Here is a 144,179-nt window from a genome sequence, read left to right on the forward strand (position 1 = left end):
TTTAGCATGGTGCTAAGGCGCTCTGGGAAAACTATGAATGGAAATGTCTCGGTGCTACATGGAGATTTGGGGTGAAATCCTGGCACTACTGTAGTCAATTGAGGTTTCACCTTTGACTTCAATTGGTCCAGGATTTCACCTTCGGCTTGTTTTTTGTTTGTTTGTTTGTTTTCTTTTTGGTGTGAATCTGGACTTCTTAAGAAAGAAAATCAAAAAACATTAATTTTAGAGTGTGAAAGAACAACAGAAACCCTGTTCCTGAAGCTCAGGACAAGATGAAATATTTTAAATTAGATGTTTTATGTCCACTATACATTTTGGAATTGTGGCGGAGATTTTTGCTAAATGCTTCCTCACCAGGGCAGGCTGTAGGCACCAGCAAAACAAGCAGGTGCTTGGGGCGGCACATGGTACTCTGGTACTATAAGTAAGGATTTGTAAGACTGGGCCCTGTACTTCCTAAATCAGGCTCTGACCACCATTTGCAATTATATAAATCCACACTAGCTCCATTGACTTCAATGGGGATTACTCCAAATGTATGGGGTTGGTGGGATTGTAATCTGATCTCAGAAGTATTACAAGCTGTCAGTATCATTCTCAGAACATCACTAACAGGAACACTTCCAAATCCATGCAGTGTTAATAGGAGCAGAACAGCAAGATTCTGAAAAGTCCTAGCTAGGGTTAACAGCTTGTGTTTTTTAGACTCCCTTTTGAAAGAAGATCAAATTGCCCTTTGAGGAATGAAATATTGATATATGGCCTCTGGAGCTTCAGTGCTATATTTGGAATTACTTTACTGATGTCTGATTTATTCATTATAATTCAGCATTAACATGAATTATCCTTTAGCTACTTTTAGCTCATATTCATTTGGGAGTTTTTGTCTTTGCTAAACATCTCTTTAGCTGTCTCCTTGTCTGTTACGCCCTCACTGGTGTCAGTATCAGGAGATGAGTAGGCTGAACCCTCCCCCCCGCAAAAAAGTAATTTCTCTATGGATTCCTGATATTCCTCCATTTGGAATTTTTTTTTTAAGTATAGAGACATTAAATAAAGATGCAGCTAGCCAGCCCCAAACATTTAAAAATAAGGAGTCAGGCCCTAGCATCATGAGATTGGCCTAAAGCTCACGAAATGTTAAAAAGAACCCTGAATTTAATATTTTTAACTTTTGCCTTCTCGTTTTTAAGCCTTTTCAGTTCATTTCCAAAATTGGCTCTGAATCCCAGAGGACTAAAACTCTTTTTTCATGAAAGAAAAACTCTTTTTATATGAGATTCTCATGTAATCACAGGATTCAAGAAGCTGAGACTCTAAGGAAAACACCAAATGCCATGAGAGTTATCAACACTGAAGATGCTTTTGGTTTTATAGACGCCACATCTAACAGAGCTTTACACGGGTATTTGTGAGAGGTGCCTCTCCCAACGTATTCAAAGAAAATGCACATGCTGTGCAGTGCAGAGTCAAAGCTAAAGTTTGGCTTTGTCAAAGGAATTGACAGTGAGATAACAAGAAGGTTCAGATCAAACCTTCCCTTCAGAATTGGCTGCTCCTAGGGTTCCTACTTCAGCGCACTGTGTAGACCCCCATCTCTAGAGAGCCACCTCCTTTATATATGGAGGGAATAAAGAGCTACCTGCCTCATGGCTGGCAGAACCCAGATAACTCCCTTCCAACAAGATCAACACTTACTAAGAGGCTGGTATGATTCAGTCCAATGCTTGCAGCCTGTTATAGCACCATAACATGTTTTTGTTTTGTAAAACATTGAAAATCAAAAAGGCTTTTCTATTCCTGGGTAAAGGCAAGTTTGCTAATGTGTGTGACATTCACTGAGAAAAACTGAGATCTTCCAGAAACCAGAACGCTATAGCTTGTGGGAAATGTATAGGGATTAAAACAAGAGAAGAGATGGACAGACACAGACAAGTTGAAGGTGGTTATTAAAGATTTTTTACATTGGGAAGGTCTTGCTTAACAATTCTAATGAACTTCGCTGAAGAGGCAACGAGAGGTGACAAGTTGAGCAGCAGGGCCGCCCAGGGGGCCTGGGGCAAAGCAGGGGAGCGGACATAAAAAAAGGTGCCACCCGCTGCAGCGCTTGTACTCACCGGGCGGCGCTCTGAGTCTGCGGCAGCAGTGGGTCCTTCACTCGCTCCGCGTCTTCGGCAGCACTGAAGGACCCGCTGCCGAAATGCTGCCAAAGACCCGGAGCGACTGAAGGGCCCGCGGCCGAAGTGCCACCAAAGACCCAGACCACCGCCGGGTGAGTAGCCAGGGAAAGGATTCTCGGTCAGGGCTCGCGGGGCCCCACTTGCCCCCCCCCCCAGGCGGCCCTGTTCAGCAGTAGGGACTGAATGCTCAAAAGAGGTTAGGCTCCTAACTTCTATTTAGAATCCTAACTTCCACTGAAACTAACGGAAGTTAAGACACTGTATAGAAGTTAAGAGCCTAACACCTTCTGTGTACTCAGGCTTAGGGTATTGTCTGGGTACTGCAAGGAGTCTTTTAGTACTTTGAGGTCAGATTATAGACTCTAAGGCCAGAAGGGACCATCATGATCATCTAATCTGACTTCTTCCACATTGCAGGCCACAGAACTTCACCTACCCACTCCTGTAACAGACCCAGAACCTCTGGCTGAGTTACTGAAGTCCTGACATTATGATTTAAAGACTTCAGAGATGCAGTGATATAGTTTTGGAGGCTATAGTTTAGGGGAATAGCTGCTGCAGTAAGTGTTCAGAGCAAGGAATGTAGTGAGCTTCAGAGATCAGTGTAAGGCTGTCATCATTAGACAGGAAGAGTGGCCTAATGATTAGAGCAGGGACTGGTAGTCTGGTTATCTGAGTTCTGCTCATGACTCTGCCAGTGAGTCACTGTAACCTTGGGCAACTCATTTAACACAGTTACCATATGTAACTGTAGTGGGGTGGTTACCCCGCTCCTGCCCGGAGGGGTTAAAAACAGCCTGATTGGGGAAGCAGCCTCAGCCGGGGCCACATCCCAATCAGGGCCCAGTCCTTATAAGAGGGCAGTGGGCCAGGAGCAGAGAATTTCTCTCTGCCTCTAGAGAGGGAAGGGCCTGGCTGCTTAGGCGCTCACAGGGTACCTAGAGTGGAGCAGGGCTGGGGGAAGGCCAGAGGAGCTGGGGAGCTCCGACCTGGAAACCCCCCAGGCTGCAGGCCTTGTTAAAGGCCCAGAAGGGTACTGGGGCTACAGAGGGGCAGCCCAGGGATAGGCCAAGGCAGCAGGTCCAAACCCCACTTGCCAATGATGAGTGGCCTTTACAGACTGCAGTCTGCCCCAGTGAATGGAGAAGGTTTGGAATAAACTACTGAGCCTGAATAAGGACTGGTCCTTAGGGATGTTTAAGGTAAATACAATTACGATATCAAGTATACTCAATGTATGGATCAGACAACCACAGTGACAGTTGTGAAAACTGTGTTTTAAAAAAAAGATAGGTGCTGAGAGCGGGAAAAAAGACATCAGAAACACTTATGATGTAGAGGGAAGGATTTATATGAACCCCATGGCACTGTTCCATCTCAGAATATCACTAATCAGACACTAGATATCAGCTGACAAGATCTTGATGGGAGAGCAATGAATGTGGCAGGAATGTCTTTGTTGCTCATTTTTGGTGTACTGAAAACATTTTCCCAAGTCAGATACTCAATTTCACAGTATCCAAAACAGAGAATCAAATTTGTAATACAAGATGACTCTTTTTAACTCAGGAGGGCAAGTAGTCACTGATATTCAGAATAGGATAAATGTTCAGAATAGGTATTACACATCCAAAACTAACCCTCCCCCCAACATCATTATCACAGACAAGCCACGCCCTTCCTGAAAGGAAAAATAAACACTGATACGATCTTCAAAAATGTACAATTGACATGACTTTTGTCCTGCTTCCCTTTTTCTGTCTTGTCTATTTAGGCTGTAAGCTTCAGGGTGGGGCCTGTCTCTTATGATTGTACAGAGACCAGCACAATGGGGCTTTGCACCACAGAGCTGTTGGTTTTTATTTATAATTCAAATGAAGCAGGATGCTTTTCCTGTAAAGCTCTTTTCTTAATATCTGAGCCCCAAAGCCTGAGCACAAGGAGAGGACTAACTTAATTTTTCTCCAAGAACACAGAGAATCCTGATGCAAGAGCCCTATGGGCATGCAGATATGCTGATATATACCTAACCTGCATGCTCTGTATGGTATGGAAGACAGAAATGGCTATTCTTCTATAAGATGTTTAGGGACGTGGTCCTGTAGTCCTTATGCAGGCAATGCCTTCATTGAAGACAATGGGAACTGTGTGAAGAGTACTGGAATATGCCCCATGGACAAATCCTGCCTCCAGTGCACAGCCTGACAGGCAGAGGTGTTCCCTGTGGGAGCCAGGGGGAAGGACTACACCCTGGCAGTGGAGTTGTTCTCCAACTAATTATCCTGCTTTCTCTGCTCGTGGTGGGCAATGGCCAATAAGTAGGCACAGATGTGGCTGCACAAGCTCTGACTTTGCTCCTCCCTAGATCAGCCCAATCTTCCCTTTGCCTTCCATGATAATGCCAAGAGAGCTCCCGTGGCTGCATGGGGAAGGCTGACATCCCCTGAGCAAGCCCCTACATCTTGCCCCCTCTTCCAGTGCAGCAGAGGAAAAATAGAGAGTTCCCCTCACTAAAAACACACAGGGTCAGATCCTCAGCTGATGTAATTTGATATAGTGCCATTGAACTCAATACTTATGCTGATTTACCCCAGATGTGGTAGTGTCAGCTGAAGATCTCACTCATTTCGTCCAAGTTGGCCCCTTAAATTTTTGTGACTAGTTCCATGTCCTTTGCATTATTTGTGCATGGTGCTTTGCCATTGTTTGAGCAAATAAGAAGGTGAGGGGATGTATTGTGAGCCCCACAGAGAATACTTGTTTCCAGGAGCTTTATATTTTAACTGTAAAAATCTGCCTTTCCCTCTGCAAAGCTAACTTTGTTTGAATAATAACCCTTAGCAGAAAAAGGACATCTGTTCAGGCCTTCCACAAAATGACAGTAATGTCAACTTAATGGAGAGAACTTCTGGTAGGAGACTAGTATGCTTTCCTGAATAAATTAATGCTATGCAGTTTTAATGGAGGCCTGAAATAGATGTGCGAATTAAAGGGAATATTAAAACCAAGTTACTCTGTAGAGCTTTACTTATTGCTATAAAATTCCCTCTCTCAGCTGTCTGTGTAAAGGTAAACTGCTTTTTTTATGTCTATAATGATCCCTATAGAGTGCAATGTAAGACAGAGTTGTTTAACTGTGACTTCCTGTTGCCTGTTGATGAATAAAGATATTGCAATTACCTGATCTGGGTGCCTGTTCTGTCAGTCCTGGCCCATTGTAAATTACAGCAGCCCTAGGTTGAATCTATGCCGTCTGGCTATGTTCCCCAAGGGGCCATCTGCCAGGTGGGGATTGTGGTATATAGGATTGTGCCTTTGAGGGCTAAATTTGCCAGACAGAGCCAGGGCAAAGTGTAGTGAAGTTCTTGTTTTGCACAGCCCAGTTAGAACCAGAATGAAGCAGATCTGTTGCAAGCACTGAGGGCTTGTCTATGCAGTATGTCAATGCATACTCCAGGAGTGTGATTTCTAAAGCTCACTAACATGTTGTGCATTAGTTGGTCTGTGTAGACCCTGGCGTGTACTAAAGGTTCCCTACTATGCTTTAATGTACTTAAAGTGCCCTAGGGAACCTTTAGTGCAGGAGTTCTCAACCTTTTTCTTTCTGAGCCCCCCCCCCCCCAACATGCTATAAAAACTTCATAGCCCACCTGTGCCACAATAACATATAAAAGCCAGGGCCTGCATTAGGGGGTAGCAAGCAGGGCAGTTGCCTGGGGGCCCCACACCACAGGGGGTCCCACAAAGCTAAATTGCTCAGGCTTCGGCTTCAGCCCTGGAGGGCAAGGCTTGGGGCGGCGGGGCTTCGACTTTCTGCCCTGGGCCTCAGTAAGTCTAATGCCAGCCCTACTTGGTAAACCCCCTGAGACCTGCTCGCGGCCCCCCAGAGGGCCTCGGGCCCCTGGTTGAGAACTGCTGCTTTAGTGAATGCCAGCAAGGTCAATGTGGAATGATTAATATGCAACACATTAGTGTGCTTTAGAAATACCCCCACCCCCCACCACCACCCATACTGTGAATTATGTCACTACGCAGATAAGACCTTAGTGACCACTGGACAACACAAGGATTGCTGTAGCATGCCTACTTCCCGTGTCCCCTGGCCCCCAAATCCCCACTACAATGGAGGCTGTGGTGGGAGATGATGTAGGGGCTGGCTACATTGGCTCTACATCCACTGGGGCAGGGGGTGAGGCATGCTGGCTTCTAGCCCAATATTTATAACTAATTTAGCCCCCTTTTAGTTAGCAAATTATTTCTGAACTGCTCCAGTTCCTGCTAATGTATTGGTGACTATTTATTTGCCAGATACTTTGGACAAATAACTGTTTGAACTTACATGCACCTTTGTGGCTGCCCTGCACCCAAGTTGCAATGGACTTAGGCCATGTCTACACTGCCACTTATGTCGGCAAAACTTATGTCGCTCAGGGGTGTGAAAAACCACCCCCCTGAGCAACATAAGTGTCTCTGGCATACGTGGTAGTGTGCAAAGCGCTGTGTCGGTGAGAGAACTTCTCCTGCTGACATAGCTACTGCCACTCGGCAGAGGTGGTTTAATTATGTCAAGGGAGAGCTCTTTCCCATCGGCATAGAGCGGTTACATGAGAGATCTTACAGCTGCATCTGTTTCTAGTGTAGACACAGCCTTGGAAGAAATGCTCCATAGCATTTGGCTCTCTGTCTCTTTCATGAGCGTGGCTCATGGACTATAACTAGAGAAGGTAGGCAGTTATTTTTGCTATATAATGTTATCTCTTGAGAAACATGATACATTTCCTATAATAAAACAGGACCTGGTTCTCCGCTCAGCCACTATAGAGGAGAGACACAACAGTTTATCCAGCCCCTGGGGAATATCCCCAGTGCCGGAGTGGTGTTTGTGGAGTTAGTGCTGTACCTAATCATCTCCATGGACTTTTTATTTAAGAACTGCACACTTACGTGACTTTCAGTAGTTGCCATAGAAATCCACACAGCATGAACCTGCTTGAGTAAGACCTCATGGCAGATAATTTCAAACAGGATAATTTCTATTCTTTTCCCAAACACAAGGTCAGACACCCAAGTGGGGGCAGGTAAGAAATGAGATATGTAGGTGGAAGAGCTACTTGCCCCTTTCCCAACACCTTTTTCTAAGGACTTTGACGTAGGATAAATGAAAGTCAGATCCTAGGGACTGTTTATTTGAAGACAACTCCATAAGTGAATTAAGGAAGCTAGTTTTAACTCCTAATTCCCTGAAATATTATTTTCTTGAGTTGTACTTTTACATTTCTGTTGGACTTCTATAAAAATGAATATGGGTCACATTATTGGTATCAAATTCCTTCCTTTTATATTGCCTCTTCTCTAACAAATCTGATCCAACTCCTACTGAAGTCAGTGGCAAAACTCTTATTGACTTCAGTGGTGCAAAATAAACCTTAAAGGTGGAAAGACCTCAAATTATCCTAAGTTCCTATTTCAGACACAGAGGAATTAAAGAGAGTTAACCAAAGTAATTCCTTTGGGCTTAATCATTCAAGTTTTAATTACAAAGCACTCAAACAGATTCCGAAAGGACAAGAATTAGTTTCTTAATTGTATTTTCATTGCTATGCTAACTTGTGCTCTAGAGGGTGGAGCTAGGGTGTTCTCAGTGGTGGCAGATGACAGAACAAGGAACAGTGTGGGAGGTCTAGGTTGGATATTAGGAAAAACTATTTCACTAGGAGGGTGGTGAAGCACTGGAATGGGTTACCTAGGGAGGTGGTGGAATCTCCATCCTTAGAGGTTTTTAAGGCCCAGCTTGACAAAGCCCTGGCTGGGATGATTTAGTTGGGGTTGGTCCTGCTTTGAGCAGGGAGTTGGACTAGATGACCTCCTGAGGTCTCTTCCAACCCTAATCTTCTATGATTCTGTGTCCAGCCATTCAGTCTCCTTAAGGTCTTACCATCCTGGAAGCTGTCACTTTTCCATTGAGCAAGGTTAATAGCTTCTAGTAGTGCTGCAAAGACAAATGTAGCTGTAACCAGAGATTTCATACTAGAGTAATACTTAGGCTGCGTTAGTTTTGTCTTGTATTGGACTTGCAATTAGAGTAAAGCTACAACTCACAGGACATTAGAAACAGCACATTTAATGTGATGTACCCTGTGTTTGTTTAATCTAATTTGTCTCCATGTGCTGAGCTTTTTCAACCATTATGTTGTTGTTTAGCTCTGTGTGTGTGTGTGTGGGGGGGGGGGGGGGGTGTAAGAGGAAAGGGTTCGAGCCAAATTCTGCTCTGTTACTGTAACAGAATTTGGTCCAATATAGATACAAAAGAAAATGTTTCATATGGAAAATAAATAGTTTAATGAAACACTACAATGATGTGCAAATACTTGTAGAAAATAAACCAAGAAGCCCAGTTTCTCAGAATATTTTATTCCATGTGTGTGTGTGTGTGTGTGTGTGTGTGTGTGTGGTTTTTTGTTTGTTTGTTGGTGTTTTAAACTGAGTGAATCTTGATGCCTGTGAAAAATACCAGTTCTAGTGAGCAAGGAGAGCTGAAGATGGCTGTTCCCTGACCCATGTGAAATATAATTTGTTTATATCAGTCCAGTTCCCAGGAGACAGTTGTCCACATAATAGAAACCTGGCACACTTGTTGACAGCCTCAGCTGAGCGATCCATGATCAAATAAGCATGGGGACAGTACTAATGGTGGGTCCCTCATGGTCAGATGGAGGCCCATTGGTAGGTGTGGGGAAGCTTTCACTGCCACTTAGGGTATGTCTACACAGGGATAAAAAACGTACGGCTGGCTCGGGTCAGTTGACTCGGGCTTGTGGGGCTCAGGCTAAAAATTGCTGTGCTGTTCAGGCTTGCGCTGGAGCCCAAGCTCTGCCCTGGGACCCTCCTCCCTCTTGCATCTGAAGAAGTGAGGTTCTTACCCACGAAAGCTTATGCTCCCGATACTTCTGTTAGTCTTAAAGGTGCCACAGGACCCTCTGTTGCTTTTTACAGATTCAGACTAACACGGCTACCCCTCTGATACTCCTCCCTTGCAGTGTCCCAGATCTCGGGCTCCAGTCTGACCCTGAGCAGCACAGCAATTTTTAGCCCCACAGCCCAAGCCCCTCGAGCCCAAATCAGTTGACCTGGGCCAGCCGCAGGTTTTTTATCCTGTGTAGATGCATCCTTAGAAGTCCACACTGCCTGTTCTGTGGATAAAAAAAGGACTTCCCTCTCCAAGGCTGTCAGTCTGGCATCTTTCACCAGCTCTGTATTCACTTTTAAACCTGTGGGTGCATAGGCTCCCATGCCAGGCTTTCTGAGCCTGCATCTTGCTTCCCTCTGAAGGAGTGGAAGCTTGCAGGGAGAATTAATGCTGCTGTGGAATAAATTTTTTTGTTTGCCTTGTTGTAGCTTTGTTGCTCCCAGGATGTGGGAGAGACAAGGTAAGTAAGTTAATCTTTCACTGTAAATTTCTTATAGGTTAAACCACCTCCTGCCCCTACATGGCATATTTCTGAGGTTCAGAGGTCCTTTAGGTGGAGCACCCTGCAGTCACCTTGCCAGGCTGCTCAGCAATGTTCTCTGCTTTTGCTCTTGTCTGGCAATGTGGATGGAATGCATCCAGCCCCCAGAGAACACATAGGTAACTGCTCCATCAAAGCACTTCAAAATACACCCCATGTCTGCCATAAATAAATACGGCCTTTGCTATCAATTCTTTCTATCTCTTATTATTAAATTATAATGCACCAAATGTGATTTGAGGAAAAAGCTAAAACACGTGCTTCGGTATAAAATTGGTACTTAGAGAAACTAATTATTAGCTGAAAATTCTCAGAATGCCATATATACTCTATAACACAAAGTATGGCACACACTGTGGCACCCAAACAGGAAAGAGAGGTAAAGGATTGTCACAGATCCAGAGGATCAGAGCTATGGCCCTATCTTTGGAGCAGTCTCTAGGAGGAACCTTCTCAGTGTACCAGACCCTCAAGGGGTCTCACACTTCCTCCAGGGTAAGTCACATGGCTTCACCGCCTCGTTAGACTGGATCTGTGGGTCTGCAGAGCCCCTGCTTCATACCATGAGGTCTGTTCAGTGAGTCCATTTGAGACAGACCCCTGATGGAGACTTGTACACTCTTCAGGGATGAATGCACCTCGCTAAGCATTTGCAGTGACATTTAGTGTTAAAACAGTAGGGTTTATTATTAGTAGGGTTTATTACTATGGTTTATAAATCATCTGCCACCAGCAGCCAACACTTATCCCCCCATCTCACACCTCCCCAGTCCTTTGATCTCAAATTGATGGAATAAAGTAATGTGAAGTCCAGATCTGTAATTTTATAGTCTTGATTTAACAGTAAAGCTGGTCCAGTAGTACTCAGCAAACAATATATTGAATTTTGGTCAATTTTTGGTTGTCTCCTTTGAAAATCAATACAAATTTTACCAAATGTATTTAGTATTTGAAAATGTTTGCTGCAGAGTAAATAATGAACAATAGGAATCTTCCTGGGTTTTCTGCAAAATGTCTGGGCTTGTTTTTATTTTGTCATTTCAAATTTTTCACCAAATCATGTGTGTTTTTCTGGTCACTGAATAGATGACCTATGCCCTCTAAACTGGAAGCATACCTGAAAGAGACTCAGTCTCATAAGCAAACTAGGGAAATGTGGTCTAGATGAAATTACTATAAGGTGGGTGCATAAACGGTCGAAAGAACATTCTCAGAGGGTGATCAATGTTCACTGACAAACTGGGAGGATATATCTAGTGGGTGCCAATGTTCTGTCCTGGGTCTGGTGCTGTTCAATGTTTTCAGGAATGACTTGGATAGTGGGGTGGAGAGTATGCTTATGAAACCTGTGGATCACACCAAGTTGGGAGATTTGCTAGCATGTTGGAGGACAGGACTAGAATTCAAAACTACCTTGACAAACTGGAGAACTGGTCTGAAATCAACAAGAGGAATTTCATTAAAGACAAGTGTAAAGTACTGCACTTACGAATCAAAAACCAAATGCACTAATACAAAATGGGAATAACTGGATAGGTGGCAGTACCGCTGAAAAAGATCTGGGGGAATATTGTGGATCATAAATTGAATGAGTCAGCAATGTAATGCAGTTATCTAAAGGGCTAATATAATTCTGGGGTTTATCAATAACGGTATTCTATGTAAAGCGTGGGAGGTAATTGTCCCACTCTACTCTGCATTAGTGAGGTGTCATAACTATAAAGGGAAGGGTGACAGCTCTCCTGTGTACAGTGCTATGGAATCCCTCCTAGCCAGAGACTCCAAATCCTTTTACCTGTAAAGGGTTAAGAAGCTCGGGTAACCTGGCTGACACCTGACCCCAAGGACCAATAAGGGGACAAGATACTTTCAAATCTTGGGGGGGGGGGAAAGGCTTTTGTGTGTGTCCTTTGTTTAAGGGGTTGTTCGCTCTTGGGACTGAGAGGGACCAGACATCAATCCAGGTTCTCCCTATCTTTCTAAACAAGTCTCTCTTATTTCAAAATTGTAAGTAAAAGCCAGGCAAGGCGTCTTAGATTTACTTTGTTTTCTCAACTTGTAAATGTACCTTTTACCAGAGTGTTTATTTTTGTTTGCTGTACTTTGAACCTAAGACAGAAGAGGGGGCTCCTCTGAGCTCTTTAAGTTTGATTACCCTGTAAAGTTATTTTCCATACTGATTTTACAGAGATGATTTTTACCTTTTTCTTTAATTAAAAGCCTTCTTTTTAAGAACCTGATTGATTTCTCCTTGTTTTAAGATCCAAAGGGGGTTTGGATCTGTATTCACCAGGAGTTGGTGAAAGGAAAGAGGGGGGCAGGGTCAATTTCTCCTTGTTTTAAGATCTAAAAGGGGTTTGGATCTGTATTCACCAGGAGTTGGTGAAAGGAAGGAGGGGGGAAGGGTCAATTTCTCCTTATTTAAGATCCAAGGAGTTTGGATCTGTATTCACCAGGGAATTGGTGAAGGTCTCTCAAGGCTACCCAGGAAAGGGAATTAGCTTTGGGATGGTGGCAGCGGACCAGAACTAAGCTGGTAGTTAAGCTTAGAAGTCTTCATGCAGGCCCCTACATTTGTACCCTAAAGTTCAAAGTAGGGATACAGCCTTGACATGGTGGCACAGCGGTGGGATCGTTTTAAACCCAAAAGCCAGTAAGATTTTTTTTTTCTTCTAGCTGCTTGGAAAGCAGAGCTGAAGGTAAATAGATGCATATCTTATCTCTCCTTGCCTGAAGGCAGAGGTGTTAAGTTTTTTTAACAAGGTCCTTTGTTAAGAGAAGTGTTCAAATAAGTAAGCAAACTTTGATCTGGTAAAGGTAATTTACAAGCTGTTTTTTTTTTCTTTTTACATCCTCGGAAGTAGCTAGTTAAAAAGTCTCTGTTAACTCAGCAGCACTCAGCAGGAGCCTGAGCTAAATACATCCCAGTTTCAGTCAACTGCAGAAGGTGTGACCCAGCACAAAAAAACAGGAAAATGACTACCAAAGAAGCAGCTAACAAAATAGAACTGGCCAAACTAGAAGCAGAAGAAAATAAAAGAAAACATCAAAGACTGCTTCAAATTAAAAAACTTAAAGAGGAGGCCCACAAAAGAGAAATGGAGCTGGAAAAAGCCAAAGAAAAAGCCAAAGAGGAGGCCCACAAAAGAGAGATGGAGCTGGAAAAAGCCAAAAAGGAGGCCCATAAAAAAGAAAAGAAAGCCAAACAGAAGGCCCATAAAAGAGAAGAAAAGCCAAACAGGAGGCCCATAAAAGAGAGATGGAGCTGAAAAAAAAAGAGATGGAACTGGAAGCAGCAAGGACTAGGCAGGGTGCATCAGACCATCCTAACAACTCCTCTCCAGGTACCACTTCCCATCCCAGGAAATTCCCCACCTACAAGGCAGGCGATGATACTGAGGCCTTCTTAGAAAATTTTGAAAGGGCCTGCCTTGGATACAACATCCCTCCAACCCAGTACATGGTAGAGCTGAGGCCGCAGCTCAGTGGACCCTTAGCAGAAGTGGCGGCTGAAATGCCTAAGGAACACATGAACAGTTATGAACTTTTTAAAAACAAGGCCAGACTCAGAATGGGGCTAACACCCGAGCATGCCCGTCGGCGGTTCAGAGCCCTAAGGTGGAAACCAGATGTGTCATTTACCCGGCATGCCTACCACATTGACAAAAATTGTGATGCCTGGGTATCAGGAGCAAATGTTAAATCTCTGAAAGATCTGCTTTCCCTAGTAAAAATGGAGCAGTTTTTAGAGGGTGTTCCTGAGGAAATAAAAAGGTACATCCTAGATGGGAAGCCCAAAACTGTAACCGAGGCGGGGGAGATTGGAGCCAAATGGGTGAAGGTGACAGAAAAGAAAAAAGCTAGTAGCAGTTGGAGCGAATATCAGAAGGGGCAAGCCGAAACAAAACCTTATCACCGGGGACAACCCAAGGCCCCACCCACATCCCAAGGGAAACCCCAGACGCCTTCTCACCCCACCACACCAGTCTCCAGCAGCCAACATCGCCCCGGTGATACCTTAGCAGGGCGATGTTTTAAATGTAATGAACTGGGGCATATAAAGGCTCACTGCCCCAAGAACCCCAACCGATTACAGTTCATTACACCCCAATCACACCAAAGAACCCCAGACCCAGATGCCTCTCTCATACCCTCGGAGCGAAGGGAAACCTTGAGAGTGGGCGGAAAGAAGGTTATCGCTTGGAGGGACACTGGGGCACAAGTGTCAACTATTCACCAATCCCTAGTGGACCCCAAACTCATCAACCCGGAGGCTACAGTGACAATTCAACCCTTCGTGTCACAGTCTGTAACCTTGCCTATAGCCCAGTTGCATGTCCAGTACAAGGGCTGGTCAGGAATGTGGACTTTTGCAGTCTATGACAATTATCCCATCCCCATGCTGCTGGGGGAAGACTTGGCCAACCATGTGAAGCTAGCCAAGAGGGTGGGAATAGTCACCCGCAGCCAGGCTAAGCAAGCTTTCACCCCCATCCCTGTTCCTGAGCCGTCCACCAGGGACCCGTCTGTGTTACCAGAGACCCAAACAAAGGTGGTGGAACCGGATCCCCTGCCAACGACTGCAACAGCCGTAGTGGATCCAATCCCAGAGACCCAGCCAAAGCCAGTCCCAGAACCGGAACTGGCAATGCAACCAGCACCAGAACCATTGTCAGCACTGAGTCCAGCGCTTGCAAGCCCGTCTACAACTCCAATGCCAGAGGACACCAGCGAGCCTAAACTGGCGGAAGCAGCAGATAACCTTACCCAAGAGGCTCAGCCAGAGCCTGAGATACCACATAGTGCACCAGCGAACAGCGGTTCACAGTCAATGAAAACAGCCCCAGCACCTGCATCGCTTCCAGAGGGACCAAGCCCCAGTCCACAGTCCAAGGAGGAATTGATGTCTCCAGCATCAAGGGAACAGTTCCAGGCCGAGCAGGAAGCAGATGACAGCCTTCAGAAAGCTTGGGCGGCGGCACGGAGCACCCCACCGCCCCTCAGCTCTTCTAACCGATCCCGGTTTGTTGTAGAACAAGGACTTTTATACAAGGAGACTCTTTCTGGTGGGCACCAGGAGGACTGGCATCCTCAAAGACAGTTGGTAGTTCCCACTAAGTATCGGGTAAAGCTCTTAAGCTTAGCCCATGATCATCCCAGTGGCCATTCTGGGGTGAACAGAACCAAAGACCGGTTGGGGAAGTCCTTCCACTGGGAGGGAATGGGCAAGGACGTTGCTAATTATGTCCGGTCTTGTGAGGTGTGCCAACGAGTGGGAAAGCCCCAAGACCAGGTTAAAGCCCCTCTCCAGCCACTACCCATAATTGAGGTCCCATTTCAGCGAGTAGCTGTGGATATTCTGGGTCCTTTCCCAAAGAAGACACCCAGAGGAAAGCAAGAATTAAACATTTGCCAGTTTACAGCCCAGGAAACAGATGACGCGGAGTGGCCTGCAGGTGTCTACTACGAAGGAAAAAGGAATGGTGGTGTGGAAGAGGTGAACCTCTCCACGACCCTGGGACGTCTGCAGCGACAGCAGATCAAGGAGCTGTGCACAAGCTTTGCACCGATTTTCTCAGCCACTCCAGGACGGACCAAACGGGCATACCACTCCATTGACACAGGTAATGCTCACCCAATTAGAACCCCACCCTACCGGGAGTCACCTCATGCCCAAGCTGCTATACAAAGGGAGATCCAGGACATGCTACAGATGGGTATAATCCGCCCCTCTACCAGTGCATGGGCATCTCCAGTGGTTCTAGTTCCCAAACCAGATGGGGAAATACGCTTTTGCGTGGACTACCGTAAGCTAAATGCTGTAACTCGTCCTGACAACTATCCAATGCCACGCACAGATGAGCTATTGGAAAAATTGGGACATGCCCAATTCATCTCTACTTTAGACTTAACCAAAGGGTACTGGCAAGTACCACTAAATGAACCCGCTAAGGAAAGGTCAGCCTTCGTCACCCAGGCAGGGGTGTATGAATTCAATGTACTCCCTTTCGGGTTGCGAAATGCACCCGCCACCTTCCAAAGACTCGTAGATGGTCTCCTAGCGGGATTGGAAAAATCTGCAGTTGCCTACCTCGATGATGTGGCCATTTTTTCTAATTCATAAACAGAACACCTGAAGCACCTGAAAAAAGTCTTCGAGCGCATCCGGCAGGCAGGACTAACTGTTAAGGCTAAAAAGTGTCAAATAGGCCAAAACAGAGTGACGTACCTGGGGCACCAGGTGGGTCAAGGAACTATAAATCCCCTACAGGCCAAAGTGGATGCTATCCAAAAGTGGCCGGTTCCAAAGTCAAAAAAACAGGTCCAATCCTTCTTAGGCTTGGCCGGATATTATAGGCGATTTGTACCACACTACAGTCAAATCGCCGCCCCGCTAACAGACCTAACCAGAAAGAAACAGCCAAATGCAGTTCAGTGGACTGATAAGTGTCAAAAGGCCTTTAACCAGCTTAAGGCAACACTCATGTCTGACCCTGTGCTAAGGGCCCCAGACTTTAACAAACTGTTCCTAGTAACCACAGATGCGTCCGAGCGAGGCGTGGGAGCAGTTTTAATGCAGGAAGAACCGGATCAAGAATTCCATCCTGTCGTGTTTCTCAGCAAGAAACTGTCTGAGAGGAAAAGCCACTGGTCAATCAGCGAAAAGGAATGCTACGCCATTGTTTACGCGCTGGAAAAGCTACGCCCATATGTTTGGGGACGGCGGTTCCAACTACAAACAGACCATGCTGCGCTACAGTGGCTTCATACCGCCAAGGGAAATAACAAAAAACTTCTTCGGTGAAGTTTAGCTCTCCAAGATTTTGATTTTGAAATACAACACATTTCGGGAGCTTCTAACAAAGTGGCTGATGCACTCTCCCGGGAAAGTTTCCCAAAGTTAACTGGTTAACAATTGTTCTTGAAATAAAACATATTGTTAGTTTTTATATAATCAGTAGTATGTCTAAAGGTACATGTGTTTTATTAACTCTGTTTTCTCCTAAAGCTCCAGAAAGAAATCACAGCCAGTGTGGAACCGGACGTCCAACACTATCTGTGATTTGGGGGGCGTGTCATAACTATAAAGGGAAGGGTGACAGCTCTCCTGTGTACAGTGCTATGGAATCCCTCCTAGCCAGAGACTCCAAATCCTTTTACCTGTAAAGGGTTAAGAAGCTCGGGTAACCTGGCTGACACCTGACCCCAAGGACCAATAAGGGGACAAGATACTTTCAAATCTTGGGTGGGGGGGAAAGGCTTTTGTGTGTGTCCTTTGTTTAAGGGGTTGTTCGCTCTTGGGACTGAGAGGGACCAGACATCAATTCAGGTTCTCCCCATCTTTCTAAACAAGTCTCTCTTATTTCAAAATTGTAAGTAAAAGCCAGGCAAGGCGTCTTAGATTTACTTTGTTTTCTCAACTTGTAAATGTACCTTTTACCAAAGTGTTTATTTTTGTTTGCTGTACTTTGAACCTAAGACAGAAGAGGGGGGTCCTCTAAGCTCTTTAAGTTTAATTACCCTGTAAAGTTATTTTCCATACTGATTTTACAGAGATGATTTTTACCTTTTTCTTTAATTAAAAGCCTTCTTTTTAAGAACCTAATTGATTTCTCCTTGTTTTAAGATCCAAAGGGGGTTTGGATCTGTATTCACCAGGAGTTGGTGAAAGGAAGGAGGGGGGAAGGGTCAATTTCTCCTTATTTAAGATCCAAGGAGTTTGGATCTGTATTCACCAGGGAATTGGTGAAGGTCTCTCAAGGCTACCCAGGAAAGGGAATTAGCTTTGGGATGGTGGCAGCGGACCAGAACTAAGCTGGTAGTTAAGCTTAGAAGTCTTCATGCAGGCCCCTACATTTGTACCCTAAAGTTCAAAGTAGGGATACAGCCTTGACATGAGGCCTCAGTACTCTGTCCGGTTCTGGGTGCCACAGTTGAAGAAGGATGTGGAAAAATTGGAGAGAGTCCAGAGGAGAGCAACAAAAACAACAAAAGGTTTAGAAAACCTGACCTGTGAGGAAAGGGTTAAAAAAACTGGGCATGTTTAACCTTGAGAAAAGACACTAGGGGAGAAGGGGGGGGGGGGACTAGATAACACTATTCAAATACATCAAGGGCTGTTATAAAAAAGAGTGATCAATTGTTCTCCATAGCCACTGAAGGAAGGATAAGAAGTAATCAGCTTAATTTGCAGCAAGGAAGATTTAAGATAGGTATTAACAAATGCTTTCTAACTATAAAGATAGTTAAGCTATGGAATAGGCTTCCAAGGGAAGTTGTGGGATCTTTATCATTGTCTAATCCATTCTTTAAAATCGCCAATCACCTGTCAGGGATGGTCGAGGTTTATTTGGTTCTGCCTCTGCGCAGGGCTGTGGAGAAGATGAACTCTTGCGGTTTTTTCCAGCCCTATATTTCTATCTTTCTATGACTGTGGCTTTGATTCTCTGCAAAAGAGGGGAAAGGATCAGTTCTCTTGTTTCCTCTTATTGGCCTGATGCAAAACAATGATGTCAATGGCAGTGGATTTTGGATCAGGCCCTTTGGGAATAGCACGGTGTTTTAATTTATCATCACCTCTAGCATAACTTGTATCTCCCTATGTCACACCTTCAGTTTGCTGTTGTAGGTCCATGCTGGTTCATGGCTGCAAGTGATAACTGAAATCTCTGCTCATTTTCTCTTTCCTACGGTTCCCTGCCCAACTGCTAGCAAGCTCTCCTCCTTTCCAGCAGGGCCGGCTCCAGGCACCAGCCCACCAAGCTTGTGCTTGGGGCGGCACCTGGAGGGGGGCGGCGCGGCGCTCCGGTCGCCGGGGAGAGCGGGGCCACGGCCGGGCTCGCCGCCCTCCCCCTGGCGCTCTGGCCGCCCTCCCCCCCCGGCGCCCTCCCCCCGGCCGCCGGGGGGAGAGCGGAGCCCCCGCCGGGGCTCGCCGCCCTCCCCCCCGCAGGGGGGGGGAGGGCGGCCGGAGGCTTTTTTGCCTGGGGTGGCAAAAAAGCCAGAGCCGGCCCTGCTTTCCAGCCCACAGATGCATTGTTGAAAGACAAGGTCAGTACAGCCAGCACCACTGAAATGAGCACACGGATTGTTTAATCAAACAGGTGTATTCACACTTTGAAGCAATTTGTTTTGAATGATGTAGTTCACCTTCATAGCTTTGGGAATAAGCCAACACCTAAGGGTTTGAATTGAATCCAAGCCCTGTTTATGAAGCTTTTATTTTAGATACATTCAATTTCATTTAACACTCACCAACTCCTTCCCAGACTGAATTGTAAGAATGACCTGGGGGAGGGCGATTGAACTCTGAAAACTCAGTTCAGACACTCACGCTGATGTTAAAATAGTGTTCATCACACAATAATTGCCCGCTGGGTTTTTCCTGTTTGGATTTTCTTCTTCAGTATAGGAAAGGTCCCCAACAAGTGTAGTCATCCTGTGGGAAACTTACTGCCAGACCAAGAGGTAGACAATCAGTGGTCCTACAGTCTCATAATAAACTTACCAAAGCAGGACTGTGTTTTGATGATCTCCACTGTATATTGTGTGTCTTGGCACACATACAGATGGCACAATTATAATTGATGGAACCTCTGCATCTGATGAAATGTATCCATTCTATTGTTCCTTTTGTGTTTTTAACTTTTTATTATGGCAAAGTTACATCTTGCATTACTTGTTCAGAATCAATTTGATAGTCAAAGAACATGGCTAAAAATTCCGGTTTGCTGGCTAATGAGCTATCCTCCTCTAAGTACTCTAGAAAGGGTGACCAAATTTCTGAATACCTGTGCTCTTTTTGGCATTTCTCTTGTGTACGTACTTGGCATGGAAGCTGTTCCCTTACAAGAACAGTTCGTATTTTATTCTATCACAGTTCCATAGGAGGAGGGGGTCCAATCTTTCCACCAATGTGCAATACATATCTTAGCTGCTAACACTAAGAAAGGAATTAATTTTGTCATTCTGTTTAAAATGCCGATCCTTGACTGGAGCATTAAGTAAGCATGTTGGGCATCTCTAGGAAGCTGACATTTTTTAATCAAATGAATCTCTATAATATTTTCTGCCCCAAACCATCTAATTCCTGGACCCAACTACCACGTGTGCAAGTATGTTCCCCTTTCCCCTCAGCACCTCCAATAGAGCACCTCCCTAGTAGCAAAAATATGATGGCCCTTAACTGGAGTCAAATGCCATCTGTAAAGGAATTTGGAACTTTTATTGAGTCTGCATTTCCTGATCAAAACTTATTTGCTATATCACCAGTTCCATTTTTCAATGTACTGCCGTCTTTGGAATCCTTAGTATAAATAGTGCCAAGTCTATTAACTGCAAATGGTTTCAGTTGTTTTTTGTGTGTGTTGTTTCCCCCCCCCCCCTTTTAACCTCTTGAAATTATAAATTGAATCTTCAAGCTTTATATTAACATCTGCCAATTTTTAAATTAAGTCTGGCATTACTGGATACTTCAGATCTGTCCCCAAACTATAAAACCTAAAGTACAAGTATTGTACAAGAGCTCTCATCTACTGGAAGTGAAAGGCACAGGCTTTCTGTTACAAGCTTTATATTTTACATGGTAGGCTTTCTGTCTTTTAAATAAACTATTTTTCAATCCAGCAATCAAACAAAGACCTCTTCTGAATGAATGCATTATTGCTTTTGATGAGAAGTATACAATTACAATCATTCGGTTTTACTCTGATATACTGAGAATATCCTCAAATTTTTCATTGCAACTCCAAACCAGTACTAGCTGTTTCTGAGTAATGGTGGTAATACTTTACATTAATATAGCATCTTTCTGTAAGCAGGGACAGGAACATGGGGGAATGGTGCTCCCACACTTTTGACCTCACATGCACTGTACATTTGGGGTCACACTGCATGGTGGACAGAATTTTATTCAGAAATGCACCGGGGGCCACTCCAGTATGGGTGGAGTACCTGCACTTACAAAATGAAGGCTACACCCCTCGGTTGGTCACAAAATGGGAACAGAACCAAGATCTCCTGAGTCCTGACTCTCAGCCTTTTGCTGTAACCAAAGTACAACACTGCTTCCCCAACCAGTAAAACCATACCAAAAATCCACCCCTGCTACTTTTTGCCCCACCCACGAGTCGCCTCAATGGTCAGGTACGTGCACTTTTTACTAATTGTTAGAAAACAAAGAGAACATCAAACCGTTCAAGTTCACATTTTTGAAATCAGTTTGTGTGATATGCTATTTGATGTAGCTTATTATTGAATATAGATTACATGGCTTCTGGTTTTTTTCTTCATGGTATAGGTAGCGTTTTGGGGTGTGTGTGTATATTTATTTATTTATTTATTTATTTATTTATTTTTACCCAAATTACTAAGTTTAAATGCAGAAACTAAGACTATTAAAGGTCATGGGATTGTAGTTAATGTTGACCAATACCAAGTCAAAAAACAAACTCTCACAGGACCTCCTTCTAGAGGTCATAAACCCAGAACTAGGGAGCTCTGAGGAAGGATATGAGATCAACAGTGTATTGACTTACTTTGTAGTTTCAGTGCTTGATCCTGCAAAGGTGCTGAACATTCCTGTGAAGTGCTACATGTCCTCAACTCACATGGATGACAATGGAAGTTGAGGGTGCTTAGCACCTAGCAGGCTCAAGCACAATATATTGAATCCTTTTCTAACTTGTTTCCTTTTTCTAACTTTGCTGAGTCAGGCCTCCATCAAAAACTCAGGCTAGGTCTACACTGTGGGGGGGGGGAATCAATTTAAGGGCTTGTCTTCACTACCCGCCGATCCGGCGGGTAGCAATCGGTCTATCGGGGATCGACTTACCGCGTCTAGTGAAGACGCGATAAAATCGATCCCTGATGGCTCTACCGTCGACTCCGGAAATCCACCGCGGCAAGAGGCGGTAGCGGAGTCGACGGCGGCGCGGCAGCGGTCGACTTGCCGCCGTCCTCACAGCCAGGTAAGTCGACCTAAAATACGCCACTTCAGCTACGCTATTCACATAGCTGAAGTTGCGTATCTTAGGTCGACCCCCCGCTGTAGTGTAGACCTAGCCTAAGATACGCAAATTCAGCTATGCGAATAGCGTAGCTGAATTCGACGTATCCGATCTGACTTACCCCGCTGTGAGGACGGCAGCAAATCGACTGCCGCGGCTCCCCTGTCGATGGTACTTACTCCTACCTGGGCTGGTGGAGTACGCGCGTCGATTCGGGGATCGATTGTTGCGTCCCGACGAGACGCGATAATTCGATCCCCGAGAGATCGATTTCTACCCGCCGATCCAGGCGGGTAGTGAAGATAAGCCCTCAGTGAAATCAGTGGGAGCCCTGCTATTGACATCTGTGGATTTTGGAGTGTGCCTTTAGACTTGCTGAATGTCTTTGATTGGCTAGCTCAGTTTGCACTTCTACTAGCTAGCTTGTTTGCACCCTGTCTTTGCAGCCCTGTCTTTTTTTTTCTGAGATATAGTGTGAAATGTAACTTGCCCTTTAGTTACTCCTTTTAAGTCAATTCAGCTTATGCATCAACTCTGTTTTACTTGGAGTCTGACCAGCTCTTATTTTGAAGGTTGTGCTGTTAAGGAATAGTTCCACCACTATTTGTGTCTTCAGTTAGAAATAAACTATGATTGACAATCTTAACAACTGGAACTAATTTGAATTTGTTCCTTCAAATGCAGTTTAGGTTGGTAGCCACAAAAACCCCTGAAAAAAATCCATGTAGGAAGTATAAGCTCTTATGAACATTGTGATGGTTTGTAGGAACCTCTTAAAATGCATAGATAAATCAATTTCTCTCTTTATGCGAATGTGAAAGTTGTTTTCTTTGCATCTGTTCCATAAAGTGAGTGTGGGTGGGGAGCTGAAAGCACTGTTCAATGAGCATTTTTAACTCTGTAAAATAGGAGGCTACTTTTTCCACTATACAACATTTAGGCCATGTCTTCTGTACCACTTATGTCGGTATAACTTATGTCGCTCAGAAGTGTGGAAAAAAACCTCTCACACCCCCAAGCGACATAATTTACACTGACATAAGCACCAGTGTGGACAGTGCTATGTCGGTGGGAGAGCTTCTTCTGCCCACATATCTGCTGCCACTTGTTGGGGGTGGTTTAATTATGTCGACGGGAGAGCTCTCTCCTGGTGGCATAGAGCGGCTACACGAGAGATCTTACAGCAGTGCAGCTGCATCGGTACAGCTGTGCTGCTATAAGCTCTCTAGTGTAGACATAGCCTAAGAGTAAGACCTATTTACCATGTGTGAGTAAACCTACCACTCTTCGTGTGTAGGACGACAAAGGTTCTGCTACAGTGCAGATTTTCTGAACACTGAGCCGACTGGTCTGATATTCTACTTATGGTAGGGCCTTCAATCTGACACTTCAGAACCCAGGGATAGTAAATTATTTTTTTGTCAAGGTCCAAATTTCTTGGTCAAGGTATAGTCAAGGTCCAGACTCCAGAGGAGGAGAAGAAAATTAAAAAATGACAAAACAAATAAAAGGAAGTTTTTCTTCACACAGCGCACAGTCAAAATGTGGAACTCCATGTTCCTCCTTGAGGAGGTTGTGAAGGCTAGGACTATAACAGCGTTTAAAAGAGAACTGGATAAATTCATGGAGGTTAAGTCCATTAATGGATATTAGCCAGGATGGGTAAGGAAGGGTGTCCCTAGCCTCTATTTGTCAGAGGGTGGACATGGATGGCAGGAGAGAGATCACTTGATCATTGCCTGTTGGGTTCACTCCCTCTGGGGCACCTGGCATTGGCCAATGTCGGTAGACAGGATATTGGGCTAGATGGACCTTTGGTCTGATCCAGTACGGCCATTCTTATGTCCTTATGATGATGATAAGTAGTAAATAAAAAGGGTTTGGGGCCCATTCAAAGGCATCTGGCAGTCCAAATTTGGCCCACGGTCCACCTATTGACTACCCCTGCTTCAGAGGAAGCAGTAAAATTCACCAATGCTTGTATTGTTGTTCAAGGAGGAGGACTTCTTTCCTGATCCTTTACAAGTGATCAGTTTATGCACTGAAACATGAGGTTTGGTTACTCTTAACTCAGTGTGACAGACCCAGACCAGTGGGGTACAGGAGTCTGGTCGAAGGCAAATATATTGGTCACTGGATGAGTAGTTTTCTGTTCCCTGAGTGACCAGAGCAGGGGCTGCACTAGAGTAATCAGGAACCTGCTAGAACCAGTTAAGGCAGGCAGGCTAATTAGGACACCTGGAGCCAATTAAGAAGAAGCTGCTAGACTCAGTTAAGGCAGGCTAATCAGGGCACCTGGGTTTTAAAAGGCACTCACTTCAGTTTGTGGTGCGAGTGTAAGGAGCTGGGAGTGAGAGGGTGTGCTGCTGGAGGACTGAGGAGCATAAGCGTTATCAGACACCAGGAGGAAGGTCCTGTGGTGAGAATAAGGAAGGTGTTTGGAGGAGGCGATGGGGAAGTAGCCCAGGGAGTTGTAGCTGTCATGCAGCTGTTACAGGAGTCACTATAGACAGCTGCAGTCCCCAGGGCCCTGGGCTGGAACCCGGAGTAGAGGGCGGGCCCGGGTTCCCCCCAAACCTCCCAATTGACCTGGACTGTGGGTTCTTCCAGAGGGGAAGGTCTCTGGGCTGTTCCCCAACCCACATGGTGAATCTCTGAGGCAAGAAAATCTGCCAATAAGCATAGGACCCACCAAGATAGAGGAGGAACTTTGTCACACCAGTCATAGCTCAAGTAAAAATGTTCTTAATGATAAAATTATCCAGTGCTTTTTAAAATCAGGCTCCACTATTAATCAGTGAATTCTACATGTTGCATAGAGAATGATTTCTTTTTATTGGTTCAAACTGTTCTGCACTTTATTTTCACTGGGCCAAACGTATGCTTCTCCCACTGAAGATTTTCTCGCTGTGTCTGTTCCAATAGACTGGAAAACATTGGTGAGTACTTGTGACTTCCTTATTGTGCCTGGGATTACTCCTTTTTATCACAGTGGTTGCTTAGTGGGACCAAGCTGTTTGTTATGATCAGATGCTGATGTACAGTAGAATCTTGCCAATCAGCACTTTTTCTAATTGTCCCCACATTTTAACATGTTTACTTATATAATTAAGACTTAATTGGACAACTGGTATAAAAGGCATAACTCCACAGACTTCAATAAAGTTATACTAATTTGCATCAGTGGAGGATCTGGCTCCATTGTTGATATAAGAAGACAGAAATAACTTCCTTATATACTTTTAAACACTATAATGAAAATAATTTAAAACATTACAATATCTAAAAAGGTACATACAGGGCTTGATCTTTCTCCCAGGCTTGAGCAGGCTCAAGCATATTGTATTGATTATCTTGCTTTACTTGTTTGATCACTCAAGTCCTGATCCTGCCAGGGGCTGAGCACCCTCTGCTCCTGCTGACTACAGTGCTCAACACCTTGCAGGTAAACCCTAATCCTAATCCTGTTTGAAGACGTGCCAAAACTCCCATTGACCTCAGTGGGAGCAGGAGTTGTCCCTTACTCACTGAGGAGATGGTTAAGCGTCCGCAGGACTATGTGAATAACTTTAGTCACATGAGTAATTCCCATGAATTTAATGGGACTATTCATGTGGTTAAAGTTACTCACATGTGCAAGCACAGCAGGACTGGACCCTAATTAGCCAAATTCAATTATTCACAATGGGTCTCCCAGTTGTGAGTGGGAATTAGTTAGGTTCTGCTGTACTCTAACGGAAAAGCTTCTAGAGTGAGCCTTTCATAGAAGTTAAGGATTAAAGTCATTCCGTCTGACATCTTCTCCCCAAAGGAATGAATAATAGCATAAAAGAGAGATGACAGCTCAGTTTAATAAGCCCTGTAGGTGGTAGGCAGAAATACTGAAAATCTATAGGCAGGAACAGTCTGTTTTTAATTTACATTATTAGTATAATTGCAAAAATTCAAGCTACAGTAATTTTAGACTTTCACAAACATACAAATGTTAAGATTTGGTAACACCACCTTTCTAACTAACTTGTTTTTCAATGTTTCAATAGTAAAAGGATCCAATATGCAGGCCCATGTAAAATCTTTGAGACCCCAGAGGAAACCAGTGAAAACCACTTGTCATGCCCAATATTTCCAAAGTTAAAATCAAGTGGGGAGTAGCGGGGGGGTATCCCTTTCAGGTTTTCAAAGGAATAGCTGGTCACCTTAAAATGAGATTTTGGCATTTGGAGAACTACAACCAGGCCTATCTGTGTGCTTTAGAGTCATATTGCCACAATATCAGTTGATATACATACAATACTGTATGTTGTATGAAGTATTACTTGATATGCATGGTATGTTCCCTACCAGATTTGCATAGGCTCAGGTCAAGCTGTACTGTTATCTTTATGATCTCTTTTAATTTACTTGAAAACATGAACATCAAGGGTCAGCTACAACTGCAGTCTCTGAAGGGGTGTTAAGGGAGCACAAGGACCAGCCCCTTCTTATGCCACAAAATGGCAAGTGGGGACTGGGTGACGGCCCCATTTCCACCCCACTGCAGTTGTCTGTACAGGACTGTGTATGTGACAGCTGCATATCTCTGACGTGCACCAGTGAGTTCACAAAATGATTGTAACTTAAAGGTATGGTCTAGCTCTAAATCCTTTAATGTAGTCACATTGTGCCACACCTATGGCTCACGGTGGGGAACCGTTACTAACATGAAGTCCTTGAGCTACTAGAAGAGACTTGTATTTGGAAAAGTCTTTAATTTGCTGTAATTGGGATTCACAGATTCATAGGTTCCAGGGCCAGAAGGGACCACTGTGATCATCTAGTCTGAGCTCCTGTATAACACAGGCCATAGAACTTCCCCCAAATTCCTAGCACCAATCTGTTAGAAAAACATCCACTCTTGATTTAAAAATTGCCAGTGATGGAGAATCCATCACAACCCTGGATACATGTTCCAATGGTTCATTACTCTCACTGTTAAAAATGTACACCTTATTTCCAGGATGAATTTGTCTAGCTTCAGCTTTCAAGATCGAGTATATAAATCTGTATATTTGGCTGCATTACTTAAATCAGTTTCACATTTCTTTTGGAATAATGAGTGTTCTGAGTTTTAACCAAATAACGCATAGTTGTCAGTTTATCATGCAGCATGTAGTATGCATGCTTTACGTTTAATTGGATCTATTGCTTGAAACCAAAATTTCATTGTAACCTTTTTATTAGACAAGTAATTCAGTTTCTGAGCAGCCCTGTCAGCAACATCTTTAAAATTATCTATGTGGGATAAAGTTTTTGATCATCCATGTTTAGTTTACGTTCCCAGAAATTAGGCATAGGGTCTTTTGCGTATTGGGTCTTGAGTAATGTAAAGAGCAATGCATCCTTCCGCTCTCTTCCAGTGGTACCTTCAAAAATACAGAGAGAGATCATATAATGTAAATTAATGTATTTGTAATGCAGGGGAAAATAATGGGGCCTAGTTCTGATCACACTTATACTGGTCTCATGCTGGTGTAATTCCATCGACTTCAGTGGAGTTACTCTTCACAGACACTGATATAAGAGAGGTCCAAAGTCAGTTTAGGAAGCAAGACACAAATTAAACCAGATGAAATAATCAAGTAGGTAAAGGACTACATTCTGCTCTGTTACATGGGGGTAGCAGCAGAGTAACTCCACTGAGCACTGAATTTAGTTCAAAAAGTCCAGATCTGAACCAGGATTTCAAACACCTAAAAGTTCAGGAATGTTTGCATCTGGGATTGTGGTTTAGGGCCATCTCTCTTACTTACTTATTTAATGTCTATTACAGTATTGACCAGAGCCACAGTCAAGATCATGGCCCAGTGTGCTAAATGCAGTCCATCTGTATAGTCAGAGAATCTCTGCCCCAAAGAGATTACAATTAAAGGTCCCAATCCAATATGATCTGCCTGGGTGGACCTTTTCGACCAGGCTTAATCCCACTGACTTCAATTGGATTCTAAATGGACCCACTCTCATTGATCAGATTGCAGGATTAGGGGCTAATTTAAAACAAGTGGGTTCAAAAACCATAGGAGGGTACAGTAGAGGGAGGGGTGAGTGAGTGTAAGAATCACATGTTTATAGAGAATAGTTTGGAGAAGCACTGTATAGTCAGGACAAAATTAAAAACGGTCACTTTAGATTTTGCTCTGCTTTAGTAGACAAATAAAATGAGGCCAACAACAGTCATGGGAAAACAGCATGTTATAGGGTCAAAGCAAAATGATTTCAAAACTAGAACAATCCTGAGTTTGTAAAGAGATGAAATAGAGGCTCTAATAACATTTTTATACCTCACATTTCTATAAAACTAAGAAATTATAGTTACTATTTAAAAAAAAAAACTGCATGGCACTAAAATATTTTGTAGGTTACAATATAAAGACAATAGAACAAGATCATACACTACTGGGAAAATATTTAATCAAATAGATGGCATATGCCAAAGGGTAGCAATATGCTGTGTAGCACTTGTTATAAACAAGGTAAAGGGGGTATGGGGCCCTCTGGCAGAGTATTTAGTGAAATTCTTAGATGTAACTTCTTATAGTGTTTTGGGTGGAAGTGGCCGGCATGTTAATAGAATTATAGATTTTTGGCTTAATTAAACGACATTGAATGTGGTGTGTGTGTGTATACTCTGCTGTTATCTATTACAATGACTCTGTATTAAATCCTATTTAAAACATATTGAAAGATCACTAAGCTCACTAGATAAGTGGCCTGACTTTATAGTTCTGTGCACAATGAGATGGTTTCAAGGCTTCAGACAAGGTTTTTAGTGTTATAGGATGTTAATATAGTAGATCCAAAATCAGAAATATTTTTCTTGGGCTGGTGTTCCGCCATAGGAAAGAAAAAAAGTCAGCACTATCATCTTCCTGTACCCAGCTGTACTTACCAATGTGCCTGCATTATCCTTTATTTTTTGAGGAGGGGTGCTTTCTCTGCTGGGTGCCTGTGTCACTTTTAACAAGAGTTGGTTGGAAAATGACATTCTTCCAACTAAAATATGTTCCATTTTCCACTGGAAAACTTTTCACCAACTCTCCTTTGCAAATGTCCTGTCAGCAGCCTACTTAAGGATGGCCGTGCCATGATCCCCTTTCCTCACCAGGATAATGCACATGGGAGAAAGCTGTGTTCCTGAACTGGAATCTAGATAGGAGGTGCTCATATACACCAGTTAGATCTGGTATCATGCTCAGGAAGTCCCCTTCTGAGGGATATGGGCTCTGGCTCCCCACCACCTTACCTGTACACACAGTCTTTTCTGTATCCTGGTTTTTCCAATGCTTTTAGTGAGCTATTTTCTCTCCCTGACTCCTCAAGAGGGGATCTAGACTGATCTGTCAGTGCCACCACATTTCCTCCTCAACATCCCTTTGTTTGAGTAATATTGCCTATGCTGATACTGTATTCATTGGGGCTATATTTTGATGTGCCAGTTGACACACACCCTAGTAGGTAGTCAATGAGTCTATTTGCTAGAAGTTTTGTGCAGCTGCCTTGCTCAAATAGGCATGCTCACAGGTCTCCTGTGTATCCCAGTATGGAATTGGGGCTTCTGTTGCCAAAACCATGCATAGAACCATTGTTCTGCACTCACCTAGACAGGGCAGGGATGAGCAGGCTGTCATCAGCAGCTAGACTCAGTGTTTTACCATCCATAATAACAACAGATGTGCCTTCCTGAAAGACATGAACAAGTAGTTGGCTTTTAATTCATGTGCTGTCCCCGGCAGAAAGAAAAAGGAAGCACTCAGTAAGAGAGCCTACCAGGAAACTCTAACATTTCCACAGAAATAAAGCTTGAAAACTGCTCCGTCCTACGTGGCCTTTGTTTAAACTTTAGTAGATCTTCCCTGCCTGACAGTTAGCAACAATAAAAACAAGGCTTCACACTTCATAGTCCCTCGGGTTCCCCATAGCTGATTCATTGCAGCTAACCTCACAGCCTGCTGATCGATATGTCTCCCTGAAAATCACAGGGCTAGACTCCTGGAGTATTTTTCAAGCTTCTTTTTTGAGATTTGAAAAGCAGTTCACAAGTCAATGGAGAGCTGACAGAAATTACGGATAGGAGCTCATTTATACTGAAATGGACTCATTACTATCCTGTCAGACAGCGATACTTTGAGACGCCAGATTCTTGCCAGCATTAACAGGGTCTTGCCTGCTGTATCTTCTACCAGCAGTACACACAAGTTCCTTTTGAGGTTTTTTTTGGTTTAAAATTAGCATTTGATGGTCAATCCCTGCAAATTTTAACAGAATAGGAACTACTGGGACTATCTGGCAGCCTGCCTGACTTATGTAAATGGAAACTTTTTCTTCTGTTCTCTTTTCTGCTGGGCTGCAAATCTTCTCTGCTTTGTTTCTGGGATCCTTTAGGTTAGTTCCTGTCCAAGGATCCCTGCTCTAAATTAAGGACTGCTGAGTAGGGTGACCAGATGACAAAGGTGAAATATCGGGACGCGGGGGGGAGGGAGGGGGGAGAAAAGCTGCCAGAGGTGCTCCCCTGCCCCGCACCAGCTCGCCTCGGGACCCCTTGGAAACCTGAGGCATAGTCTGTGGGCCCCCAGGGACCCCAGGTTGAAAACCACTGCCGAGTTCAGCCAGCCCCTCCAACCGTACCGCAGGTGTCAGGGGAGCCCAGCAAGGGACAGGCATGACGAGGACCACAGTCGAGCAGTGCAAAGAGGAGCAGAAACGGCGTCCCAGCCGTGGAGCTGCGCCCACGGAATTCTCCAGTGGTGGCTGCAGCAGGTGGGAGCCGGGCCGGGGGGAGCCGAGCCAGGCCGGGGGAGCAGTGGCAGCTCCCCGCAGCCCGGCTAGACCCCCTGCAGCACTAGATGGGGGGCTGGCGCGCCTGCAGGGAAGAGTCTTCTTGTGACGGCCGCCGCCAGGCGGCACAGCCCCGTCTCCACCCGACTCTATGGTGGCCGCAACAGCTGAGCGCGCCCCGGCCCAGAGCTGCCAAGCCCACATGCTGCGCTAGATCCCCGGGGCAGCCTGGCTCACTTCCCGGCCGCCGTCCCCGCCCGGGCCAGGCCGGGCCGCTCTGTGAGCCATGGGCGCGGCGCAGGAGGCCCAGGCCTGTCTCACCTTGTACCGGGGGCTCGGGCGGAGGGAGTCGCTGTGGGATCTCTGCCGGGCCGTGCTGGCCTTCCTGGAGAAGCTGGAGCAGTTCACAGGGTGAGTGCTGGGCGCCACCCCCTCCCTCCAGCGCTTGCGCCGCCATACAGCTGATCAGCGCAAGCCTGGGAGGGAGGAGGAATGCGGCGTGCTTGGGGAAGAGGCGGGGCCAGCGTGGGGATTTGGGGAGGCAGTGATGGGGCGGGGCTGGGGGCAGGGCCAGGGCGGGGATTTGGGGAGGGAAGGAGGGGGTGGAGTCGGGGCGGGGGGGGCGCGAGCCCCTCCAGGCTCCGCCTGTGCGCCGGAGCAGAGGGCAAAATTGCTTGTTTGTCCAGTGTCCTGACCGAACATCGGTCGGGACGCGGGACAAACAAGCAAATATCGGGACAGTCCCGATAAAATTGGGACGTCTGGTCACCTGACTGCTGAGCCATACTGCTGCTACTATTTCACTTTCAAGTGGACAAGTTGTTACACAACCATGCAAATCTACTTCAGAGCCCTACCTGATTTCTCCATGGGAAGGACAGCAGTCCATGTGTATAACTAGGTCAAGTGCTCTGTAGGGCCAGGGGAGGGACAGCAGAGGAGAGATTCCTGCAGCCCATGGTACAGCCTCCGTGGATCTGGGGGAGGGACGCTGGAAGGAATCTAACCCCTATCCAGGATGTGGTGAGGGATGCTAGTGACCCCCGACCATTCCACCATGGGAGAGGAGGAAGAAGGGTTACTTTTCAAGCACTGATAATTGACTCACAGGTGGTTCCTGGGCTAGGGAGTCTTCTTAGAGAAGGAATCAAAAATATTCTTTTTCTTGCCCATGGCTAGAAAGCTTTCTCGCAGAGTGAGCTGTTCCAGATCTAAATACAAACCCACACTTAGTCCGTAAGCATGTCACTTACCAGCTGCCATATCCAGATATCGGTATTCTTTTTGCTTCCTTCACTTACTCCTTGTCCATAAACTACAGCCTAAAACATAAAATGGGGGAAAGGTCATGGATTTTATCCCAGGGACTGAAGTATATGTGAATCTTCCTACAGTATGTAAAACATTTTATTTTTAGGGGAAGTGTTTGTAAAATGTGAGATTATTTTATGTACACTGTTGGAATTCACATTACATTTGCTAATCTCTTAAAGATACCTACTGATAAAAGGAGAACTGATCACACCTGCCACTCCTTATGCTCCTCCATATCCTCACTTATCTGTTTCTTTTGCCTCCTCCCTCTCTCAGCTTTGCATCTTTCTTTTTGCCACCTCCTACTCTTGGAACAAACACCCTCGCTTCCTGCCACATGGGGCCTGATCCAAAGCCTGTTGAAGTCAATAGGATTTTTCCCATTGACTTCAAAGGGCTGCAGATCAGGCCCTGTGTGTCCTCCTTTTCCTCCTTCAAAGCCTTATTATTCCTTCTGTCTGCATTGCTCTCTCTGACAGCACTTCCATGCCTTCTGTCACTGGAACTGTCTCATATCTCTGAGTGTGATTCTAAGTAATCCAGGGAAGACCTGTTACTTTCTACATGCTTTGTAGAGGACTGTGTATGTTGAACAGACACCAGATGCTAACGACTTTACTCTCAAGTGGGACTGCATTTGAACTGGTGATCGAAACATGAAAGGCTCTTCCACTGCTGATCCCCTGAATCAACCAGTCCCTTATCCTCTCCTATTTTATGATTAAAGAGAGAAATCACATGATTAACAAATCAAAATTGGCCTTGGTGCCAAGAATGTTATCTGAAATGAAGGGGGTATAACGAACAATTTTTATAGCATTTTGCTACTTATTAATTTTACGTAAGAAAAAAGTGGGGGCGATTATCAAAACAGACATGGAAATGGTTGCCTAATTCCCGGTGATGTCCAATGGGAGTTGGGTACCTGACTGCCATTTGTGGCTTTGAACACTTTCCCATGTCTCTTGAAAAAAATAAAAGCTTCTACCTCTGTCTCAAAATTGTCTCCAAACATGGTCAAGGATTTCTTCTGATTTATTTCTCCACGATGATCATTTAGCCAGATTTGGAAGGAAAATGGATCCATGACTCCAGTGGCATTTAGTGGGAAAGGGGTGTCTTTCAGGAGATCATCTGCAACCAAAGCAAAAGGTTAATAGTAGTGAAGCTCTCTTCCACTTGGTCCTTGCTGATCATTCTCGATGCCTAAGCCAGTTGTAAACACAGATGTCGGCTAATGAGGATGCCAATGACAAGTAATGTGTGCTGTTATAGAATCTTAATTTTGTATTTGATGTTATGGATAATATGCATGTTTCTGTGCACTGACGGAATGGCACTTTCCATAATATGGCTGGCGAATTAAGTTTCCCATATGCTTAGACTAATAACAAGACCAGGCACATAGGTTTTATCCAAATCAGGGCTCGTAGCCTTCTTTCAATCTCTTTTCAAAAGTGGTTTGCATGAACACATGACACAGTTAGGGTATTACAATTATATTCAGAAATTATGCTATAGATATACAAGGGTTCACAGCTTGTTGCATATTTTCTGGTAGCAGGTTATTCATTCCCTTTCCACACTGGTCCCTAAAACGGGTAAAATCATGCTGATAGGTTGATTCTCATCTCTATGACTTCAGTATGACCTCTGTGTAAATAAGGCCTGTTTTTCACATATTCAGCAATGGAATTCTCTTCATTTCCTCTCCACCATGTGTTCTGAGGCATTATGAAGGTTGAGTTGACAAGAGTGAAACAAATCAATTATCACAGTCTTAAATTTAATAAAGAATCTTTCTCATGATGTTCATGCAGTTGTAGTTGGAATTAATTTCCAGTAATTCTCCTTCATAACTGGTCTATTTTAAAACAGCTAGAGGGCTGAATGCAGCTTCAGTTTTGCTAATGAGGTTCAAGGTTTGTCTTAATTTCCAATAACAGCAACACAACTTCAATCATCCAAAATTATTGGAGGGCTGGAAAAAAAAACCTGCTGTACAGCGAGACTTTAAAAGCTCAAACTGTTTATGTTATCAAAAAAAGATTGGACTTGATCATGATGTAGAAGTACCTTCATGGAGACACAGTAGCAAGTGGTAAAAGGCTTTTTAATCTAGCAGAGAAAGGCATAACAAGAACCTGTGATTGGAAGTTAAAGATGGACACATTCAAATTAGACATTAGGCACAAATTTTTAACAGAGAAGGTGAAGAACCATTGGTACAAACTACCAAAGGAGTTGGTGGATTCTCCATCTCTTGATGTCTTCAGATCAAGATTGGCTGCCTTTCTAGAAGACGTGCTTTAGCCAAACACAAGTTACTGGGCTACATACAGAGATAAGTGGGTGAAATTTAATGGCCTATGTATTGCAGGATGTCAGACTAGATGATCTAATTGTTTCTTCTGCCCTTAAACTCTATGAATCCATCAACCCCCAGTAAAGTGCAGAGTTAATGCAGTTATCTCCGGCTATGCCTATACTGGCAATTGAACGACAACGGCGCTCTCCTGCCAACAAAGCTAACCCTGCTCATTGGGGGTGAAAGTTTTTTGTTGGCAGTAGACAAACAGCGGCTACACTACACTGTCTACACTACACCGCTTTTAGCAACATGGCTGTGTCACTACAGCCATCCCTCTAAGGCTATGTCTACACTCTGGCAATTGAACAACACTTTTGTCTTTCAGAGGTGTTAACTTCGCCCCCCCCCCACACACACACACCTGAAAGACAAAAGTTTTGCCGGGACAAGTGCCAGTGTGAACAGCACTTTGTCGGCAGGAGCTGCTAGGTAGAATGTTCTGAGAAGGAGTGGAAAATGTTTCTGGGGTGCTTTTTCAAGTAATAATCCCACGCAAGTAGACGCAGGGAAAAAAGTCTCTGACTCCCAAAGGCATCAAGGTAATCAACACGCAACTGAATCTTAGGCTTTGTCTACACTACCAAGTTTTGTCACCTAAAACTGCCTTTTGGCGACAAAACAGTGAGTTTGTGATGATGCGATCCCACCATTCAGTGCTTGTTTCCCTAGCCCAAAAGTGACGGTCTACCGTATGCAGCTGCTCTGTGAATGCCAAAAGCAATGTAAAGTTGCTGCTACCCATTTCGTACAGAATGACGGGGGGAGGGATAGCTCAGTGGTTTGAGCATTGGCCTGCTAAACCCAGGGTTGTGAGTTCAATCCTTGAGGGGGCCATTTAGGGATCAGAGGGAACTGTCAGGGACAGTACTTGGTCCTGCTAGGGAAGGCAGGGGACTGGACTCTATGACCTTCAAGATCCTTTCCAGCTCTATGAGATTATATATATATTTATATGGAGATATACCTGTTGGGTGCCTGCAAATCCTCTGTCAGTAATTTCATGATTAACTGCACTGCCATGCACAATGTCCTCATGACACCTAACAGAGCATAGTAGAGCAGTGCAGGATCCATCCCTTCTCACAAAGATGCCGGGGTGCACAGCAGAGAATGGCCATGGCTATTGCAAAAATGCCATGAAAGGAAGCTGGAAGCCCATGGAGTGCTGGGACACAAAGCAATGCATCACGGGACATTTAGTTAGGTCCCAAGATGCGTCACGACGACCCACTCCACCTTCCCACAACATCTAGTGACAGAAGGTCTCACCCTGCACTGTGGGATACATACCCACAATGCATTGCTCACACTGTCAATGATGGTGCCCCCAATGTGGATGTCATCTTTGCTAGAGGGGGGCTAGTGTGAACAAGCTTTTCTGATTTTTATTAAGTCGATTTTTGGGTGTCAATATAAGTGTAGTCGACAAAACTTGGTAGTGTAGACAAAGCCTGAGTCCCAGCACAGATAATGTTGTGATTTTTAGAAATGCAGTTTCATTCTGTTGATTATATGATGTTCTCCTTCCTTTTTTCTAGAAATTACAAACCTCACTGAATGTGTTATCACAGCATGGTATCTTGAATGTAAATTGCCACAATTTTTTCCCAAAAGGCCATCTTGTATATGATCCTTGTACAACAGTTTTTATGAAAAAGGTCAGTGCATGAAATGCAATGCACCGTGTTAAACAAGCAATCACAGTTTAATGGATTATGATATGCACCAAGTATTTGCAGCCATATTCATCCTCGAGAAAATGTGGACAAGGTAAAACCCCTTTCAGCAGTTTTTGATCTAGAAACATCTTCTTCTGTCATATAAATTAAAATCTCTATTATATCAATGCATGTTAAAGTAAACAGGTTAACAAAGCTCCGTTTATAAGCAAACCATTTATTTTTGTAATGCTTCTCTCCATTATATAAAGTGTTAACACCAAAAGAAGGAATCTTTTGGTTAAGCCTCTTGTTACTTAACATTTATTTTAGCAAAAGGCATCTTATTCTATCTTATCCAGCTCAATTGCTGAACAATTTTGTTTTTGTAAAACAAAACAAAGCAGGAAAACCCCTAGAAATGGAGTGACACCATGAGGAAAAAATATGGCAGTAAATCAGTTTACTTTAAGGTGGGACCGCAAACACTAATAAGAATAAATTCTGTTTGTATGATTATTGCATGGTGTCACTACAGGGCAGAGTAAAGATTGTCTGGGTGCCTTAACTGTCCATTTTCATACCTGAATATGTTTGGATTTCTTTTAGGTTTAACTTTAACTCTGAATTTCCTAGGTTCATAATGCTCGTTTTTGGGATAATTACCACATGCGTATAATGTTCTTTATCCTTAAATTATAGATATGGATTCTCAACTTCAGCTACATCTTAACATAGTTTTTTTGGCTGGGAATGTATGTAAAATATTTGTATAAGTCATATTTACACATAACAGCAGAGAGAAATTGAAGACATTCCACCATGGTACTTAGTGCACTTTAGTGTTCTAATTGATTTTTAAATGCTTTGTTTGGTTAACAGTAATAGTCTGCTTTATTGAGCGCTATTTAGATAGCTGAGTTATTTCCAATGTCACAGAACATATGGCACTGTTTAACTGGAAAAAACTTTCTGGAGCCCAACAAGTGGCTTAGTCTTAGTGCTCCCTATCATGTGGGAGACCTGAATATGGTGGCAGTGTTTCTCAATCCAGGCTGATATGGGAGGAGAACAGTGAGGTGTATCAGCAAGTTCAGCTCCTCTTGGGACATTACTTGGCAGTGAGACACTTGGTTTCCAGTTGTTAAGGTTCCCAGTGAGAGGCTTAAAAGGGAGAACAGTGGTCTTGGCCTGGCGGAATAGTAGCAATAGTTTGGGAGTTTGAGGGTGAGCATAGAGATAGTTTAAGCAAGGGAAACTGGGGGTCTTTGTGGGTTCAAATGAGATGTGAAGAACCCTGCAAGGAGAAACCCCCTACCTTGTTTGTTTTTCTAAGCAAGAAGTGGAAACTGATCAAAAATGGAAAGAGTCAGTCAAAGTATGGGCCCAGGAACCGATTATAACCCAGGATCTACTGCTCACTCATTGTGGGGCCTGTTTTGCCAGCCTTACTCATGCTAGCGTCTCACTGATGGACTCCAATGTGGCGGCCAACAAGGTGTCGTAACTTATGGTTGGTATAGGCCTGCAGCAAAATCACTACCCCACCCTCTGCCAAGGCAAGTGCGATGCAGGGAAAGGATTGTGGTTCTGAGGGGTTGTCTTAGGCCCAAAGAGGCTCAGTCTGGGCTGTTGCACCTTACATGCCCCTCCTGTCCCCCTTGCTTGCAGCTGTGCCGAAAGGCACACTGTAGCCCTTAACCAATGGTTTCAGTTAAATCCCATATGAGATGGAGGATAACGTTACTTTCGGGCAGGGAAGCTTAGATTCACAAAGTACTTAGGTGCCTAAGTCTGGGTCTAGGCTCCACTGTGATTCACAAAACTCCTGCTGAACTCTGTAGGTACTTAAACTTATTTGGCACCTGTGTTTTTGCAGTAAATAGTTCCTTAGCCACCTGGGCTTCTGTCTCTGGGCATCGCTCTAGGCATTGGTCGCCTGTCCCCGCCTAAGCCCACAGTGATTCACAAACCAGGGGAAGATGGGCGTTCAGCCACCGAACTCACGGGATTGGATAGGCCTGCTCCGAGGCCGCCTACTGGATCTGGCCCCTCAGGTGAGTTCAGACAAAACAGTGGAGGAAAGGGAGGGAAGTAGAGGAGGATGATGACCTCTTTTGTAACTTTTAGCCAATGTCTAGGGTACTCACCTGGGATATGGAGACACCTGTTAAAGTTCCCCCTATAGCTGATGAGGAGAAGAGAGTTGAACAGTGATCTACCTTTCCGGGGCATTCTGATGAGATATTCTGATGGGGGGAGGGGGGCTCCCTCAGTCTCTGTTGAAGCTGTTGAATTGTGGATAAATACTATGGGGCATTTGGGCCAGAGAGAGAGTGCACAAACATGAGAATGACTCTATAGCATGGTGGCTAGAGCACTCATCCAGGATGTGGGAGACCCAGCGTCCAGTTCCCCTGCTCCAATGACTTTTAATTATTTATCCACAGTGGAACAGCTTCAACAGGAGAGATTGAGAGAGCCCCACATTGCAGGCAAGGTAAACAGGCATTTCATTACAACCTAACAACCAACTGAGTGTCTCTTATCACCCAATGGCTTTTGTTTTGATAGGACTGATTATGGATGGTTTGTTCTCTTGCTTTAACTCCTCTCTAAGCAAATGGGTCTCTTGATACTTCCTTAACATTTGATGTGCTAATGGGACTATGAGACAAGTAGCAAACACAAATTAATTTATTGGGGGCAGTGGAACACACAGGCAAAATGTAAAAAGACAGTACTTTCAAACTAGACAGCCAAAAGCATTAGTATATTTATCCCCCAAATGCCATATCATTAAGTGGAACATCAACTCTAATATTATTCATACATGTCCTAATATTGAAGAGCTTCGTTTAAAGAGTTTAATAGTTAGGTCCATTTTTATAGTTCATTACTATTAAATATTCATACTGTGAAAATTCAGTGTGAAACCATTAGTGTTAAACTTGCTGTGCTTTTTACAGCTTTGGCTGATAGTGTAATGATATGCTAAATTGACAAAAACATCAGGTTTACTGAATGAATTTATAAAAGAAAATGACACTTTTTGGAGCAGGTCAGTTTCAGTTAAACAATGAAGACTGAGACTAGGTCTGTGTGACTCTGCAAAAGGGATTTAGTGGGAGGGAGGGGATTGGTTTCAAGAAATTTCCATAACTTCAAACCCTTGCATACAGGTAGTTCCAGTATGTCCTTCCTTCCAGCTTGCACTTCAAAGGAGACAGGGTAGGGCAGCCTCTCTTTCTCTATTGAATGGTGCAAAGTGTGTGCATGCTTCAAATTGTAAAAGGCTTCAGCAAGGATGACTGGCCTACAGTGTCCCAACACTCCGGCAGGCATTGCATCTGTGGCCTGGTCTACACTACGCAGTTAGGTCGACATAAGGCAGCTTATGTCAATCTCATCATGTTAGTGTCTACACTTGTCCCGCTGATGCAAGTGCCCTACTACACTGACATAATAATTCCACTTCCACAAAAGGCACAGGGCTTATGTCGGTGTAGTTAGGGTGATGCAGTGTCTGTGTAGATACTGTTACTTACATACGCAGTTAGCACTCTTATCAACAAGAAAGCTGGGCAGCTAGAGCCCAGCTGTCCTCCGCTACCCTGGAGAGCTGGGCAGCTGGACCCTGCTCCTGGCTGGGAACTGGGGCAAGAATGAACCCACTCCTGGCTGGGAGCTGTGAAACTGACAAGGCTGCCCAGCTCCCAGTGAGGAGCTGATAGAGTGGGGGGGCGGGGGGAGAAGCTGGGGCAGTTGGACCCCACTTCCCGGGGGGCCAGAAGCCCCAGGAGGATTTCTCCCCTGGCATGGAACGGGGAGGTTAGAAGCCTTGGGCGGCTTCCCCCCACTCCTGGGGGGGGAACAGGGAGCTGAGTGGGGGGCAGCCCACTGGGAGCCCATGAGCCCGTGGAGCAGCAGGGCTCCCGGCAGGAAGCTGCCAAAGGAGCTGAGAGCCTGGGCTCTCGGCTCCCTATACGGCCCCTCTTACTGCTCCTGATGAGGACATGTACCACCAGCCCAAGGAGGGTAGTGTGGACATGCACCACTGCAGTAATTACTGCGGTGACTGTAAGTTGACTTAATATAGGTCGACTTACATTTTTAGTGTAGCCGTACCCTGAGTGAGACACGTTGACTCTGGGAGCTTTCACTGCTGCCCTCTGCATGCTCACCGCTTTACTTTCACCGGGTTTACATGCCTCAACTTTGTCATTATTTGCATTAATAAGTTGCTATTTTTCTGGTTTTATTGAGCTTCTTTAGCTATTTGTACAGCAACAATAGTGTGTTTAAAAATAAATATCACAGCACTTCAGTAATACCATTGTTAATGCAGGCCATTTATATTACTTTAAAATCAACATCACTCTGACTGGATGGGAGGGATTAGTCTACAGATAGAAGAGCATCGATCAAACTACATCCAAATTTCTAACACCTCAAATTTCAAGGGAGGATGGTCTGGGTTTTCGTTCGGTCCATTATAAAAATATACATCATTTGCAAAGATCAGTGATTTTTGGCTGCCCATCTTCAGACACCTGAAAGGAGCCTGATTTTCAGAAGACAGATGCTCAGTGGGTCACTTTAAGGTATGTCAAGTTAGGCATCCAAAAACTGCAACACTTAAAAAAAAAAAAAAAAAAAAAAAAAGGCAGGCCCAAAATGTGGATTCGGATGGGTTTGGCTCTGGGTCACATCCAGAGTTTGAAATTTAGATCTGGGATTTTACTTCAAGCCTTTCTCTAGTTCATCTGAACCTTGTTTTGGTTTCTGAGAGTTCAGATCCCCTTGACCTCAACCCAAAACTTTAAATAAAAATATTGATGAAAACAGAACATTTTGCCCTATTTTGGGATTTAAATTATGCCAAACCACCAAGTCTCACATGGCTTTCATCCACCACTAGCCTGGGAGTACTTACAACTCAGGCTAGGCTTGGGCCTTTTGGATTCTGTAACCTGGCAAAAACTCGCCTCGTTATGGGTTTCATTACAAAAAGCTCTGCATGCAGCTGACTCAGAGTCCAATTCAGCCCTGGCACAATGGGTGCATGTTCTAGAGTCTTCAGTGGGAACTGCATTTGTGTACACCAGAGCTGAATTTGGTTCATACTCTCCACTGGCCCTAGAAGCAAGACTTGCAAATTCACTCTTGCACCCAAGTGTTCTGTATGGCCAAGTAAATCTGAAACTACATCTCAAAACTAGCTCATGCTTTAAGAGACACTGGAAAAAACTCTGCTTATAATTCAAATGGCAGGAGTAATATTGCTTTCACACTCCTTGTATAATACTTCTACATTGGCCACAAATGACTATATCGCTTCTGTTTCATTCTGTTACAGGCAATAAAACAAGTACATTTTCAGCAACCCTTTCTGAGATGTTACTAAGGAAAGGAACAGTCAAGTATATAAAATTTGATAAAATATGTTATGGAAAACTTCATAAACTGTGAAACCAGCTACATGCACAAACTCCCATGTCATCTTGCTAAAAGGGCTTATGAGAGATAATACTGTTTAGGAGAGATTCTGTGCTGTTGCTTTAGGAGGCGCAGCCTAGCAGGCATAGCTTTAAGCCATCTTTTCACACTCCTGTCTAATAGGGTTGCCAATTTTCTATGCACACAAAACCGAACACCCTTGCCCTGCCCCACCCCACCCCTTCTCCAAGGCCCTGCCCCCCACTCACTCCATCCACCCTCCCTCTGTCACTTGCTCTCCCCACCCTCACTCACTCACTCATTTGGGAGGGGTGGAGGGCTTTGGCTGGGGATGAGGGCTCTGGTGTGGGGCCACGGATGAGGGATTTGGGGTACAGGAGGGGGCTCCGGGCTGGGGCAGGGGGTTGGGGTGGGAGGGGGTGTGAAGGCTCTGGCTGGGGGTGCAGACTCTGGGGTGGGGCTGGGAATGAGAGGCTTGGAGTGTAGGAGGGTGCTCCGGGCTGGGACCGAGGGATTCAGAGGGGGGAGGGGATCAGGACTGGAGCAGGGGGTTGGATTGTGGGAGGGGGTCGGGTGCAGGCTCTGGGCGGCGCTTACCTCAGGCAGCTCTCAGAAGCAGCAGCATGTCCCCCCTCCAGCTCCTATGCGGAGGTGCGGCCAGGCGGCTCTGCATGCTGCCCAGTCTGCAGACACCGCCCCTGCAGCTGCAGAGCCAGCACTTGGGGTGGGGCAGCGTGCGGAGCCCCCTGGCTGCCCCTACATATAGGAGTCAGAGAGAGGACATGCTGCCTCTTCCGGGAGCCGCATGGAGCCACACAGGGCCGCCCGGGAGGGGGAGGGGGCAAGTGAGGCAATTTGCCCCGGGCCCCGCAGGGGCCCCCACGAGAGTTTTCAGTGGGTCTTCGGTGGCAGGACCTTCAGTGCCGCCGAACACACCCAGAGCGAAGACCCGGAGCTTCTTCCGCTCCAGGTCTTCGGCGGCAATTCGGCAGCGAGGGTTCCTTCCACTCCGGGTCTTCGGCGGCAGATCGGTGGCGGGTCCTTCACTCGCTCCGGGACCCGCCGCCGAAGTGCCCTGAATACCCGGAGTGAAAGGACCCCCGCCGCCGAAGACCCCAGGCCCCCTGAATCCTCTGGGCGGCCCTGGAGCCACAGCAGGCAGGGAGCCTTAGCCCCACTGCGCTGCTGACCAGACTTTTAACGGACTGGTTAGCGGTGCTGACCGGAGCTGTCAGGGTCCCTTTTCGACTGGGCGTTCCGGTCGAAAACCGGACACCTGGCAACCTTACTGTCTAAGTGAGAGCAGGCTTTGGGCCATAATGCTCTCCAGAAACTCCACATATCTGTGTGCTGTGCCCCCCACAAACCATACCCCCTGTCCCAGGGCTTGAGGGGGGAGGTTAGGAGACACGAGTGAGTGTATTTTAGCGAATCTGTTTAGGTGACAGTTATAATTCCATAACTTGGCATATGTTAAGATTTAATTGTTCCTGCTAACAATGAATTATATCCTAAGATTCTCTACCCAGATATGTAAACCAAACTCCCCATGCACAAGCATATCTCCCATAAACACTAATCTTTAAATAATGTATATAACTCCAGACAGCTGCATTGTAATTGATGCAATCAAACGCTATTCTAGACAGATTATTTTACTGACAATGTCAATTAAATATCTAGGCTAATGTTTTCAAAGTGGGGTGACAACTAAAATAACTGTTCTGATGATCCAAGGTGCTTGAGTGTTCAGTTCTCAAAACCTCAATTAAAAAAACACCCCTCTCTTTTCAGGACAGCACTTGAGCACATGTTTAACTTTAAATCAGTGCAATGGGTTTTAAGCACATGTCTAACTGCTTTCCTGAATTGGGATGGACTTAAACATGTGTTTAGTGATTTCCTAAATCAGAGCCTCAGTGAAGTCAGTGGGAGTTGTAGGTGTACAATACCTCTGGAAATCAAACCACTTCATCAAGTGCCTGTATATGGACTCAGGTGTCTAACTTTAGCCACCCAAGCTTGGAGTATATTAGCCTTATTTCATCTTGTCTTTCTTATTTCATATAAATCTCTCTCACACACACACTTACATACGCCCATCACAGTACAGTATCTAGGCACAGGCCTAAGTGTTCTAAAGTGATTAGTAATTTAGAGTACCCAGCCTGAATCACTTAAAAGGGACCTGATTTTCAGCAGCTGGATGTTCAGCACTTTCTGAAAATCAGGCCAAGTATCTCACGTTGAGCACCCAAAAACCGAGGCACCTAAAATCACTAGTCGATTAGAAAACTTAGGCCAGGGTATTTATGCCCATCTCACTGATGTCAAGTACAGCTGCTGAACCATCTATCTGAAAATACAGCACTTGGGCATATGTTTCCCTGTGTAATTATACATGTTTTTGTGGCATGCCTCAAGGATTATCATGGGTAATAATTTATTAGTGTTCGTATAATGTCTTTGCACATTTTTTTTCATGTCACTACATCTATGCTGCAAAACCTAAACAGTCGTTTTTTCTCTTGTGTTTTTCTGATTCAGACAAAGAGGTTGATGAAGAAAACTTATAAAAATAAATTTAAAATACATTTTATTTAAAATTAAAAAAAATATATTTAAAATAAAAATAAAATAGGTCCATGTTTTCTCCTCTCCATAAGGGGGGTGTAGCCAGCTAGACGAGGGATAAGTGAGAACGGGAACTGTATGTGCTTTCTTCCTTTGCTCAGGTAACAAGGAATTAGGCCAGGTTTTGCTATGGCCCATTGTAAACTCTTCAGGGCATGGTGGGTCTGTATCACTGTGGTCAGGAATGCCAGGTAATACATATAGAAACTGTGGTCTAGTGTTCTAGGTGCAGGCCTAGAAATTGAAACTCATGGGTTCTATTTCTGAGTCTGCTATTGACTTGCTGTATGACCTTGCGCAATTACCTCACCCGCCTTGTCTCTCTAATATCCTAGGACCAACGTGGTGACAACAACATTGCATATGACCTTGGGCAAGTCCTTTTGTATCTTTGTGACTTGGTTTCGACCTTCTGTAAAACGTGGATAATAATACCTACCTCACAAGGGTGATGGGAGGCTTAAATAATTTCTCTAAAGCCCTTTAGATCTCTGTAAGGAAGGGGCTTGCGAGGTGCAAATTATTATTATTACTATTAAATAGCCCTGGGTGTGGGTAAGGCAAAAGACAGCAGATTGATTCTCTTGGTTTCATAGTCTGTTCTAGATGTTGCTGTCTGGGGAGCATTTGAAAAGAGAAGAAGGAAATGAACCAGTAAGTTCATGTCCTCTAATAAGGTGACTGATCTAAGCTTTGGTTCTGGTGACCAAAGATTGAACAAAAAAAGGAAGAGCATTTAGACACAGCATTTTTGTGATTTCTCTGATGGTGTCATTAAATACATATGTGCAAAAAGGCAGCAATGGCTCAGTTCCCACGGTGAAGCATTAGGAGAGCTCTTTAAGATTATGGCTTGTGCTCTGCCTCACTTGGTGGAGTCTGAGCTGAGAGTATTACAGAACAGAAGAGATCTTTGTGTCTTGGGATTTTTTTTTGGCGTGGGTTTGGTTGTAGTTCGAGTGCACTGTGTTCAAAGAACTCCTCTGGGAACCCATGGTTCAGAATCCTGAGATCTGTAGGAAATTTAGAGATTTGGGATTAAAGGTTTTGTGAAAGTTTTTATATGGCAAATTATGTAAATCAATGTGTAACTCAGTGTTTTCCCCAGGAATTGAAATTAGGGTGTGTGTGTGTTTGAATTTACGGGGGTGGGGGCGGGGGGTCAGGACTGATGAGTGGTGAGACCGTGAGGGTGAAGGTGGGCTGTAGGGCACCATAGTAAAAACTGAAATGTTTCATGATCATTTTATTAGATTTAACTCATGTTTTAAAATCATCACACAAATTAAAGTTGGCTACTCAAGCCTTCTATGAAGCACTACATCTACATCCTTCTTGGTTTCTTGTTATAATTTTGCACAACTCTGTTAATAAACTTCTTGAATGCAATGCATTCATCTTTGGTGGCTTCTCGTGTGTCCAGTACTTCCATTCCTTCAATCGATATTCTCATTAGTTCATTCACATGATCAGGCAGAAGGTGACTTCTTTCAGAACACAAAATTCTATTCAATGATGAAAAAGAACGCTCAACTTAGCTGTTGTGACTGGGAGTAGCAAGAGATGAATTCCTACTTCTTTCATCCCAGGAAACAGCATAAATATCAGGTCGAGCCACTAGTGATGAGAAAAAAGAAGTTGAAGTCAAATCTTCATTCATTTGTCGTATGATATTCCACTCTGTGTTCAAATTCTCTATTCTGTCCTGAGCACATGGCAGCCCATTGCTGGTAGTGCCTCACTCCACTCAACTGTCAGTGTTTTATAGGACAGGCATCTGTAAAAGCTACGTAGAGGTTGAGTAGAATCCAGGAGCGCCACCAGCTTTTTTGCCGCCCTAGGCAGCGGAAGGTCCCTCCCCCGAAATACCGCCCCCGACAGAGGCGGCGGAAGGTCCCGCCCCCGAAATACCACCCCTGACAGAGGCGGCGGAAGGTCCGGCCGCCGCGGTCGCCGCCCCCCAAATGTTAGCGCCCTAGGCAACCGCCTAGGCTGCCTGATGGGTTGCGCCGGCCCTGGTAGAATCTAGAAGTCACTGTTGTAGATTTTTAAGAATCAAGTCTGTGTACTTTTTCAGTTGTCTTAACAAACACTTCTTGTCCTCTACACTTAAGGATTCAATATAAATGCCTTCATTAGTCAATTTCTGGACTGAAGTCTTTGCTTCTTCCAGTACCTTCTCAATAGATAGCTCTCTGATTGATCCAAATGTAGCTTCTATTGCTGGACAAAGATCTACTACTCTTGTAGCAGATGCCTGAATGGCATTGTTTAATGACCCAAGTGGTTTCAACAGTAGACTTACAAGACAGAGAATGAATGTAGTAGCAAAAGTAATCCACCAGCCTCACTACTTAGATCCATCCCATCTTGGTAGATACTTTCCAAAGCCAGTAATAACGGCTAGAGTAATTTTAAGACAACAGCCAAGGATCGCTCATGAGAAAGCCAGAGGGTTTTCCCAGGTTGGACTAATTTGAACTTCAGTCCCAGGGTATCTTCTATATTTTCCAAGATATTCAGTCTTTTTGGACTCTTGCTGAAAAACGAATATAATGAAGACATTAACTTTATAGCTTTTTAAATGTCTTTTGAAGAGTCTGCATCATGTACTAGTGCTAGTTGGAGTAGATGGCCACTGCAGTGTGTATAGAAGAGATTAGGGTTACACTTTTCTCTGAGCAAAGCTTGTACTCCACCATGTCTTCCAGAGAAGTTTGCAGCTCCATCAAATGCACAAGCAGCCATCTGTTTGCGGTCCAATTGACAAACGTTTAACTCTTCTAAGATGTGGGTTGTCACAGATGCAGCTGATGTGTCTTCTATAACTTGAGCATCTAGAAATGCATCTACTGGCCTACCACTGACATCAAGATAATGTACACAGTGACTTAATATTTGATGCCCATTTGCATCGGTGCATTTATCAGCCATGTATGCAAATTTTTTGAATGTGGTCTGAGAATTCTTCACTTTTTCAACTGTTGAGTCTTTCACTGTTGCACCACATGCTTCTAGCCAGTCAGTTGAGTTTCTTGCAGAAAGATAGTGAGCATTTGCTGGTCTTGTTCGGAACCAGTGTTCAACTTCAGGATGAACAAGTGACAATGCACTTAACATTGGCCTCCAGTTTGTAGTGTGTGGTATCTCTTGCTTATATAGAAAGTATGATGCCACTGCCATGTTTGTTCGCATGAACTGTGTTGTGTCTCCAACATTCTTAATAGCCTCATTAACACTCACCGGTGTTGTCCTTGATCAGTGGAGACTCAGAGTTCAGAGGTGCTTTCACATGAGTTCACCTGCCAGGTGGGGGGCAAGAAGGCACCTTGCTTGTTCCTCCAGCTGCTCACTGTTCGCTTTGGCCACTGTTGTTCGTTGTGCCACTGTTCACTCCATCGCTCTGTTGCCATGACATTTGTGAGTTGGTCTCTTGAGGTTTCACCCAGTTCTCAGTGATTTCAGCTGAGCTCTCAGTGAGGGAACCTCGCTACTAGTGCAGACTGGGCCGTTTCTTCCACAGAAACAGTCCTACAGCAGGTCTAAGCACTTAGACCGGATTATCAGGATTTCAGCTGTAGTGATCACTTAACAAAACAAAAGGCTATCTATGGAGCCTAATCAGCTCTGTCTTTAAACAGTGGAGAGGGGCAAGTCAAATAGTAGACCATCAAGCAAAACACTTTCCCCCACCCTCTCTCTTGATGCCCTCAATCCACACAGGGTAAGTACAGTTCTACTGCCCTTTACTCATACAATAAGAACAACATTTCATTACCCCCCCTGCAGTCAAGTGATTTGTAACCCATCAAAATCTATCACTTGGGCAACACAGCTCGGTTTACTGGATACCTAGGTAGATTAGGTGTGAATGTAAATACAATCTGGTCCTGAAGCCTTCCCCCACCCCCAGCTCATCAATAGTTGTCAGGGAGAGCTCATTTAGACTTTGCTTACAAATCATCATTTGAAATTATTAGGTTGGCCAACATCACCGAAATGAATGCACTGACACGATCATAAACTAGCTTCCTTATACAGCAGTTCTTTTTATGTTCATACTTTTCAAATCTATTATACTTTTTCAGATACATGTATTTTATCATACACTTTATATGCTTTTAAAGTGTGTATTAATGTTTCAATTTCAATTCAAATTTCCAAACAATCACTACATTGACAACACTGCATGTAACTAGTTCACAAAACTGGGAGGGGGGCTGTTGGGGAAATTCGGGGCGGGAGGGGTGTAGGGAAATCCCTGGTGTAACTCGATTTAAAAAAAATATTCTCCTATGTCCTTAATTTAAGACAATCATGGCCCATCCTTTGGGTCTATGCAGGAGAATATGACCATTTATTCCCATATGTTGGCTGCACATATTGTGGGTAGCTTCATGGTGGGGAGAGCAGGCTCCATAGAGCTTCTACATCCCCGCCCCCATATGGGGTGTGGGGTGAAGCGGTGGAGCCTTGGTCCCTCCCCCCTCCCCTATGCACTGGTCAGCTCTGCTACACTGACATGCTCCGGGACTATACAGTGCCAGGTATAGGCCTAGAACATGGCTGGAGGCTTCCTAGGACAGTGCAACAACATGCTGTTCCTTGTCTGGGGACCATGACAAAGCCACCATTTAGCTCTTAATTAAAAATTGCACTCTACTGAACTTCTTGATGTGTAAATAAGTTTTTTTTTTTTTTAAATCAACAAACTACACATAGGCTTGTTTTGATAGAAATATTTTGCATTTTGATAGCACCTGCCAAGTGCTCTACATACAGCAATAAATTTCACCCTCCCAGATGCCTGGGGGTTAGGTAAGCATGATCCTTACTTTACAGATGGGAAACCTATACATCAGCCCTGACCCAAAGCCAGTTAAGTCAGTGGACAGTCTCCCACTTGTCTCAAAGGCTCAGAAAGATTAAGGCCAACTTTTACATTATTAATTATGGGTGCCACAATTTTGGGTACCCAGTTTGTCACCTAGATTTTTAAAATTGGGTATCCAAAATTGGTGGCCCACTATTGAATGATTAAATGGCTTGCCCCCGCCATACATACAGTCAGTTGATGAGCCACCAGGTCACATGACTCCCAGTTTTATGACTTACCTAAAAAGAAGGGGTGACTGGGGTTAATTTACATTCTGTCTTTTAAACTGTGCTTCTGTTAGCTCTTGCAGCCAGAATGCTACAGGTAGACTGACATCTGGCACTCCATTCAAACACCTTGTCTTCTCATGCTCATATCTTTGCGAAAAGAATTTCCTCTAGGACTCAGACTCTGTTCAGTCTCAGCTCTTTTTAGAACTGAACTTTAGACTTATTTTTTTTTAATGTGAAGTGAATCCTTTTAGCCATTTTTGAACAATGGGAAAGTGGAAGCAAAATACATTCTTGAAGTTTAAAAATTAGATTTTTTTTTTTTTTTTTTTGCTTACCAATAACTGAACAAACCTGCAAACGTGGCATGAGGCCAAGCCTCCATGAAGAAGTGTCTGTTTGCTTAGCAGCAGATTGTGCTTTGAACTCGTCTCTTCTAGAGCTGCTCAGTTTGCATGCTGCGCTATTACTGAGAATGGTGCAGCCAGATGGAGGGGTAGGATAAGGGGTTTGGTATGGTCACATCTTTCATGCCCCCTGTAGGGCATTAGGAGGGACAGTGCACTAGCACTGGATCTGCTATTATGTCTGCCCGCCTTATTGGAAAAGTCCTATAGAATTTAGTAGAAAAATCTATCGTATCCATAGACACTTTGACTCTTCCTATAGGATTTCTTATTTAGACATTTATTATTTTTCGAAGTGCCCAGAAGTGTGCTAGTTACAACACAGTCCCTGCCCAGAAAAGCATAGTCTTGGTTGCACACGCCACTACTAGTAAGGGACGGACACACACCAGGGCAGGAGAAAGGGGAGGGGAAGGAAAGGACAAGGGGGACAGCAAGATCACATGATTACTTGGTAAAGCATGTACATATTTAGAGGGTCCAGTTCATTCCTTCTACTTATTGTTGACTGTGCAGCATTCATGAGTTTTAGGAGGGACTGAATGTGGCTAGGGGAGCTGGCATGGCAAACAAGTTTGGGGGAGAGTTCCAAGAAGAAGGGGCAGTGTAGATGAAGGGGTGTGGGGAGGGGGGCTATGGATAAAAGAGGTGGAAGGGGTACTGAGGCTAGTATCTTTGCCAGAGCGGAGAGAGTGGGGGAAGATGCGAAAAGAGACCAGGTCTGAATTATAGGCAGGGGTTGAATAGATAATGTCTCACAGAATTCTGAAGTTTTCATGGCCCCAGATAGTTTTAATCCACCCCTGAAAAGTGATTACTGGTGTGAGTTTAACTAGCCCAACTTGAGTGACGCTTGGCTGGGACTTGCACAATATGCAGAGACGTGGGTGTTCCCAGCAGCAAGGCCACTTTTTAAACATCTGCACACTTCAGTCACTGTTTTGAGCTCATATATTAGACAATGAGAGAGGATTAACTGGTCACAGAAGAGAACTGAGTAATCCAGCCCAATGTGTTGGTGGCCTTTTAACTCCCCTCTCCTTCCTCCATTAGTGTAATAGCCAAGCAATCATTATCTTAAACTGCTTCAGAGCCAAAAGATTGTCAGGATTAATGTTTTCAACATCTGGATCATTTTAAATTTTTTTAAGTGTTTGTATGGGACTGAAGTGGGGTTATTTTAGGGTGCGGAAAAGGAAAATGTAGGATATTGGTACAAGCTGTTTTTAATAATAACTGCAATTTAAAATATTACTTTATAGTTTTTTTGCATATACAGTATGAGCATAACACTGGAAAATACAATTTCCATAGGAAAACTTGTTTTTGTATATTTCAGTTGGCTCAACTATGATCTTTAACATATTCACCTGAGTTACACAAGTGCAAATCTGATGAACTTGAACAGAGTTACTCTAGATTTATTTGATGTAACACAGCAGAATTCTTCCCTTTGGAGTTTGATTTTTTTTTTAAAGTTGTACAGTTTTCATTTAATTGAACCAATAAACTGTCCACTGGCCAGTTATCTTTCTTACTTAGCTCTCTTTATTTATTTTTTATTTTCAATTAACTGATAATTGCACTTAAATTTATGTGTGCTAAGTCTTAATGTCTCTAAGGATGATGTCCTGGAAATAGTCCTTGCTGTAAATCAGGCGGCCTGTTGCATAACATACAACTGGGCTGTGCCTGCTGAGAACAGGATTGCACTCCTCTTGACTTGTTTGATTTCATGCTCTATTGGCGCAAGATTCACTCCAAGGTATTAGTGCTTGTCTAAGCACAAAAATTGCACCAGATTAACAAAAGGTATGATGTTAAACCAATGCAGCTTTGTAATGTGGACACTCATGTTGGTTTAAATCTGGCTTACATTGGTTTAGCTCACATCTATAATTTATATAATACTTTTAGTTAAAACAGTGCAAATTTGTGTGTAGACCAGGCCTTAGACTACATTATATCTTTTTCCCCTCTAACTTGATGAGTAAAGCACACAACATTTCATACTTGTTAATATATTTTTTTGTTTTGTTTTCGCTATGCTGAGTGATTACCAAGAGCAAAGATTTGGTTATGTACTAACCAGGCTTTGAAGCCAATACTGCAGTTGTTCCATGCACTGGAACAATGGAAGTTGTGTATGTGATGTGACAGCAGAACCAGGCTCTTTGTACTATATTCTTCTATAGCAGGGGTAGGCAACCTCTGGCATGCGTGCCAAAGGCGGCACGCGAGCTGATTTTCAGTGGCACTCACACTGCCTGGGTCCTGGCCACCGGTCCGGGGGGCTCTGCATTTTAATTTAATTTTAAATGAAGCTTCTTAAACATTTTAAAAACCTTATTTACTTTACATACAATAGTTTAGTTATATATTATAGACTTACAGAAAGAGACCTTCTAAAAACATTCAAATCTATTCCTGGCACACGAAACCTTAAATTAGAGTGAATAAATGAAGACTCGGCACACCACATCTGAAAGGTTGCCGACCCCTGTTCTATAGCCATGATGATGTCCTCATAAAGCCCTTTAGTGAAGTTCATTAAACTTTAGGGGGTTTCTCCCCTTTCTGGAAATGGAAGCACCTAAATTCTCTGAGGACATTCTGACAAAATTTCCATCCCACCTGGAAACAGGTACCAGATGTCTTAGAAGAGAGTCGGTTGGCATAAATTTTTGAGCCCAGATTTTAAGTGTGGATCATTTCAGGGAACACTGGATAAGCTTCTGAACCTTTGTTTGCTTTTGTAAACCAAATCTCTGAAGCTTTTCAGGCACAACCATTGCTGGCCACTACTAGTGATTAGCAAACACCAAGTGCCTGTCTACACAGTACATTGGTCTACACCAGAGGAGTGTAAATTCTAGTGTACATTAACATGTCACACACTAAGTAGCCCATGTGGAATCTGCTGGTGCACACTAAAAGTTCCCAAGGGCATGTTAATATGATATTGTTTGAAACGGGACTACATTACCGTGCACTAGGGAATTTTAGTGCAGGCCAGCAGGGTTTACATGGGCCAGTTAGTGTGCGACATGCTAGTGCGCACTAGAATTTACACCCCTCTGGTGCGGACAAATGCACCATGTAGACATACCCTTCATTTGGGTTTGGTTCAAATAATCATCCGAGACCTTGGATACCTATCTGAAGCTTATTGAACAGATCTGAACTTTCTGAGTTTGCAAAACTGGGATAGCACTGTCACATGATCAGGTTTTCTGATGAGATTTCTGGCACTTTGGCTTCCAGCTGGAAATCCCAAGTGAACAAACTCCCATGGTTATTTTGGCACTAACAGTTCCACATATCATGACTGTGATAATAAAACAAATGTATTTGAAACCTTTCCTTGACCCCAAATCATGGGTTTTTTAAAAACATGTTTAATTCTAGATGTAACCCCTTTGGGGTTTAGAGAACAAACATGGCCCCTTTAAATCTTTTTCCTACGGGGCAGGAGGAGCAGTGAGAGAAAGGAGGGAAACTCCAGGGTGGCTCTGGAGCTCCAGAGAGAGAAGGGCCGCAGCCCACAGGCCCTCACAAAGTGAAGCAGCAGAGAACCTGCCTGAAGCCTAGGAAGGACAGGGCGGCCGATCAGGGACACCCCAGGACAGGAGCCAGGAGCACTGTGCCAGGGAGGAATCGCCCGAGAAGGACAGGCCGGAGCTGGACCCAGTATCACGGCTGCCCAGAGCTGCATGGGGCTGTGAGTACTGGGGCGTGACTCTGCATTGGGAACAAGGAGGGAGACTGCTAGCTAGTTAAGTGGGGAAGTGGTTGCTCTGTGTGGCTTTGCAGAGAGCGGCAGAAGAGGGCACCGGAGGGGTTTGTTGGGGAAAGTTTACTGGTGCCGAGGGTGACCAGGAGCACCCAAGACTCACCACTGGACTGGAACTTTGCTCAGGCCTCCTGAACTCTGTGTGCAGACACATTGCTCGGTGTCTGCTCCTTTCTCACTGTGCTACCACGGGGCCTTGGTTTGGATGCAACCCTCTTTTACTGCTCCCCCTATATTTCCCCTTGTTGATTTTCTCCTCTCATCCCTCTGTAAATAAATATTTCCCTTTCTTATAGCCATTGTACTTTTCAGGTGGGTGTGGGTGTTCACTCTGGGGGGTTTGAAACAGGTGCCCCAGGGGTGGAAGGGATTTTTCCTGCTGCATTCCTGCGCGCGCCTTCTCTTGGCCAGAGCTGCCTGCAGAGCAGACTCCATCTTGGCCATGAGGGCGCTAAAGTTATGTAACGCTAACAGACCCCGGTCGTCGGCGGACGGGATTGAACCGGGGATCTCTGGAGCTTAGTGCATGAGCCTCTACTGCCTGAGCTAAAAGCCAACTGCCTATTAGCTACGGCAGACTCATTTAACTCTCTCTAAGTGGTCTCAGTGCCACGAGAGGGGACAGAACACCACACCCAGGAGGAGTGTGGGTTACAGTTACATGGAAATAAGAGGAGGGGTTCTTGTTTACATAAGGGGTGGGCAACCCAGCTTTTATCACCATGTGGAAAAACTTTAGGTTAGTGTAAAGCAATGTAACAAGTAGTTTCACGGAAGGAGGCCTGAGGTCTGCACGCAAAAATGTGTGCATGATTGCAGTTCATGTGATTGACCTTGAAAATGGCTATTTAGACAGGCACCTGCCCAGTTTCTTGCATGCATAATTTTGCTCACTTACTGCACACACAGATGTAGGCATTCTTTTAAAATTTATCCCAAAGGGTTATTTTTACCCTTGCATGTACCTTTGTAAATCCTGATTTCAGTAGGATTGCCTTAGTGTAACTGAGGCCCAAAATTGGCCCAAAATACATAAATAACCTAGAGAAAACTTAGCTCAAGACAAAAATAGTTATGGAGTGATTGATTCCATTCATAGCTTTCCTGTATGAGAGAGCTGCTATCAGGACTTTCTCTGAAGATTTTTCTCTTTCTCTGTCTCTCTGCAGAGGTTGTGGAACAGCTGGGACTCATGTGGAGATGAGGCTGAGAGAGCTTTTGCTGAAGCCTTATTGCTGCTGACTTAGAAACAGACTGCTCGCCTTGCTTGAAATACACCCCTTTGCCCAGGACCAGCGCAAGATTTGTGGACCACTTAAGTACCTGGGGCTTAAATTGGATTTGCATACTGCACGCATCTTATGCTGATCCTTGAATTGCACCGCGGAGAGAAAATTATAGATCCCAGAGGAAATCACAGCTCTGGGAGGGTACATTCTCCATCAGCGGACTTTTTGTTACTAGCTTACCCAACCCTCAGTATGGCTTTGTGCAGGGTCTGATACACAACTTCCACTGAGTTTAATGGGAGTTTAATGGTATGCGTGGCGTTTTTTGCACAACAGAAGCTGTTTCTGGAAGCTTCTGTTTATTACTGTCTCTGAGAATTGCAGATCAGGAGCACTGAGCTGTTTACCAGGCTGAAATTCTGCACAGACTTCTTCTGATTGCCTTTTACTTGGGGCAAGAGCAAAGCCAAAAACCAGTGAAAATATTTGTATTCTGGATTCAGTTGCTAAATCCAAGTGGGAAACCATTCAGGGGAAAAAAGATGTAATGAGCTCAGAACAAATGTAATACGCTTAAGTGCTTAATTTTTTTTTCTTGAAAATATCTCCTTTGGCTCTAATTAAACTCTCCCTAGACTCCTGGGCTTTGGAGGACTTTTGAACAGCAACAGAAGAAAGATCTTCCTTGCTAGATTTAAGTAACAATTTCTTGCAGTTCTACGTGCAAACCTTCAAGAAATATTATGGCATGTGACAGTCTAGCCTGTGGTTCTTACTTTCTGTGAAAATACTACCAATGTTAATATTTAGTATTCTACATTTTCCCCCCCTGCTCAATATAATTCACTTGTTCCTGAGCTACAACCTCCCAGTTCTGATGGGGGAAGGGATTTGCTCAAATATATCTTACTTGTGTTTATTGGGAATCATTTCAATTACCAAGGATGGACGGTGTGTGAGATTGGGGATATTATTTTCATTACAATATCACCTAGAGGTCCCAATTGAAATTAGGCCCCCGTTGTGATAGGCACTATACAAGTATAAATTGAGAGAGAGTCTCTGCCTTAAAGAGACTACCGTCTAAATAGACAAACAGGCAAAGAATGGGAGAAAAACAATCCTCGTTTTACTGATTGGGAAGTGAGGCACAGAGAGATTAAGTGATTTGCCCAAAATCACACAGGAATCCTGTGACAGATCTGGAATTGCGCACACATCTTCTAAATCCTAATCCAGTGCTTTAACCACAGGGCCAGACTGCCCTAGATCCCAGGTCTATAGTCTGTACCTGTTGGGGACTGGGAGACACCTGTGTTAGAATAAACTGGGTTGTTTATATTATGAGGTAAGTAGCTCATGAGCTTTTGGGAAGACAAAATTTGCTTCCCATGAAAGCACGGAGCCCTCCTCTGTCAGAAACCCACTTGCCAGGAGTACATGAGAACACAATACTGATGCTGGGTCTGTCATGTAGCTCTTGTACATGGTAAGTTTCAGGTCAGGCCCTTGTATCACATATGGACTGACTACAGAGCTTCCTTCTCGGGGAAACACCAGAGATATGTTCATTATAAGATCCTTCAATGCTGTGCTTATTCTAGCTATTACTAGCTCAGATAAGGTATGTTAAACGTGACACCACCTAATGGCTGAATGGTAGAATACAGTTTAGCATGCCATTACAGGGTCAGATACAATACTCTTTATGCAAAGTTTTCATACTCTCTAAGCCTATGTCTATAGTTAAAATGCTACAGCGGCACAGTGGTAGCACTACAGCTGTAGCAGTTTTCCTGTCACTGTATTTAATCCACCTCCCTGAGAGGCAGTAGCTTGGCAATGGAAGAATTCGTCCCTCAACCTAGCACTGAATACATTGGGAGTTAGGTCTGCATAGCTACCTCTCTCTGGGCTGCTGGGGGGCCTCAAAGAGAAGTGATTTGCACTCCAACCCGAGGGCTGACTTGAACAGATTAGTGACTTAAGTACCCACTCTAGGGCAACACAACTGCAATCAGCACTGGGGCTTGATCCAAGGCCTAGTGAAGCCAGTGCAATTCAATGGGATTTGGATCAGGCCCTGAGTGACCAGACAGTAAGTGCCCTTTCTCTCAGAGAGGGTTGCTGGGTGTCTGTTTTTCAACTGGAACGCCCGGTCAAAAAGGGACCCTCGTGGCTCCAGTCAGCTCTGCTGACCAGCCCGTTAAAAGTACGGTCAGCAGGGCTAAGGCAGGCTCGAATCCCAACCCACTGCCTCAGCCTGGAGCCCCCTCTTGCACCCTGAACTCCTCATTTCTGGCTCCACCCCAGAGCCCGCACCCCCTTCCACACCCCAATCCCAGGAGCCAGTCCGGTGAAAATGAGCGAGTGCGTGAGGGTCGGGAGAGCGAGCGACAGAGGGAGGAGGGATGGAGTGAGAAGGGGGGGGGCAGGGCAAGGGTGTTCGGTTTTGTGCAAGTAGAAAGTTGGCAACCCTACTCTCAGAGTGTGGATAAAATACACAATCCTGTGTAAAGGAGGAGAAATAACAGTGCAGTGTGGTGATTTGATTGACTAAAACTCACTCTGGCTTGCATGGTGCTCGAACTGTGTGGAAGCAGAACAGAGTTTCTTAGATCTTGCACTATATAATTCTCTAAATCGTTCATTCTGATGTCCTCGCATGAGCAGACTAGGTACTTATGCCGCTCATACATATGCATTTTTCTTGTCTCTGGTGCAGGGAAAGAGAATTGCTATTTTTCCTTCCAAAGTAACTTTCATTTACAGAAGCAGCGAGAAAGGAAAAACAGAACTTCCTTTTAGTAAAATAACTTTAATTCAGTTAAAATCATTGCTGCTTAATTAATCAGATGTAAATTAATTTTGTAATTGGGACAGTCATTTCATTACCTGGATTTGGTTTTCCAGTGTGATATTGTGTTGAGCTGAAAAACCTGCAATAATAAACATTAAACATTACTAAAACCTAATGTTCACATTTTGAAGGCTGAGATTATGTAGCAACATAGCCTATAAAGTTGTGTACTACCATAAGCAATCTGCAAAATAGATAGGGTCAGATCCTCAGTTGGTGTAACTAAACATAGCTTCATTGACTTCAATTGTGCTATGCCAATTTCACCAGTAGAGGGTTTGGCCCTAAGGCACTTTACAACCCAAAGTCATTCACACAATAGTCACTAAACATTTTGCTGACTTCATGTTCTGCAGCTCTAGGCGACTGCCTTGCCATCCTGTAATACAAAGCTTGCCCTGCTAGTTGTTCACCCTTTACGAGAAGACAGCAACTCACTTACATCAATGGACAAGTTTACATGTTGCCTGGAGACATTTGCTTTTCACATGCTCGAGCAAGTTTAGCAAAACACTGATTATCCATTAATAATATCCCAGTGGAACTGAGCAGGCCTTTTTAGTCTTACCTGCAATTCCAAAGAATTAGTTTCAGGAAGGAACTGTGGTGGGGTATTTTTGTTTTTGTATTTTTAAGGTTTCTCTCTGTATTTTAAAAGTTCAGTCAAACAAGCAGAGCTAGAAAGTCAAAGTAGCCAAGCCCCCAGGCTAGTTCTACATCCCCAAAAGGTTATTAGGCACAGCGCTAACATCAATTCAGTGTTACAGTGAAACTTAATTCCTGTTACATTAAACATCTCCCCATGCTCTATCTTGGTCCAGTGCTCTGCACAGGGTATAATTCTGTAAGGTGTGGTACACACACGACTCCCATCCACTTCAGTGGCAATTGTGCATGCTCACTACCGTGCCAGAGGTTCTCTTTGTAGGATGGTGACTAATTTTACAGTTAACACTATTCAAAATGCAGCATAAACAGAAAAGTAAATACAGACTTACTCTTGGATTATCGGTATAAGTTGTGTGCCAAGATCCTCACAATGAAACCATCTTTCAAACAGGACGTTGGTTGATTCTCCAACATAATATCTGACAAAGTAACAACGTTAGTAAATCATTCCATTGCATAATAGTTATTTTCTAAAAAAAAAAAAAAATAGCATCTTTAGAGTTAATGCAATGAACTATATTTTATTAATAAGTACAGTGCATTAGAGGGACAGTGTTTTCTAGTGGCTAGCATGGAGAGTCAGGACTCTTCGGTCCTATTTTCGGCTCTAACAGTCTTGCGGAGCAACCTTGGATAAGTCACGGAGAGTGGGCGCCACAAAGGGACTGAGGCATTGCAGCACTGAGTGTCATGGTGGCTAACTTCTAGGCACCTAAAAAAAATCACAGGAACAACACTGGGATCCACAAAGCAGTTAGGTGTCTGGCTTCCCTATACAGTGAACGGTGAGAGATAGGCACCTAAGAAAGCAATTCACAAAAAGCCAACATGCTAGGTGGGCAGCTGTCTAAGCTAGCCATGGGAGATGCTGAGGAGATGGGTGTGTGTTAAGCCCTGCCCCTCTCACAGAGATAGGCTCCTCCCGGTAGCCTGGATTTAAGTGCCTATCTCTGCTTAGTGATCCATGAATGGGAAACTGCCCTGGAGTCAGGCTGTTTAGGTTCCTCGGGTGTTTCTTGTGGGAATGAGTTAGGGCATGGCTACACTTGCAGATGTAGAGCACTTTGAGTTAAACCAGCCTTCATAGAGCGCAGTAGGGAAAGCGGTGCAATCTGTCCACACTGCCAGCTGCCAGCGCACTGGTGTGGCCACATTAGCAGCTCTTGCAATGGCCACAGAGAGCAGTGCATTGTGGTAGCTATCCCAGCATGCAAGTGGCTGCAACATGCTTTTCAAATGGGGGTGGGGTGGAGTGGAGTGTGACAGGGAGTGTGTTGTGTGTATGTGGGGGGAGCGAGAGAGTGGGTTTTGGGGGGGCGGGGCTGAGAGCATGTCAGCATGCTGACTTGTAAGTTCAGACAGCAGCAGACCTCCCCTTCCCCCCCGACCTCTCTCTCTCTCTCACACAGCATTCCACAGTAATGGTTGCTCTGTCTCGGAGCAGATAAGCATGCCGGCTGTCAAATGGAGCTTTCAAAGGCCATATCCAAAACAATGACAAGAGTGGCCACTTGACTTAAGGGGATTATGGGACGTTTCTGGAGGCTGATCAGAGCGCAGTAATGCAACACCTCGTTCACACTGACGCTGGGGTGCTCCAGCGGGGGCGCATCAAACATTATTCCACTCGCCAAGGTGGAGTACCAGGAGTGCTCTAGCCATGGAGTCAGAGTGCTCTATGTGCCTTGTCAGCGTGGACGGGTAGTGAGTTAGTGCGCACGGGGCTCCTTTAATGCGCTGTAACTCGCAAGTGTAGCCAAGCTCTCTGGCTCCCATATTTGAAGGCCCCTGTTTGAAGAGAATTAAGTTAACGCAAACTAGGAACCTTTCAGTTCACATCCACAGCAGCCGCATGGGGGTGTTACAGAGCACCACTTTGGTGCACGCTGCTATTCACACCCCTATAGTCTGAGCTGTGGGGCAGGGTAGACAAGCCCTTCATTGATAGTGCTGTGCCTAATAATCTTAACAGGGATTTAGAAATAGCCTGGGGGGTTGGCTACTTTGAATTTCTAGCTTTGCTTGATTGTTTCTTTGCCTGAACACTTTTAATTTATATAAAAACCTTGTGAAAAATTCAGTGTTACGATTAAACTTAATTGCAGTGCAGCCTCAAAAGTGGGATCTGGTGCCTGGGAATATCAGAATAGTGAAAGTGAGATCCATGTTAAACACATCAAATACTGGACTGTAAGTTCCTACTCTTGATTTCTGTCATTGGTTGGCAGTGACAATGACCACTTTCTTATAATTAAGGTTTTGCTGATTACCCATACAGGCTCTAAACATGCAATCTGCATTATTTGTTAGAGTAGCTATTTACTGAAAAGTGTACTTGAATACAATTTAGTTTGCCAATTGCAAACAAGATGTTGTTTTTTTATTCCTTTCATTTCTCCACAGGATATGAAAGCAAGAATATATCAGAATCAACAACTCTACATGAGCTTCTTAGAAACCATATGCCCCCTCTCTAACATTCCCAGATTACATCTGGGAAGCAGAAGTTTTAACCAGGAAAGGTGATTCTATTTAATGTTGGTGACGAACTTCAGTTTTAAAGTACAAATATACAAGGTTTCCTCAAGTATTAGTCTATTGTGTTTCCAGTTCAATATATCTTTGGTTTCTGGAAATAAACCAAGTGACTTTTTTAATAAATGCATATGACTCTGAGCTGTTTTGAAAGGAAGATACAGTGCTGTAGCTGAACAGTATTTCAAGTGTACTGGGTGTGCCCGTAACTCAGAATCCATTCAGGTGACTTTCTGAAACATGCCTAGAACCCCAACCAGGGGTATTCTATTTGCTACCCAAGATCCATAAACCTGGAAATCCTGGACGCCCCATCATCTCAAGCATTGGCACCTTAACAGCAGGATTGTCTGACTATGTGGACTCTCTCCTCAGGCCCTACGCTACCAGCACTCCCAGCTGTCTTCAAGACACCACTGACTTCCTGAGGAAACTACAATCCATCGGTGATCTTCCAGAAAACACCATCCTGGCCACTATGGATGTAGAATCCCTCTACAGCAACATTCCACACAAAGATGGACTACAAGCCATCAGGAATAGTATCCCCGATACCATCACGGCAAACCTGGTGACTGAACTTTGTCCTCACCCACAACTATTTCACATTTGGGGACAATATATACCTTCAAGTCAGCGGCACTGCTATGGGTACCCGCATGGCCCCACAGTATGCCAACATCTTTATGGCTGACTTAGAACAACGCTTCCTTAGCTCTCGTCCCCTAACGCCCCTACTCTACTTGCGCTACATTGATGATATCTTCATCATCTGGACCCATGGAAAAGAAGCCCTCGATGAATTCCACCATGATTTTAACAATTTCCATCCCACCATCAACCTCAGCCTAGACCAATCCACAGAAGCGGTCCATTTCCTAGACACTACTGTGCTAATAAGCGATGGTCACATAAACACCACCCTATAGCGGAAACCCACTGACCGCTATACTTACCTACATGCCTCCAGCTTCCATCCAGGACACACCACACGATCCATTGTCTACAGCCAAGCTCTAAGATACAACCGCATTTGCTCCAATCCCTCAGACAGAGACAAACACCTACAAGATCTCTATCAAGCATTCTTAAAACTACAATTCCCACCTGCTGAAGTGAAAAAACAGATTGACAGAGCCAGAAGAGTACCCAGAAGCCACCTACTACAGGACAGGCCCAACAAAGAAAATAACAGAACGCCACTAGCCGCCACCTTCAGCCCCCAACTGAAACCTCTCCAGCGCATCATCAAAGATCTACAACCTATCCTGAAAGATGATCCCTCACTCTCACAGATCTTGGGAGACAGACCAGTCCTCGCTTACAGACAGCCTCCCAACCTTAAGCAAATACTCACCAGCAACCGCACACCATACAACAAAAACACTAACCCAGGAACCTATCCTTGCAACAAAGCCCGATGTCAGCTCTGTCCACATATCTATTCAAGTGACACCATCATAGGACCTAACCACATCAGCCACACCATCAGGGGCTCGTTCACCTGCACATCTACCAACGTGATATATGCCATCATGTGCCAGCAATGCCCCTCTGCCATGTACATTGGCCAAACTGGACAGTCTCTACGCAAAAGAATAAATGGACACAAATCTGACATCAGGAATCATAACATTCAAAAACCAGTGGGAGAACACTTCAACCTCTCTAATCACTCAGTGACAAACTTGAAGGTGTCAGTTTTGCAACAAAAAAACTTCAAAAACAGACTCAAAAGAGAGACTGCTGAACTCGAATTAATATGCAAATTAGACACAATTAACTTAGGCCTAAACAGAGACTGGGAATGGTTGGGTCATTACACTAATTGAATTTTTTTCCCCCCATGTTAAGTTCTCACACCTTCTATGGGTCATCTCGATTATCACTTCAACGTTTTTTCTTCTGCTGCTACTGATAGCTCATCTCAATTGATTGGCCTCTTACAATTGGTATGCGTACTTCCACCTTTTCATGTTCTCTGTATGTATAAATATCTTCTGTCTGTGTGTTCCACTCTATGCATCTGAAGAAGTGAGCTGCAGCCCACGAAAGCTTATGCTGAAATAAATTTGTTAGTCTCTAAGGTGCCACAAGTACTCCTGTTCTTTTTGCGGATACAGACTAACACGGCTGCTACTCTGAAACATTTCTGAAAGCTGCTATTCTCAGTTCTTTTTTCTTTCTCTAGACTTCCCATTTGAACAAATTTATTCCTCTGGCTCAGCATATCTCTATAGGGAGTTCTTTTGGCTACTGTGACATGCCCCAATAGAAAGATCACAGCTCTTCAATGTCATGTTTTCCTGAATGTAGCTAATGAAAAAAACGGATAACTCTGTTACTGCTATTGTTTAAGCCTTCTGTAAATCACATGAATAGCTGAAAACTCAGCTTGGTCAATCTTCAGGGGCGGCAGGTTTGTATAATTTTTGGTGGTGCCCAGAACGGGTCCAAGACTCCAATCCCCCCCCTCCCCCCCCGCACACACACCTGCCTAAAGTTCTGGGAGGGAGTTTAGGTGCAGGGGGGTTTGGGCTCTGGGAGGGAGTTTGGGTGTGGGAGGGGGTGAGGGGCTGGGGCAGAAGGTTAGGGTGCGGGAGGGGGTGAGGGATGCAGTGCTTACCTTGGGCGGCTCCCGAAAGCGACCCTAACACCCCTCTGGCAGTGGCTCCTAGCTGGGGGGCCTGGGGGTCTCCGCGCACTGCTGCTCGCAGGCACCACCCCCACAGCTCCCATTCGCAGCAGTTCCAATGGCAGAGTCGGCGCTCGGGGCAGGGGCAGCGCACAGAGACACCCGCCCCCAGGGGCCGTAGGGACGTACTGGCCACTTCCTGGAGTGGCACGCCGTGCGGAGTGAGTGTGGGCAGGAAGCCGCTTTAGCCCCGCTGCGCTGCTGGTGGTGGTGGCGGGGGCCCCCGGGCCCTTTTAAATTGCCCAGGGGTGGTAGATGGGGCCGGGAGATGCTCTGGGGGAGGCATTGAAGGGCGGCAAGCTGGGCTGGGGCAGAGACCCGGCCCCGAACTTTGGTGGAGCCGGGCGACCGTGCTCTGAATATTCCTGGTGCACGGGCACCACGGGCCCATACAACTCACCGCCCCTGTCAGTCTTATGCAGACAGTAACAGCAATCCCCTTCTAAATTGGCCCAAGTCACTGCTATGACTTGCATTGTTAAACACTTAACAAATTCAGCAGGGCTAAAAACCAAAGCTTGATCCTGTTCCCAGTGACGTCAACAGTAACACTTCTACTGATTTCAATGGGAAATCAATGAGCAACACTGAAAAACACAGAGCCAGTCTGAGCTACCGTTGATTTAGAGATTTTTGTCTAGTAGTTAGAGGTGTAGACATACGTTTTGTTCCTGACTCCGCCACTCCTCTACCTCTCTATCTTTTGGTTTTTAAATGAAATTAACGATACAGTGTGCCAGTAATCTTGTAAACCTTGCTTGTTTCATGGTTTTAAAGTATTCTGAGATCCTTAGATGAAAGTTAGTATGTAAGTGCAAACATATAACATATTTATATAAGACATTTCAGTGAAGAACACATTAGCTAAACCATTTACTAAATTGTGTGTGTGTAATAAATACATGCAATTTCCATTGGTAATTTACCAGGAAAGTAGTAGAATACAATACTGTAGTGAAACAATAACTGATTCTCATATTTTGAAGTTTAACAGATTAACTATATGTCCAAAGTAGAAAACCATATTTCACCTAAGTCCATCTGTTTCTGTGTTTAGCCTTTTCCTCTCAATCACGAGTCCCACAGTATTTGCATATCTCTGAGGAGAATGTGGTATCCTGGCAGGTAGGAGAAACATCTGCCCAGACAAAGATATTGGAAACAATAAATATAACAGTGTCATGTAGGTTTATTTTCTTTTTTGCAGGCCTTTGGTTCACCCTCTCGCTTATTCTCTATTCCTGTTGATATGATGTTTCTTGGCAACTGAGCGCACGTTGATACCAGCAGCAAAACAGATGCTGTTGCTAGCTTTCTCAGGCTGGTGTCCTGTTAATGACAAGCTTTCATTCAGCAGCAGGCATTGCCTTCTCGGATACTGAGCTGCTCTCTTGCCAGCTATATCATTCGTGGCTGTTAGACAATCAAAATGAGGAACCAACCGGTCACCCTACCTGAGATCTAGAAAGTTACTATAATTTCTGAGCTGTGGTAAGTGAAATTAAAGGAAAGCTTGTTGTTAGCACAACAGGATTCCTAAATTAGTCCTCCATTACTATTTCTCCAACATGGCAAGTGCTTATCATTGACTGATAGGGCATGTGGTTCTCTCCAGACCCAACTGACTAATAGGAGGTACTCGATCGGAGAGAAAAAAGACAAACTGTGTGTGGGTCTGCGACTGCAGTTTGGAAATAAACTTGTTTTCCAGCAGCTACCTGCCTAAATAGGCTAGTGCTGTGGTTAAACCCTGAGACTTTGTAAATAAGTGAACAAGGATTTGCCCCAATGTCCTTGGACAAAATGTTCGCTCCTCCTCCACACTATTTCCAGTGTTGTGTCTGGCTGCCATTTTATATCCCAGTTGTTGCTGCTTTTCACTGAAATTTTACGTGCAATATATCGTTTGTGTAGTGGTTTGGTACCTTTTAGAATGGCATTTATTATATTGAATTCAAAATATTATTAATCATTAATTGATCATTATTTTATCTTGCACTGCAGTGGAAGGTTGATTTGAAATACTTGTTATGAGAGTCATTTAACACGTGCATTAATGACAAAAACAAACCCCAGTTTACCTCCCCTTCTCTGATGTGGATATCTCTGCGGTTTCCATTTTCAATTATCTTCAAGCACATGTCTCCTTCCACCTGGTAAAATAACTGTGTAGAAAAAATGACATTAAAGCATGTGAGTTTACTAAGGAGGCTCTAGCCTGCAATCCTTTGATCCCTAAGCCCTAAGGATCTCTTGACAAGGAGGCAGGGCTAACTCAGGGAGGACAGAGGTTTAAAAAGCCAGCCCCTAAGCAACCAGAGGTAGCAAAGCAATCAGGGGAATTTTGTGAGAGAGTGTAGAGAGGGAGCATGAGAGCCAGAAACACTTAACAAATAGACTCCATAGTTAGACCAATAGCCCTCTCCCCCCCCCCCCAAAACAAAGAACAAACAAATAATCCCCACCTTTAAAGAGTACAAATATTGCAGGCAGAATTCCATCAGCAGGGTGGGGAGCTATCCGGTTTATTGCACTGAATGCAGCATGTGTGATTACCTGCCTTGTGGAGGGGAGGGATATGTGTGCATTTGATACAAGCAACTCATGCTCCTCCAGGACTGAGTACGGTCTCCAGAGGACAGAGTGGCTGAACTAGAGGAGCTAAGGGAGGCACAGAGGTATATAGCTGAGACTATCAGGAACACAGTAAAGCGGTCCCATTCTGAGTTTTGACCACCTATGTGCCATTGAGGAGGATGAAAGTCTTGGAGAAGGAGAAATCAAGCTGGAGAGGAAGGATGGCTGAGCCATTACAAACATTGAATCTATCTCCCCTTGTAAGTATTTTCACACTTGCTTCTTATCAAACTGTCTGTACTGAGCTATCTTGATTATCACTTCAAAAGTTTTTTTCTCTTACTTAATTGGCCTCTCAGAGTTGGTAAGACAACTCCCACCTGTTCATGCTCTCTGTATGTGTGTATATATATCTCCTCAATATATGTTTCACTCTATATGCATCCGAAGAAGTGGGTTGTAGCCCACGAAAGCTTATGCTCTAATAAATTTGTTAGTCTCTAAGGTGCCACAAGTACTCCTGTTCTTTTTATCCCATAGTTGGGACCCTTCTTCCAGATGATGTCATGGTATCCTCTTGCACAGACCCCAGTTATTAGGAAGAGACAGGTAATAGTAATGAGGAATTCAATTATTAGAAATATAGATGGTTGGGTTTGTGGTGACTAGGAAAACCGCGTGGTGAACTGCCTGCTGGGTTCGTAGGTTATGCATCTAGATAGACCAGTGGTCACCAACCCGTAAATCCTGGAGACTCTCCCAGTCAATCACGATCTCTGTCCGCAGCGGTGCTGCCTGATGCTAAGACAGGCTCCCTGCCTGCCGCGGCCCCACGCCACTCCCAGAAGTGGCCAACATGCCCCCCCGTGACCCCGCCGGTGGTGGGAGGGGCCAGGGGTCTCTGTGCGCTGGTCCTGCCTGGAAGGGAGGTGTGGCCAATGGGAGCTGCTGGGGTGGTGCCTGCAGAGAGGGACAGCATGTGGAGCCACGTGCCTCCCCCAGGGGCCGCAGAGGCGCATTGGACCCTTCCGGGAGCGGCATGGCCACATGGTGCACTACTGGCTGGCAGGGTGCGGGGGTGGCCCAGCTCATGATGGGGAGGAGGTGCCAATGTGCCTGAGTGGGGCCAAGCCCCGCTTCACCGCCACCTGGGATCCACCTGAGGTAAGCGCCCCCCTCCCGGAACCAGCACCCTGAATCCCAGCCCTGACCCCCCCCCCCAGAGCCAGCGCCCCATGCCCCCTCCTGCACTACAACACTCTGCCCCAGCCCGGAGCCCCCTCCTACATCCAAACTCTCTTCCAGAGCCAGCACCCCATGCCCCCTCCTGCACCCCAACTCTCTGCCCCAGGCTCAGCCTGGAGCCTCCTACCACACTGTGAACCCCTTAGCCCCAGCTCAGAACCCCAACCCCCTCCCAGCCCAGTGAAAGTGAGTGAGGGTGGGGGAGAGCGAGCGACGGAGAGAGGGGGGTTGGAGTGAGTGGGGCAGGGCCTCGGGGAAGGGGCGGGGCCTCGGGAAGGGGTGGGGTAGATCCTGGGCTGCCCTTAAATTCAAAAAGCGATCTTGGACGTAAAAAAAGGTTGGAGACCACTGATAATGAGGTGGGCCAATAAAAGAATTGAAGAGCAACTAGCAAAAGACACAATAACAAACAGCAATTTTTTCAGTACATCAGAAGTAGGAAGCCTGCCAAACAATCAGTGGGGCCACGGATAATCAAGGTGCCAAAGAAACACTCAAGGAATACAAGGCCATTGAGGAGAAGCTAAATGAATTCTTTGCATCGGTCTTCACTGCAGAGGATGTGAGGGAGATTCCCACACCTGAGCCATTCTTTTTAGGTGACAAATCTGGGGAACTGTCCCAGATTGAGGTATCACTAGAGGAGGTTTTGGAACAAACTGATAAAATTAAACAGTAATAAGTCACCAGGACCAGATGGTGTCCTGAAGGAGCTCAAATGCAAAATTGCGGAACTAGTAACTATGGTATGTAAAGTCTTGTTTTAATTCAGACTCTGTACCAGATGACTGGAGGATAGCTAATGTAATGCCTATTTCTGAAAAAGGTATTCCTTGCAATTACATGCTGGTAATCCTAACTTCAATACTGGGAAATTGGTTGAACTATAGTAAAGTACAGAATTATCAGACACATAGACAAACATGATATGTTGGGGAAGAGTCAACATGGTTTTTGTAAAGGGAAGTCATGCCTCATCAAGATATTAGAATTCTTTGAGGGTGTCCAGTTGAAATAGTGTACAGTAACTCCTCACTTAACATTGTAGTTATGTTCCTGAAAAATGCAACTTTAAGTGAAACAATGTTAAACGAATCCAATTTTCCCATAAGATTTAATGTAAATGCGCGGGGTTAGGTTCCAAGAAAATTTTAGGGGGGCAGACAAAAGGCATTATATACTGTACAGTATTGTACTGTGGTTGGGAAGTGCCCCTGGCTTACCCCACACAGGCACAGCCCGCTGCAGGCAAGGACGCTAGGAAGCACCTTGCGCAGCAGCAGCGTCAGCTTCCCCCGAGAGGAACAGGCGCCGACTTTGCCGGGGGATGCTCCAGGCCTGCCTCTTCCTGTCCCCGCTCCACTCCAGGCCCACCTCTTCCCATCCTCACTCCACCTCCTCTCCGGAGCACGTCGTGTCTCCACTCCACCCCCACCCCCCATTTGGTGGCACTTAGGACTTTCTGGGAGGGAGGGGGAGGAGCGGAGACGCGGCACTTCCCCGCTCCTTCCCCTCCCTCCCAGAAAGTCCTAAGCGCCGCCAAACAGTTTGGCTGTGAGGGAAGCGCTGGGAGGGAGGGGGAAGAGGCGGAGAAGAGGAACTTGTGCCATGCTCCCTTGTAAAGTTGCTGCTTTTCCACAGAATCTTACAAGCAGTGGACAGAGCAGGCAGACAAACGACGACATAAGGGAGCATTGTACAACTTTAAACGAGCATGTTCCCTAATTGAGCAGCGAAGTAACTTTGAAACAACGTTAAGCGGGAGGACGTTAAGTGAGGAGTTACTGTACTTGGACTTTCAGAAAGCCTTTGAGAAGATCCCGCATCAAAGGCTCTTAAGCAAAGTAAGCAGTCATGGGATAAGAGGAAAGGTCCTCTCATGGATCAGTAACTGATTAAAAGATTAAAAGTTGGACTGGATGACAGGGGATGGATCACTCGATAATTGCCCTGTTCTGTTCATTCCTGCTGAAACATATGGTACTGGCCACTGTTGGAAGAGAGGATAGTGGGCTAGATGGACTATTGGTCTGAATCAAGATGGACTATTGGTCTGAACCAGTAAGACCATTTTTATGTATCAGTAGATTCAATATAGCCACTTCAACTGCTGTATACCTAGACATAAGATCCAATAAAATTACTCTTTGACTGTAACTTTACAGTGTCAGATTTTCATTCAACCCAATGGGAGTTAGGCACCTAACCCGCTTAGTGCTCTTGAAAATGCCACTGAGTACCCATCTGCATCTTTAGGCATCTAAATTCCTTTGAAAATCATGGGACTTCGTGTATTTCTGGAGATAACCCTTTGCGTGATTGTGGCCATATCTGGTGTCTCGTGCATGTCAGTTTAGGAGTGAGTGACACTCTACTTGTTCTCCATTAGTACTATTGTATTTGACTTCTCATTATGCCATATTTTAGTTCAACTGAAACGTGCTTCCCTTTTAAATTTAAAATCTTTTTCAACTAGTCAGTGAAATTAAATGCCAGATTTTCAGAGGCCCTCAAGATAGCCTTCAACTATTCATGCCCACTCTTTCACAACTACTCATGCCTGCTCTTTTACAGATGTTTGAGCTTTCCAAAATGGGAGCAAAACCCCACTTGTACACTAATGCACTTAATTTCTGTCGCTGCTACTGCACCTCTTCCCACTGTGTATGTGAAGGGATTGGCCATTGAATTCGGGTAGCTGCAGATCTAACAGACCCAGCCCTCTCCTCCAATGGCCCTCCCACAGCCCTCCCCCCCGTCCCTCTCTTCATGACTGTAAGGTACTATCTGCCTGGAGCTCTGGACTCTGCAATGCACTGGAGTCACATCTGTTCTCGACACAATTAAACTACAGATCTGTTCTTCTGTAAGCAGGGCTCTGTGTGGCCTGGATTAGGGGCACAACTTCCCTCATTCTATGTAAACCAGAGCAAAAATAAAGAAACTTTACATCTCTCACTGTGCTGCCCACCCCCTGACTTAACCAACAGTCCCTCCCCACCACTGTAACTGCTTCCATATGGCTTACATTTGCTCTAGGACTCTCAAACCAGATAGGTATCTAAATGGATGCAATTGCTGGTGCTGTTAATTTTACTGATAATACTTGCGGCATGGTTAAGGCCCAGTTAAAAATCATGGCTATGATGAGACTAACTTTCTTTGCAGTGTTTTGGTATTTCTGTTTCTAATCCTGGCAAAAATCAGGACATGTGTGAACATTCAGAACAAAACAAAACCAAAAAAACAACTTTGTTCTTATTCCAGAAAATAGTCTTACGTGATTTTTCCTGTTCTTACCTGATTCCCAACCAGTTCACACGTTTCTAGAAAATGGAATGGTCCATTTTTACATGCAGTAAGAGTGAGCAACAGGGGGAGGGAGGTGGAGAGGAGCGGGGGGGGGCAGGGTCACGGGAGAAGAGGCAGCACAGGAGCGGGGCCTTGGGGGAAGGGTGGCGTGGGTGGGGCAAGGCCACAGTTTGGGCACCTGTGGGGCCCTCCACACACACAGTTAGAAACTTTCTGCCACTCCTGAATGCGGATAAATTATAGCACTGACTTCATAGGTAGTACATAATGGAGGCTAGGGAAGGATAGACCTCCCCAAACCTCGTGCTGTTGGGGACTGGGGGGCAGTGGTGGATTATCACATGGGCCTATGGGTTCCATGCTCAGGGGCCCCAGCCAATTTGGGACCCCCTGAAAAATCTTCCCGTGCCATGGCCCTGGCACGAGGAGATCTTGCTCCCTGCTGCGGAGCTTTTCTGATCTCGGGGCCACAGAGGAGGGCAGAGGGGGTCTGAAAGGAGTGAGTGGGGGGTGCGGCCTCAGGGGGGAAGAGGCGGAGTGGAGGCAGAATGGGGAACAGGGCTGAATGGGAACGGAGCCATGGGCGGAATGGGGGCAGACTGTGGGGGAAGGGGTGGGGCCATGGGCGGGGCCGTGGGCAGAAGGGGCGGAATGGGGGAGGGGCTCCAGGCTCGGAACTCCAGCAAGGGCCCAGAGCTCCACCGCTGTCCCAGCCAGGGCTGAGAGCTCAACCCCGGCCCGTGGCCCTCAGACCCCAGCCAGAGCCATGGGGAGGAGGGGCCAAGCTCTTACCCCCCCCCCCCCAGCCCACCCCAGCGGAGGCCACAGGGGGGCTGAGAGCAGTGAGTGGGGGCGTGGCCTTGATCGGAAGAGGCAGGGCAGGGGGCTAGCCTTCCCTGGGAGGAAGCTTCACCCACTGCCCATGTCTGAATTGTTCACCTAACCATGGTCTGAATCCCTTTATTGTCCCTGTATTCCATTTAACCTCCCCTATCTCTCTTCCTCCCCTCCCCCCCCACTGCCTTGTCATTTTTCTTTGGTCTGGTGTCAGTGAGTGATTGTGTAAAATGCCACAATAGACTTCACTGACAAGGCTGATGGCTCATTGTACAGCATAAAGTGACTCGAGTGGAAGATTGCTCTATAACCCGTCCCTTTTGGGGGAATTTTAAGACTGACAGTGACTATCACAAAGGCCTGTTCATTGGCCATGTTGGTAATTGAAAAGTAGTTTCTGAAGTGCTCTCTTTGGTAGCCATATTTTGCTGATATCTGCTGCTCAGGGTGCTGCTGCAGAACATTACCATGGAAATATAGACTAGGAAGACAGAAAGGGCCAAAGTCTGCTAATGTCCAGCCCCAGGAAATCACTCAGGCACAGTTACATCCTCTCTTCCTAATGGCTAACTCCCAACTTTATTGCTGCGACTAAAAATAAAAATCTCAAAGTGCCCTGATTGTAAAATTCCTCCCTGATCCCAAAGTTGTTCTGTTTATACCTCTGTGGGTGAATTTCACCCTTGTGCAGAGGTAAAGTTGTCAACTTTCTAATTGCACAAAACCGAACACCCTTGCCACACCCCTGCCATGCCCCTGTCCCGAGGTCATGCCCCTCCTCCGCCCCTGCTCTGAGGCCCCACCCCCCCACTCACTCCATCCCCCATCATCCATCGCTCGCTCTCCCCCACCCTCACTCACTTTAACTTGGCTGGGGCAGGGGTTTGGGGTGCGGGAGAGGGTGAGGGCTCCAGCTGGAGGTGCAAACTCCGAGGTGGGGCCGGAAATGAGGGGTTAAGGGTGTTGGAGGGGGTGTGATGGGTTGGATCACAGAACCCCCCTTGGGACCTGCCAACTGATGTGTCAAGACTACTTCTGCCCCTGCTTTCCTGCCCTGGCAGCTTGGGACTTCAATGCCCAGCTTGGTTTGAGCCAGACCTGCTAGCCTGCTGCAAACCCAGACCCAGGTCTGAACCACGTCCCTGAACAGCTGTAGGCTTAATTGAAAGCAACGTAAGAAGGGTTCCTGTCTTTAACACTCAGATGCCCAACGCCCAATGGGGTCCAAACCCCAAATAAATCCGTTTTACCCTGTATAAAGCTTATACAGGGTAAACTCATAAATTGTTCGCCCTCTATAACAGTGATAGAGAAATATGCACAGCTGTTTGGGCCCCCCCCCCCAAGGTATTAATACATACCCCGGGTTAATTAATAAGTAAAAAGTGATTTTATTAAATACAGAAAGTAGGATTTAAGTGGTTCCAAGTAGTAACAGACAGAACAAAATGAACTACCAAGTAAAATAAAATAAAATCATAGAATATCAGGGTTGGAAGGGACCTTAGGAGGTCATTTAGTCCAACCCCCTGCTCAAAGCAGGACCAATTCCCAGACAGATTTTTGCCCCAGATCCCTAAATGGCCCCCTCAAGGATTGAACTCACAACCCTGGGTTTAGCAGGCCAATGCTCAAACCACTGAGCTATCCCTCCCACCATAATAAAACACGGAAGTCTAAGCCTAATACAGTAAGAAAACTGAATACAGATAAAACCTCACCCTCAGAGGTGTTCCAGCAAGCTTCCTTTTACAGACTAGTCTCCTTCTAGTCTGGGTCCAGCAATCACTCACCCCCCCCCCCCCCATAGTTACTGTCCTTTGTTCCAGTTTCTTTCAGGTATCCTTGGGGATGATGAGGCTATCTCTTGAGCCAGCTGAAGACAAAATGGAGGGGTCTCCCAGGGGTTTAAATAGAGTTTCTCTTGTGGGTGGATACCCCTCCCCCCACCCCGTGTAGAATTCCCTCCTATTAGTCAGGTGAGTCTGGAATAACAACAATATCTGTTAAAGTGCAGGTGTCTTGGCATTTAGCCACCAATGCCATGAGGTGGTGTGCCTCAGTTTCCCCTTCTACACAACAGCATGGGCCTGTTATGCTTTTGCTGCTGTGCCAAGCTTCCAGCCTGTTTACAGATATAAGCTGCAGGGTAACATGCTTGCGGGACTGTCTTGTCACCATCCCTAGCATGTACAACAATTTCTTCCACAAATCAGGTATGTCCCACACCTTTAAAGGGTTTACCACTAGCATTAACACCTTTGTTTTAACCCATATATGAATTAGCAAAAGACACAAGATTAACAGCAAATCTACGGTGGACAGGCTTTGTTCACATGATTTAGCTTGCGTCTACTGCATTTTCCCATTTCTTTGTGTCCCCTGGTAGGCACTCTGATGCAGATTCTTCTGCCTCTTTGGAGAAGGCTTTTAATTCAGGCATGTGTTTGAGGCTTTGGCAAGGAAAGGGTGTACTGCAAACATGCCTGCCCTTGGCCCCTCCCTCTGGAATTTCTCTGGGCTGGACCCCACTCCCATGTGAAGCTTCACCCATGCAGAGATTTTTTCCTCCTGCCTTGAAGAGACAGTTTTATCTCTTACAAGCATAGCAAGAACATCTTTCAATGGGGTGCTTTGGATTGGTAAGATCCCCTTGGATACCCCTCTTTCTTTTAGTTGGGGGGGTGCCCCCTTCCAGTAGATATGACCCCCACTTTTTCCTTAAACCCTGATCCACAGGAGAGGGATCTGGCATTTTAAATGCAGATTCTTCACCCTCCTCCTGGGAAAGATCCTCCCTACAAAAGGTGGGCGGACTCTCCACCCCGCCCTCACCTTCCATCTGGGCTTCCCTCTCTGGGTCAGACACTCCTGTGTCCCCCAAAAGGGAAGGTGACCCTGGTCCAGCTGTGGGCTACAGGAACTGGCTACAACCATCCCTGCCCCCAGAGCTTCATTCTTTCTGCTACAGAGGAATCTAAGAGTATGTCTACACTACCGCGGTAGTTCGACGGCTGGCAATCGAAGTTCCAGGTTCGATTTATCGCGTCTGGTGTGGACGCGATAAATCGAACCAGGAAGTGCTCGCCGTCGACTGCGGTACTCCAGCTAGACGAGAGGAGTACCGCGGAGTCGACGGGGAGCCTGCCTGCCGCGTGTGGACCGCGTCTGAACCGCGGTAAGTTCGAAGTAAGGTATGTCGAATTCAGCTACGTTATTCACGTAGCTGAATTTGCGTACCTTACTTCGACTTGGGGGGTAAGTGTAGACCAAGCCTAAGAGACACCTTCCTATTCCCCCAGCAGTCCATGTGACTTCACCCTCCCCTCTGGGGCTTTTAGCACAAGATTCCTTCTCACTGCTAACCAACCCTGGCACAGATTCTGCCACATTAAAGAAATCATTCCCTAGTAGGTGCAAAATTGTGTGCCACTGTTGCAACAGTCAGCTCAGCCTGCAAAGGACTAGTTTGCATTTGTACTTTAGCTAAAGGTGCAAGGACTTTGTAACCTCCCACCAGTTCTAATTCTGCCATTTTCCCTGGCAACAAATCCTTCTCCTGGATCAAGTCCCTCCTGACCACAGAAATTTCAGCCCCCGGATCTCTCAATCCAACGAGTAATTCGCCATTCAGTTTAATGGCATGCATATGCTCACTGCTTGGTTGTGCAGAAGCAAGCTTTACAAATCCTGTGTGGAAAGAGGCCGCAGCCTGGCTCTGAGAAGTAGCAGCTTCATGTTTTACTTGCTGCCTGTTTCCACTCAGCAAGGGACACTTATTCCTCAGGTGCTCAGTGGGCTTACAATGATACTTCTTAGGCTCCTCTGCTTGTACAGGAAATTTGGGACAAGTAACAGGGGAATGGGGAGGTGAACGCCCAGCCTCCTTTTTCCCCAGGGGTAAAGCGGTGATTTTGTTTTCGCCCAACCCTGTACCCCTCTGCCAGTGGTTTATATTTAATTGCAGCTTATGCTTGCTCATAAGAGTCTGCAAACCCAGCTAATTCACCCACTGCATTTACCTTTTTGTCCCACAAATACTGTTTTACATCATCACTGCACATATTCAGGAATTGTTCCTGAGTAACCAAATCACACATTCCTTCAAAGCTTGTAATGCCTTTTCCCCTCACCCACTTATCTACCAAATTTCTCATTTCATTTACATAAGCCACATTACTCAATCCAGATCCCCTCTTAAGACTCCTGAATTTAACCCTGTAGGTTTCAGGGGTAACCTGAAACTGTTTCAAAACCAGTTCCTTAAATTTACCATAGTTTGAAGCATCAATAGGCATCTTATTGAATATGTCCAGAGCTCTGCCAGTCAGTGTGGTCATCTTTTGATCTTCAGGGATTACATGGAGGGTGCACAGTCTCTCAAAGGTGATGAAATATTTGGCAATATTGCTGGATTCATCATACTGTGGACATAGTTTGGATATGGGAGGGGGTCAGGGCTGGGGTAGGGGTTTGGGGTGTGGGAGGGATTGTGTGGTGCGGGCTCTGGGAGGGAGCTCAAGGCAGGGGTAGGGGATTGGGGTGGGGGGGGGTGGGCTCTGGGAGGGAGTTTGGGTGTGGGACGGGAGTTCCGACCTGGGAGGGAGCTCAAGGCAGGGGTAGGGGATTGGGGTGTGGGGGGTGGGCTCTGGGAGGGAGTTTGGGTGTGGGAGGGGAGTTCCAACCTGGGGCAGGGGGCTGGGGTGCAGGGTATGGGCTCTGGGAGGGAGTTAGGGTGCTGGAGGGGGCTCCAACCTGGGGCAGAGGGTTTGGGGTGTGGGTTCCAGCCGGGCAGTGCTCACCTCAGGCGGCTCCTGGTCGGTGGTGCAGCGAGGCTAAGGCAGGCTGCCTGCCTGCTCTGGCTCTGTGCTACTCCCGGAAGCAGCTGGCATGTCCGGCTCCTAGATGGAGAAGCAGCTAGGTGGCTCTGCATGGTGCGCGCTACCCGTGCCTGCAGGCACCACCCCCATAGCTCCCATTGGCAGTGGTTCCCAGCCAATGGGAGCTGTGGAGCTGGCGCTGGGGCAGCATGCGGAGCTTCCTTGGTCGCCCCTGCACCTAGGGGTCGGACGTACCAGCCGCTTCCGGGGAGCTGCGCAGAGCCAGGGCAGGCAGAGAGCCTGCCTTAGCCCTGCTATGCCGCCAACTGGACTTTTAACGTCCCACTCAGCAGTGCTGACCATAGCCACCAGGGTCTTTTCGACCGGGCATTCCGGTCGGAAACTAGACGCCTGGCAACCCTATGCAGAGGGCCAGCTCAAGGTCTGTGCACCTCGTCAGCCCTATTTTGTGGGTGCATAGGGCTTGTGCTGGCCTTCAGCACAGGGCTGAATTTCACCCTGTTGTGACCAGGAGTAATCATGGAATCTTTCCTGTACTGAATGTTTTTGATTGCTTGTGATTGTGCTCCCATTCAAGTCAATGGAAAAAAGCCCATTGAATTCTATGGTACAGGACCCTAATGGAATACCAAGGAACCTTAACTCTGAATTCATTGCTGTGTTGTTAAGAGTTGTTTTGCAAATAGTGGTGTGTGATGTTGGTGTGGGTTTCTTTGGTTTTTTTCAATATATCCAATTCAAGTATTTCTGCATCTATATTATAACAACGCTTTTCACAGCAAGTTGGGGTTTAGTCTTTGAAATGGTTTTCAGGAAAATAATGTCTTTTTAAAGAAAAATATGAGCTTTTCATTCACCTAAAAATCATTTGATATTTTGAGGAGCACATGTGGCAGTAATTATCCAGTTCATTACTGTGCTAATTATATCTTCTGAACTTTACCAAGACAACTGTCATCTGTTTAATGGCTCATTGAGTTACAGCCCATGACCCTTCCATTTCAACAGTCATAGGAATAGCTAGTAATAAATATAGGACTATTGTCCTTTGCTGAACCACTGTCATCCATATGCTGGTAGAACCTCTCCATACTTTGGGGCAAATCCAACCTTTCCTACACAGCCACAGAAAATCCTTTGGCAGTGTAAGCAGTCTGGTTCCAGTAGGTGGGCGTGGTTGCAGTGAGCGCGTGGACAGAGCATCTGTTCAGTGCCCAGCCTTGGAACATAGCATCTGCCCCTTTGTCTGTTTTGAGAGAGAATCCGATGTCCAGTCTCAGTAACATGCAGGAGACAAAGGAAATCAGACTATTCTGTTTACTCTGGTAGCTTTTCTTTTCATTTTTTAATCAGTTATATTGTGTTCCCCAAACTGCTATGGGCCCTAGACAGATCCCTGCTCCAAAGAACCTATGGTCTAGAACGTACAGGCAAGAGGCAAGAAGGAAACAAGGGTAGGCTTGGGTTGTTTAAGGTCTTCTAATTTTTGTACTCTTATTTAATTTGTTTTTTGGTAGTCTCCCAAAGTTTACACATCTTCTTCCCCCAGCCTTCTCTCTGTGTTTTTTTATTTGAGCCCTTTCTTATTTACTATCTGACACTCTCCCATTCCTGTTATTGCAAAACTTCCCTGCTTTCTTATTAATCCTTAATTATTACCTCCCCACTCCCAGCCACCCTCCCAGAGTTATCATGAATTCAGAAGTGGCCTTTTATCTTAATCATATGGCTTTATATTGCAGAAGTGTTAAATACCCAATGTCTCTATTGAGAGCTGCAGGTGCAAAGCCTTTCTGAAAATTAATCAATAACCCTTGAGACTGGCAGTTTGGTTTTGGTCTAGTTCCCTTGAGCTTTCTGGAGTATCCAAGACTTACCTCCTCTCCTTAACTCTGCTCCACCCTCATCCATCGTGGTCCAAAGGTAGATGATATCACCAGATACTAAAGTCATTAGAGTACAATGAAAAGCAGTATGGTTGATACTGAGTCACTGTTGAGGCGGTGATGGATGCCTGCTGCCACTGCAGTCTTGCCCAGCTGCACAATCTCTCACCTCATAGGGACAAGGGTTTGATTGGCTCTTCCAAAGGAAATAGGTGACACTTCAGTTCCAAAAAGGAGGGGGGCTGAGGCTTTGCAGAGAGCCTACTGCTCTGTGCAGTACTGCTGCTTTTTTTGGCTGAGCCCTGTTTCACTGGGGGAGGCAAGGGAGAGAGCTTGTCATCCTCACTATAACCTGGGGCCCTAGGCCCAGGAAGTGTGCACCCAAGTAGTGATATAGAATAAAGCAGGTAGCAGAGATTCAGAATTCTGCATCACTGATTTGAGCGTGAAAATTAACTGAGTAGAGCCTGTGTGCTGCCGGATTAGAAATAGGGGTTGCTCAGCACCTTGCAGGATTGGGCCCTGAATTGGCATGTACTGTGTGTCAGATTATCAAGAACTAAATGAATTTGCAGAGCAAATCACATTCTGCTGTGGTGCTGTCCAGGCTTCACAGGTGACTGATATACATGAGCACAGAACAACAATTTTCTCTCCCTTTCTCATCCCAAGGTTTTCAACCATCAGAAATCTGGAAAAGCAATTGGATGACAAAGAGAGAAAATTATGTTTTTCTTTGCTCATGTGCATCAGTCACCGGTGAAACCTGGACATTAGCCAAGCCTTATCCCACCAATCTTAGGCGGCAAAACTATTTCTGAAGATGAAGGCTGCTTCTGATGTGAATGGAACCTCTCTCCCACTGATTGCAAGAGGAGCTTTTTTCCCCTCTCATTTCAAAACAAACAACCCTTTATTTAAAGTATTTTCACAGCTAGATAGATCAGGTGTTAAAATATTACAAGTTACCAAAAGGCCTTTTTCTACTTTGCTGACTAAACTGTCTGCATAACAAACAAAACACACACAATGTAGTAAAAATCTGAAACCAGTGAAAAACTATTTCTGATTATCATTAACTATCCATCCACACTCAAGCTTCACCGTGTGCATGGTCTTCATCTCCCACTGACTTCCCCTGAAACAAACCAGTCTCTTCACTTTGGACATGCCACATCTCATCCCTGAGTAGAATTTTTTTTCTGGGAACTCTGGAAAATATCACAGGAGGAAGAATTTAAAAGATACGCTGCTAGATCTTTGCTCCCATTCAGGCAGCACAAAGCAGCCAGGATGCCAGTAAATCCAGTCCCTGAAGATGCCCACGCACAGGGAAGTCTGTGGGGTGTGTAGAGCTGTCACCACAACTCCTATGCAACCCCTCTCCCAACCCCACCTTCAGTGTAGGGGGAAATGTCCAGGAGAAAGGGATGTGGCCAGGGTGCCCCTGCAGCTGGCTGATCCCTAACTCCAAGTATTGCCCCTTGTAGCCATAGATAGCTGGGTATAAGGCCAGGTTTACACTAGAAGCTTTTGTAACTATAGCAATGTTAGCTAAAAGTGGGATGGATTTATTTATTTTGGGTGACATTTCTGTGCTGGCAAAAGCCCTAGTGTAGATGCAGTTGTACTGATACAAAGGACATGTCTAAATTAGAGGTTATAGCTATATCAGCAAAACTTTTAAGTGTAGGTTAAGTCCAAGTTAGAGTAGCTCTAAGTCTACTCTAGTGCTAGCCCTGAACTTGCCCAGACCTGGGGGTTGTGGTCATTCTGCTCCTGTGCCAAGTGTGGCTTGGTTTGATCAAAGTTATAAAGATTTCCAAAATTTCCTTGTCCTTCTCTTGGGAGTGAGTGTGGTTTTGAGGTCAATGGAACTGCATATGAGTAAAAGTTTGCAGGATGGAGCCCCACCTGTCTATGCTTCTGTGGAGAGAGATCAAAGGGAACTTGGTATGTACATATTAGAGAAAAAAAATGAGTATGCTGCAATGGTGGGCTCAAGCCACACAGTTTAGAGCCAAATTTGTCTAAAGTCTGAGTGGTAGTTCAGGCCCATCTCTGATAAACTGGGTATTCTAACTCCAGTATCTATAAAAATGATCAGAGGGGGAACAGAATACAAGATGAGGGATGCTACTGAGTGTGATTGAGGATGATGCAACAAGTAATGGCTAAGAGTATCAGTTCCAAGAATTGGAGCATGCTCACAAACCTGACATGCTGGTAATTCCTTGGGGGATGTGACCTGCAGGCTGAGAAGAACTGGGCTAGAGAAGCACAGAAGATCCTTTCTAATATTATCAACTAATTGTGTATGTAGTTCTGTACATGGAAAAGTGAACTTAACAGATTTAAACTATTCTAAAATTAACTTCCCTCCCAAAGCAAACGTGTCTGCCTGGAATTTCCTCCAAACTGGTAAGTGTCAGTGTCTGAAGTTTTCAGATCACTGAGACATTAAACCCTTATAACTAGAGTGGCTTATAATAGGCTGCCACCATACATTATTTTTAAATATACAATAGTGCTGTTAAACTGGCATTACGATTGTGAGCCCAGCTTTTAAACATGAGCTCCTTAATAGGATATGCACATTTTGGGTCTCAACTTATCACTTACTTGTGTCAATGAGCATTTTCCTCCCCCTAAGTTCTGAGTTGCGCATCTACATATGGCATTTAGATGTCCTATTAAAAAGCCCATGTTTGAAAATTGGGCTGCCTATGTTAAAATGTGTTGGTATTTATTGTATAAAGAGATTCGTAACCATCTGATTCACTGCAATAAAAGTTTTAAAAAATAAGTCTCTTTAGGAAAAGCTAGTTTAATATTGAATAAGTGAAAGAACATTAAGGCTATGTTCTTTGGAGCGGATTCCCAATTTGAGTAGACGTACTTGTGCTAGTTTGATAACAGCTAGCATTCTGTAGCCATGGTAGCACAGCAAGCCCATGTGCCTATAGCCACTGCCTGTGCTGAGTACAAACCCACCCGGATCCCGTGGGTATGTACTCGTGGTGGCTAGCCTTGGCTGCCACTTGCCACTGCCCGTGCTACTGTGGCTACACTATTAATTTTCGTTGGCTAGCTCAATGAGAGCTAGTTGCAAATATAACTACTCCTGTGAATCACACACCCAGCTCAAGTGTAGATGTAGTCTAAAACAATATTTAATAGGCAGCTGCTGTAAAAAAGAGTTGATTGCTTTTTATCTGTGTTATCATAATGTGTACAGTTAGGGAATGAAAAAATATTTGCTATTTTTCAAGGAACTTCATGTTAATTACCATAGGAACCTTTCCAGGTAACTAGTCTCGGAACTTGAAAAGTGCATTCAGTGCAAAAAGATGGGATTCAGCATTAAGATATGCATCCGAAGAAGTGGGTTGTAGCCCACGAAAGCTTATGCTCTAATAAATTTGTTAGTCTCTAAGGTGCCACAAGTACTCCTGTTCTTTTTGCGGATACAGACTAACACGGCTGCTACTCTGAAACCTAGCATTAAGACTGGAAAGGTTTGAGACAGAGCAGTTCATGCATGAAAAGGCTAAACCTCTTACTGCCTTTCTCAGCTTTATTTGTTGTCCTCTTGAATTTCCTGGCGGAAATTAATTCCTGTCATTTCTATTTCAGCAATTTGTAAAAGCCAAGTCCATCATATGCAGCTTGAGAATACAGACAGATGGGTACGAAGATGGGAAAGATGGGCTTAGAGTGACAACTAGTGTTCAATTTTCTTTCTTTCCAGCTTAATAGAAAAAACAGAAAACAAGAGACAAGGTGGGTGAGGTAGTATCTTTTATTGAACCATCTTCTTTTGGTGAGAAAGACAAGATTTCGAGCTTACACAGAGCTCTTCAGGGCTGGGAAACTTACTTAGGTTGACATAATTTTGTAGTGTAGGCATACCCTAAGTTACATTGACATACAGCCACCTCAGTAATTAAATTGCTTTTGCATGTCCACGCTATGCTCCTTGTGCTGGCATTGCACATCCTCACCAGGAGCACTTGCACCAATTGAACTGTCAGTGTGGGGCATAGTGAGATGGCTTCAGAAAGCCAGCAACAGTCGATGTAAGCAATGCAGTGTCTACACTGACACTGCATCAAACGAAATACATTGACTTAAGCACTACACCTCTCATGGAGGTGGAGTTATTAAGTCGGCATAGGGCGAGTTACATCGGCGGGAGTGACATTTTAGTGCTTAAAGAGTTAGGTCAATGCAAGGCAGCTTACGTCGACCTAACTCTGTGGTGTAGACCAGGGCTCAGAGTGTCACAGCTAAATACAAGGTGAACAAAGTGTTTAGCATAAGTAGATAACACATTTCCAGGGACCATTCAAGATAAAGTGGACCATTAACACCCCTCTAGTCATAGGGGGAAATGCAAGGGGGGGGGGGTTATTAGTGGGTTATAGATTGTTGTAATAAGCCATAAATCCAGTGTCTCTGTTCTGTCTATGACTTTTAGTGTCTAGCAAAGTTATTAATTTAAGCTCCTAGGGTCATTTTTAGTGTGGGTTTCCTTTGAGGATGAGGACTGATAGGTCAGATATGGAGTGATCACTTTGTGAAAAGTGTTCACCCACAGGTGATGTGGTGGTTTTGTTTTTTATCATTTCCTGTGTGAGTTCATTCAAAAGCATACTGATTGTCTGCTTTTACCCACATAGCTGTTATTGGGGCATTAGTGCACTAGATGAGGTACACCACATGTTGTGATAGGCATGTGTAGGATCCATGGATCTTGAAAGATGTGCTGATCACTGTAGCAGTGGAGATATGTCTGCAGGTTTTGCATTTGTTGTTCTGGCAGGGTCTGGTGCCGCTTTGAGTTGGTGTGTCCTGGTCTGTGGGGAGCTTGCTTCTCAGTGAGCTTGGAGAAGTTGGGTGGTTGTTTGAAGGCCAGAAGACGGGGTTCAAGAAAGATTTCTTTCAGGATGGGGTCCCCACTGAGTATGGGTTATAGTTCTTGGAGGATACCTCGTATGGGTTCCAGTGTGGGGTGGTAGGTGACAACTAGGGGTATGAATTTCCACCATAGCTTCAACAACCACCACCTGTCCATTAAACTATCTGGAACACTCCCACACTAGCATCAACTTCCTGGACACCAGAATCAACTTCAACAACGGAACGCTACAGACAGCTATATACAAGAAACAAATGGATCACCACACCTACCTTCATAGATCCAGTAACCTCTCCAAACACACCCAGAAATCTGTTATCTAAAGCCAGCACTCAGATACCACAGAACATGCTCTGAGGAGGAAGTCCAGGATATAGACCTGAACACACTTCAAACCACCATCACCAAACAAGGACACTCCACAAGAGAAGTAGATTGCATCATGGAATGAGCCACCCAAATACCCCAAAAGAACCTGCTTCAAAACAGAAATATCCCCCCACCCACCACACACACACAGCACACCCCTAGTTGTCACCTATTCGGGTGGTTTGGGGTCATTAGTTTTAATTTTGCAACACCATCACCAGGGATGCTGGAACAATTTGTATAGTGGGGGTACTGACAGCCATTGAACCAAACTGTAAACACTGTATATGATGGAAACCACTTCCAGCAAGGGGGTGCAGTAGCACCCCCAGCATCCCTAGTTCCAGCACCTATGCCCACCACAATCGCTCCAGTGCTTTGCCAAACCTTAACTCCTTTAGCTTCACCCAACCCTATCAATAATATGTAATAATAATGTAGTATAACATCAGAATAGCGATGGGAGGTTCCTTCAAATGTTTTGTAACCTGACATCCTACAGTTGTGATTATCTCTTTCACCAGGATCTTATCTCTTATAGACAAAAATGCACTCAGTTTCCCCAACAGTATTTGCTTATAAATATATAACAGGTGCTTTTCACCTCAGGTACAATTAAGCTATATTACTATTACAATATAAAATCACCTAAGGTATGATTCTATTAATTGTTTCCATGGTAAGTATATAAATCCCCACAAAGTCTTTTAAAAATGCTAGGCCTAATTCTGTACTGCCTTGTATTTGTGAAGTCATTTAGGCTGACATTTTCAAATTTTCATTATACTATGGGAATTAGGTGGTCAAATTCCATTGAAATGTAATGGGAGTTTTGTATCTAGCTCATTTGTGTTTAGTTGAAAATCCCAGGCTTACAGCAGTGCAAGTTTGGGTGTAAGATGTTGCCATTTTGATTTGGTCTATTTGCACTCCACACATGGGCAAATGACTACTCAAGGTGCAAAGCATGCTTTCTGTCAGTAGAAGGCAGAACCCAATTACATAAATACTAGAGCCGTGCAAAGGATGGAAATTCCATTTCATGAAGGAATTCCAGATGTTGAATTTTTTTCATTCTGACTCGGAATGCAAACCAAAAATTTTAAATTCTCCACAAAGGAAAATTGAGGGGGAAATTCCATTTAGGTTGATCAAAATGTTTCATTTAGATTTTGATATTTAAAAAAAAAAAAGTGTTGTATTATATTATAATCTAGGACACAAAATACAAAATTCAAAACAAAACATAATTTAAACATGAAAAACCAAAAAGTTTCATTCTGAAAATATTGCAATGGGACATTCTGACATTGTTAGAACTTTTTTTCCATTCTTTTCCTAATGAAAATTCTGATGAAATCGACCCAATTTCATAAAGTATTCTGATGGAACTGCTTATTCTGTCAATTTTCTCTGCCGACATCTAATCAGTTTAATAGAATTAAGCAGGACATTAGTAATTTGCAGGTGTCACTTATACAGTAGTTAAATTTCTTAATCTTAGAGATCTATAAAAGCAGTAAAACAGAAATGTCCTATATGTTACCTCTTCTCCTTCTTCAATATGATAATCCTTCCTTTGGTTTGGTCCTCCAACAAACATCACATTCAGCTTCTGACAGTGCCTGGAAAAAATATTTTAAAGAGATTAGTAAGAATATCTTGCATTTCTATATTTCATCTGAGGATTTAGAAGTATTTTACAGCCAATAACTAATTTATTAAATAGTTTAGGCAATATGACCCAGTGATTAGGCCCCTGGACTGGAATTCAGGAGACCTGGGTTTTGTAACACGTTTGAGATCTAAAGATGAAACGTGCTATCTGAGAGCTAGGTATTATTATCATTGCAATATCATCTGATAAGACTAGAAGTTTGTAAGTAAAACGTAATGCTTCACAGCTAGTAAAGTTACTTAAAGCTATTGATACGAATGTTGGGCCTGAATCCTCTCACTTACACCACTCTTACAATGGTGTCACAGGAATGAGTTCACCAAAGTTGCACCTGATTTTAAAGTGGTGGAAGTGAGAGGCGAATCAGGCCCTCTGTCTAATTCTGCCATGCTTGTGAATTCTGATGAGCACTTTTTCTCTCAGTTCTACTACTCTGAATGCCAAAATTAGCCTTCAGGCAGCTCCCTTCAGGCCAGACTGTACCTCCAAGTTCCATGTGCAGAAGGGACCCCCTTATGTGTGGATCTCACCCTTCCCTCAGGTCAGCAGCCAGAGGTATTACCTGTAGGGCTACCATATGTCCGGATTTCCCCGGACATGTCCAGCTTTTCGGTCTATAAATAGCTGTCCGGGGGGAATTTTTAAAAATCTAAAAATGTCCGGGATTTCCCCCCGGTCGGCTATTTATAGACAGAAAAGCGGCGGCCAAGCGCCGCTGGGCACCCAAAGCCCCTTCCCGGCTCCCCCCATCCCCTGCAGACTTACCACACTGTCCGGCCCCGCAGCTGTCTTCCCCCTCCTCCCCTCCCCTGAACGCTCCGCCCACCTGCTCCTCCCCCTCCCCCGCTTCCCGCGAATCAGATCTTCGCGGGAAGTCTGAAAAGAAGCAGGGGCAAGCGGGGAGGCAGCAGCAGGTAAGCTGGGGCGGGGGGGGCGCGAGGAGGAGAGCTCCGGGGAGGCGCGGCCCTGGTCGAGCGGTGCCCGGCGACTCCGGCCCAACTCAGGCCCCAGTGGCTCCGGCCCCGGTTCCGGCCCCAGGGTGGAGACCCCGGTCCGGCCCGGCCCGGCCCCAGCAGCGCCGGCTCGGGCCCCAGCAGCGCCGGCCCCGGCTCTGGCGGCTGCGGCCCGGCTCGGGCCCCAGCAGCGCCGGCCCTGGTTCCGGCCGAGCGTGCCGGCCCAGCCCTGGCCAAGCACCCCCGGCCCGGCCCGGCTCAGGCCCCAGCAGCGCCGGCCCAGCTCGGCCCGGGCCCCGGCCCGGCTCGGGCCCCAGCAGCGCCGGCCCCGGCTCCGGCGGCTCAGGCCCCAGCAGCGCCGGCCCTGGTTCCAGCCGAGCGCGCCGGCCCAGCCCCAGCCGAGCACCTCCGGCCCGGCCCCAAGCCCCGCAACCCCGGCCAGAGTGCAGCCCGATTCCTGGGCTCTTTAAAGCCAGCCCTGGTCAGGGGACAGGGAGGGGGGTTGGATGGGTCGGGAGTTTGGGGGGGGGGCTGTCAGGGGGGCAGGGGTGTGGAGAGGGGTTGGGACAGTCAGGGACAGGTAGCAGGGGGGGTTAGATGGGTCTGGGGTTCTGGGGGGGCTGTCAGGGGTGCAGGGGTGTGGAGAGGGGTTGGGACAGTCAGGGACAGGGAGCGGGGGGGTTAGATAGGTCGGGGGTTCTGGGGGGCTGTCAGGGGGGCAGGGGTGTGGAGAGGGGTTGGGACAGTCAGGGACAGGGAGCGGGGGGGTTAGATAGGTTGGGGGTTCTGGGGGGCTGTCAGGGGGGCAGGGGTGTGGAGAGGGGTCGAGGCAGGCAGGTAGCAGAGGGGGTTGGATGGGTCAGGAGTTCTGGGGGTCCTGTCAGGGGACGGGGAGCAGTTGGATAGGGCATGGGAGTCCTCGGGGGTCTGTCTGGGGGCAGGGGTGTGAATATGGGGTGGGTGTGTGGATAAGGGTCGGGGCAGTCAGGGGACAGGTAGGGTCGTAGGGGGTTCTCAGGAGGGGCCTGTCAAGAAGCAGGGCAGCTTAGACAGGTGGTGGGGCCCTAGGGGGCAGTTAGTGGCAGGGGTCCAAGGAGGGGGCAGTCAGGGGACAAGGAGCGGGGGGGGTTGGGGGTTCTGAGGGGGGCAATCAGGAAGTGGGAGGGAGTGGATGGGGCGGGGCAGGGGCGGGGCTAGAGCGGGGCTCCTCCCCCCCAGTGTCCTCTTTTTTGCTTGTGGAAATATGGTAACCCTAATTACCTGTCCCAGATAGTATCTTACACAATAGCGACCCCTAATGACAGGGATGCTGGGTAATCCTTCGTAGTCCAGTAGCAATGGAGCAACACTACCATGGAATGCAACTCCGGGATGAGAGCAGGGGCACACAGAGCTACCATAGAGACAGAGAAGCAATATTTTCACACTGAATCTGGGCCTCAATGCTTAGTGTGTTGTAACGATGCCAATACGCTCAGCCATCTTCAACAGAGTCATGTTGGGAGAGTTTCTGAGATGTTGGAACATGCATGTTTTGTTTTGTTTTCGCCACCTTCGTTTTGTTTACTGCAAGGAGCATTTTGGTGATATGAAACATAGGGCCCTAATATACTACAATGCTAAACAACAATAACTACCTTGACCTTTGTTTAAATAAAAGCTACACAAATTAAATGATAAAAGTATGATATTCAAATCAACTATTTCCACAACAGGAGGCTGTACACGCTATAATACTCAGCTTATGCCAGCATGACAAAATAAGGATCTGAAATCATAAGCACTTGCATCATGCAGATTTAATGTTCATTTCCAAGGGTTTTTTGTTTTTTTTGGCGCACTGGTGAACTTATAGTAACATTCTGCTTGTTGCAGGGCACAAAGGACTGCAGTGCTGACAGAGCTGTAAGTAGCATAGCTGACAACTCATGAAATATTGAGACAAAGCATGGGCTGGGCTATAAAATAAAAGGTGGAAGAATATTGTTAGCATGTGAGAGCATCATGACTGAATTCTGAGGGTAGTTAATCTTCATAGAAATCAAGGTATTTCATTTCATTGCAAAGCACCAATGATTTAAAGAGCACTGAGGAGGTCCTTAAACTCCACCTACATTTCTGCAAAGCCACCTAAGTCCAGATGCCACTGAGCTGCTTAAGCCCTGGTGGCATTTAGCCTATTTCAACTGCAGAGCCTGATCTAGTCGGCATATTTGCATTCCTAACACCACAAAAAGTACAGCTGGAGCAACCCTTATATTTAAATGGTCAGAGCCTGACACAGGATGTATAAGATGCAGGTTCAAATCCCTTCACTGCCTAATTTGGATCAGGGAATTGAACCCAGGACTCCCACTTTCTAGTAGAGGGACCTAATCCCTGGGCTATAAGGTATTGTTGGGTGGGCATAGGCAGTGCGTAATTGAGGCTGGGGGAGGCTAAGCCTCCCCAAATCTCACACCACCGGGTGAGGGGCAGTGGCAGATTTGGGGGCCCCAGGGAAAAAAAAAATCTCTCCCCACCATGGACTTGGGTAATACTCCTGGGGCCGAGACAGGGACACAGAGCTTTTCCAGTCTTGGGGCCGCAGTGGAGGTGGGAAAGGAGCGAGCAGGGGGCAGGCTCTCGGGGAGAAGAGGTGGGATGGGGGCGGAGCCACAGGGGAAGGGGCAGAATGGGGGAAGGGCTCTGGGCTTGGAGCTTCAGCCAGGGCTGAGAGCTTGACCCTGGCCAGGGCCGAACTCTCAACCTCCCTGCACCCCGTGGCCCCAACCAAGTTCTCAGACTCCCCCAACCCCACGCCAGCCGAGGCCATGGGCGGGGGGCTGAGAGCAGCGAGCAGGGGCATGGCCTTGGACAGAAGAGGCATGTCAGGGGGCTAGACTGAGCCTCCACAAGGGGAAGCTTCATCTGCCACCCAGCAAAGTATATATCTCTTCTTGATGAAGAACAGAAAAGAGGAATATTCAAAATGCTTCAACACAGCACAGGTGCGATTGTTAAGCTTAGAAATGAAGACACCTTGCAAAAGTATAGCAGAATTCATTCTGAAATATTTATTTTAAACTAATAATCAAATGAAAGAAATCACAAACAGAAGACACTTTCTTGTACTCTTTCATTCAATGAGATCTACTCAGGCCTAGCATTTTTGTCTTTCTTTCTGTGTACATTAGAACATAGAACGGTACTTTCAATAGATGGGGGAATGTGCACAGTGATCCTCAGTGAAATCTGTATCTTGGAATAGTTACTCAGAAAAGCAAACATTTACACACAGTCATGAAAAGCATTAACATTCCTTAACTTTCAATTACAGGGAATCCTTTGGGGTAGGAAAAAAAAAAAAGAAGTGGGTTCCTGGAAGTTTTGTTTTTTTACAATTTCCTTTTGATTGATTAAAACAAATATCACAGAAAATAAAAGGAACATAATATAATGTGAAAACTGGATTATAATATAAAAACATCATGAAGAGGGATAGGAAAGAAACTTTTTAAGGAAGCCCTTCTTTTCTTATTCATGTACTGTAGGTTTTGAAGCAAACACATTATGCCTTATTCCACTGACAAAAGAAATAATTATTACTGTGATTGAATCATAGAATCATAGAATATCAGGGTTGGAAGGGACCTCAGGAGGTCATCTAGTCCAACCCCCTGCTCAAAGCAGGACCAATTCCCAACTAAATCATCCCAGCCAGGACTTTGTCAAGCCGGGCCTTAAAAACCTCTAAGGAAGGAGATTCCACCACCTCCCTAGGTAACGCATTCCAGTGCTTCACCACCCTCCTAGTGAAATAGTGTTTCCTAATATCCAACCTAGACCTCCCCCACTGCAACTTGAGACCATTGCTCCTTGTTCTGTCATCTGCCACCACTGAGAACAGCCGAGCTCCATCCTCTTTGGAACCCCCCCTCAGGTAGTTGAAAGCAGCTATCAAATCCCCCCTCATTCTTCTCTTCTGGAGACTAAACAATCCCAGTTCCCTCAGCCTCTCCTCATAAGTCATGTGCTCCAGACCCCTAATAATTTTTGCTGCCCTCCGCTGGACTCTTTCCATTTTTTCCACATCCTTCTTGTAGTGTGGGGCCCAAAACTGGACACAGTACTCCAGATGAGGCCTCACCAATGTCGAATAAAGGGGAACGATCACGTTCCTCGATCTGCTGGCAATGCCCCTACTTATACAGCCCAAAATGCCGTTAGCCTTCTTGGCAACAAGAGCACACTGTTGACTCATATCCAGCTTCTCGTCCACTGTGACCCCTAGGTCTTTTTCTGCAGAACTGCTACCTAGCCATTCGGTCCCTAGTCTGTAGCTGTGCATGGGATTCTTCCGTCCTAAGTGCAGGACTCTGCACTTGTCCTTGTTGAACCTCATCAGGTTTTTTTGGCCCAATCCTCTAATTTGTCTAGGTCCCTCTGTATCCAATCCCTACCCTCTAGTGTATCTACCACGCCTCCCAGTTTAGTGTCATCTGCAAACTTGCTGAGAGTGCAGTCCACACCATCCTCCAGATCATTAATAAAGACATTAAACAAAACCGGCCCCAGGACCGACCGCTGGGGCACTCCGCTCGAAACCGGCTGCCAACGAGACATGGAGCCATTGATCACTACCCGTTGAGCCCGACGATCTAGCCAGCTTTCTATCCACCTTACAGTCCATTCATCCAGCCCATACTTCTTTAACTTGGTGGCAAGAATACTGTGGGAGACCATATCAAAAGCTTTGCTAAAGTCAAGGAATAACACATCCACTGCTTTCCCCTCATCCACAGAGCCAGTTATCTCATCATAGAAGGCAATTAGGTTAGTCAGGCATGACTTCCCCTTGGGAAATCCATACTGACTGTTCCTGATCACTTTCCTCTCCTCTAAGTGTTTCATAATTGGAAGAAGGTGCCAAATTCTGGACCCTGGCACAGCCACACTGCAAGCGTCCACACCGATGCTTTTGTCAGTGAAACTTATGTCGCTCAGAGAGCTGTTTTTTCACATCCCTGAGTGACATAAGTTATACTGACAAAAGTGCTAGTGTAGATATAGCCTGAGTCACAGACAGGAAACTGATCAGGCCAGAGCAGCTTGCAGAGCCCCCAACTGACAGCTGTGGTAAGCATCCCTCTTCTTCCCTGCCCCCTTGTCTCATGGATTACTCCTTCAGCTCCAGAAGTGAAGGATGACCCCATTATTACAATCAAAAAATAGTAGGAGTAGCCCCTCTCTCACGGCTGGGATGGCTTTCACCACCAAGTCTGGAAACACAAAGTGTGGGGGAAGTAGTGGCAATTTATTAGGTGAATCTCATAATTCACGACTGTGATCCTATGAGATTTTTTTCTCCCATAAGGCCTAATCCATAGCCCACTGAAGTCAGTAGAAAGACTGCTGTAGACTTCAATGAATTTTGGATCAGGGCCATAGATTGCAATGTGCTTAACACAGCAGTCCATCTATTTTAAATCATTGAACAGTTTTCAAGCACTTTCTGTCTTTTAAAAAAAAAGTTTGTGGCGAGACCTGAAGAACAATTTTATCCATACTTATTAATCTTTGCCATTTGCATGAAATTTACAGCAGTTTCCTTTTATCCCTGAGACTATGCAAGGTAAAACAAGATCTTCATTTACTTACATAAGCTTATTGCACACTGGGGGCAAAAAAGCAGCTTTGTTTTCTTCTATCCATTTTCTTACATTTACAAGCAGCTCCATGATTCACCAGTAATGAGACTTTTGAGGAAGCTAATGAGTTGGCAGAGAAGTATGCAGCATGCACTCTCGGTATGTTACTCCCACCACAAAGCTCTGGTGATTGGTTGATAAGATAGAGTTCTTCGGGCTTGGGTGACAAAGGGAACTACTTTGTTCGATCAGCCAAAGGTTATTTTGTAGAGCAAACTATAAGCTTAGCCAATAATCAACTCATGCATTTCAAAAACATCTAGATCTTTGCTTAGCTCGGTTTAAATATATAAATTGTGTGTGTGTGTGTGTGTGTGTGTGTGTTAGCAGGGCTAGAAAGAAGACAATCATTCAATTTTTATTCATTGTATTGTTGAAAGTACAGGTTAAATGTCAGTAAATAGCATTATCATAAAAACAATATACTAACTAGATGATTGTTTAGAATACAATCACACAGAAGAAAGGCAGAAGGAGGGCTGCATAAAGATATATATATATATAGTAACAAAGTTCCTCCTCTGCCTTGGTGGGTCCTGCACTTATTGGCAGATTTGCTCATCTCAGAGATTCACGGCAGCACTCAGTTTGGCTACTTTCGTGGCTCAAATCTGCCGTTCACTCAGTTAACCTCATCACTGGCCAGCATAGGGAAAAGAACAATCCCCGCAGTCCCTGCTAATCCACCTAATGGGTCGGGGAACAGACCAGAGACCTTCCTCTCTGGTGGAACCCACAGTCCAGGTCAACTCCTCCTGTGTCTGATCAGGAGTTGGGAGGTTTGAGGGGAACCCAGGCTACTGTCTCGCCTGCTGCCCTCTGGCCTGGAGAGAGGAAGGAGGGAGAGGGCTGCTGTTTCTGCTGCTGCTAGGCTCTTGCTGCCGCTGCTCCCTTGGCTGGGCTAGACATGACACCCTCCTCCTTCTCTGCTATTTGCTAGCTTGCTGGCTGGTGAACCCTCTTCCCCCAACCCTTGGTTGCTGCTCCTGCTGTAGCCCCGGGGGGGCTACTGGCCTGCTTCCCAGAGGAGGGGAGTGAGGGACCCCAACCCCAGCTGTTGCTGCTACTGTGGACACCACCACCTGAGAGGGGTCCTTCCTGCTGGCCGCAGGACTGGCGCCTGGAGCTGCTGCTGTGTTTGCTGCCTAGGAGCTGCTGGAGCCTCAGGGAGGAGAAGAAGAGGACCATCTACCAGTGGGGGAGCACGTAGAAATTCTACAGACCACCGTGGAGGGGGCCCTCAAGGACTGAGTAACTTTTGAACTGTGCTCTTGTGGTGGGGATCTAGACTGTGTTTGTGGGGACACGGCGTGTGGTGTGGAGCCTGCCCCCTGGTCAATCTGTGTCCTCCCCCCTCAATCCTCACCCGCCCCACCGTCATCGCTGCCCCCTCCACCACCCCCACTGGCTGCTCACCTGGCTTCCCTCGCCCTTTCACCACCTTTTGGGCCAAAAGCAGCAGCCAGTCCATATTGACTCTTTGTACAAGCGTACATAGGCGCATGTACCCCCCCCCTTTGACTGCCCCCTCCTCCCCAGCTCTGCCCCTTGCTACCTGCCCCATTTGCCCCTTACAGCCTTTTGCCCTTCCCCTTTGCCCCAGCCCCCCTCGCTAGCTTCAATTTGTTTGTCTGCCTTGCCTGTTTCCCTCTATAGCTTTTGCTTGTTTGCCCTGCCCCAGCCCTAAAGCTAGCCCCTTGGTTCCTCTGCCCCACTCCTAGCCTGGTTGTTCCCCTCCCCCTGCGCCCCCCCTTGCCCTGATTAGCCCCTCCCCTCATGCACCCATACCCCCTTCCGTGTACTTGTGCCCATCCCATTTGAGCTGGTCCCTGTTTCACTGCACCCCCCCTCCCCCCCATGCTGTTTTATCCCCTATTCCCCTAGTGCAACTAGAGGAGCTGGAATTCCATCCTGAGTTGGTGACTCTCTCTCTCTCACACACCCACACCCACACACCCTGGCATGTCCTGATAGCCCCCCCCCCCCGATTCAGCCCTCCCCATCCGGCCCCTCCTCCCCTGCCTGCAGCCTAGCGGGGAGGAGTGGTTGCCCCCTTTCCCCTCCTCCCTCTGGTGTTTGTCCTCCCCCCGCTCTCATTATGGCAGGGGACGAGGTGGGTGGGACCCCTCGGTCAGACCTCGCCGCCCCTCCTCCGCCTGCCCCCCATCAACCCCTCAGGCTTCCACCTCAACAGCCGCTGCCGAACCACCTGCTACCGCCCCCACTGGGGCGCCGACAGCAGCGGGCACCAGGGTGACCTCCGCTGCTGCCACGTCCCTTGCCCCCTCCGACTCTGAGGGAGCCCCCCCCAGCCCGCGGGAAAGGCCAGGGCAAAAAGAAGGGTAAGGGCCCTGCCAAAAAGACTGGGCCCTCTATGGCAGGGGCTGCCCCCACTGCCCCACCACCAGCCGCGGCGTCCCTCCCCACTGCTCCCTCCACTAGCTCTATGAGTGCCCTCCCGCCTGCCGCTACGTCAGCTCTTCCGACCACTGCCTCCGCTACCATCTATAGCGGCCGGGACCTCTTCCCCACCTTGACCAGGAAGCATGGTGTCCGTTGCCTCCTGGTACCCGCCTCACCCCACGTAGAAACCTATGTGCAGGTGTTGGAGGGGGTGGTGGGGCCCATGGCCATCGTAGCGGCCTCCAAAATGTATGGAAAGGTCGTCTTCTTCCTAGTGTCAGAGGCCACTGCCCAGGAGGCGGTGGAGAAGGCCCTGCTGGTGGTGGTGGGGCTTTGTCCCCCTGGAGCCGCTAGAGGACCTGGGTGTCCGGATAGTCCTGACCTCTGTCCCTCCCTTCCTTCCCAATGCCGCCCTGTTGCCCACCCTCTCTACCCTGGGGAAACCCATCTCCGTTGTTAGCCCTCTCCCGCTGGGCTGCAAAGACCCCGCCTTCCGTCATGTCCTCTCGTTACGCCGGCAGGTGCAGCTTCAGCTGCAGCCGGTGGCACGTGATGGAGAGGTGCTCAAGGGGTCCTTCCTGGTCCCTTACCAGGGGGCCTGCTACCGGGTGCATTATTCCACGGGGGAGGCCCGGTGCTATCTCTGCCGGGCGATGGGGCACGTCCGGAGGGACTGCCCCTTGGCCCAGCACGGAGGTGTGTCCAGGACCCCCTAACCCTGGCAGGGCGCCGGTGCTGCTGGCTGCCCGGAGCTGCCCCTCCTCCTTCTCAACCCACCACCGCTCCCGCTCGGGCCCAAGGGGTACCTTCCCCCAGCACGCCCAGATGAGCAGGAGAGCCCCGCCTCCGCTGCTTGCAATCTGGCAGTGCCTGTGGAGGTGGGTGGGCGGGGGTACCACCGGGCGTGGGAGGGGGCCCGCCCCAGGGGGAATCTTCCCTCCCTCATGCCACCCCACCGCTACCTCCCCGAGTCCCTGAGCCATTGCCCCTGCCCCCCAACCCGACCCCTGCTAGCCAGCCCCCAGATGATACCATGCAAGGTTGGGCCCTATTGCAGGGGAAGTGGGGCAAGTGGAAGGCTCAAGTGTCGCTCCTTCCATCCGATGTGGAGGCCACCCAGAAGACCAGGAAGGGGGGCACCAATGCCGAGCCTTCCGCCTTGCCCACGGGTGTATTCCATCCACCGGTGCTGGCTGGGGAGGATGTAGCAGCACCGGAGAGAAGCGCCGCCCCTCCACTGGAGTCCCTTCCCACGGAGGCTGCTGATGGAGCCTCTCCTGCCCCCTTACCATCTGACACCCCTGTGAGCCCCAAGGCGAGCATCGCTTTGGGCCCTGGTGAGGAGAACCTCGGGGTGGGGGAAGGTGATCTCCCTTCCATCTACGAGGAGATCGAGGCCCTGGTTCTGACCCCGGTCACCCAGGGGGAGGACGACCCTCTGCCAGCGGGCCTCGATCTAGGCGACCTTACCCCGACCCCCCTTTCCCCGTGCTCCATCCCCCAAACCGTTGCTTCCGCTCCCGCCTCCAAGGAGCCCCTGGACTCTCCCACCAACCCTGCCACAGATGGCACCCCACCAGAAGCTGCCAAGCTCGGCCGGGACCCGAGTCACCAGGGGAATCCCTTGTAGCTGCGGGGCAGCCGACCCCCTTCCCAGGTGGGGGGCCATCGCTGATTGTCCACCTACCGATGCCATGGCCACAGCACCTGCCTTCAAGCATGAGCCCGGCATCACTGAGGGCTCCCCTCCCACCCAAAAGACTCCTGAGCCCAACCGTGGGGTGCCACCCCCCAGTGGCCCGGCCGCTGGGGCCCCCGGTCCCACTATCGCCCCTTTCCCCGGCCCCGTTCCTGCTCTTGATCCCTGCCCTGCCTCTGATGCCAACTCCATCCTTCTCCTCTCCACCTCCTGTGATGCCATTGCCGCCCCTGGGGCTGACTCCTTACGTTTCCCAGAGGATGACCCCCAGGGACCGGCCTTTGTATATCCCCGTTCCCACTAGGGGCTGCTCTCTTCCCTCCGCCACCCCTTATTGAGCTGGGATTTGAGGCGGGCCGCGTGGCGCCAGCCCATCAGGCGCCGCGTTGGGGGTCCGCCCCTTGCCTGCCTGTCTCGGTGGGCCACGAGGCTGTGTCAGGGGCCCCTCCAGAGGATAGCCAGGGGCCAGTGACCGCAACCTCCCCTACGCTGCGAGAAGAGCTGCGGGAGTTCCTTGAAGACGTCCATGGCTCCCGTAACAAGGTGCAGCTCGCTCTCCAGCGATTGGGGCGGGGGGGGAAACTTTCAGCAAATCCTCCAGGCTGCGAGGGCCCTCATGGGGGAGGGTAAGAGGACTGGGAAGCAGGCCGCGTCGGCCTACCAGCGGGTCTGCCTCTTCCGTGACTCCTTACTCACCTATGGGGTAGGTCACGGTTTGCTGCGTGGCCCGACAGGGCCGTGAGCATCCCTGCTGGTGAGGATCCCCCCCAGCCCTCCTCATGGCACCTATCACCTTCGCAACATTGAACGCCCAGGGCTGTAGGATGGGTCTCCGCAGGAACCAGATACTCTCCTTCCTTCGGGAGGGGGAGTACTCTGTGGTTTTCCTGCAGGAGACCCATACGGATCCAGCCGCCGAAGACAGCTGGCGGCTGGAATGGGGGGACAGGGTCTACTTTAGCCATCTCACAGCTCATACGGCTGGAGTGGCGACCCTGTTCTCCCCTGACCTATGGCCCAAGGTGCTGGGGGTCGCCGAGGCTGTGCCGGGCCGCCTGCTACACCTCCGGGTCCGTATGGAGGGGCTCATGGTCAACCTTGTTAACGTCTATGCCCCGACATCGGGCCCAGAGTGGCTGCGTTTCTATCAGCAGGCGTCCGCCTTCCTCAGCACCTTTGGATCCTTGCGAGTACCTGGTCCTGGGCGGGGACTTTAACTCCACCCTCGAGAAGCGGGACCACTTGGGGACCGAGCAGAGCCTGGCCGCCGCGGACGTCCTCCGGGAGATAGTCAACCATCACTCCCTGGTGGACATCTGGCGCGACCACCACCTGGACGACGTTTCAACTTTTGCTTTTGTCCGGGTGGAGGCCCATTGGTCGCACCACTCCCGGTTGGACTGCATCTACTTATCGCGTTTCCACCTTTTACAGGCCCATTCCTCCAGCATCTGGCCAGCCCCATTCTCTGATTATCATTTGGCCACCATGACAGCCTCTCTTAGCGTGGAGAGGCTGGGGCCAGCCTATTGGCATTTTAACAACAGCTTGTTGGAGGATGTGGGCTTTGTGACATCCTTCCAGGAGTTCTGGCTGGCCGGGCGAGGGCAGCGGTGTGCCTTTCCCTCGGCACGGCGGTGGTGGGACCTGGGGAAGGTGCGCACCCGGTTCTTTTGCCGCGACTACACCCGGGGCAGCAGCCGATGGAGGGATGCGGCGATAGAGCAGTTGGAACGGGGGGTCTTAGAGCTGGAGAGGCGTATGGCCACCAGCCCCGAGGATCCATCCCTCTGTGGAGCGTGCCAGGAGAAGCGGGAGGAGCTCCGGGCCCTTGAGGACCATCGGGCCCGGGGTGCCTTTGTTCAATCCTGCATCCGCCTCCTTTGGGAGATGGATTGAGGCTCCCGCTTCTTCTACGCCCTGGAGAAAAAGAGGGGGGCCAAGAAGCACTTCACTTGCCTCCTGGCGGAGGACGGCACCCCCCTCATGGATCCGGTGGAGATGTGCAGGAGGGCCAGGGCCTTCTACGCAGGCCTTTTCTCCCCAGATGCGACTGATCCTAACACTTGAAAAGTGCTCTGAGACAGACTCCCAACGGTAAGCGCGGGCAACCGAGACCGGCTAGAGCTGCCTCTCACTCTGGCTGAGTTCTCGGAAGCCCTCCGCCGCATGCCCACCAATAAATCTCCGGACATGGACAGGCTGATTGTGGAGTTCTATCGCGTGCTCTGGGATGTCCTCGGCCCAGACCTAGTCACCGTCTGGGCCGAGTCCTTGCAGAGTCCTTGCTTGCCTTATTGCCGAAGAAGGGGGACCTCCGTGACTTACGGAATTGGCATCCCGTCTCACTCCTCAGCACGGACTACAAAGTCGTAGCGAAGGCCATCTCGCTGCGGCTAGGGTCTGTGCTGGTGGACGTGGTCCACCTAGATCTACACTGTCCCGGGCCACACCATATTTGATAACTTGTATCTGGTCCAGGACCTCCTGGAGCTTGGGTATAGGGATGGTCTGCCATTCGCCCTCCTGTCCCTGGATCAGGAGAAGGCGTTCAACAGGGTGGACCACCGGTATCTCCTGAGCACTCTGCAAACGTTTGGCTTCGGACCCCAGTTTGTGGGCTTCCTCTAGGTGCAGTATGTCTCCGCGGAGTGTCTGGTCAGGCTCAACTGGACCCTGACCGAGCCAGTCAGTTTCAGGTGAGGAGTACAGCAGGGGTGCCCCCTCTCGGGCCAGCTGTACACTCTGGCGATCGAGCCCTTCCTCTGTCTCCTCCGTTGGAGGCTGACGGGGTTGATGCTGCGAGAGCCGGCGCTGCGGCTGGTTCTGTCGGCGTACGCCGCCGACGTGCTCCTCGTGGTCCAGGACCCGGGCGAATTGGCGCGGGTATAGGCTTGCCAGGCCATCTACTCGGCAGCCTCCTCCGCCCGAGTCAACTGGGTCAAGAGCTCTGGCCTGGTGGTCGGGGACCGGTGGCAGGTGAGCTCCCTCCCACCCGCGCTTCAGGCCATCCGGTGGAGGGCGGGTCTGCTGCTCTATATTGGCGTTTACCTTTCTGCCACGCATCCGTCTCCGCCGGAGAACTGGTACGGTTTAGAGGGCAGGGTGACTGAGCGGCTCTGGAAGTGGACAGGACTACTCCAGTGCCTCTCCCTCTACATGCACTTCATGACATTTAGTTCTTATAACTTGTCACAAGTGCAAGTAGACAATTTAGGTTAGATGTCAACAGGTTAGTATTGTAAAAAATCCACAGCTCCTTGGGAACTACACAGTTGTTACTATGTCAACTCAAAATGTTAGGAACCTCCTGCTACCAAAGCACAGAGCTGAAGGAGAATCTCCATGATTTGTTAACAGTATAGGGCCCTGATACTGTAGATCAGTTCTGAATCCACACAGGAGAAGGCATTGCTACATATTGCAGTATTGCCTTTGAAACCTAAAACATCAGGAATGGGGATGTACATTTTTGAACTCTCAGATGGTGCATGACTAAGCAAAATGGGGGTAACTTTTTCTTGGAGTCAAATTTTCAGAATGTGATATCTATTGCTGAATTATCCAAAGTCAGTAATACAGGTATTTGTCTTGGGCACTATCATTAGCTTGTGTATTTACTAGAATTTATATACACCTCTACCCCAATATAATGTGACCTGATATAACACGAATTTGGATATAAGGCAGTAAAGCAGTGCTCCGGGGGGGGCTGCGCACTCTGGCGGATCAAAGCAAGTTCAACATAACACGTTTTCACCTATAACGTAGTAAGATTTTTTTTTGGCTCCTGAGGACAGCGTTATATAGGGGTAGAGGTGTATATGAATAGGCAGATTCTGATTGGGGTACATCAGTGTAAATCTGGAGTAACTCAATTGAATCCTCCCTACAAATTCCATTTGTGCATGTAAACAGAGTTCATACTGAGTACAAGGGGTTTTTGTGTGTATGAGCGCTATCATTTGTGCACACAAGTATCAGTGTGTTAAACTGTGTGTACGTAGAATTTCATGTGCACAAATGGAGGCTGGGCTGAGGCCTTTGAAAATATAACCCTTAAAGGAGAACTGTGAAAAGTGGGAGCAGTCATACTTGCAAAACATCCTCTCTTGAAGCAGGAATGTCCTTCCCTAGATGGGCAGACCTAGTGGACTTCACTATGTTATGTGTACATTAGAGTTCTTTTTACAAAAAATTCCCACAGTTGCTAATGCTGATGCAAGCTCCACCAGTGGCAGCAATACATGGGTCCTTAGCATTTTAGCCTCCATGTAGACTCACTTCTGAATTTACCATCTTCTGTTTCAGAGTAGCAGCCGTGTTAGTCTGTATCCGCAAAAAGAACAGGAGTACTTGTGGCACCTTAGAGACTAACAAATTGATTAAAGCATAAGCTTTCGTGGGCTACAACCCACATAAATTTGATGGCAGAACGTGGGGCTGTGACTAGACTATCATGAAATTCTTATGGGGGAGTGCAGTCTGTTATCAGCTTGTTGGGCAAACAAGAAGTGACAAACTGGTTGTGAATTATTAGGCATTGCTGTGGTCTCTTTAGTAAGTACAGATCTGTTTGTCATTCTCTGAACACCTGGGGTAGTTTCTGTTCTGTTTTCACTCTCAGTTCCTGGGGGATTTCCCATTGACTTTTATAAAGAAACAAACGTATAGATGTTTTTTTACCAATTTAAAAAAAAAATATTTTTGCATTGATGACAAAAATAACAGTACAAAATTTACAAGGACTTGTTACTTGTCATAGCTTAGTCTTCCTAATATTTTATATAATATGTATATGAATTAAGGGGTGGCAACATGGTTTCTGCTTAAAGCTGAATTTTACATCCTCACTGAAGTGCACATATGTGGCCAGATTGGCTTGAAAATTGATATGTTAAAGGGTAAAGTGCAAATCTGAGGTAATTTGATCCAGGTGTTCCTTAGGGCTTGTCTACACAGGAAAGCTATACTAATATAAACTAAGGCCTGGTCTACACTACGAGTTTAGGTCGACTTTAGCCGCGTTAAATCGAATTAAGCCTGGACACGTTCACACGACGAAGCCCTTTCTTTCGACTTAAAGGGCCCTTTAAACCGGTTTCTTTACTCCACCTCCGACGAGGGGATTAGCGATAAAATCGGCCTTAGGGGGTCGGAATTGGGGTAGTGTGGACAGAATTCGACGTTATTGGCCTCCGGGAGCTATCCCACAGTGCTTCATTGTGACCGCTCTGGACAGCACTCTCAACTCAGATGCACTGGCCAGGTAGACAGGAAAAGCCTCGCGAACGTTTGAATTTCATTTCCTGTTTGCTCAGCGTGGAGAGCACAGGTGACCATGCAGAGCTCATCAGCACAGGTAACCGTGATGGAGTCCCAGGATCGCAAAAGAGCTCCAGCATGGACAGAACGGGAGGTACGGGATCTGCTCGCCATATGGGGAGATGAATCAGTGCTGGCTGAACTCCGAAGCAGTAAACGAAATGGCAAAATATTAGAAAAGGTCTCCAAGGCCATGAAGGACAGAGGCCATAACAGGGACGCACAGCAGTGCCGCGTGAAAATTAAGGAGCTAAGGCAAGCCTACCACAAAGCCAGAGAAGCAAACAGAAGGTCCGGGGCTGAGCCGCAAACATGCCGCTTCTACGCGGAGCTGCATGCCATTCTAGGGGGTGCAGCCACCACTACCCCAACCGTGTGCTATGACTCCCTCACTGGAGAAACACACAGGGAAGAGGGTTCGGAAGAGGAGGATGGAGAAAATGTAGATAGCTCACAGCCGCAAGGAAGCGGAGAAACCGGTTTCCCCAACAGCCAGGATATGTTTGTCACCCTGGACCTGGAACCAGTAACCCCCGAACTCACCGAAGACCCTGAGGGCACACAGGGGACCTCTGGTGAGTGTACCTTTGTAAATATTACACATGGTTTAAAAGCAAGCGTGTTTAATGATTAATTTGCCCTGGCAATCGCGGCCAGTACAGCTACTGGAAAAGTCTGTTAACGTGTATGGGGATGGAGCGGAAATCCTCCAGGGACATCTCCAGAAAGCTCTCCTTCATGTACTCCCAAAGCCTTTGCAAAAGGTTTCTGGGGAGGGCTGCCTTATCCCGTCCGCCATGGTAGGACACTTTACCACGCCAGGCAAGTAGCACGTAGTCTGGAATCATTGCTTAACAAAGCATGGCAGCGTATGGTCCCGGTGTTTGCTGGCATGCAGACAACATCCATTCCTTATCGCTCTTTGTTATCCTCAGGAGAGTGATATCATTCACGGTCACCTGGTTGAAATGGGGCAATTTTATTAAGGGGACATTCAGAGGTGCCCCTTCCTGCTCTGCTGAACAGAAATATTCCCCGCTGTTAGCCACGCGGTGGGGGAGAGGGGTGAAGTGATCATCCCAGAGAATTGGGTGTGTGGGGGAGGGGAGTTAGTTGGGTTTGTGCTGCATGTTAACCCTGAAACCGCAGCCCCTCCTTTTACATTGCAAACCCATTTTAAATGGCCAACCCAACGGGTGCTTGGTATGGGAAATGAGAGCACTACTGTTTGAAACCATTCCCACATGTTAAGAAGGTTAAAAAAGCCAAAAGACTGTGTCTTACCATGGCTGCCTGCAAGCTGAAATCTGTGGCCTGGCACTGCGTGAGTGATCTCTCACACCAAACCGGCAGGCCCTCAATATAAGAGGAAAAATGCGACCTTGTAAAGAAAGCACATGTGCTGTGTAATGTGAACAGCAAAATTTAACGTGAAAGAGTGTACCCATTGTTCTCTAAAATGTGTCTTTTTTAACCACCTCTCCCTTCTCCTCCACCAGCTGCAAATGTTTCTCCTTCACAGAGGCTAGTGAAGATTAGAAAGAGAAAACGTAGGACGCGTGATGACATGTTTACAGAGCTACAGATGTCCTCCCACGCTGACAGAGCACAGCAGAATGCGTGGAGGCAGTCAATGACTGATTACAGAAAAGCACAATATGAACAAGAGGAGAGGTGGCGTGCTGAATCGCGGGATGAACAGAGCAAGTTGCGGGCTGAAGATGATAGGTGGCGTCAGCTTGCACACAGAAGGCAAGAGTCGATGCTCCGGCTGCTGGAGCATCAAACTGATATGCTCCAGCGTATGGTTGAGCTGCAGGAAAGGCAGCAGGAGCAGAGACCGCCGCTACAGCCCCTGTGTAACCAACAGCCCTCCTCCCCAAGTTCCATAGCCTCCTCACCCAGACGCCCAAGAACACGGTTGGGGGGCCTCCGGCCACCCAGTCACTCCACCCCAGATGATTGCCCTAGCACCAGAAGGCTGGCCTTCAATAGGAGTTAAAGTTTTAAACTGCAGTGTGTCCTTTTCCTTCCCTCCTCCCCCACCCATCCCGGGCTACCTTTGCAACTTTCCCCCTAGTTGTGTGATGAATTAATAAAGAATGCATGAATGTGAAGTAACAATGACTTTATTGCCTCTGCAAGCGGTGCTCGAAGGGGGAAGGGGAGGGTGTGGTGGTTGGCTTACAGGGAAGTAGAGTGAACCGGGTGGGGGGGGGGGGGGTTGGAGGGTTCATCAAGGAGGAACAAACAGAAGTTTCACACCGTAGCCTGGCCTGTCACAAAACTCGTTTTCTAAGCTTCTCTGATGCGCACCGCGCCATGCTGTGCTCCTCTAACCGCCCTGGTGTCTGGCTGCGCGTAATCAGCGGCCAGGCGATTTGCCTCAACCTCCCACCCCACCATAAATGTCTCCCCCTTACTCTCACAGATATTGTGGAGCGCACAGCAAGCAGCAATAACAATGGGGATATTCTTTTCGCTAAGGTCTGAGCGAGTCAGTAAGCTGCACCAGCGCCCTTTTAAACGCCCAAATGCACATTCCACCACCATTCGGCACTTGCTCAGCCTGTAGTTGAACAGGTCCTGACTCCTGTCCAGACTGCCTGTGTACGGCTTCATGAGCCATGGCATTAAGGGGTAGGCTGGGTCCCCAAGGATCACGATAGGCATTTCAACACCCCCAATGGTTATTTTCTGGTCCGGGAAGAAAGTCCCTTCCTCCAGCTTTCGAAACAGCAGAGTGCCTGAAGACGCGAGCATCATGTACCCTTCCCGGCCAGCCCACGTTGATGTTGGTGAAACGTCCCTTGTGATCCACCAGGGCTTGCAGCAGCATTGAAAAGTACCCCTTGCAGTTTATGTATTCGGTGGCTTGGTGCTCCGGTGACAAGATAGGGATATGGGTTCCGTCTATGGCCCCACCACAGTTTGGGAATCCCATTTCAGCAAAGCCATCCACTATGGCCTGCACGTTTCCCAGAGTCACTACCCTTGATATCACCAGTTCTTTCATTGCCCTGGCAACTTGGATCACAGCAGCCCCCACAGTAGATTTGCCCACTCCAAATTGATTCCCGACTGACCGGTAGCTGTCTGGCGTTGCAAGCTTCCACAGGGCTATTGCTACTCGCTTCTCAACTGTGAGGGCTGCTCTCATCCTGGTATTCTGGCGCTTCAGGGCAGGGGAAAGCAAGTCACAAAGTTCCATGAAAGTGCCCTTACGCATGTGAAAGTTTCGCAGCCACTGGGAATTGTCCCACACCTGCAGCACGATGCGGTCCCACCAGTCTGTGCTTGTTTCCCGGGCCCAGAATCGGCGTTCCACGGCATGAACCTGCCCCAGTAACACCATGGTTTCCACATTGCTGGGACCTGTGCCTTGTGAGAGGTCTATGTCCATGTCAATTTCCTCATCACTCTCATCGCCGCGCTGCAATCGCCTCCTCGGCTGGTCCTGGTTTTGCTTTGGCATGTTCTGGCTCTGCATATACTCCAGGACAATGCGCGTGGTGTTCATAGTGCTTAGAATTGCCGCGGTGATCTGAGCGGGCTCCATGATCCCAGTGCTAGCTATGGCGTCTGGTCTGAAAAAAGGCACGAAACTAGTATCTGACGGACCAGGGGAAGGAGGGAGGGAGGGAGGGGCGAGTGACGACATGGCGTACAGGTACAGGGAATTAAAATCAACAAAGGTGGCTGTGCATCAGGGAGAAACACAAACAACTGTCACACAGAATGGCCCCCCCCAAAGATTGAACTCAAAAGCCTGGGTTTAGCAGGCCGTTGATTTGACGGAGGGAGGGGGAAAGCAAATGAATACAGAACAAATCTATTTTTTACATCTTAAGACGACGGTGCAGCATGACTGATAGTCCTCGGCATCTTCTGGGTGCTTGGCAGTTATGATGACGATGGCCTTCAGGCCTATTGCACGATCTGCTGCTCAGGGAAGACTCTGCTAATGTGCGATGATCCAACAGGGCGCTTGGCAGAAAATGGCATACTACGACTGATAGCCATCATCGTCATTGTGAAGGCAGCAGAATATGACTGGGGGGATGGGGGACTGGGGGACATACGGAGTTCCAGCCACTGCTGTACGATGACGACTGTTACCAGTCGTAATACACCATCTACTGCCAAAAGGCAAAAGGCAAGGGGCTGGTGCAATGCAGCCCTACGGCTGCCAGCCCCACAGCTGCCAGCACCCAGATCGCCGATGAAGGCTACCAGTCATGCTGCACCGTCTACCGCCAAAAGGCAGTTAGCTGCTGCTGCTGTGTAGCAATGCAGTCCCACGTCTGCCGGCACCCAGATGACATATGGTGACGGTGAGCTGAGCTGAGCGGGCTCCATGCTTGCCATGGTATGTTGTCTGCACAGGTAACCCAGGTAAAAAGGCGCGAATCTATTGTCTGCCGTTGCTCTGACGGAGGGGGAGGGGCCTGACGACATGTACCCAGAACCCCCCACGACACTGTTTTGCATCATTCGGGCATTGGGATCTCAACCCAGAATTCCAATGGGCGGCGGAGACTGCGGGAACTGTGGGATAGCTACCCACAGTGCAACGCTCCGGAAGTCGACGCTAGCCTCGGTACTGTGGACGCGGTCCGCCGACTTAATGCACTTAGAGCATTTTATGTGGGGACACACACAATCGGCTGTATACAACCGATTTCTATAAAACCGGCTTCTATTAATTCGACCTAATTTCATAGTGTAGACATACCCTAAGGTGTGACTTTAAACCAATACAGTTACACCAGAATAACTCCTTGTGTGGACACTCTTATTCCAGTATAAGCGTGTCTTTTTCCAGTTTAGCTTATGTCTCTTTAAGTGGTTTAGTCTATACCAAAACAAAACAAAACAAAAGGCCATCCAAAATAAAGTGCCCGCACAAGGAGTTATACTGGTACACTATCCGTTTAATTATACTGGTATAACTGGTAAAACTTTTTTTTTAAAAATGAAAGTTGACCAATTTTTCACATGAAACGTCTGTCGCTGGAATGCCCCTAGAGAGGTGTCGTGCATGGGACCAAAAAAGAAGGTTGAGCATTTGAAACAGTAAAACTTATTAGATCTTGCAGTACTGTGTTCTGCTGCAAACTGCTGGCATGTTGTACGACGAGAAAGAGACAGATCTTCCATTCAAACTACACTTTAACTCAGGGAAAGTGCACTGGGCTAGGAAATAGGACAGCATTTTTACAGTAATCTCTTCTGTGATAATGTTTTTTGTGTACTTTAGAACCTTATTATTGGGCAAAATCTAATCTCTCTCCTTTAGGGCAGGCAACTATCATTCCTTCTACTTTCAGATAAGAAAACTGAGAGGTTGCAACTGTGACGGGTTGGATCACAGAAACCCCCTTGGGAGCTGCCACCCGATGTGCAAAGACTACCCCTGCTTGTTTTCCCTGCCAGCTCAGGACTCCAGCACCCTGTCTTGCTGAATTAGACACTCCAGTCCACTTCAACACAGACCCAGGGTCTGAATCACTTGTCCCAAAGCTGCAAGTTTACCCAAAAACAGCTTATAGAAGTGTGCTTGTCTTTAGCACTCAGATGCCCAACTCCCAATGGGGTCTTAACCCAGATAAATCCGTTTTACCCAGCATAAAGCTTATGCAGGGCAAACTCATAAATTGTTCGCCCTCTATAACACTGATAGAGAGATATGCACAGTTGTTTGCTCCCCCAGGTATTAATACATACTCTGAGTAAATTACTAAATAAAAAGTGATTTTATTAAATACAGACAGTAGGATTTAAGTGGTTCAAAGTAGTAACAGACAGAACAAAGTAAGTCACAAGCAAAATAAAATAAAATGCGCAAATCTATGCCTAATCAAACTAAATACAGATAATCTCACCCTCAGAGATGCTTCAGTAAGTTTTTCTCAGACTGGACACCTTCCAGGCCTGGGCACAATTCTTTCCCCTGGTACAGCTCTTGTTCCAGCTTAGGTGTTAGCTAGGGGATTCTCCATGATGGCTCCTCTCCCTCTCTCTTCTGTTCCACCCCTTTATATATCTATTGCATAAGGCGGGAACCCTTTGTCCCTCTGGGTTTCCACCCTCCCTCACTGGAAAAGCACCAGGTTAAAGATGGATTCCAGTTCAGGTGACATGATCACATGTCACTGCAAGACTTGCAAGACTCACTTGCCAGCACACACATATACAGGGAGACTCACAGGTAAACAGCCATCTGCAGACAATGGGAGTCATCAAGATTCCAAACCATCATTATTGGCCCACACTTTACATAATTACAATAGGCCCTCAGAGTTACATTTTATATTTCTAGTTTTAGATACAAGAGTGGTACATTTATACAAATCAGATGTTCATACTCAGTAGATTATAAGCTTTGTAATGATACCTTACAAGAGACCTTTTGCATGAAGCATATCCCAATTACGTTACATTCACTTATTACCGTATTTTTTCTAAAACTATCCCAGTTACATTATATTGACTTATTATCAAGTTTTTATAAAACCATATAGACTGCACAACGTCACAGCAGGCAACTATCATTCCTTCTACTTTCAGATAAGAAAACTGAGAGGTTGCACAAGTGGTTCAAAGTAGTAACAGACAGAACAAAGTAAGTCACAAGCAAAATAAAATAAAATGCGCAAATCTATGCCTAATCAAACTAAATACAGATAATCTCACCCTCAGAGATGCTTCAGTAAGTTTTTCTCAGACTGGACACCTTCCAGGCCTGGGCACAATTCTTTCCCCTGGTACAGCTCTTGTTCCAGCTTAGGGGGAAATAGAACTCAGGAACAGGTTTGGGTGTTTGGCTAACGAGGAGGGGACGCAGCAGGTGGTAAATGATGGTGGGAGGCAGAGGAAGAAAAGAAGGGCAGCTAGTCCAATAGACAGGGGGGAGGAGTTGATGGAGACAGCATCAATACTCGGCCCCGGGAGGATACAGGATGGCAATAGGGGGACTATAAGGGAAAATGGAGACAGACAGGAGTTACGGCCGCAGGGAACAGGGGATAGATTGGTAGATTGCGCTGCCCCTAGGCAAAGGCAGGTTTATGTGATTGGGGACTCCTTACTGAGGAGGTTAGACAGGCCTGTGACCAGGGCGGACCCAGAAAACAGAAGGGTGTGCTGTCTGCCGGGCGCTAAGATACGGGATGTGGACCTGCGATTGAAAAGGATCCTAAAGGGAGCAGGTAAGAACCCCTTGATCATCCTTCACGTAGGAACGAATGACACGGCTAGGTTCTCGCTAGAGAGAATCAAGGGAGATTATGCCAGGCTGGGGAAGACGCTTAAGGAAGTTGAGGCTCAGATTATCTTCAGTGGGATTCTGCCTGTTCCTAGAGAAGGACAGCAAAGGGCAGACAGAATTGTGAGGATAAATAGCTGGCTGAGGGAGTGGTGCTATAAGGAGGGCTTTGGGATGTATGGCCACTGGGAGGCGTTCGGGGACAGACAGCTGTTCTCGCGGGATGGACTTCACCTGAGTAGGGAAGGAAATAGACTTCTGGGAGGGAGGCTGGCTCATCTCATCAAAAGGGCTTTAAACTAGGAACTTGGGGGAGACGGTTGGGAGATGTCCAGTTAATCTCCACGCCAGATTCCAACACTGGAAATGAGGGCAAAGAGATAAGCACAGATATAGATAGGGGTAGGGAATTGGAGATTAGAAGGAGGGGGCGGATGGACACTAGGGGGTCCATACCAAAGTGCATAACTAATGGGAGAAAGGATAGACAGCATACGGTAAGATGTTTATACACCAATGCGAGAAGCCTAGGTAACAAAATGGAGGAACTGGAGCTCCTGGTCCAAGAAATGAAACCTGATATCGTAGGAATAACCGAAACGTGGTGGAACTGTAGTCATGACTGGAGTACAGGTATCGAAGGGTATGTGCTGTTTAGGAATGACCGGAAAAAAGGTAAAGGTGGGGGTGTGGCACTGTATGTGAATAATGAACTAAAATGTAAAGAAATAATAAGTGATGGAATGGATAAGACGGAGTCTGTCTGGGCAATGATTACACTGGGTAAAAGAACTACTAGAGCCTCCCCTGATATACTGCTTGGGGTGTGCTATAGACCGCCAGGATCTAGCCTGGATGCGGACAGAGAACTATTTAATGTTTTTAAGGAAGTAAAAACTAATAAGAGCTGTGTGATCATGGGGGACTTTAACTTCCCAGACATAGATTGGGGAACAAATGCTAGTAACAATAATAGGGCTCAGATGTTCCTAGACGTGCTAGCAGATGAATTCCTTCAGCAAGTAGTAGCTGAACCGACGAGGGGGGATGCCATTTTGGATTTGGTGCTGGTGAGTAGTGAGGACCTAGTTGAGGAAATGGTAGTAGGGGACAACCTTGGCTCTAGTGACCATGAGCTAATTCGGTTTAAACTAAATGGAAGGATTAACAGAAATAAAACTGTGACTAAGGTTTACGATTTCAAAAAGGCCAACTTTAATAAATTAAGGCAACTACTTAGGGAAGTGGATTGGGCTAACATACTTAGAGAGCTAAAGGCAGATGAGGCCTGGGATTATTTCAAGCTGAAGTTGCACGAGCTGTCCGAGGCCTGTATCCCGAGAAAGGGGAAACGGTTAGTAGGCAGGAGAATTAGACCTAGCTGGATGAGCGGGCGTCTCAAAGGGGCGATTAAGAAAAAACAGAAAGCGTACAAAGAATGGAAGAGGGGGCAGATCGGCAAGGAAACCTACCTTATTGAGGTCAGAGCATGTAGGGATGCGGTGAGAAAGGCCAAAAGCCGTGTAGAGTTGGACCTCGCGAGGGGAATTAAATCCAATAGCAAGAGGTTTTATAGCCATATAAATAGGAAGAAAACAAAGAAAGAGGAAGTGGGACCGCTGAAGCATGTAAATGGAGTGGAGATTAAGGATAATCTAGGCATGGCACAATATCTAAATGAATATTTTGCGTCGGTGTTTAATAAGGCTAATGAAGGGCTTAGGAATAGAGGGAGCGGGACAGAGGGGAATAAAGGAGGGGCGATTGACATTACAGTATCAGAGGTGGAAGCCAAACTTGACCAGCTAAATGGGACTAAATCGGGCGGACCGGATGATCTCCATCCTAGAATATTGAAGGAGCTGGCGCGAGAAATTGCAAGCCCCTTGGCGATAATTTTTAATAAATCTGTAAACTCGGGGGTGGTACCGATGGACTGGAAAATAGCTAATGTGGTTCCTATTTTTAAGAAGGGGAAAAAAAGTGACCCGGGTAACTACAGGCCTGTTAGTTTAACTTCTGTAGTATGCAAGGTCTTGGAAAAAATTTTGAAGGAAAAAGTAGTTAAGGACCTTGAGGTGAATGGCAATTGGGACAAATTACAACATGGGTTTACGAAAGGCAGATCGTGCCAAACCAACTTGATCTCCTTCTTTGAGAAAGTAACAGACCTTCTAGATAAAGGAAATGCGGTGGATCTAATTTACCTCGATTTTAGTAAAGCGTTTGATACTGTGCCGCACGAGGAATTATTGGTTAAATTGGAAAAGATGGGGATCGATATTAAATTCCAGAGGTGGATAAAGAACTGGTTAAAGGGGAGACTGCAGCGGGTAGTACTGAAAGGTGAACTGTCGGGTTGGACGGAGGTCACCAGTGGGGTTCCTCAAGGTTCGGTTTTGGGTCCGATTTTATTCAATCTATTCGTTACTGACCTCGGAACCGAATGTAGGAGTGGGCTGATAAAGTTTGCGGATGACACAAAGCTGGGAGGTATTGCCAATTCGGAGAAGGATCGGGATATTCTGCAGGGAGACTTGGATGACCTTGTAAATTGGAGTAAAAATAATAGGATGAGATTTAATAGTGAGAAGTGTAAGGTGATGCATTTAGGGATGACTAATAAGAATTTTAGTTATAAGTTAGGGACGCATAGGTTGCAAGTGACGGAGGAGGAGAAGGACCTCGGAGTCCTGGTTGATCGCAGGATGACTATGAGTCGGCAATGTGATGTGGCTGTGAAAAAAGCTAATGCGATTTTGGGATGCGTTAGGCGAGGTATTTCTAGTAGGGACAGGGAGGTGCTGCTTCCGTTATACAAGGCGCTGGTGAGACCTCATTTGGAGTACTGTGTGCAGTTCTGGTCTCCTATGTTTAAAAAGGATGAACTCAAACTGGAACGGGTACAGAGAAGGGCCACTAGGATGATCCGAGGAATGGAAAACCTTTCCTATGAAAGGAGACTCGAGGAGCTCGGTTTGTTTAGCCTAACCAAAAGAAGGCTGAGGGGGGATATGATTGCTCTCTTTAAATATATCAAAGGGATTAATACCAAGGAGGGAGAGGAATTATTTCAGCTCAGTAGTAATGTGGACACGAGAACGAATGGATATAAACTGGCCGTGGGGAAGTTTAGGCTTGAAATTAGAAGAAGGTTTCTAACCGTCAGAGGGGTGAAATTTTGGAACAGCCTTCCGAGGGAAACGGTGGGGGCGAAAGACCTTTCTGGCTTCAAGATTAGGCTTGATAAGTTTATGGAGGGAATGGTTTGAAGGGATAACGTGATTTTAGTGAATTAGGCATTAAAGTGCCATCGCGGGTAAAATGAGGGTCCGGCTGTAGAATCTTGCCTATATGCTCGGGGTACTACTGATCGCCATATTTGGGGTCGGGAAGGAATTTTCCTCCAGGGTAGATTGGCAGAGGCCCTGGAGGTTTTTCGCCTTCCTCCGCAGCATAGGGCAGGGGTCGCAGGCTGGAAGATTCTGTTGTGGGTGGGTCAGCTTTTGTGGCCTGCATCATGCGGGAGGTCAGACTAGATGACCATATTGGTCCCTTCTGACCTTAAAGTCTATGAGTCTATGAGTCTATGAGTCACTTTCAACACAGCTGGAATCAGAACCTAGGTGTCTAATGTGACAGAGCCAAATCTCTTCCAATTAGCCACATATCTTTTCAAAATAAATAGCCTAGATCTATGTGTGATGGGTTAGATCACAGAAACCCCCTTGGGAGGTGCCAAGACTACTTCTGCCCCTGCTTTCCTGCCCTGTCAGCTTAGGATTTCAGTGCCCTGCCTGGTTTGAGCCAGACTCGCTAGCCTGCTGCAAACCCAGACCTAGGTCTGAATCACATCCCCTAACAGTTGTAGGATTGACTGAAAGCAGCTTACAGAAGTGTTCTTATCTGTAAGGCTCAAATGTCCAACTCCCAGTGGGGTCTAAACCCACATAAATCCATTTTACCCTGTATAACGCTTATAAATTGTTTGCCCTCTATAACACTGATAGAGAGAGATGCACAGCTGTTTGCCCCCCACCCCCCCACCCAGATACTAATACATACTCTGGGTTAATTAATAAGTAAAAAGTGATTTTATTAAATACGGAAAGTAGGATTTAAGTGATTCCAAGTAATAAGACAGAACAAAGTGAAGTACCAAGTAAAATGAAATAAAACCCACAAATCTAAGTCTAATACAGTAATACAACCGAGTACAGATAAAAACCTCACCAGTAAGCTTCCTTTTACAGACTAGTCTCCTTCTAGTCTGGGTCCAGCAATCACTCACATGCCCTGTGGTTACTGTCCTTTGTTCCAGTTTCTTTCAGATAGCCGCTCCACCCCTAAGGATATCTCTTTAGCCAGCTGAAGACAAAATGGAGGGGTCTCCCATGGGTTTAAATAGACTTTTTCTTGTGCGTGGAGACTCTCTCCTATGCAAAGTCCAGCTCCAAGATGGAGTTTTGGAGTCACATGGGCAAGCCACAGGTAGCAGCCATTAAATTAAATGCTACCTTGAACGTCCTCAAGTAGACTTCTTATGTGGATTGGAGCATTCCAAGATCCATTGTTCCTTAAGTGGTTCTTGATTGGGCACTTAACTTTGCAAATTCCTTTCTAAATGCCTTACAAAGCTTACTTAGAAATCAAAAATAACAGGAGTACTTGTGGCACCTTAGAGACTAACAAATTTATTAGAGCATAAGCTTTCGTGGGCTACAACCCACTTCTTCGAAGATGATGTCTGTCTGTATCTGTACGAGTTTTTTCATAAAGTTGATGAAATCAAGCAAGTATACAGCCAATGTTTATAACTTCAAGTACAAAAATGATATGTGTACAAATAGGATGAACAGATTCATTAGACCATAACCTTTACAGAGATATGTTACATGGCACAGGTAGCATAAAACATATTCCAGTTACATCATATTCCCATAAAGCATTATGGGATATATTGTCACACTATGATTTTGGCTATGCTGTCTGTAGCTATTGTTCTAATCACACTTGTCCACATTTCTTTCACTGAGCCAGGATACTCTAGCTACAAGAGAATATACCCATCTTTTTGTGAGAGCTATCAGAAGCCTCAACAACCTTACTCATTCAAATGTTTATAGAAAAAAGAGGACATTCACTTACAAAAATCTTCATTGACAAGGACTCAGTTAAGGTCTCCTCACATATTCCTGAAATGAATGTTAGCATTACAAGAAAAAATAAATCACAAACTTAGGAAACCAGGAAATGCACAGTTAAGGTGCTGCTTTACACACCTATTAACGGGCTCTAGGCACCAGCAAACCAAGCACGTACTAGGGGTGGCACAATTCCAGGGGTGGCACTCTGGGAGGGGTTTTTTTTTGCTTTGGCATTGCTTGGGGCATCAAAAAACCTAGAGCCGGCCCTGCCTATTAAGAACTGGGAACATCACAGTACCTAACACTTCCTAACAAGAAGTGCCATTTTTCCTGTGTCCAACATAACTCCAATCCAGGACTCCCTGATGGGTATGTCTAGACTAGAGTTTGTGGGCCTGCTTTAGTTTGAGTTAATTGATTGCCAATTAACTTGATAAGTAGTAGTACCACATGTGTAAAGTCTACTCTAGATGCTCCACAAACATTTGGTCCAGGCCACAATGCTATGTCAACATTGTGAATAGGTGTAATCACTGATCAGCACAGCCGTACAGGAAAAGCCCCTACTGGAGATGCAGTTATACTGGCAAAGCTGTGCTTTTGCTGGTATCGTGTGTTTCTCCTGGGGGTGGAAGGAGGGAGGAGGGGAGAGAAGGTGGTAAGGGTGAAAGAGTAGCGTGGAGGGGGCTGAAATAAGCTATACTGGCAAAAGCAGTTTTGCCAGTATAAGCTGCATCTGCACTAGGCATGCTTTGCTAGTATAGTACAGTGGTATAGCTATACCAGCAAAGCACTCCTATTGCAGACATGGCCTAGGACTCAGCCTAGGGTAAGCCAACAGTCTTAGTATCCTGGAACAAATGTTTGTTATACCCCTGCATACATGTTCATGTCATGGCAACCAACAAACATTTCATTCAACCTGAAGTAACACACCAACAAATATTTGTGGAGTGTTTGGACTAGCATTTACAATTACTAACTAACTAACCCAGGTTAATTTGGAATCAGTTAACATGGGTTAAACTCTAGTCTAGACAGCCCCACTGTGGCTTGTTATTGGCTTTAATATAAGGAGTAATTGCAACAGAGATTACACTGAATGCATAGAACTGCCTCTCTGCCTATTTTCCAGCTGCATAATAACAATTAAAGAGGTTAAGAATGCATTAGGGAATTTCCAACAATTAGTTTCCTGCAGTTCAGGCAAATATTCCCCAATCCCAGAAGAATGATAGAAGAAGGCTCTAGCTTTCCAAAATCACTTTTAGTGGAAATTAGTTAGTCATCAGTGGCCACTTAGAAAAGCAATGCTCATCTTTAAGAGGATTTAAATTTGTCAGGAAAAATTTCTGCTCAATCTACTGTACTACAAAGAGGAATGGAAAAACTGGCCACTTATCAACAGCAAATGAATATTACTATCTTTATAGTATAAATATTACTAATTTAATGATGTGGGCTTTTCCCCCCTAAATTTTGAAATATAACAGCAGTCACTTTACCACTGTCCATGATATATCCATGTGGGAGGCACTGAAACCATTGAATCCTATTTGTGCACCTAGAAGTCGGCCACATAAAATAATGATTTTATGGCTGCTATATAATAGCGACAAGCACCAAAAGATCCTGTTTTTATGCTTTGATGTAATTCATCATGTCCTCACCTTATCAAGAGTACAAAGTCTTCAGCATAAGGTGTTCAGAGTATTGTACATACAAAAATGGATTAAATTAACTACTTGCTATAATAGCTTCCATTTTTGGCTTCTCATTCTGTAAAACTCAATAGTGGAAAGGGGCACTGATGTGAAATGGTTAATAACTTTGTAAATTAAGTCACATATAATAATTAGCCAAACGGGGAGAAATAGAAACAATATCAAGGAACAAAATGGACACCGTGTAGAATCAAGCACATGGGTTTATTATGCACAGCGCTGGCGGAGTGGCACTTTGCTTATTAGGTTCAGAGACACTGCCAAATAATTAACTACAATGAATTATATGGAATTTTTATGGGCGGAGGGAAATGATGGGGTAGGAGGTCCCAAGCCCCTGGATAGGTCTAGCAGCAAGACAAGATAAGCACAGTAGCCAATAGTCTAAAAATTACATAATGTCTCTGCCCATGGTTTCAAGTTAACATATGACATATTGTTAGTAGACAGGTGTTTTTCTTTAAACAATGTATAAAGTGTATGTGACGTTGTGCAGTCTACATGGTTTTATAAAAACATGATAATAAGTGAATATAATGTAACTGGGATTGTCATAACTATAAAGGGAAGGGTGACAGCTCTCCTTGTGTACAGTGCTATGGAATCCCTCCTAGCCAGAGACTCCAAATCCTTTTACCTGTAAAGGGTTAAGAAGCTCGGGTAACCTGGCTGACACCTGACCCCAAGGACCAATAAGGGGACAAGATACTTTCAAATCTTGGGGGGGGAAAGGTTTTTGTGTGTGTCCTTTGTTTAAGGGGTTGTTCGCTCTTGGGACTGAGAGGGACCAGACATCAATCCAGGTTCTCCCCATCTTTCTAAACAAGTCTCTCTTATTTCAAAATTGTAAATAAAAGCCAGGCAAGGCGTCTTAGATTTACTTTGTTTTCTCAACTTGTAAATGTACCTTTTACTAAAGTGCTTATCTTGTTTGCTATACTTTGAACCTAAGACAGAGGGGATTCCTCTGAGCTCTTTAAGTTTGATTACCCTGTAAAGTTATTTTCCATACTGATTTTGCAGAGATGATTTTTACCTTTTGCTTTAATTAAAAGCCTTCTTTTTTAAAACCTGATTGATTTCTCCTTGTTTTAAGATCCAAAGGGGGTTTGGGTCTGTATTCACCAGGAGTTGGTGAAAGGAAGGAGGGGGGAAGGGTCAATTTCTCCTTGTTTTAAGATCCAAAGGGGGTTTGGATCTGTATTCACCAGGAGTTGGTGAAAGGAAGGAGGGGGGAAGGGTCAATTTCTCCTTGTTTAAAATCCAAGGAGTTTGGATCTGTATTCACCAGGGAATTGGTGAAAGGTTTCTCAAGGCTTCCCAGGGAGGGAATTCTTAAGATGGTGGCAGCGGACCAGAGCTAAGCTGGTAGATAAGCTTAGAAGTTTTCATGCAGGCCCCTACATTTGTACCCTAAAGTTCAAAGTAGGGATACAGCCTTGACATGGTGGCACAGCGGTGGGATCGTTTTAAACCCAAAAGCCAGTAAGAGATTTTTTTTTCCTTCTAGCTGCTTGGAGAGCAGAGCTGAAGGTAGATGCATATCTTATCTCTCCTTGCCTGAAGGCAGAGGTGTTACGTTTTTTTAACAAGGTCCTTTGTTAAGAGAAGGGTTCAATTAATGAGCAAACGACTGGTAAAAGGAATTTACAAGCTGAATTTTTTCTTTTTTCTTTTTACATCCTCGTGAGTAGCTAGTTAGAAAGTCTCTGTTAACTCAGCAGCAGCCAGAGCTGAGTACATCCCAGTTTCAGTCAACTGCAGAGGGGTGTGGCCCAGCACAGGAAAGCAGGAAAATGACTACCAGTGAAGCAGCTAGCAAACTAGAACTGGCCAGACTAGAAGCAGAAGAAAATGAGAAAAAACATCAGAGACTACTTCAAATTAAAAAACTCGAGAAAGAAGCCAAAGAGGAGGCCCACAAGAGAGAGATGGAGCTGGAAAAAGCCAAACATGACAGAGAAGAGAAAGCCAAACAGGAGGCCCATGAAAGAGAAGAGAAAGCCAAACAGGAGGCCCATAAAAGAGAGATGGAGCTGAAAGAAAAAGAGATGGAACTGGAAGCAGCAAGGACTAGGCAGGGTGCATCAGACCATCCTAACAACTCCTCTCCAGGTACCACTTCCCATCCCAGGAAATTCCCCACCTACAAGGCAGGCGATGATACTGAGGCCTTCTTAGAAAATTTTGAAAGGGCCTGCCTTGGATACGACATCCCTCCAACCCAGTACATGGTAGAGCTGAGGCCGCAGCTCAGTGGACCCTTAGCAGAGGTGGCGGCTGAAATGCCTAAGGAACACATGAACAGTTATGAACTTTTTAAAAACAAGGCCAGAATCAGAATGGGGCTAACACCTGAGCATGCCCGTCGGCGGTTCAGAGCCCTAAGGTGGAAACCTGATGTGTCATTTACCCGACATGCCTACCACATTGGGAAAAATTGGGATGCCTGGATATCAGGAGCAAATGTTAAATCTACGGAAGAGTTGCCCTTCCTATTGCAAATGGAGCAGTTTTTAGAGGGTGTTCCTGAGGAAATAGAAAGGTACATCCTAGATGGGAAGCCCAAAACTGTAACCGAGGCGGGGGAGATTGGAGCCAAATGGGTGGAGGTGATACCTTAGCAGGGCGATGTTTTAAATGTAATGAACTGGGGCATATAAAGGCTCACTGCCCCAAGAACCCCAACCGATTACAGTTCATTACACCCCAATCACACCAAAGAACCCCAGACCCAGATGCCTCTCTCATACCCTCGGAGCGAAGGGAAACCTTGAGAGTGGGCGGAAAGAAGGTTATCGCTTGGAGGGACACTGGGGCACAAGTGTCAACTATCCACCAATCCCTAGTGGACCCCAAACTCATCAACCCTGAGGCTACAGTGACAATTCAACCCTTCGTGTCACAGTCTGTAACCTTGCCTACAGCCCAGTTGCATGTCCAGTACAAGGGCTGGTCAGGAATGTGGACTTTTGCAGTCTATGACAATTATCCCATTCCCATGCTGCTGGGGGAAGACTTGGCCAACCATGTGAAGCTAGCCAAGAGGGTGGGAATAGTCACCCGCAGCCAGGCTAAACAAGCTTTCACCCCCATCCCTGTTCCTAAGCCGTCCACCAGGGCCCCGTCTGTGTTACCGGAGACCCAAACACAGGTGGTGGAACCGGATCCCCTGCCAACGACTGCAACAGCCGTAGTGGATCCAATCCCAGAGACCCAGCCAAAGCCAGTCCCAGAACCGGAACTGGCAACGCAACCAGCACCAGAACCAAATGCAGTTCAGTGGACTGATAAGTGTCAAAAGGCCTTTAACCAGCTTAAGGCAACACTCATGTCTGACCCTGTGCTAAGGGCCCCAGACTTTGACAAACCATTCCTAGTAACCACAGATGCGTCCGAGCGAGGCGTGGGAGCAGTTTTAATGCAGGAAGGACCGGATCAAGAATTCCATCCTGTCGTGTTTCTCAGCAAGAAACTGTCTGAGAGGGAAAGCCACTGGTCAATCAGCGAAAAGGAATGCTACGCCATTGTGTACGCGCTGGAAAAGCTACGCCCATATGTTTGGGGACGGCGGTTCCAACTACAAACAGACCATGCTGCGCTACAGTGGCTTCATACCGCCAAGGGAAATAACAAAAAACTTCTTCGGTGAAGTTTAGCTCTCCAAGATTTTGATTTTGAAATACAACACATTTCGGGAGCTTCTAACAAAGTGGCTGATGCACTCTCCCGGGAAAGTTTCCCAGAGTTAACTGGTTAACAATTGTTCTTGAAATAAAACATATTGTTAGTTTTTATATAATTAGTAGTATGTCTAAAGGTACATGTGTTTTATTAACTCTGTTTTCTCCTAAAGCTCCAGGAAGAAATCACAGCCAGTGTGGAACCGGACGTCCAACACTATCTGTGATTTGGGGGGCGTGTCATAACTATAAAGGGAAGGGTGACAGCTCTCCTTGTGTACAGTGCTATGGAATCCCTCCTAGCCAGAGACTCCAAATCCTTTTACCTGTAAAGGGTTAAGAAGCTCGGGTAACCTGGCTGACACCTGACCCCAAGGACCAATAAGGGGACAAGATACTTTCAAATCTTGGGGGGGGAAAGGTTTTTGTGTGTGTCCTTTGTTTAAGGGGTTGTTCGCTCTTGGGACTGAGAGGGACCAGACATCAATCCAGGTTCTCCCCATCTTTCTAAACAAGTCTCTCTTATTTCAAAATTGTAAGTAAAAGCCAGGCAAGGCGTCTTAGATTTACTTTGTTTTCTCAACTTGTAAATGTACCTTTTACTAAAGTGCTTATCTTGTTTGCTATACTTTGAACCTAAGACAGAGGGGATTCCTCTGAGCTCTTTAAGTTTGATTACCCTGTAAAGTTATTTTCCATACTGATTTTGCAGAGATGATTTTTACCTTTTGCTTTAATTAAAAGCCTTCTTTTTTAAAACCTGATTGATTTCTCCTTGTTTTAAGATCCAAAGGGGGTTTGGGTCTGTATTCACCAGGAGTTGGTGAAAGGAAGGAGGGGGGAAGGGTCAATTTCTCCTTGTTTTAAGATCCAAAGGGGGTTTGGATCTGTATTCACCAGGAGTTGGTGAAAGGAAGGAGGGGGGAAGGGTCAATTTCTCCTTGTTTAAAATCCAAGGAGTTTGGATCTGTATTCACCAGGGAATTGGTGAAAGGTTTCTCAAGGCTTCCCAGGGAGGGAATTCTTAAGATGGTGGCAGCGGACCAGAGCTAAGCTGGTAGATAGGCTTAGAAGTTTTCATGCAGGCCCCTACATTTGTACCCTAAAGTTCAAAGTAGGGATACAGCCTTGACAGGGATAGTTTTTATAAAACTATCCCAGCACAACGTCACAGTGTATTAGTATAAAATATATATGTTGAATTCCAATTTGGGATCCATAGGAATGAGGTAGCCCTTCTGCTTGTCCAACAGGTACATTCCTGGGGGTTAAAGCAAAAAGACATTAAGTAAACGGCAATAGAAATTGTCTTTCAAGTTGCCCATTATGTTTCTAAAGGCAGACACTGGTATCTGGGAGGGAAAAGGAAGGATGTCATATTTTATACTGACATGCTTGAACCTCTTCCATGAACCGAAGGTTGGTATGTGGGGAGGGCATGGCTCTCTTTTCTTGCAGCGGAGTGGACACAGACAGACACAGGGCCCCTTTCAATCTTTTGGTCTGTTTGCAGCTTCAAATAAGAGTGCCAATTACTGCTCCCCATCTGGCATTTTGCTGACCATGCTTATCTTAGTAAAAAGCAAGGTTGTCTCTTGTTTGTTCTGCTTCTCTGAGGTAATATTGTTCACTGTTTGCTAAGCCTCTTGGCCTCTTGACCAAACTCTGGACTTCAGGCCTGTAAAAAGTTGCTGACATAGCCTGTTTCAGGATTTTATATACACAGCTCATGGATTTTGGCCCTTCAAATAGATGCTGACATGTTGCTTTATTTACTTGTTTGGAAACATGGGTATTTAAAAAGAGCAACACACAACCTTCTGCACACCCATTTCTTGTTACAGAAGATTGCTAACATCATACTGAGGCATGTGGAATTATTCAGAGATCAATTGCTCAGCAGCCATGAAAATGTCAGTTTCATGATCTTTATATGACAGACATAGGCTAAGTTTAATTGGCATCAGCAGATATTTGCATGTTAGTGATGCTCCATTACTGTTATAGGAAGAGACACATAAGAACAGTTCACTTTTTTCATCAACAATTAAACATTGTGAGCTTACTGCTCTGTTAGAGCTGAGACAGTTCTATTGGCTTTGCCAGTTATATTATTAGAAAGTGCCTTCCTCGTTACTGCTGTTGATGGGGGGGCGGGCGGAGAGAGAAATGAAGAATGTTGACATGTCACACTAGCCACTATTGCTACCACTAAGGAACAACAAGCAGGCAGAGCTCCATTTGCCTGGGAACCAATGAAGTATTTACACCTTAGCAAGTGGCAGACGTCAATTTAAAATAAAATAAAAAAGCAGATCTCCAACCACTTTGACATACTGACTCAGAGTGACAGTTTCATATGACTTTCTCCAAGCAGTTGCCTCCTCTGCAACTTCTGATTCATTAGAGAGCTGAGGCCTTTTGAGCAGTGGCATATTATCGCCTAGGCCGACAAGGCCTAGGCCTAGGCCGGCAAATTTATAATAGCAGCATTTTTGTAATCGCGGCATCAGTGACGCCGCAATTCTACCAATCATCGCGCGTATTGAAACCACCAATGACGGCACGACGCCATTTAGTAAACATACTCGTGAGAATCCTAAACGTTAATAATATGACCGGAAGGAAGAAATGAAGCGGTTCTCAGTTTTGGATCCATGCGCGGTCCCGCGCTACAAGCGAAATTGCGCTATACAGACGCGCGTTCAAGCGAGGGTCGGCTGTACTTGTAATTTTATTTATAATAAAACTTGTAAATGTTCAATTATTTTAATGATATTTAGATTCATTTTAGTTCAAATGAATTTGTAAAAAAACTAAAACAAGTTCATATGGGGCCCGGGGCGGCAATTATTTCAGGGCCCAGGGGCGGCAAAATCATTAATCCGCCACTGCTTTTGAGACTCGTTTTCATGTAGGCAAGGTGCTTCTAATTTGCACACAATGCAGCTGTTTTGCTGTCAATAATGTCATGAGCATTACTAAAAATATATTCCAACTGTGTACTCCAGTGTTCCCTCTCATTTTTTATGTCCATGAGCGGAATTAAATTTGTTATGTGCACCAATACGGAGGTGATGTGTGGCAGGGGTGGGGCCGAGGGGTTCAGAGAGTGGGAGGGGGCTTCAGGCTGGGGCAGAAGATTGGAGTGCAGGGGGGTTGAGGGCTCTGGCTGGGGGTGCAGGCTCTGGGGTGGGGCTGGGGATGAGGGGTTTGGGGCGCAGGCTGCCCTGGGGCTGTGGCGGGGAGAGAGGACTCTCCCCAGCCCTCTCTTGCCGCAGCAGCTCAGGGCTGGGTGAGAGGCACCTCTCCCTGGTGGTGGCAGTTCCGGCGGCAGGGCTGGGCTGGCCCGGGGAGGAGCGCCTCTCCCCACCTGTGTGGCCCTTGATAGCCTGCTGCGCACCTGCGCAGCTTAGAGGGAATTTAGGTGTACTCTATTGCAACAGAGAAAACAAGCAATTACTGCAACTGACCTCTCGCTGGTGGTGGGTGGGAATAGGATACAGAGCTTTTTGGCAAAGTTGTGATCAATATATCTTAGGCCAGGTTTACACTACCAACTGACATCGGTATAATTACATTGCTCAGGGGTGTGAAAAGTCCACACCTCTGAGTGACACAATTATACCAATCAAATCCCCGATATAAACAGCGCTATGTTAATGGTCGACACAGGTATCGCCTTTCACAAAAGTGGATTAAGTGAGCCAACGGGAGAAGCTCTCCTGTCAGTGTAGTAGCGTCTTCACTGCACAGCTGCAGCCTTTTAAGTGTAGCCTAGGGATGTAAATAATGTGTAAAAACAGTAACAGTGTAACCAATTAAAATTCTATCGGCTACACGGTTAAACGTTTACCCTGGGAACTAGTGGCATGGGGGGTGCTGCAGCACCCCCATGTTTTATGTGGGGTTCTGCTGCTGCCCCTGCGCCTGGGGATCCCCGCTGCCGCCGCCTGCTCCAACATCTCGGTGGCCGGCCCCATGCCCGGGGCTCTGCTGCTGCCTGGCATCTTGGCGCCGGGGTCCCAGCTGCTGGGATGGACCCCGGGTGCAGGGCCGACAGCCTGGAGGAACTCCGGGTGCGCCGGGATGCCAGGCAGCAGCAAGGTGGCAGCCAGGACCCTGAGCACGGGGCCGACAACCGGGATGGACCCTGGCAGTTGGGACAGACCCCAGCCAAGGGGCTGGCAGCCAGGAGGGACCCCGGCCATGGGACCAGGATACGGGCAGCAGCAGAGTCCCAGCATGGCGTCACAGCTGGGATGCCAGGTGCGCAGGGATGGTAGGAGGCAGCAGAGCCCTGGGCATGGGGGCTGGGAGGGACCCTGAGCAAGCGGGGTGGCAGCCGGGACCCTGGGTGCGGGGTGGCAGCCGGGACCCTGGGTGGAGTTTAACTGTTAACAGAAACCGATAAATATCAAGCTTATCAGTTAAACTCTTACATCCCTAGTGTAGACTTGTCCTTAGTCTGAGCCAACAGGAGATGCTCAGAAGGAAATAGTTATTTATCTTACAATTTTATTCTGCCAACCATCACTGCCACATATTTGAATGCCTTCCCCATAAAATCATTAGCAGCAGTGAAGTACCTAATGGACTTCACAGTGTTTCTGGCCCTTTTGGGGTAAAAACTCTGCTTGGGGTATTTTGTTTTTGTTGGTTGTTCCTTTCGTATATCACCTGCTTTCTCAAAGACTAAGGGTGCTGGAGTAGCACAGGTGTAACAGTGGGTAGAATTTAGCCCAATGGGCTTTAAACTATTGGCATGTATTCTGGGGGGTGTAATTTAAGAGCCTACTCAAGCTCCCACTGTAGTCAAGAAGAGCTCTTTGTAGCTCAAAAGATTGGTTCTTTCACCAAGTGGGTCCAATAACACATATTCACCCATCTTGTCTCTCTCATATCCTGGGGCCAACAGGACTACAGCAATACTGCAAAAAACAATGGGAAGTTTGTCATTGACTTGAATGTGGGCAGGATTAGGCTTTTAAATATTTTCTTATTTTATACAACTCCAGCAACTTCTGAGCGTCTTTCTTGGAAGTTATTTGAAAATGTTTTCTTTTTTCCCAAAAAGGTGAAGTATCTAATTATTTCTGGTCACACAAAGGTTTAGGGGGGACAGAAAAGGAACATGAAATGGCAAGGGGTGTAAATGGGCATAATGAACTAGTTAATCGTATCCTTCTCATCCTCTGCCTTTCCTCACCCCACAAACAAGAGAAGCATAAATTAAAGTTGCCTTTGGGGAGTTGGAAGGTTCACCTGGTAACAGTGACTTCTTCATAAATGACAATTTTTGCAGAGAATCCAAGAATCCAATGAACAAGAAGACTGGATTACTTTCTCAGCCTCTGACGGCTACATCTACACTACAGGGGGGGGTCGATTTAAGATACGCAAATTCAGCTACGCGAATAGCGTAGCTGAATTCGACGTATCGCAGCCGACTTACCCCGCTGTGAGGACGGCGGCAAAATCGATTCCGATTCCGATACCCGATTCCGGCGGGTAGTGTAGACCAGGCTTTGTCTACACACATACATTCTTACACCTAGTGGCAGTGTAGCTTTGGCAATTCTAACAATGGTGGATGTGCTAGTGTAGACAAGTTAGAGTCTCTGAGGAGGTTTAGATGACACGAAACAGTGATAAAAATGCCAAAGGCTACTTCATCCCAGTGACAGAGCAATAATGGAAGAATTTCCTCAAATCCTTGGTGTAGATGAATCTCATTAGCACTGAATTCACTAAAAATGTTAACTTGCTCTAAGAGTGCCTCAGACTACAAAAGATTCTTCTAATTCTCAGTGTAATGCATGCTTTCAGGACTCTAATAGGCAGAGCAAAGCAGGAAGTGATTATGGAGAGAACCACTATCTTTGGTTTTGAGGTTTGTTTTGTTTTTAAAATAAGGTTGCTCTGGACTGTGTGGTTAATTCAGTCTGTTTCATCATTTGTTCTGGTAAAAAAAACTAAATTCAGGTTTAAGGAGAATAATTTCCAGATACATAGGCCACTTCAATGCTGCCCAAATGTTGGGCCAATAAACCTTAAACCAGCAATGAAATATTTTATTTGCATATGTAGCAAAGAAATTCTTTGTTCAGAGTCCAATTCTTCTCTATTCTAGTTAATGGGAGCAGTAGCAGTTCCTTAGTCCCTTATGGTGTTAAAAGACTGTGTAAAGAGAAAATAAAGTTAAAAAACCAACCAACAGCCCCCCTAAATATCTCTCCCCCCCCCCCACAAAAATCCACAAGCAACCACAAACCAAGCAAACGGCAAGGCTATGGAAAGGACACGGTCCAGGAGTGGGCCTCAGAAGTAATGCCCAACTCACAGTGCCTACCTGCACCACGATACAAGTTTGCAAAGTTGTTTAAGGCGAAGAATGGTGTGGGAGAACCCCGCCAAGTATAAAACGTGATTCTCTCGGACTGGGCCTGGGATGTATTTCGCTCCCTGCCCTAAGGGGCTGCTGCTGGAGGGAGATGTGGGAAATTTCAGAAGATTGCCTCTCAGGAAAAGAAACTCACCCAAAGCCTGGTGTGCAAGAGCAGACATCAGTGGGATTGCAGGCTGGCGGCAGGGGAAATAGCTGAGAGGAACGGGGCCGCTGCAGAGCACAGCGAGCTGCCCAGGGGAGCGAGGCCACTAGCGGGATCTAGGTCCCGGCTCGTTCCCCAGTGGAGCCGGAACTATGTCACAGCGGGCTCGCTGCTCTGCACCACGCTAGGCCCCGCACGGCACGGGAGCTTAGCCAGGGGCGCTACAGCGGGGTGCAGAGCTGCCAGGTGCCCGACAGCCCGCGGCTAAAGGGGACAGCCGAGCACCGTGGTGCAGCAGCCCCCTTGCAGCGCCCCCCAGTGCACCAGCCCGCCTTGCAGCGCCCCACAGCCGGGCACCGTGGTGCAACAGCCCCCTTACAGCGCCCCCAGTGCACCAGCCCGCCTTGCAGCGTCCCAGAGCCGGGCACCGTGGTGCAGCAGCCCCCTTACAGCGCCCCCAGTGCACCAGCCCGCCTTGCAGCGTCCCAGAGCCGGGCACCCCGCTGCAAAGTCCCCCCTTGCAGCGCCCCACAGCCGGGCACCGGGGGGAACCGACACGGTGCTGCACTGAGCCCATTGCCTGGCTCAGCCACCAGGCGCTGCTGCGCTCCCCCCAGCACAGGGCCGGGCCCGCCTCTGCACCGCGCCTCCTCCCCCCAGCAGTGTCCGCGCGGCGGCTCGGAGCAGGAGGCTGACGCCTCACGCCGCTCTCCGCCCCCGGGTGCACCATTGATAAAGCGTTCGGAAAGACATGGTGTCAGGGCTCCAGTGGCGCAATCGGTTAGCGCGCGGTACTTATACAGCAGTACAGAGCAGAGCAATGCCGAGGTTGTGAGTTCGAGCCTCACCTGGAGCACATGTTCTTTTGGGACACGCACCGCACATTTTTCGTGTTTGGTGTTAAGAGTGTTTGCAGCTTTCGACTACTGCTTGCGGTAGGAATCACAGCTGAGCCAGGCCACGGCTAAATTGTGCAGCCATTTTCTGTGTGTGTAACACGGCATAATAGCATTAATCTGTATACTGCATTATATAATAAACAAGTATAAACACACGGCATGATAAAACTGCCTTTCTCCCTGTATATATTTATATATATACAATGTTATGTGTGTATCTATAGAGATACATACACTTTTCTATGTATTATATGTATGTGTATATATATATATATATTTATACGAGCAGGTGATTTTTGTATGTGTCTGTGAATATTTCATGTATTCTTCTGCCTTTATTGATACATCCAAACTAGTTTTTGGAATGATGTAATTCACACATTTTCCTGTGAACAGATACAAATATGTTCTTTGTGGGAAACCATTTTTAAAAAACATTCATATGATTTAATGTATATATTATGATATATGTAAAATATGGATTATTGTTTAATTTATAGTATAAAGATGAGTTCATGCAAACTAGTTCTCTGAGGCTGCAAACTGATAAATTGTCTTTTTCCTCATTTTGAATTAGATGTATATTGTGTAGCCTGACAATACAATAATTGGCTTTAAAGTCCGGGCTATTAGTATTGCCAGGCGTCCGGTTTTTGACCGGAATGCCCAGTTGAAAAGGGACCCTGGCGGCTCCGGTCAGCACTGCCAATCAGGCCGTTAAAAGTCCAGTTGACGGTGCTGCAGGTCTAAGGCAGGCTAGTCCCTACCTGTCTTGGCACAGCACTGTGCCCCGGAAGTGACCAGCAGCTCTGGCTCTTAGGCAGGGGGGCCATGGGGCTCCACATGCTGCCTGCACCCCGAGCACTGGTTCCGCACTCCCATTGGGCTGGGAACTGCGGCCAATGGGAGCTGGGGGGGGAGGGGGAAAGGGCAGTTCCTGCGGGCAAGAGTAGTGCGTGGAGCCTTCTGGCCCCCTGCCTAGGAGCCAGATCTGCTGGCTGCTTCCAGGGTGAAGCACAGAGCCAGGACAGGCAGGGACCCCGTCTTAGCCCCACTGTGCCGCTGACTGGGAGCCACCCAAGGTAAGCCCGTGCCCCTGCCCCGAGCCCCCCCAACCCGGAGCTCCCTCCTGCACCCCAAACCCCTCATCCCCAGCCCCACCTCAGAGCCCGCACGCCCAGCCCAGAGCCTACACCCCCACCCCCTGCCGCCCCCTTCCGCACTCTGAATCCCTCGGCCCCACCCCCCAACCTGGAGCCTCCTCCTCCAGCAAAACCTCTCATCCTGAGCCCCACCCGAGAGCCCGCACCCCCAGCCGGAGCCCTCACCCCCTCCCTCACTCTAACCCCCTGCCTCAATCCGCAGCTCCCTGCCACATTTGTCTTGCATTTTGGGGGCCCCCCTGCAGAGGTGAAAGTAAGCCGGTATGGTCAGGTACGGCGTACTGGCAAGAGCCAGTACACCGTGCCAGACCGCACCGGCTTCCGCGGTGGGGATTTAAAGGGCTCTGGGCTCCCCGCAACGGCAGGAGCTCTGGGCCCTTTAAATCCCGACCCCAGCCCAGCAGCCAGGCTCGGGCGGGGATTCAAAAGGCCCGGAGCTCCCGCAGCTGTGGGGAGCCCCAAGCCCTTTAAATCCCCCCCGCAGCTCTGGCAGCCAGGCTGGGGCCAGGATTTAAAGGGCTCAGAGCTCCGCCGCAGCGGGGAGCCTAGAGCCCTTTGAATCCCGCCCGCAGCTCCGGCTGCCAGGCTGGGGCCGGGATTTAAAGGGCCCGGAGCTCCATGGTGGCCGGAGCCCCGTGCCCTTTAATTTGCCCCTGAGGCCCAGGGGCTCCCAGCCACCTTTGCAGCTGGGAGCCCCGGGTTGATTTAAAGGCCCTGGGGCTCCCAGCCACAGCCGGTGCCCCAGGGCCTTTAAATCTTGAGAGGCCCTGCCTCTTCCAGATGAGGCCATGACCCCTCAGGACTCCGGCAGTACCGGTAAGTCCTGTACGTTACTTTCACCCCTGGCCCCCTGTCATTGGGGGCCCTGTGCCACTGCACTATTTGGTAAATCCGCCTCTGGGGTATGTCTATACTTGTAGTGTGCAGCAGCCCCATACAGATGCACCACTGCAGCGTATCTGGTGAAGATGCTCTATGCTGATGGGAGAGAGCTCACAAAAAATCCACCTCTGCAAGTGGCATAAGCTATGTTGGTCGGAGAAGCTCTCCCACTGACCTAGCGCTGTGTGCACAAACGCTTATGTGGAATATTCACACTCCTGAGTGACATAAGTTTTGTTGACATAGGCTGCAATGTAGACAAAGGTTAAATCTGTTTCTGAGATGCTGAAATTATCTTTGTTTTGCATCTGAACAAGGCTACTCAGCATTGTTGCATCATGTCATTCTTGTGGCAGAGCTGACTTTATAGATGAAACCTAAGACCCCGATCTTGCAAACACTTATGCAGGTGTCAACATAGTGGTAGGATTACTCATGGTAAGGAAATTAAGCACATGCATGCAGATTTGCAGGGTAGGGGGATTTATAATGGAAATAATGCTAAATCATAGCAATTATTGGTGATGCAATAGGACATTAATCCACATTAATGTATAAATGTATACTCACAAAATAAAGTGAATGAAATTACTACAGATTTAATTAATAATTTGAATAGATTTGTGACTATATTCTGTTGTGAGCAGGGCTGTTTAAAACCCTGCCTGGTCATTGTTTTTGATCTTGTGTAGTCATTTGCACCTGTGCACAGTGATAGCAGTTTACACTCAATTTGCACAGGTGTAAATGACTAGATGAGGTGCAAGGTAGTAAAAAAAGCAGTCTATGGTTTAGCTGGGTTTCAAAAATATAAATAGCAGAGAAGCAGCATAATGGTAGAGTATTGTGAGTTTTGTTTTCTTTCCTTTTTCCTCCACTGAGTGCTTCTTTCATTAGGTAGCAATGCAGGTCTCTCTATTAATGCCTCTCAATGAGTGTAGGAATTTGGGGCCAGTAAAACACTGCACTACTCCCCAGAAAACTCATTAAGGTAAGGAGTGTTTTGGGGCTTGTGGTGAGGTAGCAAAGGGGATCGTGAGCCTTGTTCAGTAGCATGTGATGGAAAAATGTGTGTGTCAGAATGAAGTACGTTAGAGAAGAGGAACAGTGGGGTTTACCTTAAATGTGAGAGTCAGGTTATCTCTATTCTATGGAAACTGCAGTGGCCCAGCTCTGGTGCTGTGGTTATGCCAGCATAACTTGATACTATAGATGCATTTTACAATGACAGAAGAGGGCTTTCTGTTGCTATAAGAATGTCACCTACCTCCGTGACAGTAGCTAGCTGTGTCTACACAAAGGGTTAGGTCAGCATAGCTACTGTGCTCCAGGGTGTGGCTTTTTCACACCCTGGTGTGCTGTAACTGTGCTGATATCAACTTTTAATGCAGACCAGGCTTTGTTTGCACTGTCACTTTGTTTTTATAGTACTAGTATAGTTGCACTGGTGCAAATCCTTAACCTGTTGCTAAATCACCAGTGTAGAGAGGGTCTTGGGGCTATATAGCATTCCTCTATATAGGACAGGCCATGCTGTAGTTGAAGTTTGTGGGAGGAATATTGGCAGCACACACTACTATGGCAGCTGCACCATTCTTGTTAAGGGTGTGGAGTATGCATCTTACTTTGTCTGGCTAGCTTCAAGACACTGGGAACAAAACAAAGTTGTATTCTATTTATATCTATGCTAATTACTATTTCTGTTGACACAGGTGTCAGTCATTTGTGTTGATAAAGTAAAAGCTCAGCTCTGAGGTATGTGTGTATGACTTGATTTAAATAATAGTTATCCCTACCACACCCCTCCCCCACAAAATAGATGCTAAGTCTTGCATATGTACTGTCAACTTGTTCTAAGAAAGCTTGAACATCAATTCTTATATGGTTTTAATGTAACATGCAAAACATTAGTAGCAATCTATTAATATTCTCTAAATGGATTAATAGGCTCTCAACTTTCCCTAGCTGAAAGGAAGAGGAAATGATAAATAAGTGCATTGTCACCTCCATTTTCTATGAAAGTATATGATGAAGTCAATTAATTTCTACGAGGAAGATTATTGTTGCTAGAAACTGACATTGGTAGTGATTAAAGTACTCTGAAAAAGGCAGATCAGAGAAGACTTTTGCAAATCACTTAAAATGAGTTAGGCTGGGACTAGTAACAGTGACTTGAGTGCACAAGATTTACTGAAAGTCAGAATTTGTGCTCCTTAAGTCACTTGGGCATGCTTGAAAAATCTTACCCCTAGTTCTTGTCCGTGATTACTTACATTTGTAACTCTTTCTAAAGCAAACGTGAATATCTTATTTTGTAGACTTTGAGAACTTCAGTATCTTTAAAGGGTTCACAGGCTGGAAACTGCTGTCCTATTACAGGTGTAGGAAATATTTTAGCTCAATAATCAAAAGAGGAAAACAATACAGCAGAAATGGGCTTGACAGATTAGCACATGAGGAGTGCAAGTCTGGAATGGATTCTATTCCTGGCTATAGCATTAGACTATTTTGATGACCTTGAGAAAATGTCTTTGGGGCTCTGTTTTCTCCTCTGTAAAATGAGAATAAATGGGATAAAGTCTTACATCCAGGCAGCCCAACCTCCTATTGAGAGTTTTGGGTATCACTTCAGTAATATTTGTATTATTGTAGGGCCTAGGATGGACCAAGGCCCCATTGTGCTAAGTGCTGTACAAACACAACAAAGAGCTCACAGTCTAAACTCACCCTTCCAAAGCACTCTGGGCTCATTTGCTGAAAGGTACCATATAAGGGGGGGAGGAGTTGAAAAAGCAATTTTAAGCTTGTCTAGCAATAGAGTTGCATGAAGAAACATAACTAATTTAAAAACAGGCTTGCCAAAATGTTCACACTTAAGTTCCTGAAATGTTTGGTGTCTAAGGCCAGGACTACATTACAAATGTACATGGGTATAACTACATCGCTCAGGGCTGTGAAACCCACACCCCAGTGACCATTATACCAACATAACCCTGGTTCAGACAGTGCTATGTTGACAGGAGGGGACACCTGCAGCTCCCGTTGCAATAAACACCCTGACTTTCAGTGAAAAGGTATCAAGCACTTAAAGAAATGGTGTAAGGCGGCTAGACATATGTTGCATTAACTCTAACTCTTGAGTAGTGGTCAAAAGTAGCTCTGGGTAGGTTGGACTAGTAAAATGTATTTTATCACTCATAAAGACATGGACCACTATGCAATAACTTCTCTTGGATATGGACCTTGCCAAATACCCATACTAGATAACTACTGCTCCAGCAAATTCTTGTACATAAGTGTCATGAGTTTTGGAGAAGGACATTATATTTGCTTTAAATTGAAATACAAGTTAGTAATTGCCGTTGCTTTGTAAACTACGTAATTCAATTAGCACAGTTGTACTGAGGCATCTTTCTAGGGCAGGATTATTTGGAGGGCAGGGGGAGGACCTTAATCAGAAACCTTTCTAGATGAGTGGCTAAATAATCCAACCTCCCCTCCTCCCCCAAACAAACCTCAACCTCTGCTGTGGTGAAGGCTGGCACTGTTGTCAAAGCTGACCTGATGTAAGGCTTTGAGTGCTTAGGAGAGATGGACTGAGTCAGTTTAAATAACAGTATGGCATGCCCCAAGTACTCCAATCATAGGTCAGGCCCCAAAAATCCAGAGACTAAAATATAAACTCTGACTTATTTGCCTTCTGGGTTTTGAGCCTTTAGGGGCACTCTTTCAAGCTTTGACCTGCAATCATGAAGAAACACATAATTAAACCTGATATTCTGTATGTAATTCTAGACTGATACAGCAAATACCAGAGCTGTTGAGAGAGCGCCTGGCAAGTTTGTCATCTTCAACATTTAAAAGTGAAGTTTTCTGAAGACATCAGGGGTTGCTGGCTCTTCCAATTGCTTTGAAACTCTTCCTGTTTGACTGTTCTTAAGGGGATCTCAACCTCTACAATGAATTTTGTGACATCTTGTCATCTAAAATGGCCTCTCCTGTTACTGCCAATAAGACTGAAACCACAGGGGCTGAAGCCATACTGCTCTCAGGAAAGATAGTGGTCCCTTGGGCAGAGGAAGGAATAGATGGAGGTGCTGAAAATTGGACTGTCGGGGGCATGTGACAGGGAAACTTCAAAGTTAGAAGAATATTGGCGGGGTAGGATGCAGACTTAGGGTTGAGGAAGAAGGGGTCAGGGCAATGTTATAGCAGCAGGGGCAGCTCTGTTTTTTGCCGCCCCCAGCGTGGCAGTCAGGTGGCCTTCGGAGGCATGCCTGCGGGCGGTCCGCAGTCACACAGATTCGGCGGCGTTTCTGTGGGTGATCTGCCGGTCCCGCGCCTTCAGCATACCCGCTGCCGAATTGCTGCCGAAACCGTGGGACCGGTGGACCTCCCGCAGGCACGCCGCCAAAGGCCGCCTGACTGCTGCCCTCTCAGCGACTGGCAAGTCGCCCTCCCCCCCCCCCCCCGTGGCTTGCCGCCCCAGGCATGCGCTTGCTGCACTGGTGCCTGGAGCCGCCCCTGTATAGCAGAGAGAATGCAAATAGAGGGAAATGTGGGGAAAGGAGAGAAAATGAGGGGGTGGCCATACTGGGCACTTGCCAAAGTGCTCAGTCATGAATTGGGCTCTACAAATATTTCATATATAAAAATAATACATAACAGATCCTGTTAATTTGACTTCTGCTTCTTAAGCTGGACAGAGTCAACCCTGAAGGCTCATAACCATGAGGGCTAGAATATTTTTTTTAATCAAAAGCTGAGATTTGGGTGTAGTCACAGGACTTAGGACTTTAAGGAAAAACATCAACTCTTGTTACTTATTGGGAGTCTTGCAATTGTTGGTAACACTTGCTAGCTCTCTTGCCTAGCTAGGGAGAGCAAATGGGGCTGGACAGAAGACAACTCCCTGGATGTTAGGGAATAGGAGAGGATAAGTAAGGGGAATCCTCTAGTTGTGAATAGATAAAATGCATTTCCCTGTGTATCTAAGATTGTGTGTGTGTTTGTTTTTGTTTTGTTGTTTGGTTTTTTTTTGTCCCTGAGAGGATCCCCCACAAGCTGAAAGAGCCATTCCTTCCCTCCCTTCCCCCACTGAAAATATTAAAAGCGGGTGAAAAACAATGTAACTTCTTTAAATCAGTCTATTTTGAGTCTTGAATCAGGCTTTTTGAATGGTTGAAATGAAACTAGCAATATGTAATCCAGTATGCTTCTGCTTATTTCTGTGCTTAAAATCTTGCAAGGCAGTTAAGTGATCACTACTCTTATATTTTAAAATGAAGTTTGAAAATCTGATACCCTAAACTACCTCTGCTGGTTATCTTACACTCTGGCTTGCACTCATCTTGGGAATGATAACTTTTGTCCAGTCCAGTAAACACTTTTGCACATGAGTGAAGTTCATCCTGACCAGAGAGCCCAAGCAAGACTTAAGCATCATTAGAGTCCTGTCCCCGTCCTTGCCCCCACACTTTTTTTTTTTTTTTAAGACTCAAATGGGACTAACTGGCTTTAGTTTATTGTGTGTTTAACCCATGAGTGACTTGCCTAAGTAGTCCCACTGAAGTGGAGGGCATGGGCTGGAAGAAGAGTAAAGAAACTTCCCTCCCTTTCCTTCTCAAGTGTTGGCAGACAGGCCCTTAGTAATCTTATTTCTAGGCAATCTCCTGTTTCTCATCCTTTCTTGTACAAGCTGGAAAGGTTAGGGTTGCAAACACCTTGGGAAGTGCTTAGATTTAAACAGGTTTTTATTGTCTTTAAATTTAATCACATCTAGCACTATTGGATACTGTAAAAATTAACAAATCCCCTATAAATGTCAGATTAAACTGCTGTCTGTGACCCTTTGGCTGTCCTGAAGCCATAGTATCCAATATCGCTAATCTTACACTTTATGCAGAGGCCTCTGCATAATGGCTTATGCAGTGAAGCACTATTTCCATTCAGGCCATGCTTTCTATCGTTTTCCAACAGATGGAGCTATGATCACACACAAACATGAAGTGGAGGGGAAGGAGACAGCGGTTCCAGACTTCCTAAAAATAAGTCAATTGCCATTGTGCCACACACTTATTTTGTTTGTTCCACATGGCAGAAAACAATAGGCATGCATTCCAGTGGTTAGATAGAAGGCCAAGTTAATAATTGGAGGGATAGATGGGTTTCTGTGTGTGCCATCCCCTCCTGCTCATCTCTCAAGTTACATGTATCATTTGGTGCCACTTAAAGTGAATGATATGGATGGAATCTAAATGAGATCATTAAATGATTTCATAGCAGTTTGTGACTTCGGTGCTGGTGGATGGTGTCAGACTAACAACCCTACAGCCTGCATTCTGTCCACAGATCAGATACAGAACGGTTGGCATTAGTGGAAACTCCCCCCTAAATTGTGCTGTCAAAGGGCCAAGCTGCTCTCCACACTATTGCTTAGTTCTATAGCATTGTTAGACTAGGAGAGGGTAATCAACTGGGAAGGAAGAGGAAAAGCCTCTGTGCAGAGGACAGGAACAGTGTGTGGAGATGCAGACAAACTTCTGGAGTCTCTTCTAGCTGGTAGTGCCCTAACATGACTACTGCATTATCCATGGGGGACAAGGGCAGTGGGAGGAGAGTGACTGGGGCAAAAGGACAGAAGAGTGGTGAGGAGGCAGTGTGCATTTCATTGGGGGCTAAAAGCATGTAATAGAGAAATAGGCGACTGAGTGAAGGCTGAGATGAGTAAAGGGATGCTGCAGATGGTGTAGGTAGGTGGGGAGGAATTAATAAGGGAAGATCGGAATAGCCTGGTGACGGTGGAAGAGAGCACCAGGCAGGAGACTGAGAAGAAACCCACTGAAAAGATGTATCAAGAAAATGACAGAGGGGAAAATGGAGTGAAAGAGAAGGAGGTATAAACACAAAAGAGAAAAGCATAGTAGCTTTAAAAAGACTGATTTATAGAAAAATGAAATGGGCTGGACTCTGGGGTGTGAACACATATATTTTGCCCAAAGCAAGATAACAGTAAGAGCCAACTGTGTTCACCTAAAGAAACTTGTGATGGTGACTTCAGAATATAGTCTGGGTCATCAGCCTGTTGATTTCTCCACTAAGGGACCGGAGTAGTAATAGCAACCTAGACTGAGGCCCAATATTCCCCTTGCTACTCCTACAGTGTGGAGACGGGGGTTCTCTTCCCCCTTCCTTCTACCTAGTGTGGTCACCTATATCTGTGCAGCAGTGTGAGGGCATCTCCATTGCTGCAAACGCTAAGGCTGGTGCTGGGAATGGCTGCAGAATTGAGCACACAGTGAGGGAAATGTGAAGAGTACTGACCAGTCATTGGCTTTCCAGCTTGTTTCTTCATGTCACTCATGGTGCTTAGCTCTACTTCTGAGGTGCAAAAAGGCTTTTGGCTTCATCAAGAAGTCACAGTGCAGTCAAGAAACTGGAAGCCTTGGAACCGCCTCAGAGCAAAGCAAACTAGAGCATACAACAAAGGTAAATCAGAGGAGAGTGCTGGGAATAGTCACCGAATCTGTAAAAAAAAATTCTTATAGGGATGTTGGGTTGGGTGACAAAGTTGAGGCAGTCCTGCACATTGCAGGTGAGAGGCTCTATTCATGAGCTAACCAATTTATGATCTTACTCAGCACCAGTCTTAAGTGTCTAACTGCGAAATTGGATCTACAAAGACTAGTGGAAGACTAAAAATATTCTCTAAACTCTTATCCAGAGGAAGTATTTTATATAACTGGAATTCAGTTGCCTGCCATTCAATATAGAACTCGCTGAACATTTAAAAATGATCACTTCACAAAAATGGAATGTGAAAAAGGTGAAGTAGGCTACGAAGCCTGGTAAATGTACAGCACAGAAGTGAAATCCAATTCTGAATCCCACTTAAGCATTATCAGTAGAAACAATGGGCCTAACTATCTTCTGGCTTACATCTGTATAATCTGTCGTAATTGACTGCAACTAAGTTTTACACCAATACAAGTGAGAGGAATACAGTTCATTGGGTGGAAAAATGGGAGACCTAGGACCAAATTCTGCTTAGTTATTGTAAAGTAACTCAGTTAGTTTCGTTTGGATCTACACCACAGAAATGGAGGGCCTGCCTACATTAAGGAAGTCTTCCCGGGTGAGTAAGTCAGTGGCAGAGCTGGGAACAAAATCCAGGAGCCAAAGTCTAGTCTCAGACCGTGGCTAAATTAAATTCCTAGCTGTGTAACATGGATGTAACCACACTGGAGTGAGCCCTGCTTTGTGCCAGTGCAGAGCATCTACGTTGATGCAGCTGCGCTAGTGCAGCCTCCTAATGTTACGCTGCTATGAATGTCTTTAATGTAGACAGGGTCTGAGAATAGAACTTGAGAGCAAATCCAGGAGCCAACTCTGCCACCAATTGGCCCTAAGTGACACAATCAAACTTTCAAAGTGTGCACTGATTCTCAATAAACAGCTGTTGTCTTTCAGACCTTCTGAGACCTACAACTCCAACTGAAGTTGGTGGTGAAAATGGACTTGCTCAATACCTCTGAAAAATCAGGATTGAGGCCAGATTTTTTTCCAAATATATGTAGGTGTCTAGTGGGATTTTCAGAAACACCTAACTCACGTAGGCATCCAGAAGGCTCTACAGAACTGCCTAGTTGTATCTTTAGGGGCCTAAATACCTCAGAATATCTGGGCCCTGGTTCTTAAAATATTTTGCATTTTATGTAGTGAGCTACATCAATGCAAAAAGTATTTAAAAAGCTACTCCCAGTAAATGACAGGTGAATTTGATTTAGTAGCACTAGTTTATGCTGCTACTTAATCTGTAGCCTAATCAGTCCTGAAACATCTGGCTCTTTAACCATGAATGTGGTTGCTGTAACAAGCATGTTTTATTTTAAATGTTATGAAAGGTAAAGTAACTAGATGTCTGATTGAACTTGTTCCTATTTAAGTCAATTATGTTTTTGCCATTGATTTCACTAGGATCAGGATTGGGCTCATTAACATGGCTTGTGGTTAAGGATAAAACTTGCCTCCGAGACTGCAGTGCCTAATCTGATTAGGTGCTGAGAGGGATTTTCGAAAAGCACCCAAATACCTTTGGAAAATCTAGCCCTTTCTAAGAATTGTGAGGTAGACAGAGGTGTTTGCTTCATTGCTTAAAGGCTACACCAACCCATCTCCTCATTCTCTGTCAGCTTCACAGCTGGGTGTAATTCATTGCTAATATACATGGGTGAAATTCCACTGAAGTCAATGATAGAATTTGGCCCCAAAGTGGTGGGAAGCGTCCATCTGACTGCAAGGAAACCAGGAGCTGCATAGGGTAAAAGTATAGCTTTTAAGTATGATCTACCGCAGTATTCCACAGTAAGTATTTGATTTGGCAGGATTCACCAGAAAATATTGATTGAAAACAGAAGCCCAAATTAGAGGAAATAATATAGGCCAACTTGAGTCCTCTTTTTCCATGTATGCAAGGAATTGTTCCAATTCCATCTCGTGGTTCTGGTCCTTCTTGCTCTTGGCCCTCCCAAATTGCAAACTTATTTTTTGCAGCTGGAACTGGAGTGATCATCCTAGGCCAGCATTTAGGACCCAGAGGCATGGTTGGGCACTTCAAATGCATATGCACCCTGATGACAAATCCTACACAGTGCACAAATTACTGCTATCTTTGGCAGGCATCTGTGTGGGGGACCTTGTGCAGTGCCACAGCTGGGTTGGGATACATACAGGCTAGTGTTAATGCTACTCTGGTAGATACCTAATACAATCTTTCTATTCTTAACTTCTATTTCCTTAAACGTTTCACTGTCTAGGATACATTCAAACATTTGGCAGTAAGACTGGATGCATCTTACCCTCCCCCCCAGCTTATTTAAAAAAATAAATACATAAATGTTGAAACATCTACTGTCCTCTTGCATTCCCTCTGCTTTCAATGTGCCACCTAGTAGTTTTTATCTTGGCTGCTAACACCAAAGGCAAGGAGTGGTTGGATAGCTTCCTAATGGTGGAGACCTAGTTACTGATTTAAAATACCTTGAAGTGATCAAACTATAGGAAATGTTTTTTTGTTTTTTTTTGGGGGGGGAGATCAGAACTAAGGCACCCCAAAACTTGTGCTTGACTGAAAATGGAGCATGCACTAACTGCAACTGGCTACATTCTGCCACCCTTATGCATGCTGAGTAGTATCTTTCTTTCTTTTTTTAAGCAATTAATAAGACTATTCAAGGAGCAAGGTATAAGCATAAGTGAAGCTGGCAGAATCTGGACTAATACCACACAATGGTAACCTCCAAAGGTGGCCTGGGTCTTCACTTAGCAGGAATGCACTCATTAATTTTAGATTAATAGCCCAAGTAAAGGTGTTCAAATGTATAATTTAAAAAATGTACAGCATACAGCAGGACTTCACCTGTGTGAGCATCACACGGGAAGATGAAGGCATGGCAGATCTATAGGACACAATATTTGTAGAGTTAAGGTACAAAGAGTAACTTTGCTTTCCTAGGATGTAAATAATAGTCTGGGTGTATGATCCCCCATCATACTGTGTTGCCTACAATATGGGTTCCTTGCATAATGCAACACAGTAGCCCAGGAGGCTAGCTTGCTATATTGCATAATGTGTTTTCATTGGTTTGATTATATTTATACCAAATTCTAGTGTGTGTGTGTGTGTGTGTGTGTGTGTGTAACTCATAATAGTTGGCTGTAATGCAAGGAACCTACAGGCCTGTATCCTGTATGACTAAGCTAGACCAAGTTAGCATAAGTGTTTGTAATCTTTGGCATAGATAAATGGCCTATTGGTAACTCCTTTGGGGAACTGAATGGAGAACCAAACAGAGAACTGAATGTTTACCATGAGTCTGGAACAGCCCACAAGGTACACCGCAGAACATGGATGTCATGATTTAGGCCAAAGGTAATGGTTTCAGGGAGGAGAGAACTGATATTAACACATATGAATATATGTAATAATGTTAGGCTATAGAATAAGTGATACCTGAAGATTTATCTAGGTGAGGAAATAAGATTTGGGTATGGTAGGTTGGGCACTGATATGAATATCCAGGGCATTGCCAGGACCTTATGAAAGGGCAAACAACCAGGTAGATGGGTTACTTTCTGTCTTCTGCTAAGCAGTTATATCAGCTTTGATATAGCTTAGCTACTCTAACCTGATCTCTACCAACTTGGGGAACCTGGGCCATCGAATTCATCGGGCATGCCAGAAACAAGGCTGGTCCTCTGTCACCCACTACCGGGTCTACAGGGAAGGGTGAGAGTATGCTAGTTTTCTAGTCTAAAAGACTATTTAATGTTACCACCCAGGACCATAGAGTTGTATTACTACTTTGTGACTGTGTTTTATAGCTTTGATTATCCTTTCATTTGTTTTAATAAAGATCTTGAAATTTTGGTAGTGTCCCCCCAAGAGTCCAATGGAGTTGGCTTCCAATGGAATATCTTAAGAACCGGCTTGTTTCCGCTATAAGTTAACGTGTGTGTGTGTGTGTGTGTGTGTGTGTGTGTGGGAAATTCCTACAAAATACTGGCGTATGTAGATGCTGAATAATACAAGAAAGTAAATAGTTCAAAGGTTTACATGGAAATGTAATGTAGGCCAAGACTTTCCAATAACATTGTGGTTTGGATGAGGCTGAAATAAAACATTAGCAACATCTGACTTATTGTACTTACTAAAAAGGCTTAGGAAACTGAAGCAACAATTAGCTGAAATTGTTCATATTCATCAGATGTTTCTTTTCCAAAATTAAAGAAATGTCAGTAGGCTGCAAGATGGGGAGCATGTTGCATTTAGTTCTCTATCTATTGTTGGTCAATAAATTCTGTTGTATGCCTAGTAACAAGATTTTAAATGGCATTAATTTATGGTGATGTAAATAGGGAAAACACCACTGATGGCCATAGAGTTGCCCCCACTCAAACAAGCAGAAAACTTGGCTTTATGTTTACATGTTGGCAGTGCATTCTCTAAAAACGTTTCAATGAGTTAAGAATAACCACATCTAATTACATTGCCTCAAGCATCACAAGCTCAGCTGCAGCTACTGCAAGACATTTGTCTTGCAAGTGACAGGTAAAAGTTGCACCTGTCTCTTGCATAGTCAAATATAGTCTTTCAATTATTCTAAATTCCAAAAATGGAAAGGTATGAGTGTCTCACTCCAGTGTTATGTACCCTAGTGCCTTTTGCACTTGTAGTAAAGAACCTGCTTCTGTGAACTAACCAACTTCATAAAGTGAGTCAAGTTCTACCTACGGCTTAATAGCACTATTGACCACAATTGACATGAATGGATTTTTGCATGTGTTGCTTTATTGATAAACTTCAGCTTCCTTCTACACAATCTTAATGAACACTAAGTTGTATTTACATAAAGGTTTCATTATAGTACAAAATGTTTGCTTCACATAGTCATAGATGCAGTTAACTGAATAAATGGCTTTTTAACTAGGGCTGTCAAATGATTTAAAAAACTAATAGCAGTTTTAATAGACTCATAGACTTTAAGGTCAGAAGGGACCAATATGGTCATCTAGTCTGACCTCCCGCATGATGCAGGCCACAAAAGCTGACCCACCCACAACAGAATCTTCCAGCCTGCGACCCCTGCCCTATGCTGCGGAGGAAGGTGAAAAACCTCCAGGGCCTCTGCCAATCTACCCTGGAGGAAAATTCCTTCCCGACCCCAAATATGGCGATCAGTAGAACCCCGAGCATACAGGCAAGAATCTCCAGCCGGACCCTCATTTTACCAGCGATGGCACGTTATTGCCTAATTGACTAAAATCACGTTATCCCATCAAACCATTCCCTCCATAAACTTATCTAGCCTAATCTTGAAGCCAGAGAGGTCTTTTGCCCCCACCGTTTCCCTCGGAAGGCTGTTCCAAAATTTCACCCCTCTGACGGTTAGAAACCTTCGTCTAATTTCAAGCCTAAACTTCCCCACGGCCAGTTTATATCCATTTGTTCTCGTGTCCACATTAGTACTGAGCTGAAATAATTCCTCTCCCTCCCTGGTATTTATCCCTCTGATATATTTAAAGAGAGCAATCATATCTCCCCTCAGCCTTCTTTTGGTTAGGCTAAACAAACCGAGCTCCTCGAGTCTCCTTTCATATGAAAGGTTTTCCATTCCTCGGATCATCCTAGTGGCCCTTCTCTGTACCCGTTCCAGTTTGAGTTCATCCTTTTTAAACATAGGAGACCAGAACTGCACACAGTACTCCAAATGAGGTCTCACCAGCGCCTTGTATAACGGAAGCAGCACCTCCTTGTCCCTACTAGAAATACCTCGCCTTTTTTCACAGCCACGTCACATTGCCGACTCATAGTCATCCTGCGGTCAACCAGGACTCCGAGGTCCTTCTCCTCCTCTGTTACTTCCAACCGATGCGTCCCCAGCTTATAACTAAAATTCTTGTTAGTCATCCCTAAATGCATCACCTTACACTTCTCACTATTAAATTTCATCCTATTATTATTACTCCAATTTACAAGGTCATCCAAGTCTCCCTGCAGGATATCCCGATCCTTCTCCGAATTGGCAATACCTCCCAACTTTGTGTCATCCACAAACTTTATCAGCCCACTCCTACATTCGGTTCCGAGGTCAGTAATAAATAGATTAAATGAAATCGGACCCAAAACCGAACCTTGAGGAACCCCACTAGTGACCTCCCTCCAACCTGACAGTTCACCTTTCAGTACTACCCGCTGCAGTCTCCCCTTTAACCAGTTCTTTATCCACCTCTGGATTTTCATATTGATCCCCATCTTTTCCAATTTAACCAATTAAACCATCGCCATGATGGGTTCTGTTCGATAACGATCCAAAGCAGTGCAGACTGACGCATATTAAATTTTCTTCATTTGAGTCGGATGCCACCAACAGAAGGTTGATTTTCTTTTTTGGTGGTTTTGTGTTCTGTAGTTAAGACTTCTGGCAGCACGTTCCACACCTTATTACACTCAGATTTTGAAGGCACTTCAGATTCTTAAATCTTGGGTCAAGTGCTGTAGCTATCTTTAGAAAGCTCACATTGTGTTTTGTCAAATCTGCAAAGAAAGGTGGTGTGTGTGTGTGTTTGTCTTTAAATTGAACAACATATGATGGGTCATCATCGGAGACTGTCATAACACACAATATATGGCAGAATGTGAGTAAAAGCATGGAGCAGGAGACCTACAACTCTTCCCCAAGGAATTCAGGCATACATTTATTGCTTTTTATTTTATTTATTTATTTTATTTTTTTAAATGAGCATTATCAGCATGGAAGCATGTCCTTTGGAACGGTGGCCAAAGCATGAAGGGGCATATGAATGTTTAGCACAACTTGCCTGTAAAGTATCTTGCAACACCTGCTAAAAAAGTACCATGTAAATGCCTGTTCTCAGTTTCTGGTTATATTGTAAATAAGAAGCAAGCAGCATTATCTCCTGTATATGTAGACAAACGAGTATGTCTTAGCAATCGGCTGAACAAGATGTAGGACTGAGTGAACTTGTAGTCTCAAGTTTTACATTGTTTTGTTTGAGTGCAGTTATGGAAAAAAATAATTCTACATTTGTAAGTTGCACTTTCACCATAAAGAGATCACACTACAGTACCTGTATGAGGTGAATTGAAAAATACTTTTTTTACATGGAAAATATTTGTAATAAATATAAAGTGAGCATTGTATACCTTGTATTCTGTTGTACTTGAAATCAATATAACTTTAAATTGGTGTTCTATTAGTGCAATTAAAACTGCAATTAATTACAATTTTTAATAGTGAATTTGTTTTAAGTTAATGGTGATTAATTGACAGTCCTATTGTAACACTTTAAACTCTTTTTTTTTTTTTTTAGGGGGAAATTAAGGGCTAATGTGTTTACCAAGACCTTGCTTGGTGGCTTGAAAATACAGATATAGATAAAGTGACATATGAATAATTCCATATGTATAAGCATGCTTTACTCTAGAAATCCACTGATTCTAGTGGAGTTGTTGTTGCACCTGAACTTAGGTACATAGTTCATAAAGCATTACGGAAACCTTCTGATAATGCCTATTTATCAATGTAAATCATGCAACATGAATCCAGAATAACTCACTTGGAGTTACTCTGGATTAACAGTGGCATAACTGATATTTAATCTAGCCCCAGGATAGTTAGTAAAATGTTTGCCTTCATATGTCTAGATACAAGCAGCTATTCAGCCTATGTGCCTCTGTGACATTCCTAATTTGGTGTACAAGTATATAGAGGGACCAGATTCTCCACTGGCTTGTTAAGGCACTTGCACCTATGTAAAGTAGGTGTAAACTGCTACTCCTCCAGTAGCATTTTACACCCACCCTGTGCTTGCTTTGTTCAGTCACTTACAGTGGTGTTGAGTGCAAGGTGCTGGAGAATAAGGTCCGTGATGCTTGGCACTTCATCTGGTAAAGCATCAGCGTGACTTTTGTATAGTAAGTCAAACATGGCAAACTGACTCAGATCCTGACATCCTTGCATTGGTGTAAAACTGGGAGTAACTCCACTGAAGCTAATGGAGGAAAATTAGATCAATGTCTGGTCCCCTTGCTTTAAAACTCTTCTATTCAAATACACCCTCCAAAAAAAGAGAGCTCCACTGCAATGTTGCTGACTCTCCTCTTTCTAAAGACCCAGTGCTATTGAAGGCTCTCGTTTTATCTTGACCACATGTAGGCTTCCTAACTTTTATGAAGCTGTCGTGTTCTTTGTACTGGTCTGAACTTTTGATATCATGGCTGGCTGCCATTACAGATAAAGAATTGTGCAGTACTGGCACATTGCTTTCTTTATAGTCAAGGAATTGCTTTATTGGCAACATACACCAC

General features: G+C 46.0%; 1 protein-coding gene and 1 non-coding gene across 2 annotated transcripts; one reads left to right on the forward strand and one right to left on the reverse strand.

Moving 5' to 3' along the window:
* Positions 1-27,019: 27,019 nt before the first annotated feature.
* Positions 27,020-91,577, reverse strand: HAAO (3-hydroxyanthranilate 3,4-dioxygenase). The gene is made up of 10 exons (XM_065401674.1): positions 91,498-91,577; positions 84,773-84,851; positions 65,320-65,403; positions 64,270-64,376; positions 58,338-58,427; positions 57,375-57,418; positions 32,810-32,955; positions 31,761-31,829; positions 29,330-29,412; positions 27,020-27,098 (listed from the first exon to the last, which is right to left on the reverse strand). Exons 1-10 carry the CDS (start codon positions 91,575-91,577, stop codon positions 27,020-27,022), a joined length of 861 nt encoding a protein of 286 aa, XP_065257746.1.
* A 34,531-nt stretch (positions 91,578-126,108) lies between these two features.
* Positions 126,109-126,202, forward strand: TRNAI-UAU (transfer RNA isoleucine (anticodon UAU)). Its single transcript has 2 exons — positions 126,109-126,146; positions 126,167-126,202. It is a non-coding gene; the product is annotated as a tRNA-Ile (tRNA).
* Positions 126,203-144,179: the final 17,977 nt, after the last annotated feature.

The sequence above is a fragment of the Emys orbicularis genome, chromosome 3, assembly GCF_028017835.1.
Source record: "Emys orbicularis isolate rEmyOrb1 chromosome 3, rEmyOrb1.hap1, whole genome shotgun sequence".
In the NCBI taxonomy this organism is placed as follows: domain Eukaryota; kingdom Metazoa; phylum Chordata; order Testudines; family Emydidae; genus Emys; species Emys orbicularis.

What these genes read in the sequence shown, in the direction of transcription:
- HAAO (XM_065401674.1), bottom strand. Translation starts at nt 91,577, where the DNA reads ATGGAGCTGCTTGTAAATGTAAGAAAATGGATAGAAGAAAACAAAGCT. An exon ending in TCCACATCAGAGAAGGGGAG is followed by an intron (nt 64,377 to 65,319) that starts GTAAACTGGGGT and finishes TTGTCTGGGCAG; the next exon opens with ATGTTTCTCCTACCTGCCAG. An exon ending in ATATCTGGATATGGCAGCTG is followed by an intron (nt 29,413 to 31,760) that starts GTAAGTGACATG and finishes CATGTCTTTCAG; the next exon opens with GAAGGCACATCTGTTGTTAT.